The sequence below is a fragment of the Mercenaria mercenaria genome, chromosome 1, assembly GCF_021730395.1.
Source record: "Mercenaria mercenaria strain notata chromosome 1, MADL_Memer_1, whole genome shotgun sequence".
Classification (NCBI taxonomy): domain Eukaryota; kingdom Metazoa; phylum Mollusca; class Bivalvia; order Venerida; family Veneridae; genus Mercenaria; species Mercenaria mercenaria.
Genome location: NC_069361.1, coordinates 34,208,917 through 34,320,496, shown reverse-complemented (window position 1 = coordinate 34,320,496; position 111,580 = coordinate 34,208,917). Strand labels below are relative to the sequence as shown.

The following is a 111,580-nucleotide window of genomic DNA, read 5'->3' as shown; positions in this document are numbered from 1 at the left end:
TATTATTAACTATAAACATGGCTGTGTAATTTCACAAATAAATTTGCTCAATATTTATTCTATTTATCTGCATTTAAGGTCATATCAGTACGTTTGTAGCTAAATTACTTGTTCCTATAATCTGTGATCTCATATGATGTGATATTAGACAATGCATGACTTTCCCTTGGTTATGGCACTAATATCAAGGACCACAATGGAAATAACAAGAAATTTTTTCCTTCATTATTGTGCTATCCTTGGTGTTGGTGTGCATGACAAGGTGATTAACAGTGATGTATATTACTGCTTTTTATTATTGCTGATATGCATATTGTTATTGCCATGCTGTGTTCAACATTTGAACATTTGATACCAAATAAATCTATGTATGTATCTATCTATAGGGATTTTCCACGAGGAATTGTGAAAACATAATTGACAAATGGTACGTTTTAAGCTGGTGTAGACACAATATCGTTGGCAAAACACAGGTCATGATTTTTCTCACTGACTTCGGGTAGAGACTTGCAAATGAAATAGAAAAAGTGGAAACTCCACAGGTCGCTCAACACGACAAAAACGAAAATGTTGCAGGTTCAGTTTGACAGAACCTGTTCATGGGCGCTAGTGGAAATGCATGCTACCGTCCATACCCTCTAGCCCCGGGTTGAGCAGAACTCAACATTTATACATGCTAAAAATTAAAAAAAAAAACAAGAGACATCTGCGGATGTGTTCTTACGGCGGTGCACATGGAACCTCCAATAATACACTAGCGTGTAATTCCATGAAAAGCGGCGTATGGTCCTGAGTTAAAATGATGGGTTTGCCTTAAACGAGAAAACAATGGGCAGAACTAAACAAACTGGAATTTAGAAAGGGGATCTGAGGTTATGGAGCCTGCATATCACAGGAACTGCCAAAAGACAAAATTAAAAAGCAGGCACCATATCCAAGTACCCAAAGCTATGAAAGCGGGAGTATTGGAACCACCCAGGGCGAAATGTTCATGCTGAAAACTAAACAGTACCAATAAAATGACATAAGTCGTGCTGAACAATCTGAGAAGATCGAAATATAGCAGCCCTGATTGAATGTACGAGGAGAATTTTAACGGCCGCCACACGGCACAAACAACGCTGCTATGATAATAAAATAGAAAAAGTGGAAACTCCACAAGGTCGCATAACACGACAAAAACGAAAATGTTGCATGCTCTGTTTGATTGAGCCTGTTCATGGACGGTACTGGAAATGCATGCTACCGTCCACACCCTCTAGCCTCGGGTTGAGCAGAACTCAACATTTACACATGCTAAAAGTAAAAAAAAAAACAAGACACATCCGCAGATGTGTTCATACGGCGGAGCACATTCAATTACACACTAACACGAGCGTGTAATTACACGCTAAAACTCCATGAAAAGCGGCGTATGGTCCCGAGTTAAGTGAGTGAGTTGGGTTTTACGGCGAAACGACACAAAATGGTCATATATTGCCGATCCGAGTTGAAGTAATGGGTTTGCCCTAAACGAGAAAACAATGGGCAGAACTAAACAAACTGGAATTCAGAAAGAGGATCTGAGGTTATGGAGCCTGCATATCATAGGAACTGCAAGAACACAAAATTAAAAAGCAGGCACCATATCGAAGTTCCCAAAGCTATGAAAGCGGGAGTATTGGAACCACCCAGGCCGAAATGTTCATGCTGAAAACTAAACAGTACCTTATTAATAACATAACATAAAAGTCGTGCTGAACAATCTGAGAAGATCGAAATACAACAGCCCTGATTGAATGTAGGGGGAGAATTTTAACGGCCGCCACACGGCACAAACAACGCTACTATGATAATAAAATAGAAAAAGTGGAAACTCCACAAGGTCGCTCAACACGACAAAAACGAAAATGTTGCAGGCTCGGTTTGACTGAGCCTGTTCATGGACGGTAGTGGAAATGCACGCTACCGTCCACACCCTCTAGCCTCGGGTTGAGCAGAACACAATATTTACACATGCCAGGGTCATTCATTTTTGAAAGACCCTGCACATGCTAAAGGTACAAAAAACGAGACATCCGCAGATGTGTTCATACGGCGGTGCACATGGAACCTTCAATGATACACTAGTGTGTAATTCCACGAAAAGCGGCGTATGGTCCTGAGTTAAGTGAGTGAGTTGGATTTTACGGCGAATCGGCAAAAAATGGTCATATATCGCCGATCCGAGTTAAAATAATGGGTTTGCCTTAAACGAGAAAACAATGGGCAGAACTTAACAATCTTGAATTTAGACTGGATTTGAGGTTATGGAGCTTGCATATCACAGGAACTTTCAAATGACAAAATTAACAAGAGCGCCGCCAAGCGGGGCAATATACGCCCGAAGGGTTACATCAGAAGATGGGAGCAAAATTTAAAGAACATGACTGTTGAAGTCCAAAGGACAGGAACAACAAAAAGAAGAAATTCCAAAAAAAAATGTCCAAGTCCAAGAAAAAAATTCTTACTAGGTAATGTCAATATACATCTAAAAATTGGATGTACCATCATGTTGTACAACAGAAAAGTGGTCTCAGTTTTTCCCATTTTTTTTTTTTGCCAATAACAAAAAAGTTTCAAAATAGGCTATTTATAGTAACAAAAAAGGGAAGTAATTAAAAAAATTATTATAAGAGAACAAAAAGGTATTTTGCCAAATAAAAACAAGAGCACTGCAATGCAGAGCAATATACACAAAGCAAAGTCATATATGACATTCGACCCCTAAGTGTGACCTTGACCTTGAAGCTAGTCATCCGAAACAAGCGCTCTGCACATCGTCTCAGTGTGATGAACATTTGTGCCAAGTTTCTTTGAAATCCTTCGAGCAGTTCAAGAGTTACAGAGCGGACACGAAACATACTCATGACCTTTGACCCCTAAGTGTGACCTTGACCTTGAAATGAGACATCCAAAACATGCGCTCTGCACGTCGTCTTGGTGTGGTGAACATTTGTGTCAGGTGTCTTTGAAATCCTTCAAGGGTTCGAGAGTTTCAGAGCGGACACGAAATTGCTAACGGACGGACGGACAGACGGACACCGGGACCATAACATAAAACGTCCCTTCGGGCGTATAAAAACAGGCACCATCTCCAAGGGGTGATTATACAATACCCAAAGCCATGAAAACAGGAGTATTGGAACCAACCAGGCCGAAATGTTAATGCTGAAAAACTCACTTAGTCTCTAATCAGTGAGTCAGTGAGAAACATTAAGGCCATATATCATTTTCATGGAAATGTGGCACATTAAAAACAAGTTTTCAGTATACAGACATCCTAAAATAGGCAAAGAAATATATAATAAAAAAGTACAACTACAAAGAAGATTTTAATAAACAATGTACAAAATAAACTTGCTTCATTAACTGAGTTCTGTATAAAACAAGAGCTGTCGGAGGACAGCAACGCTCGACTATTTAACAGCCTTGTAAATTGAATGAATACAAAAGTCGAAAAAGGGGCATAATTTTGTAAAAATGCGCAACTGGGTTATGAAACTTGCACAGTGCTTATCAGCTCATGACAGTGGACAAGTGTGTGAAGTTTCAATCCATTCCCATTAGCGGGTACTGAGACACCAGCTTACATACAAAACATTAACCAAAAACAGCTAAGTCAAAAAAGGAGCATAAATGCGAAGTAGAGTTATGGAACGTGACACTGCATGTCAGATCATGACAGTTAACAAGTGTGTGAAGTTTCAATCCAATCCCATTAGTGGGTACTGAGATACCAGCTTACATACAAAAACTTTACCAAAATTTGCTAAGTCGAAAAGTGGGCATAATTTTGAAAAAAAATGCAAAGTAGAGTTATGGGACCTGGACAGTGCATGTCAGATCATGACAGTGAACCAGTGTGTGAAGTTAAAATCCATTCCCATCAGTGGGTACTGAGATACCAGCTAACATTCAAAACCTTAACCAAAAATTTCTAAGTCAAAAAAGGGGCATAATTTTATAAAAAAGCAAAACAGAGTTATGGAACCTGGCAAGTGTAAGTTAGTTTATCACACTGAATAAGTGTGTGTAGTTTCAATCCATTCCCTCAAGTGGTTACTGAGATTCAAGCTTACATACAAAAAAACTTAACCAAATCGGGACGCAGACGCCGGCGCACGGGCGAGTCCAATAGCTCTACCTATTCTTTGAATAGTCGAGCTACAAATAGGTCCTAGTAGTGCATTTTCACAAATATAAGGGAAAAGGAGACAAATCAGATCAGGTATTTTATTTTGTTTGGAGCAAAAGTAGATATTGTGATTTTTATTAAATGTATCAAAAATTCAACTTGCGAAAAACACCTCGGCGTGCCTCAACGTAGTGACGACACTGTATCTTATCTTAATTCAGTGAAGAAAGAAAGAAAACTAGAAAATGCTTTTGTGACAAAAGCGCATGTCTCCCCCAATGCAAAGTCCTATAGGAAAGAAGTCAATAGAGGTCAGGAGCGAAAGTCAAAGAGACACTGATGGTTGGCTGCAATAGGGATCACCTACTTGGCATGTCCAGTCATCCCGCTAAATTTCAACACTTTTGGCCTAGTGGTTCTCAAGCCACTGTTCAGGCTCCTGTGACCTTGACCTTTGATCAATAACCTCAAAATAAATAGGGGTCATCTACTCTGCATGTCCAATCATCCTATTAAGTTTCAACATTGTAGATCAAGTGGTTCTCGAGTTATTTCCAAAAAAATGATTTTACATGAACAGGCCACTGTGACCTTGGCCTTTAATACACTGACCCCAAAATCAATAGGGGTCATCTACTCTGCATGTTCAATCATGCTATGAAGTTTCAACATTCTGGGTCAAGTGGTTCTCAAGTTATTGATCGGAACTGATTATCAATGTTCAGGCCCCTGTGACCTTGACCTTTAACAGGGTGACCAAATAAACAATAGGGGTCATTTACTCTGCATGAACAATCATCCTGTGAAGTTTCAACATTCTGGGTCGAGAGGTTCTTAGGTTATTGATTGGAAATGGTTTTCCATGTTCAGGCCCCTGTGACCTTGACCTTTAACAGAGTGACCCTAAAATCGTTAGGGGTCATCTACTCTGCATGATCAATCATCCTATAAAGTTTCATCATTCTGGGTCAAGTGGTTCTCAAGTTACTGACCGGAAATGGATTTCAATGTTCAAGCCCCTGTGACATCGACCTTTAAAAGAATGATCCCAAAATCGATAGGGGTCATCTACTCTGCATGACCAATCATCCTATTAAGTTTCAACATTCTAGGTCAAGTGGTTCTCAAGTTACTGACCGGAAATGGTTTTCAATGTTCATGCCCCTGTGACCTTGACCTTTAACGGAGTGACCCCAAAATCGATAGGGGTCATCTACTTTGCATGTAGAATCATCCTATAGAGTTTCAACATTCTGGGTCAAGTGGTTCTCGAGTTATTGATCGGAAATGGTTTTCAATGTTCAGGCCCCTGTGACCTTGACCTTTGACGGAGTGACCCCAAAAACAATAGAGGTCATCTACTTTGCATGTAAAGTCATCCTATGGAGTTTCAACATTCTGGGTCAAGTGGTTCTCTAGTTATTGATCGGAAATGGTTTTCAATGTTCAGGCCCCTGTGACCTTGACCTTTGACGGAGTGACCCCAAAATCAATAGGGGTCATCTACTCTTCATGACCAATCATCCTATGAAATTTCAACATTCTGGGTCAAGTGGTTCTCCAGTTATTGATCGGAAATGGTTTTCAATGTTCAGGCCCCTGTGACCTTGACCTTTGACGGAGTGACCCCCAAAGACAATAGGGGTCGTCTACTCCAGCAGCCCTACAACTCTGTGAAGTTTGAAGGTTCTAGGTCAGATGGTTCTTCAGTTATTGCTCGGAAATGAAGTGTGAAGTACGGACGGAAGGACGGACAGGGCAAAAACAGTATGTCTCCCCCAGAGGGGGGGGGGGGGGGGTGAGACATAAATATCAACCAGCTAACCTTCTATATATTATGTAAAATTGACAAACTTTCAAAGACTGCAGCACGTCCCATTTTTAAATATTTATAACTCGCATCTTCTTGAAGAACAGTACGTGTCAATGCTAAAAAAATGTTTACCTTGATTTACCTTGATCCTGTTGGTCGTGCAGTGAGCTGTAACTCGTGGTGGCTCAAATGAAATCAGTTACTTGTGATAAAAATACTTACACGTGTGCCATGCATGTGATGGATGTATCAATCTAGTGAATGGAATCAAATTTATTTCTCTGGAGCTTCGAAATCAGGTTCAGCGAACTTTTAAATGAATTAACATCCTTATAGCTTCCCCTGTTTTAGCTGGCAATGAGTTCTACTGAGTTCTACTTGTTAACTATTCTGTTTGAAAACCTATTTCTCCAAATGGAGAACCGGTATGATCTTTTCCTAAGTTTGTAGATATGCCCCCGATCCGAGTTTGAAGCAGTGTTAACGTTTTCAACTGTAACATTCTCGTAGCCCCTCATAATTTTGAATATTTGTAACATATTAGAGCGATCTCTTCTGTAAGCAAGTGTTGGAAGGCGTAGAATTTTAAGTCTTTGTTCGTAGGTCATGTCTTTCAGCCCCGTAACCATTTTGGTAGCCTTACGCTGTACAATTTCCACTGAGATAATGTCCTTTTTATAAGTTGGAGGCATATTCTAAATGTGGTCTAACAAAACTTTTATAAAGCGGTAGAAAGATGTTTATATCCACTGAGGTAAATGTATTAAGAATCATGCCAACTGCTTGATTGCTTTTATAACTTTCATAGCTGTATGTTCATTTAATTTAAACTCATCGTCGAATACAATCCCCAGATCTTTTTCCTTGTGAATAGATTCAATATTGATTTCACCTATAACATACTGATGTATTGAAATTTCCTTTCCAAAGTGCATATATTTGCATTTTCCCGTGTTAAAACATAGCAAACACTTGTCCGACCAGTGTTGTAAGCTATGTCGTTTTGTAGATTTAAAATATCGTCAGGTCTGGATATCGAACTGTAAATTTTTGTATCATTGGTGAATAATTTCACTACGTTTTTTACTACCTCAGGTAAATCGTTTATATAAACCCAAAACAAAGTTGGTTCTAAGACACTGCCTTGGGGAATTCCACTCTTTACTGAAACCGAGCTGGATTCAGATGAACCTACTCGTACTTGTTGGTGACGGTCCAGAAGAAACGACCTTATCCATCCATGAACTTTCCCTCGGATGCCGTATGCATAAAGTTTTCTTAAAAGTCTCTGGTAAGCTACTGTATCAAAAGCCTTTGCGAAAGACATTACCTCCTTGTTCTAAAATATTGGACCAATATTCCAAAACCTCAAGTAATTGAGTAACGGATGAATGTTTTGTCTTAAGCCATGTTGATGACATGTAAATAAGTTATTTTCTTCAAAATGTTTCATGACTGCATCCATAATGAAAATTTCAACAACTTTACAAAGTATGACTGTTAAACTGACTGGTCGATAATTTGAACATAAATGCTAAAAAGGAAGTATCGCCTGTGCTTTTCTCCACGTGGCTGGTAGTTATTCACTCTGTGGACTGATTAAAAGTTTTGGTTTTATGGTTCAGTGAAGGGCTTATCTTTAATACTGGGTATCTGGGATAAAATCTCATCCGTGAAAACACTTGCAAGAAAAGGCGTTAAGAAGTTCAGCTTTTTGTGTGTCGTACGACGTTAAACTACCGTCACTACTTCCAAGATCTCCTATGCCAGATATTGTTTTCGACTGAGCCCGACCATAATTCCAGAACGGTTTAGAGTCTGATTTAATATTATTTGCAAGTTTCATTTCGAAATTCAGCTTATCAGTCCTACATGCTCTTGTTCCTTTGTACGGACTTCAGCATACTTTTGAAAGTTTTGTTTGGTACGGCACATTACATAAGATTTCTATGCTTTCTCTTTATCGTGAGTTGCTAGTAAAGCCTCTCTATTTAACCGAGGTTTCTTTATCGCCATGTTGAAGGTTTTATCTTTGTCGATCGAAGAGACAAAAAAAATCCACAGGTGCTAGACATATAATCAAATATTTTACTTAATAGGCCTATAGATCTATATGTATATAAGAGAATAGAGATATAGGCCTATTATGTAAAATATTTGATTATGTGTCTAGCACCTGTGAAAAAATCCCAGAATTTTTTATGTTATCACATTCAATTTCGCTCCAGGGTGTATCTTTCGAGGTCTCTCTCATAGTTTTAAAGCATCTCGATGGCTGGTTTAGCTTTAAAATACTTAATATAGCTAATACATACCAGCAATTAGCAGATTAGAGCAGATGTGTCAGGACACGTCTAGTCTGTACGAAGCCGAGTTGAAGAGAGAGCAATCCGGAAGTCAGAAAACGGAAATCGGAAGTTGGGCCCAATCTCGTCATCATGGTTCCCGGCAGTTGACAAACATAACACTCTCGCCAACTTTAGAAATAACCCCTCTCGGGAGAAAATTGATTTTGAGCCTTATAGATTGGAAAATTTACCTATCCAGATGGAAAGCTAACCAAAACGTTAGCTCAAAATCAAGGTAACCTTAACCTGTACAATACAGGAACAAGTTTATCCCTTTACAGGTATAAAATGAATAAAACTATTCATATATCATTAAATATTCCCACAGGTGTTGGACAAAAATGTAAGTGAGCATGATCATTTAGGTGAATCGATACAAGTTACGACCATTGTCCACACTGGCCCTAAGCAGTCGGTCAACCGCAATGTCCCTCTTTGAGGCCACTATCCCAGCCAACTATATAGAGTACTTTAAATATGGCAATTTCTGCATCATAACTTTTGATATATTTGACCTAGAACTATGAAACTTAAACAAAAATTAGAGCACTATAATATGGTTGTGCACACACAGTTCCGTAGGGATTTCTTTTTGTAACTTCAGAGTTATTGCCCTTTAATTGTCTAAAGATTCACATATTTGTACATAACAAACTACCCGTTTGGCAGAATTTCATTAAATTTCTTTCATTTCTTTTCCCTGAACATTTATTATTAACATATGAAGTTGTTCACCCACACCTGGACACCAGCTTGCCTTGGTCACACCCCCTCCCCCTCCCAACTCCCCTCCCCAACTAAAAAAATATTTTCGTTCATGCCTTATTTTAGATTTTTTTCAAACCTTCCTTGAATACTTATCACCATGCAAGTTGTACCATTCCCCCACCTCGCATTTCAATTAACTGCATTTAATTTTAAAAGCTAAGCTTATTACAGTAAGCATATCCCATTCAAAATAAATTCTTTAGTCAGGATCAAAGTATCATACATTTATTATGTACTCTTTTAATTAAACATTTGTTTTCTGTTAAATTAATTTTGACTAATGAAATTATTTGCTTCTTATTAACATTCTTAACTTTTTGCCGGATATATTTTTTTGCCATTCCTCACCACACCCTTTCGGCGGGGGATACCAATTCATCAAATTTGCATGTTTGTCCCAGTAGCTATCAAGCTCAGTCCAGTCCAATCCAATTTCACCCAGACCCACTGTCATTGGTAAACCAAGAAATCTCTGAAGATCATTAAAGTGATCCTCGCAAAACGACTCGGCATGCCTCGGGTGGTATCCCACTGCGACTCTAAAAAACAAAGACAAATATCAAACAGGGAATGCCACGTACCAAAATCGCAGCCTCCCCAAAACGAAACCTACAGCACGCAGACCACAAACACACACACACACACATACACGTGCACACACACAAAGCCAACACACGAGGACAAAACGAACAAACAAAGGAACACACACACATACACAAAGCCTACACAAGAGGACAAAACGAACAAACAAAGGAACACAGTGGGGCACCGCCTTGGAACGGTCGGTGGCAAAAACACCACTGGGGAATTGTCAATGTTAAATGTCTTGAGTAGACCTTCGGGTCACAATAGACAGCCACAATTCCAACAAGATCAACCGAGTTATGGGGAGCCACCGACTGCTTGTGATCAGGAACTCTAGGTAATAATTCCAGGCCCATAACTCTGAGGTTTTCATCAGAAATTTTTCTGACTTTTCGACCGGTGCGATCTAATGGAAGTGACTATCAAAGGCTTCCATCGGTATGTTCCCATTTTCATCATTCTCTGCTGAGGTTCCCGCCACATGTGCCTTAAATGCCTTAGAGGTGCTTATGGTAACCTGTAATTTAGTGTCGGCTTTATTGGCCACAACCTCCCGCCTAATACCAGAAACGGACTGTAATGTCTCTCTACAGGACCCAGCCTTACACCAATCATGGAAAGCAATCTGATATTCTGTGAGCATTCCCAGACAGGCGAGAACTGGTCTCCAATGAATCAGAGACGCCCGGGAATTTAGAGGATTTAAGGTAAATTCCTTCGGGCTCGGCCGACTCTGGTGCTGGCACAAAGCCTTCATGGCTACCTGACTCTCACTGGAGATCTGAGACTGAGGGGAAAGGATGTTACTTCGATCAAAGTATCTATACAGTTCCCAAATCCCGTTACCTGGACCAAGACACAGAGAGGCTAATTTCTTAAGTCTCTATTATTTCTTCATGGAAATCAGGGTTCATGAACTGTTCCGGAGTTTCATGGTCATGAAAAACAGCGGGTATGTGAAAAAAACATAGCATGTTTCCTCAGTGACCTGTATGGATGATCTCATATTAGACACAAACTAGCACCCCCACGTTTTCAGTTAAAGATCAGAACAGCCTCATCCTTCTTAAGATCAGCAGATGCTGGTTTGTCATGGACCGCATGGGTCTTAACTCCCTTAACATGAGAACCTAAATTACCCAGAGTCACAATAAACTGGGTTTTCCTCTTTCCTTGTTGGTTGGGAGAAATTCACTTCAACCAATTGTCGTCAAAGAAATGCATAGCATTTTATCTGGTTTCTTTAACCCACTTATAGTTTTTACGGGCCAAAGCTATCTCCCCCTGTTCTTTAACCAGGCGTTTGAATTCATCCCTAGGGAGCCCATGTCTATCAACTGATAGGGTCTCAGAAGGACCCTCCTTCTGATGTTGTCTTCGACAAACCTGATAGTCTCATCAATCCCGGTGGCCATACCTGAAATACAGTTACTGGTCTTCTAACCTATTGCCTAGGATTTACATAAAGGGCAAGTAGTCTTGTCAATATCCATTGCATCCTGTGAAGAGACATTCACACAGGACCCATGATAACATTCTTCACACTCATCACATTGTATCATGAATTCACCCGCATAAGGTCCCCTACACAAGCAATATGGGTCATCTTGTTTGCCCTGATTAGCTATTGGTAAACTATCTCCAAGCAATTGGAAATTATCTTTGTATTTCCTGAGCCAGTTTGGTAAAAGCCTTGCCTTACAGGGAGCCAGCTTGTCATGGTTCGTTACAAACATGGAACTCCTGAGTTTAATCCTACAGAGATACGGGGTCAGTTTATTTACAATGGTTCCTGGACCTTTCCAAGGTGGGGACAGCTTCTTACATTTTCCTTTTATGGAAGCAGTATATAAACCAAATCCCCAGGTTTATAGGATTTCATATTTATCCGTAAATCAAAGTCCCTCTTCATTCTACATTGTGTGGTTTTGAGGCTCTTACGGCCAAATTGTGAGCAACTTTAATGGATTGTTCAAGGTCTTGAAAATAATTGTCTGGACTTTCACTGGACTTTTGAGAATCAATGGAATACATGAGATCTGCAGGATGATTAACCTCTCTTCCAAACATTAATTTGTTTGGAGTTAAACCAGTACTGCGATTCACACAGGATCTCATGGCACAAGCTATTTGAGCTAGATATTTATCCCACTGGTTTTGATTCTTACCAATGTAGCACCGTATTGCATCCATCAAAGTACGATTGAATATTTCGACTTGGCCATTTTCAGACAAACGGTAAGGGGTATTTCTTGCTTTATGAATACCCAGGATTTCACACGCTTTTTTAATAGAGTGCTTTCAAAATTTCGGCCTTGATCAGTGAATATTTCGAAAGAGTATCCAAACCTGGCGAAGAAGTTGTTAATAGCTGCTTGTGCCGTTATTTCAGCTGTTTGCGATGGTAACGGAATATATTCAACCCATTTAGTAAATTGGTCTACCATCAGGAGTATGAATTCGTTACTATTTTTTGTCTTGGGCAAAGGGCATAAAAAATCTAAATGAACCCGTTCCATTGGAAAACCTGCATGGAAGTCATCTGAATCTTAGCATGTCTATTAGGCTTTTTGTTTTGTTTACATATGGCACAACTTGAAATGTACTGCTCAATGTCTTTCCCCATTCTGGGCCACTGATATTTACTTCTAACCCTAGCTTTTGTTCTAACAATACCTTGGTGACCAGAAGATGGTATGTCATGGTGTAATTCGAGAATATTACTCTTTAGAAATTCTGGTATGACTAACGCTTTGTAGTCATCATCTTTGTTTTTTCTCCAAAGAACATCATTCTCTAGAAAGAACATTTCACTGTTATTCCAAAATTTCTTTACTACGGAATTTGCCAGAAAAAGTTCAAACTCAGAAGGTACTGTATTTGTTTTGAGCCAAGCCAGAAGAATATTGAGGTCATTGTCCTTAACTTGTACATCTTCAACATCATGCCCCCAAATAGATTTGGTGTTACCTTGGATGTTACCGTCACTTGAAGATACCCCAGATTGTTGAATGCTCACAACCAGATCTGAACCTGCAAACACTTCAAAATGTGAATGCAACTAGGTGGACGGATAGCTCAGTGGTTTGCACACTGGCCTTCCAATCCTGAGGTCGGGGGTTCGATCCCCGGCAGCTACTCGGGAATTTTCAGAAACGCTTTTTTCAGTGTTCCCACCCAACTAGAAGTGTACTGGTCAGGAACTCAGGCAATCCTTGCGTGTATCAGTGCTATGCACTGGACACGTTAAAGAACCAGGCTGTCTATTCGCAACGAGCTAGGCTAAGTTAGCCGGACAAGCCTTATCTGATTTCTGATCTCTCTGTCGTGGGGGCTTTGTCTCACTCTGTTCCTCTGGTCAGATCGCTCTGTGTCTGTACTAGAAGAGGATGAATTATGCGCCCTGTATGGCTGCATTTGAACTATGTAAAGCGCCTTTGAACGTGACATTGATCATGAAATTGGCGCTATATAACTCTGGTATAATAATAATAATATAATCATCCGGATTTGGAACCTCAAAATTCGGTTCTGCTGATTCTGTTCCATAAAGCATGGAATCTAACAGTATGGTTTCAGGATCAATTCCAACTTGATTGGATTGTTAGCTGAACATTCTGTCTGCGATTGTGTTCCATACAGAATGGAATCCGACAAAATTGTTTCGGGATCCATTCCCACTTGATTGGAATTGATCCCGGACACATTTCCATTTGAAATGCAATCCTTATCCTCATACCACTGTAGGGCACATTAACAAACAGACATATTGTCCTGTCCTTGGAAGCAAAGCTCTTCTATGTTGCTAATGGAATGACGTCATCTACTTCCGTAACAAAATTATTCCAGTTATCATGGGCTCTTTTGCATTTTGGGCAACCACCACAAGGCAACTTTTCCAGATTGTAACCTAATCTATAATTGTCGCAATTATCTAAATCTGAGATTCTGGATAGAGCGTCAGCATTGCTATGTTTGTGACCTTTACGATGCTGGATTTTATGGTTATATTGGCTTACTTCCTCAATCCACCTAGCAAATTGACATTGAGGCTGCTTAAAGTTGAGCAACCAAGTGAGACTACTGTGGTCAGTTCGAACAATTACAAGATTTCCTAATAAATAGGGACGGAATTGTCTTGTAAATCGAATGACAGCTAATAGCTCTTTCTTGGTGGTACAATACTTTCTTTGCTCAGGTGATAATGAAAAACTGTCATAAGCAAAAACCTTTTCTTGACCTTTTTGAATTTGAATGAGTTCACATCCAATTGCAAAATCACTGGAATCACAGTCTAACACAAATTGATCTTTTTGATTTGGTAAAGCCAAAATAAAAGGGGAAATTAATTTTTGTTTGATCATGTCAAAGGAGCACTGTTGTGGTTTTCCCCAGACAAAATTGTTCTTTCCTGTTAACTCATACAAGGGTGCCACCAGTTTTGCATAGTCCTTGATAAATGACCTATGGTAGTTAGCAAGTCCCAGGAATTTTTGAACATCATTCTTGTTCTTGGGGATCGGCCAGTTTTTAACCACTTTGATGTGTTCATCACACATTTCTAGACCATTCTTACTAACTATTCTACCCAGGAACTCTACCTTTGTCTGAAAGAACTCACACTTTTTAGGTTTAAGTTTAAGTTTATACTGCCTCAAGCGTTTAAACACTTTTTCTAGATTCTGAAGGTGATTTTGGAAGTATTTGCCCATGACTAATATGTCATCTAAAAAGGCAAGCACTATATTTCAGTTCAGCCCATGCAATATCGTGACAGGTGCGTTGCAGAGTCCGAATGCCATCCTAACGAACTCTTATAAACCGTACTTTGTTACGATTGCGGTTTTTTCTGGTCTTCCTTGGAAATTTTAACCTGCCAGTATGCACTATATGCATCCAGTTTGGAGAACCATTCGTTTCCTTCCAAAGTATCAAGACACTCCTCCACATTCGGTAGAGGATATACATCTTTCGATGTGACACTGTCCAATGCCCTATAATCCAGGCACCAGTGAACAGAACCATCACGATTTCTTATTAATACTGGTGCTGAAGCCCATTCAGACATAGATGGCTGTATGACTCCTGTTTTTAGCTCACCTGAGCCAAAGGCTCATGGTGAGCTATTGTGACCGCTCAATGTCCGTCGTCCGTCGTGCGTCGTGTGTCCGTCAACAATTCCTAAAAAAATCTTGAAAACCACTGGGCAGAATTACACCAAACTTCACAGGAATGATCCTTTGGCGGCCCCCTTTCAAAATTATTCAAAGAATTTAATTCCAAGCAGAACTCTGGATGCCATGGCAACCGAAAGGAAAAACTTAAAAAATCTTCTTGTCCAAAACCACAGGGCCTAGGGCTTTGATATTTCATATGTAGCATTATATAGTGGTTCTCTATTAAGATTGTTCAAATTATTCCCCTAGGGTCAAATATGGCACTGCCCCAGGGGTTACATGGTCTATATAGACTTATATAGGAAAATACTTTAAAAATCTTCTTGTCTGAAACCACAAGACCTAGACCTTTGATATTTGGTATGTAGCATTGCCTTATGGTTGCCTACTAAGATTGTTCAAATTATGCCTCTAGGGTGAAAAGAGGCCCTGCCCGGGGGTACCAAGTTTTACATAGACTTATATAGGAAAAACTTTAAAAATCTTTTTGTTTGAAACTGTAAGGCCTAGGCTTTTGATATTTGATATGTAGCATTGCCTAGTGGTCCTTCACCAAGATTATTCAAATTATGCCCCTTATGTGATTAAAGGCCCCGCCCAGGGGGTCCCAAGCTTTACAAAGACTTATATAGGAAAAAACTTTAAAAATTTCTTGCCAGAAACTGAAAGGCCAAGGCATTTGATATTTGGTAGGTTGCATTGCCTAGTGGTTTTCTACCATAATTGTTCAAATTATGCCCCTGGGGTGAAAAGAGGCCCTGTCCGGGGGCCCCAAGTTTTACATTATATAGGGATCTTTTTTTTAAAAACCTTGTCTGAAAGTTCAATGAAAGTTCAAGGCACAAGCCTTTGATATTTGGTATGTAGCATTGTTTAGTGGTTCTCTAACAAAATTATTCAAATTATGCCCCTGGGATGAAAAGAGGCCCCACCCCGGGGGTCACTTGTGTATGAGTTATGTAGGAAAATATACTTCAAAAATTATCTGATCATATTTCCTAGACTGTTTAATTATAATTACCTGATGACCCCAAGTAATTAGGGGTCACTTGACTGTGACCTTGACCTTCTGACCTCCATTTTTGGTTTTTTAAGATACAGCCTTGAAATTTGGATGACATATATAGTTTTGCACACCGATCTTAACAGCATAGAAATTTGGACCACGTCAATAACTTTCTATAAAGATTTCAATACTAATCTTTAATATTCTTGGATGACATATATAGTTTTGCACACCGATCTTAACAGCATAGAAATTTGGACCACGTCAATAACTTTCTATAAAGATTTCAATACTAATCTTTAATATTCTTAGCCCTGACCTACTGACCTACTTTCTTGTTTTTGAAGATACAGCAGAAAGATTTGGACCACATGTATTAAGTTTGATACAGATTTCAATACTCATAGTCTTAATCAGGTGAGCGATATAGGGCCATCATGGCCCTCTTGTTAACATTTTTTGCAGATGTGCCTCTTCCTCTGAAGCAAAACAGGCTGGAGTACGGCGCATTTTATGTTTGTTGGCTTTTGCATCACCCGTATCAATACTATGCTCTATTTCAGAGAACTAGCCCAAATTATACTCACTTTGAGCAAAGACGTCTTGATACTCTACTAGAAGTTCTCCGAACTGATTAGCTTCTTCCGGAGATAACTGGGTTGCTGATCTAGTATAAGTATCCAATAAATGGATAGGTATCTTAAGATCAACAATCTCTTCGCAAACAGTGGTTTTGTTTACATTAACCGTTCCCGATAATCTTTCTGGAACTGGTGTAATTTCAACTATCTCATGAGCCTTTGCAATAGGCATATCTTTTTTTATAGTTATATGCCTGTCTGTGATGTTCATCACGCAAACCAAAGGTTTAGAATTTGCTACGTGAACTGTTCTCGGAACTAATACCTTTAGTCCTTCATTCGGCTCAATGACAGTCTGCCAAATTGTCCCATATTTTACATTGGACATGTTTAGCGGAATTTGGCGGAATAACAGCTCTTTTACTAACTGTTACTTTTGATACTTTAACTTCGGGGTCTACAGAGTTCCCTAATGTAAGCCAATATTTTTCATTATTGACTTTGATGAAAGGCTTAAGTGCTTAAGCGGGTGTTAAGTGCTGTGTGGCGGCCGTAAAAAGTCGCCCCGACTTCACCTCAGTGTTGTTATATTTTCTGGTCCTTCGGGATCATTGATTTCAACTCATTTAGATTTGAAGATTGAATACTGCTTAAGCCGGTGCTTGGGGGCGTGGGCAGTGTTGCATTTTCCATTACTGCTCATGAACAGACTCAATCAAACCGAGTCTGCAATTTTCACTGTTTGCCTTGTTCTCGGTGCTTCCGAGGGATCTACTTTTTAGATTTTATTACCTTTACCCTTTTGAGAAATAGTTATGGACATCCCATGATGATCCATAAAATCGAGGCCTAGGAGCATGGCATCCTGTATTGGGGCAACATACAGATTTTGATTATACGTTTTACTCCCAAGTGTAACCTTAACAGGACCTACTACACAGCCGAGCATGGATAGATCCCTACCTGCTGTATGCATTTTGACTTTTCTCAGATCAGGGGGTTTAACATTGAGTTGTTCATAGAATTTGTCAGAAATAATTGAAACTTCAGCAACAGTATCAACAACTGCAGAAGAAACGTCTCCATTTACGATTGCAGATACTTGTAACATAGAGGATGACCGTAATTGACATATGTTTATGCTTTCAAATTCCGCTTGATCATTCCCCACCTCATCAGCATCTGAAGTTCTTTCTATAAATAAATCATCCATTTGAAATAGATAAGACTCTTCATTTGTATGTTTTGAATCCATGTTATTTGGATTTTCTAGAAGTTTTGGCACTTCATCTAACGTTTGATGCGTAAGGCCTTTATGGGTATGGGTCAAGCCTCGGCCTCTGTGTTTGACCTCGATTCGTTTAAAGAATCATCTCCATCTTCATAGGCAACTTGGGACACAGACTTTCCCTTTTTGCCTAGTTTGGGACGGTTTTGTTTAAAATGTCCCCCTTTGCCACATTCGAAACAAGGACCCGTCAGTGTTGGCTTATTGGAAGACGAAGTCATCAAGCTACCCACACTGGTAGCTAGTTTAGCTACAGTATCTGTGAGGTTTGATACCTTTTCTTCCAAACTCTCTAATCTATTGTCCTTAGACTTAGATGCTTTAATGTCCTTTGGTTTCTTTTCTGGTGCATTTTTATACTCAGGCCTCTTCTTATTAGAAGACTTATTAGAGGACGGGCGTCCAGCTGCTCGGACATAATATTTCCCATCCTCCTTGATACCTGAGTATTGGTCGGAAATTGCTTCCGAATGTATCCGTTTTACCTCGGCCTGATGTTTATCATCAAACCGTACTGATTTTTTTGTCTTTTCCAAACATTACCGTCTTATTGTGCTGATACCAGCGTATTTTATCAATAGCGGATTCTATGGAAAAAGGCCTTTGATTGGATACATTCGCACCTGCCTCCTCGTCTTCTAAAGCCTGACAGAATCGTACAACCGCCATGTTGTACATTCGTTCATCAGGCATTTCTCTATATGCTTTGGAGGCTAAATCGACTATTCTCTCACCCGATTCACCTAGAGATTCGTCTGATTTTTGTGTAGCACTTTGAAATTCAAGAATCAGAGTGTCTGTTATGTCTCTGTAATCGAACCTAATCTTGAATTTCCTAATAAGCTCTAAATAACCAATGTTTGGCTGTGAGAGTGAGAGTAAAAATCACTGGCCTTACCATTTAAGCACCAGCATAAACGTGTTTTCTTTTCTCTTACCGTCCATTGGTTTTCTTCTGCGTAGGTGGTAAACATAACATAAAAGGATCACCATTTACCGGTACCATCGAAAATTAATGTTTTCGGGATATTGAAAGATCTAACTCTATCCCGTCTATACCGGTTTTCAGCGTTCCTGTTATCATCATCAGTTTCTACCTCATCCCCACTACTATCAGATTGCCGATTTTGTACAGGTCTTGCTGCAGGTCTCCGGCCTGGCCTGTCATTGACAACTTGCCTCTTATTCACACCAACATTCCGCTCATGACGCCTGCGTGGAGCCGGCAATGGAGTATCGGTTGGTGGGTTACCAGTTGGTTGAGGCGTTTAAATTTGATCAGTGGGGGTAATATTTTGTTCCAATTTAATTGGAACTCCACCTATTTGTGGGTAGTAAGCCGGCATCCTAAATGAAGCAGGATAACCCGGATACTGTGGTTCCATGTAATATGGAAAACACATAGGAGGCATAGGTGGCCTTCCATATGGCAAATTGTACATTTGCTCAAGCTGCATGTTATGCATAACTTGTAATGGGTTAGGTGGTGGCATGTTTCCCATATCTTGTCTAAATTGACGGTAATTAAGGGAATCATTACCATACCTCTGAAAATCACTAGTTCCCGAGTAATCTGGAACCTGTGATTCCTGTCTATATGAACTACTATCATAGTTATGATAATCTTCAGGATTATCATAAAACTGTTGCGACTGGTCCATGAAAGTTGTTCTTTTAGTCTTGGGAATAGCACCAGAAGCTCTTGATAACCCATAAGTAGAACTTTGATTTGCCAAATGTTCCCTAGTGGGGGTATCATATTTATGAGTGTAAGAGGTTTAATAAGAAAGTGAAAAACCCCTATCTCCTGCAATAGATTGATTCATTGTGGTTGGTACAGTGACAGGTGGTGCTACTGATGTTGGGAAAGCATAAGCACCAGCAATATTAACCATGTTTAGTGCTGTTATACTTGTTGTTGTTGTACTTATTGTTGTTGTACTTGTTGTTGTTGTAATTGTTGTTGTTGGTACCAGTTGCAATGGAGAGGTTCGTGGGGAATCCTCCACGGATGATTCATGAGAATGAATTGATTCATGTATTTCAAAATCACCTAAAGAGTAATCAATTTGATTGTCTGATATACCAGGAAATTCAGTTGCAAAACTACTTGGTGTGATCGGCTTTTCAGCCCTCAACAATATAATTTGCCAAGCACGCCTCGGTCCAATGTATTTAGTACTAAGTAAATCATCAGAAGAAGCTGTGTTAATTGGTATAATGATTTCATGCAAACCATCGAGCATAGACTTGCGATGTAATTCAGCGATTTATTGCTGTTTTGGCATACAGAAATTAAATAGAAAAATGGCATAATGGCGGATACAAATAGTCCTCAGTTTTTTTGTTGTTTTTTTTTTTTTGCTCTGTAGAGCTATTTTCCTTATTTTCTTTGCAATTTTTTTGCTAAAATCACATGACAGATCTATGCTTGACATGTAGGTAACATTTTCATAGTGAAATAACAACATGACAAAATTTTTCATGGAAACTTAGATCATACACCACAAGTATAATTTGGGGTCTCATTTTTTAGCTGATTTTGCAGTTTGTGTGTTTGACTGAAATTATTTTTCTTGCATCAAACATGACCCCCACTTTTCTTTTGATTTTTAGTTAGCACTGACAATATTCTTCAAGAAAATATAAGTTACAGACATTTAAAATGGGTCCTGATGTGTGCTGCGGTCATTGGAAATAGGTCAATTTTATATAGAATAAAGAACAACAACTATTTAGTTTGTTATAACCTTTTAGTGTAGCCGGTGATTTGGAGGTATTAGACCTATATATTTAAATTTTCACAGCGTTTTTAAAAAATGACACCGTTTATAAACAACAACAACAACTTTATTAATAAAACTAAAAGTTATTTTTGTTATGCTATTTTCATTTAATTGTCATAAATATGCATGTCTGTAATTAAGTCAGAATGTACTTTTGTTATTAGAGAACTTAGAAGCAGGTAATATGTTGTTTAAAATTTTTTGTTTGCACTTTGCGGACGTTCGAGTTTGCTGGGGCGGCACGAAAACCCCAAATATACCCAAATCTTACCCAAATATACCCAAATACACCCAAATCTTACCCAAATCTGGTCATATATGACTTATTTAGCAATGAATAAGATCAATCTTGTTAATAATGTGTTAATTGACAACTTTTAAACTGATCTAGACATATTTTTTCAAAGATTTAGCTATTTTAAACAGTTATTATCGAGAGAAAATGAATGACCGGAAACACCGGATAGCGCCGAAACATCGGGAAGCACCTTTATAAAACATAAAAGGGATGTTCTGATCAGGTTTTAAGTGCTATAAATCGATTGTTCATTTAAAAAATATATAATATGATAAATTTTAGGCTAATTAGATTTCATATATTACGGTGGTAAGATAGTTTACATTATGCGAGTGCTTTCCGGTCCTGCGATCCTTTCAATTAGACATAAGAATATCTGAAGACATTTTGAATATTTAAGTGCTCCTGAATTTCAGAGTGTTATATCTCATATTTTATGAATTGATTATAATGTTTCCCCAAGCGGATTAATCAATAATTACCGAAAAAAGTACTAACCAACGCACAGGAATGTTCACTTCACGAATGTAAAAGCACGAGCGGAAATTGATATATTAGATATACTTCTTTAAATATAGGGTTAGATTTGTATTTAAAATTAATATATTATTTGAAAATGTAAGAAAATATGATAAATATTTTGTCCAATTAGGTCCCATCATTACTGTCATACAATAATATACATTTTGTGCTTTCCGGTCTCGAATCAAAACAAACTTTTTTCTAAACGAAAATCAGAGCATAACTAAAACATTTATCTATATGATTTTGCAACTGGAGATATGTCAAAACACGTACAAAAATATACAAACACATGATACACATATACATACAAACATAAAGCAGATGATGAACTAATAGAAATTATCATAGCTGTGTTCAGCTTTAACTAAACTTTTATAAACACAAATTAAAGAAAAAACTGATTTGTAAGTGTTATGAATACGACGATCCAGAATTTCTATATATGTTTTCTTATCATTATTTAACATACGTTATATATCCTCTTTATTTGCTTACCGGAAAGCTCTTAGCGCATAATGAGGTACTAATTCAATCACAGCGGTTGTATATTAACGATAATAGGTGTTAATTCAATCTCCAGTGATTGCTGTGGTGTTTATATATTATGACAACCGGAAAATATAGTTTGATGTTGACGCTTGAGAGTTCACTTTATAAATTTGTCTGCTGATTAGGGAAATCAACATGATTTATCTTGCCTTATTTAGGCAAGAACCAGCACTGAATAACACTACCATAACGAACCTTTAAGAAAAATTACAAAAACATCGCTGACCTCAAAATCGAAATATAATAACAATACAATAATTTGTGTCAAAGACCTATAAAAATGAATTATCATTTTATACTTCCTTGTTTGTGTTCATCTTTTATAAAAACAAAAAATAAAATATTAGAATAAGTTTTGCTTTTGTTAATTGGATAAGTACATAAGAAATACACAGTACATTTCCATAACCCAAGTAAACCCGGTGGAAATTTTTTTTAATTATTCATTTCTAGCTCGACTATTCGAAGAATAGGGGAGCTATCCTACTCGCCCCGGCGTCGGCGTGATCGTGAGCGTTAGCGTTAGCGTGAGCGTCACACAAATGTTAAAGTTTGCGTACCACCCCAAATATTTTCAAAGTCCATTGAGATATTGCTTTCATTGGAAGATTTTACCAGGAAAACAATATCCTGATCTTAGGGTCGTGGTTTTGAATCCCGAAAGTGGATTTGGCCGCGACCTCAATGCATTTTGCTTTAAGCCCTCTGTGTTTCCTTTAAAGGCGGGAAATTGCACACATGTCGTCTGCAGTGTTGACGAGAGTCATTTCCGGATATGATGCGCAAATTTGTTTAAAAATACTAAAATAACAGAGAAGGAATGGAGGAAACTTTAACTTTAGAGAATTGTAGACTTTTGAACAAACAATTTGCGATCTTTGATATTTATTTATCTTTCAATGTTTTAACGTGTCAAGATTTATATCAGAAATATTACTATCTTGTGAAAACCTGCGAAATACGAAGTTTGTTAGCAAAATATTTGAATTTAGCCAGGTTTCAAATAATTTTTTTAGATGTTTCAGACATCTTAGATTCAAATTTATTCAATGTGGGCCAGTGACAGTATTAAGGTTTAAAAAACTTTGTTCTTAAATCACGATATTTAAGAATCATAAGAGACTAAATTAATTACTATACATATCACGAAATTCTCCAAATAGTGGAGCTAAAAAAGCATGGCTGCTCCCGTAAGTTACTAGAGACTGTGAAAATATGTATAGAAATATTTGTGTTGATGGATTAAAAGTGCTTTGAAGAACTGACTTACATTACACAGGATCTATAACTATGTTCTTCTCTTTTATTTTTACAAAATTATGCCCATTTTCGACTCGTACTTATTCAGTTAACAACGCTGTGTAATAGTCTAGCGTTGCTGTCCTCCGACTGCTCTTTTTTGTATATATAAATGATACCAATATTGTCTTTAAGTTGCAAGAAAGATTAATGAAAACAATAAGAAATAAACAATATATGGCTTATTTTCGCAATTATAAAAAGTATTTTCGTCACCGCTTGTTTATTTCATTATTACCTAATATGCAAAATCGCACGCGTATTTGGCGGGATTTGATTAATAAAAGCTCTTTCGCTTATTTATATATTTGAATTACTTATGATTCGCATTATATTGTTATTTAGAAGAATAGATATCTAAATATGATATTGTTATCTAGTATGACTAGTTGAAAATTATTAAATCTTATTTTTTATTCATGTCATGCAATCAGATCTATATCATCAATATTATCATTTAATTCATTCTTTGTTACTGGTTATAAGAAACTGGTTATTAGATCATTTGAAGCATTTATGACAGTAAAATCTTTAAATTATCAAATATAACAGCGAATTTGTAGGGCCATAACTCTGGTGTTACTAGGGCAGTCTGACTGAAACTTGACGGGCCGCATAAACTCATAGCGATGAACATGTATATGAAGTTTTATATCAATATTCCCAACCACTTCCTAGATATGGCTCCGGACGGACGGACGGACAACGACAAAATTATATTCTTCCGACTTTCGTCGGGGGATAATTAAAACTAAAATAGCAGCAAAAAGTGTGTCATTTATAGAATACTTTTCGGATTAATAAAGTTATTTTCGACACAGGTAAATTAATTTTGCTATTTTCTTATCATTGGTGCGAGATTATTTATTTTTCGTTTTTACGAGTGTATTGGTATGATTTATTTTGTTATATGAAAATAAAATCAAATTAGACATAAAATAAAGTAAATATGGCTTATTTTCGTAAACATTTTATTCTCGCGAAAGTAAAAAGAAAAATAACCTTATGTTCGCACTTTATGCTTACCGATGATAACTTGACATGATTTTAATAATATACTTTTATCATGCAATTTCCAAAAAATATGAACACCGATTTTATCTATTATTATCCAGTTTTCAGTAAATTCATATTCTTTCTTTCTTCATACTGGCATACAGTTACGGTAAAAAATCAAAATTGAATTGCATGTACATAAAACAATTATAATCTTTTGATAGCGATTACGCCTTTTGTCTTTATTTCTCTGTAAAGAAATGTATCAAATAGTAACATTTAGAATATTGTTCAAATTTTAACCAATAAGGAAATTATTTCGCTCATATTCATCATATTTTTCAAAAGAAAATAATTTAGCTTCTAGTGACAAACTCTAGCAAACAAGTCGAGAATGACCAAATGGAATTTTTTTCTTTGTTTCAGTATTAATCTATGTCCTTTTTATAGTTACAGTATTCAACTAGGTCCGTTCACAAGTTTAAATTTACAGTAACAGTATTAAACTATGTCCGTTCACAATTTTAAATTTTGAGTTACAGTACAACTTTAATGTTTTAATTTCAGAATTCATCTTTGTCCGGTTTTTAGATACAGTACTCGTCCATGTCCGTTCACGTGTTTTAATTTATTATTATTATTATTATTATACCAGATTTATATAGCGCCCTGTTCATGATCAATTTCACGTTCAAAGGCGCTTTACATATTTCATTTAAAGCTTCAGTATTCAACTATGCCCGTTTACAAGTTTAAATCTATATTTACATACTAATTATCGACGCTTGTTTACAACTTTAATCTTTAAGTTTTAGTATTCACCTATGTCCGTTTTATAGTTACAGTATTCATTAATGTCCGTTCACAATTTTAAAATTTAAAGTTACAGTATTCACCTAAGTCCGTTTTATAGTTACAGTACTCGTCTAAGTCCGTTCTTAAGTTTAAATTTATAGTAACAGTATCTATCTATGTATAATCCATTGTTGTATGTTTTTGTAGTTGTTGATGTTTTTATTGAGAAAAAAAAAAACATAAATGGCGATTACTGCCCCTGCCAGTGTATACAAACTACTAGCACTCTTGCCGTCCGTTTTATGTAGGCTATTTCTGCAATATATTAAATTTAGATAATATAAAAAAGAAAAGATTAACCACTGTCCCCACAAATATAAAATGTATTTATCACCAATACCAATACCCGTTTGAGAATTTCTTGTATATATGTTTTGCGAACATATTATTGCAAAATGTTATTTTGTAACCTGTGCTTCTTCAATAAAGTTCTGTTCTGTTCTGTTCTGTATTTTCAATAGCATAATGTACATCACATACACATGATTGTTATATATGTGCATAATGTATGTAAGTTCTTCAGTTCATTTCACTGGCTGGTAGGTGATATTAGAAATACGTACTTGAAACGAGTTGGAACGCACGTGCGATTTTCCCACCTAAACTGAAACTAAACGCCTTACAGGCAGTACATACATATATATACTTTCTTCACATGAATTTCATACATTTTTATTATCTTGCAATTAGCTATCCCACAGGTATTTGATATTTAATCAGAAAATGAAATAAAACTATCGATGTATCAAGTCACAAAAGAAATATATCTTTCTTCTTAAAAATAACGATCTCGAAAGAACACACTTGTTTATAGAAGGGGCCGGGTGCGCGGGGGAAGGGTTGATTTTTGCGGAAGATGCATACTTTATCGTCTGATTGAATATCAAGTTGATGTGGCTAGAAAAGGTGATGATATCAGTTTCCACGACCGTTCTCCAGGATCTTATGTGAAAGAAGGCAGTGAACAGCTCTGTTTATCAAGTGAAATAAATAAGAAATTTGTCCTAAAGTTTCATTTTTTTACAAGGATCGTTAAGCGAAAGCAAGCACATTACAAGGTGTTATCACGGACAGTTATTCTCATGACTACCTCACTGAAATCGTTGACATGAATACATTGCTCAGTAATTTGGACATAATTCAATATTTTCGAATTATTTATAGGAAATAAATTACCAAAACAGTCATAATACGTTCGTTTCACATAATTATAAGTAGATTTGCTCTAAATATAATGTATTTTGAGAAGATTTGGGTGTATTTGGGTAAGTTTGGGTATATTTGGGTAAGATTTGGGTATATTTGGGTTTTTCGTGCGGCCGGTTTGCTGCATGGCGGTCAATAGCTCAGAGATGTTTATATGCTGTTAGGTGTAATGTAATGGCCTATTATTTTATTATTGTGGGCCTGTTACTTTATTATTATGACATGTTCATACTTAAATTATTATTTTATTTTAAAGAGAAGAAAGAAAGGAAATTGTAATGTAATGGCCTGTTACTTTATTAATTATGACATGTTCATACTAAAATTATTATTTTATTTTAAAGAGAAGAAAGAAAGGAAATTGTATGTAATGGCCTTTCAGGACATAGTTATAAAGTAATATAGAAACAGTTCAGTATTCTAAAATATTGCCTCTCCGAAATATTGTTCTCTCTGTTTCATACACATGTGTAATTGTATATTGCTATCCTAAGGTTAACAAAGTACAGTTCTTCTCTGTACCAGGCATACAGGTAGCCAACTGGACGCTGGCATATTTCCATTATACACTGCAGATTCATGCAGATTCAGCAGTCTGCAGAATGTTGTATCACCATATTTGTAATAACGCTCGGACATGATAGCTAATTACCAACAATGCTCTTGGGTATATTTCCTATATAACTCTGATTAACGAGAGAGAAAGGGAGAACTGTTGAGAACGGCACGGGGAACCGAATAGATTAGACTCTTTTAGTTATTTGGGCTAAAACACCTTGGGTTAGCTATCATTGTCAGTGCGTCTCACTTTTCCATAAGAACTTGGGTTGAACTTTAAATAAAAACTGTTGACGCGATACTGCTATAATCTCGCGAACATATAATGAATGTCGCACTTAAATTGGTCTAGAAATGTAAATTTTGGGGGACAGATATATGTATGGGACGACCGGAACCGGTATGATTCGTTCATTATTTCTTCCATATCTGAATAGAAGGAGTTTCCTGCAAAAACGTCATTTTGATCAACAATAAACAATTTTAAGCTATGTTTCTGTATCTGCAGACAAGAAAAACATTCAGTCTAATGATTAGCAGCCTACATGTAGTACTTCATGTCGCTTCATAAAACTGAAAGCCCGACAGACCACACCAACCTGATGTTGTTTACCGTACTCCACCCACTGTCTCGGCAGGTGAATGAAAGTGTGTCTGTTAACTGCTTAAAATCTCCGCCGACTATCCGACACTATCTCCAAAACAAAATCAAACCACAAAGGGTGCAGAAAATTCGGATGAAGTAAAAATGAAAAATGACACCAAATTTCAGGAAAGTTGGATTTAAAAAGTATCGATGGATGGAATACAATAAAGACTACAATTTTAGTCATGTTACTGTCTAATTGCAACGGCATACGGTCAAAAGTTGTTGTCCCCAGGATTTTGAAAATGTCCCCACATTTTTTATATCAAGGAGTCATGTGTCCCCACCATTTTTGATCCTTGGCAGACCCCCAGGGCTATTTTTATTAAAGTTGGCAGTGGCCAGGGGTCTGGTAACCGGACCTCTAGACCTGGAGACTAGAGGACCAGACCTCTAGACAATCCTTGTAAGGCAGATGCAGGGTTGTCAATAAGTTTTTGTTAAACAGGCTGAAATAGAAAAGTAGGTGGCCAGGTAAGGTGGTTCGGGGGCAAGCTGCCCCGGAAAATTTTAAAATTCAGTGCTTCATTTCCTGCATTTTGAGAGCATTTAAGAACATCTTTTCCACTGCATTTTTAAATACAATATACCCCATCTTTTCACATTTTTATGGGCTCACCTGTTAAATTTGGAAAAAATAAAATCAAGTTGTCTTAAGGTAAAATTCTTTGTTTCTTTGAGATAATTAACATTAACTAAACAGCTAGTAATAGTATCAGCCAACATCAGAGGGGCTGCAGTATCAGAAAGAATCACAGTCTGAATTGTGTGGTAGTGTTGGAATGGTGTAGTGTGTGGTTGTGTGATAAAAGCAGCTAAAAATGGTAGTGATATGTACCGTACAAGGGGTGCATTACATGAATGGCAAAACTATTAGGAAATTGGGGTCACGAAAATAGGTGACAAACGAAAATGAGGCAATCAAGGCTAGCATAATTTATAAAACGACAATTTATAACATTTTCTACAACAAGAGTTAATTTTTACCAATTATTTCTGCTTGTTATGGCAGTTTTTCACTGGAATTTGCCAAAATCAGTTTAAATACGGTCATGATTTTAAAAGTCTTGAAAATTTTCGCGGATGTCCCATCACTCTCATCATTCCTGAGTTTTTGCTACAAAATATAACTTAAAATGGCTACTTCGACACTACTTTCGTAAATCTGCTTGTAAAAGAAAAAGTGTAAATCAGGTTTATACATGCGAAAAACATTGCCGCGAAAATGGTAACTGATGTATATTTTTCATGTAATAGTATTACATGTAATAGTACTAATACCTGACATTGCCTTTTAATTCAGTCTGTGAAACATGATGATGCTAGCTTGGATTTCGTCAGTTATGATGTATGTATATCATCATTTATAAAGGCGGAGCTTAAATAATTTTTCCGATAAAATACGTCACGCATTCTACATCCAAAGCTGTCATTGGCTTATGGCATGTTTTAACTTGAGTCAAAGATTGAGAAGCACGTGGCAGTGTGTATGAATTACTCTATCGGTTTATGACATGTCGCTCGGCAATTAAGATTGAACAATCGCCCATGATAACACGCTGTGTATTGTGTATTATGAATGGAAACGGCCGTGGATAATATCAATTTTTTGGCTGGATAGAGAGTTCTTGATACAAGTTAATACACATTATATTTTTGTAACAGAATCGTGAAAAAAAAAACGCTGTGGTCGGCAGGTTCAACTTTTTAGGCCCGATCAAAAAAAAAAATTTTGTGAATTTGAACCGTCCATTTCGGCCGGCGGCCGGTTCTTATTGACAACCCTCGCTAGTGGAGTTTTACATCCCTGGCATGCCACCCTTTGATTGACAGCCTGTGATTATGATGCCTATAGCAGGATTTCCACTACAATTTGCCAATGGCGAAAAAAAATAAAATAGTGGCGAAAATATTTTTTGCCATAAATGTATTTTTAGCTCATCTGATTTTTTGAAAAAAAATGATGAGTTATTGTCATCACTTGAGCGGTTGTTGGCGTCGCGCTGAAGTCGGCGTAAAATGGTTAAGTTTTATGTTTAGGGTCAGCTTTTCTATCAAAACTATCAAAGCTATTGCTTTGAAACTGGAATACTTGTTACCATCATACTAGCAGACCCTGTATAGCAAGAAACATAACTCCATCTTGCTTTTTTGCAAGATTTTTATGGCCCCTTTTGTACTTAGAAAATATCAGATTTTCTTGGTTAAGTTTTATGTTTAGGTCAACTTTCTCCTAAACTATCAAGCTTTTGCTTTGAAAACTTGAAAAATACTTGTTCACACTTCATAAAACCTGTACATCAAGAAAACATAAATCCACTGCTTTTTGCAAGAAATATTGCCCTTTTGGACATGTAAAATATCAGTTTTTCTTGTTAAGTTTTTAATGTTTAGGTCAGCTTTTATTCCTGAAACTATCAAGCTGATTTCCTTATAAAACTTGCAACACTTGTTCACCATATAAGCTGACCCTGTACAGCAAGAAACATACTCCATCCTGCTTTTGCAAGATTTATGGCCCCTTTTGGACTTAGAAAATATCAGTTTCTTGGTTAAGTTTTATGTTTAGGTCAACTTTTCCTTAAATATCAAAGCTATTGCTTAACAACTTGCACTCTTGTTCACCATCATAAGCTGACCCTGTTACACAAGCAAAAACTCCATCCTGCTTTTTGCAATAATTATTGCCTTTTGGACTTAAAAAATCATTTTCTTGGTTGAATAATTGTTTAAGTTCAACTTTTCTCATAAAACATCAAAGCTATTGCTTTAAAACTTGCAACAGTTTTATTACACCATCATAAGTGGACACTTACATCAATGAAACATAACTCATCCGCTTTTTGCAAGTGATGGCCTTTTAGACTTAGCAAATCAGGGTAGGACAATATTTCTATTATACAAAAAAAATCAGATGAGCGTCAGCACCCGCAAGGCGGTGCTCTTTTTATAAGGTGTATTTTTTTGTCTGAAGAACTCTCCATCAACTAAGTGATTAGCAATTCAACAGCCGTTACACGATAGTATGTTCAAACACTGCCACGTGCTTCTTGATCTAAACATACAATAAACAAATAAACGGGAGGTGGCAAGCACACGACACACAGCACACCACACTTGACGCATCAACAGACCAATGCCACACTAATGGTGGCTTGATTTTGGGGATTTATTTTTTAGTTTAAAGATAATGTTAATAGGAAACGTATTTGCTAACTTTGGATTAATACTACAAGTAGTACAACAGAATCCAAGTATATTATACATGTTATTAATGATTTCATAGTATTTGCTTACAAAACCTGCCTGTTAAATAAATGTGATTCTACTACAGAGATGGCTCTGGATATTATTTAGCTGTCGCCAACACTTCGTCATTTGGCCAAAGTTGGAGCCAACATTGGTGCCAAAGGAAAATGGGGAATGAAAGTTCATTTTACCTGCATTATAAACTACAAGAACAAATACTAAAATTCAAGTTCATTTATTTCAGTTCTATTTTCAGAACTACAAAACAAATAGAATAAAAAGCACAGTTTAAAGAACATTTTAGTAAAATGAATGGTTTACAAGTTCTTTTAACCATTTCTAAATAAAGTACAAACTGCAGTATGAAAAAAAGTCACCTTTAAATTTTTATCCGAAATTTACGCGTCCGAAACAACTTTAAGTAAACAGATTACAATAGTCTGAAAAACTCGGCGATTCAGATTTCTCCCGGAGGCAATAATTAGGCAAAGTGGCCAACTTTACAGCAACGGTGTAGGATGTTCCTTGGTGTCATTGAACAAAAAAATGTCTTGGTCCAATCTTTGCTTTGTTATCGCCAAAAACTTGCGCCAATTGATCAAAATTAATGCCAGATTTTTTAAATCGGTGCATTTGTCACCATTGGTGGCCGACAGCACGACCCCTGCTACCATTATTAAGCATGAATTTTAGTTTTCACTTTTCCAGATATTAACTGTTGTAAAGAATACTTTGCAAGTACAAAATGTGGCATGAAGCACGTAGACAGGAGAAGAAGATCAGAGGTTTAATGGTGGATTATAAGAAAAGAGCAGAGAGACGCAGGGAGTTCTATGAAAAAATAGTATGTTTTACTCAATATTGCTTCTTTTTGTATCCTTTAGCTCACCAGAGTAAGTGCTCAATGTGAGATATCGTGATCATTTGCTGTCTGTCATTGTCGGTCTTTGCATCTGTTCTACTTCTGTTAACAGTTTTCTTCAAACAAAATCTCTTCTCAAATTATTTGGTGGAGGTTCCTTGGATGGTCCTCTTCGAAAATCTTTTAATGCAATCTCCTTTTAAACCACTTTTCTTATTTTGAGATAAGTTTAATATTGAAATGTTTTGGGTGAGCTTTAAATATAGATGGATGTCCGTTATGTCGTTCACAATTTACATGTATCATCTTCTCCTCTGAAACAGTTCCTCAGAATTAAACAATTCCTCAGAATTATACCACACTTGGTCTTAAGCATCCTCTCAAATTTGTTCAAATGGTTCTGCTTAACCCATTTTATGGGCAGCTAGAGATAAAAATAGAAAAACGTTGAAACAACTTCTCATGAACCACTGGATGGATCTCTATGAAACTTGGTCTTAAGCATAATTGTAAAGTCCTTTGAATTCCCAATTTTGTCACTATGTGGCAGTTGATTATAGTTGTAACTTTGTTTACATAGTCACTAGGTGGCAGTCAATTAAAGTTGTAACTTTATTAACATTTTCACTAGGTGGCAGTCAATTAAAGTTGTAACTTTGTTTACATTATCACTAGGTGGCAGTTGGTTAAAGTTGTAACTTTGTTTACATAGTCACTATGTGGCAGTCAATTAAAGTTGTAACATTAGGTGGCAGTCGGTTAAAGTTGTAACTTTGTTTACATAGTCAATAGGTGGCAGTTGATTAAAGTTGTAACATTAGGTGGCAGTAGATTGAATTTGTAACTTTATTAACATTTTCACTCGGTGGCAGTCGATTAAAGTTGTAACTTTGTTTTCATTGTCACTAGGTGGCAGTCAATTTTTCACACATATCATTGTTTATGTTCAGAGAGCTGATCCTGCACTGTTTGTTCGAGTGTTTGGTCAACAATGTAAGATAAACTTAGACCCTGCCATTGCCCTAGCTGCTGAAAGCCCACAGAGCATGTAAGTATCAAACATAACAATATATATATAGAATAAGTAGTAGTAGGGGTAATTTGCTTTAAGTAGCTGCCTCACAGAAGTAGTCACCATTTTAATTGACAAAATTTTGTTTATTGTTAATTTAACTTGTGCAACAAGAAAACACCTGGTTTAAAAGATCATTTTATGCCCGTACCTTGTAACTGGTTGGTAATGGTAAAAAATCTGGGTGATAATAGCAGACTTTTGAAGGAGAATCAAAGAAAATAAATTAGTAACTATATTCACCTGAGACGGACGGGGCCCCCGTGGCCAAATGGTTAAGGTCACTGACTTCAGATCACTTGCCCCTTACTGTTGTGGACGGTAGAATTCATCATGTAAAGAGGCCAGCCAGATTGCTCCTGGAAGGTCAGTGGTACTACCCAGGTGTCCGTCCATGCCTGAACACATGTCTAGAAGGCCACCTTTGGTCTTCCTTTACCATCAAGAGGTAGAAAGATTGCCCTATGACCTAGATTTTGTAAGTAAAGAAACATGTTGAGTTTAAGGGAGTATAAAGTAAATGAAAACATGTATGAAGTCTATGTTGAAATATAAAATGTAAAGTATCCTTTAGATAAAATGACATTAAACACATACAATATTTCCACCAGGATGCCATGGCAGGGTGACACCAGCAACATGATCGACAGGTTTGATGTACGTGCTCATCTAGATATAATGCCACCAGAGAAGTCCTACACTATAGAGTAAGTACAAAAATACATTCAGTTTTCCTTTCTTTGATCATGACAACCAGAGTTCTGTATTCTTTATTTAACAAATTTGAAAGTAGACCACCCATGGAACATTCCTGTGGAGTTTGGTTGCCTCATTGTCTTGATGTCATTCAGCTTTGAAGCAGTTATATTGTGGCAGTCATGATTAGACCTGGTTGAAATATTCCAACTCCAACAAGTAGTTATGGCATACCCCACCCACAAATTTATCATATGTATGTAGGTCATGACTATGAGGATTTTGACTTGTATAGTTTGAAAACTCCTGCATTTAATACAATTATAGTATAATTGGTAAAAACCACTGAAAAGTCATGAAATAAACTGAAAAAAAAATGCGTTTTACTGGTAAGATTGAATATCTTTTACTCCTTTATAGATTAAGCAAAGACGAGGAGGATGAAGAAAGACGAGCTAATTACGAACGCTACAGGATTCTTGTTGAAAACGAATGTGCTGGCTGTATGTATCTGTGTAAAAGATATTAATCTTTAGCCTGCTGGCAGCAAGTGATTCGGCCTTTGCTACCAGTGCAGACCAAGATCAGCCTGCACAGACGTGCAGGCTTGTCTTGGTCTGCACTGTTTGCTATTCAGTCAGTAAATTTTCTGTTAACACCCCTTTGGATAACGAATGGTATTGCTCAAATTGAATGATGGACCAGTCCAATTTAGAAATTTAGAATGTTAAAGGTTAATATATATTAATCTTATATTGTTGTTATATGTATTGAAAATTTGGGATGGACATGTTCTAACAGTTTTTTGTTAGTTCTGTAAAGTTATAGAAGACTGGATTACGAAATCATTAGTCAAACCTGTGTTGTGTTTTTTTCTTTAGATTTTAATACATGGCCTAGTATTGAGATTTTTGTGGCATTTTCCTCAGAATGAGAAAATTTAATGAGGTTAATGAAATAAAAGGAAAATTGACAGGAAAATGTAGGAAAATTATATTTAGTCAATGCTACATGTATTATACCTTCAATGTAAGTATGGATCTTGATAAAAAATAAAAATGAAAAAATCTGTTTGTTCCATTATGGTTTTAAATTAGCTTATACATTTTTTTCTAACAAAAAACAACAAATGATGGAAAGGTAGTGTACAAAATATATTTTTCTAATCCAGAACTTTATTTACAGTGACTGAAGAACAAGCCTTGCACCAATTATATCTGGATGAACAGTTTGGTGCTATAAACAAAGATGGTGAAGAGGAGAAAAATAAGTAAGTGTTTCAATTTCAGAGAAATTTTGAAAATGAGGGGGTGGAAATGTTATGGAAATTTTTATAATCTGGGTGTCAGTGCTCAGTTTTCTGAAGGTGTGTGTGAAGACAAACATGAAAATGTGTTCATGATTTTTAGCTCACCTTAGCTTGTAGTGCTCATTGAGCTTTTCATATCATCTTATGTTTGGCGTCTGTTTGTTTGTCAACAGTTGCTTTAAGCTACATCTTCTAAACTATTAGGTAAATTTCAACCAAACTTGCACTGTTTGCCATTTAGTCAGTATCTTTTTGGTATGCACCCCTTTTAATAGTTTATGGTACTGTCCAAATTGAAAACTGGACGAGTTCATTTAATAATAGAAATTTAACAGGGTAAGGGTTAAGCTTCTATTTAGGATAAATTTTGCAACTGCCTTGATGTTTAATTCTTATTTTCTAATTTTGATCCCATAATGCGCTGACTTCCAGGAAATTAGTAAATATATTAACACACACTTTAGGTATAACCAGTTTCATCTATCTATATCCCACATTACATCAGTGTTTGTCCCAAATTATACACATTTTGCTAACAGCATATCAAAATGTCAGGAAACTACTAGTATAAATTATTTTTTGCCTGACATATTTTATACACTTTTGTTGTATCAGGGTATAAATCAACTGTGAACTTTCATGTGCGCAAGGTCTGGTATATCCAAACCTGTGACATATATTTTGTTACAACATTAACTTCACTGACCAAAACTATTTACATTTTCAGTTTCACCCTTTCGAATTAAACATGCTGTGTTATGAATTGTATGCTTTTCAAATTTGCAGATTCTGTTTGAAGAGTTTTAACCTTTTGAAGTAGGTCTTACTGAAGCCGTGCCAATCAAACGACAGCATTCCGTTGGCCATTTTGCCCCCACATAGTCATGTCAAAATATTCAAATTACCTTGCTGTTGCAGATTGCGGGATAAAAAAGCAGCTATAGGCTACACATACGAGGATAGTACAGAAGGAAAGAAGGAGGAAGAAGAAAGTGAGGAGAGTGAGAGTGAAGAAGAAGAAGATATAGAAACTCTTGACCTAGGTAAGATATAGTGTTACCTCTTGGGAGCAAACACCACTGGGAAAACTAAAATTAGCTTGTTGTATGGAGGTTATTGTACCCCCCGACAACAAAGTTGTAAGGGGGGGTATACTAGTTTCAGGTTGTCTGTCTGTCCGTCCGTCTGTCCGTAGACACAGTCTTGTGCGCACCATCTCTCCTCATCCCCTTAACACAATTTAATGAAACTTCACACAAGTGATCAGTAATAACAGTAGTTGTGCATGGGACATGTTAGGTTCTTTCAGAAAAAAAAATTGCAGGAGTTACAGGACTTCGTTTTTTGTTAGCTCACCTGTCACAAAGTGACAAGGTGAGCTTTTGTGATCGCGCTGCGTCTGTCGTCCGTCCGTGTGTGTGTCCCTAAACTTTTGATTGTGACCACTCTAGAAGTCACATTTTTAATGGGATCTTTATGAAATTTGGTCAGAATGTTCACCTTGATGATATCTAGGTCAAGTTTGAAACTGGGTCACGTGCCATGAAAAACTAGGTCAGTAGGTCTAAAAATAGAAAAACCTTGTGACCTCTCTAGAGGCCATACTTTTCACAAGATCTTCATGAAAGTTGGTCTGAATGTTCATCTTGATGATATCTAGGTCAAGTTCGAAACTAGGTCGCGTGCCATCAAAACTAGGTCGTAGTCAATAATAGAAAATCCTTGTGACCTCTCTGGAGGTCATATTTTTCATGGGATCTGCATGAAAATTGGTCAAAATGTTAATCTTGACAATATTAAGGTCAAGTTCGAAACTGGTCACTCCGATCCAAAACTAGGTCAGTAGGTCAAATAATAGAAAAACCTACCTTGTGACCTCTCTGAGAGGTCATATTTTTTCATGGGAATCTGCATGAAAAATTGGTCAAAAATGTTTAATCTTGACAATATTAAGGGTCAAGTATCGAAACTGGGTCAACGTCCGATCCAAAAACTAGGTCCTAGTAGTGTCAAATAATAGAAAAACCTTGTGACCTCTGTAGAGGCCATATTTTTTCATGGGATATCTGCATGGAAAATGTGGAGTCACATGATGAATGGTTTAATTCTGATGCACTATGATCTAGGTCAAGTTCGAAATGGTACTGCGGTCAAAACTAGGTTAGTAGTCTAAATAGAAACTTGTGACCTCTCTGAGGCCAATTTTTCATGAGATCTCATGAAAATTGTCAAATGTTTCACATATAATCAAGTTGAAACTGGGTCACGTCGATCCAAAACTAGGTCAGTAGGTCAAATAATAGAAAAACCTTGTGACCTCTGTAGAGGCCATATTTTTCATGGGATCTGCATGAAAATTGGTCTGAATGTTCATCTTGATGATATCTAGGTCAAGTTCGAAATTGGGTCAACTGCGGTCCAAAACTAGGTCAGTAGGTCTTAAAATAGAAAATTCTTGTGACCTCTCTAGAGGCCATATTTTTCATGGGATCTTCATGAAAATTGGTCAGAATGTTCACCTTGATGATATCAAGTTTGAAACTGGGTCACGTGCGGTCCAAAAAGGCATAGGTCAATATAGAGAAACCTTGTGACCTCTAGAGATATTCTTGGATCTTCTGAAATGGTCAATTCATCTTGATGATATAGGTCAGTTGAACTGGTCACTGGCAAAAACTAGGTCAGTAAGTTCAAATAGACTTGTGACCTATGTAGGTCAGTTCGAACTGGGTCACATGTGTGGTCAAAACTAGGTAGTAAGTAAAAATAGAAAAACCTGTGACCTCTGTGAGGCCATATTTTTCATGGGATCTACATGAAAATTGGTCAGAATGTTCATCTTGATAATATCTAGGTCAAGTTTGCAACTGGGTCACATGCAGTCAAAAACTCGGTCAGTAGGTCAAATAATAGAAAAACCTTGTGACCACTCTAGAGGCCATAGTTTTCATGGGATCTGTATGAAAGTTGGTCTGAATGTTCATCTTGATGATATCTAGGTCAATTTTGAAACTGGGTCAACTGCGGTCAAAAACTAGGTCACTAGGTCTCAACATAGATGTTCACCTTTATGATATCTAGGTCAAGTTCGAAACTGGGTCACATGCGGTCAAAACTAGGTTAGTACGTCTAAAAATAGAAAAACCTTGTGACCTCTCTGGAGGCCATATTTTTCATGAGATCTTCATGAAAGTTGGTCTGAATGTTCATCTTGGTGATATCTAGGTCAAGTACAAAACTGGGTCACATGCCTTCAAAAACTAGGTTATTATGTCAAATAATAGAAAAACCTTGTGACCTCTCTAAAGGCCATATTTTTCAATGGATCTTCATGAAAATTGGTCAGAATTTTTATCTTAATGATAACTAGGTCAAGTTCAGAAGTAGGTCACATGAGCTCAAAAACTAGGTCACTATGTCAAATAATAGAAAAAACGACGTCATACTCAGTTCATGTGGGGGCAGGTGAGCGATTCAGGACCATCATGGTCCTCTTGTTGCTATACTATATACATAGACACAATCTTGTGCACACCATCTCTCCTCATCCCCTTGACACAATTTAACGAAACTTCACACAAGTGATCAGTAACAATAGTAGTTGTGCATGGGGCATGTTAGGTTCTTTCATAAAAAATTTTTGCAGAGTTACGGGACTTGGTTTTTTGTTACTATACTTCGTTTTTTTTTGTTACTATACTATATACATAGACACAATCTTGTGCGCATCATCTCTCCTCATCCCCTTGACACAATTTAATGAAACTTCACACAAGTGATCAGTAACAACAGTAGTTGTGCATAGGACATGTTAGGTTCTTTCAACTACAAAAATTGCAGAGTTATGGGACTTTGTTTCTTGTTAACATACTATGTACATACAGTCTGCATATGCAGTCTTGTGCGCGCCTAATCTTCCGAACCCTTGCGCACAATTTAATGAAACTTCACACAAGTGATCAGTACCAACCCTAGTTGTGCATGGTGCATGTTACGTTCTTTTAGATAAATATTCAGCATAGTTATGGGACTTTGTTTTTTGTTACTATACAGTATACATTAAGTCCACATAATTTTGCAATCTTGTGTGCGTCAAATTGCAATGTACTGTGTCAGTGCATGCTGGGGATACATTCATCACCTTTAGTGATAGCTCTAGTTGCGTTTGAGAGATTAATTTATTAACCCTTAGCCTGCTGGCAGCAAGTGATTCTGCCTTTGCGACCAGTGCAGACCAAGACAAGCTTGCACATCTGTGCAGTCTGATCATGGTCTGCACTGTTCGCCATTCAGTCAGTATCTTTTTGGTAATCACCCCATTTAACAGTTAATGGTACTGTCCAAATTGAAAGATGGACAAGTTCATTATAGAAATTTAGCAGGGTAAGGGTTTAGAGTTTTGATATTAAATTAGTATTCTGTCATTATAGAGAGGTGTTTGGTCTTGGGAGAGCTAATACTGTGCATAGTTATTTGTTAAATTATCTTTCTACATTTTAACTGAAATTATTATTTACATTGGGTATTAAAATCTTCGGTGTAACTTTTTATGGTATAGAAAAAATTTACTTGATTATCCCCCACCTACCATTCAGTTTCATTAAAGAACATGACCCTCAGGGGCAGAGCTGGTTATTTTAGCTTGTGATTTGATTCAAACTGAAAATAGTTGTTTTACATTATCACCCACATCGTTTGACACTTGGTCCATAACGCTGGCACCAATTTTTCATGAATTACGTCCCCATTTTACTTAGAATTTCAGGTAAATTTTGGTGCATTTTCACTATATCTCGTGTGACAGCTCTTGTTCTGTGTTGTTATAAAAGTCTTCCACAGTGTGGATTAGATAATATTAGTGACTGTTTCCATTTGTTTTCACAAATTATTTGGAATAATGTCACTTACAAACTCAAAACATTTGATAGTATTGGTTTGCATCATGTTTTGAAACACAAACACTCTAGTTTTGGGAAATTTTTAACTCATCATGCTGGACATGACTGATTCTGCCTTTACAACCAGTGTAGATCATGATCAGCCTGCACATCTGTGCAGTCTAATCATGATCTGCACTGTTTGCCATTCAGTCAGTATGTTTTTGGTAAGCACCCCTTTTCGAAATTGAAAGATGGACAAGTTCATTACAGAAATTTAGCAGGATAAGGGTTAATAGGGTAAATAAAGCTGCTGACCATGAAATCACTACGTAAAGCATACACAAGAATTACACTGTGTACAGAAATTTACATGTTACTTTTGTTTGCAGATATTGTGATAGATGTAGATACCCTCAATGATGACCAGATACAGCAGTTTAATATATGTGGTACTGCTTATGGCATGGGAAAGCAGGACTACATCAAGTAAGTATCGTTGGATATGTTTATTTGTTATTGGAATTTTAGCCCAAAATTACAGGACTGTTGACATTGTTTCAGCTGTTTCTATTAGGAATGGAGGATAGAAAAACTGTAAGCTAGAGCATGTAGGAGGTAGTCAGTATGCTTCTTCTAAAACATTGTTCAGGATTTTTATTGTCTCTAAAAAGCAATTAAGGTAACTGTTTCGATGTTCCTCAATGAGTCAATGTATTTAGTTCATTGAACATATTATTTAATTTTTTTTAACTCACCAGAGACCTTTTATGTCCCTTCAGAAAAAGTATTCAAATTATTCCAGTTTTTCAAAAAAAATGGCTGCAAGTGCTGAAATTAAAAAAAAAAACAACCTTCAGCACTGCTGGTCTTATTATGTCTCCCCCAGGAGACATATTGTTTTTGCCCTGTCCGTCCGTCCGTCTGTCCGTCCGTCCATCCGTACGTCACACTTCATTTCCGAGCAATAACTGGAGAACCATTTGACCTAGAACCTTCAAACTTCATAGGGTTGTAGGGCTGCTGGAGTAGACGACCCCTATTGTTTTTGGGGTCACTCCGTCAAAGGTCAAGGTCACAGGGGCCTGAACATTGAAAACCATTTCCGATCAATAACTAGAGAACCACTTGACCCAGAATGTTGAAACTTCATAGGATGATTGGTCATGAAGAGTAGATGACCCCTATTGATTTTGGGGTCACTCCGTCAAAGGTCAAGGTCACAGCTGCCTGAACATGGAAAACCATTTCCGATCAATAACTAGAGAACCACTTGACCCAGAATGTTGAAACTTCATAGGATGATTGATCATGAAGAGTAGATGACCCCTATTGATTTTGGGGTCACTCCGTCAAAGGTCAAGGTCACAGGGGCCTGAACATTGAAAACCATTTCCGATCAATAACTAGAGAACCACTTGACCCAGAATGTTGAAACTTCATAGGATGATTGGTCATAAAGAGTAATTGACCCCTATTGATTTTGGGGTCACTCCATCAAAGGTCAAGGTCACAGGGGCCTGAACATGGAAAACCATTTCCGATCAATAACTAGAGAACCACTTGACCCAGAATGTTGAAACTTCATAGGATGATTGTACATGCAAAGTAGATGAACCCTATCGATTTTGGGGTCACTCCATTAAAGGTCAAGGTCACAGGGGCCTGAACATTGAAAACCATTTCCGGTCAGTAACTTGAGAACCACTTGACCCAGAATGATGAAACTTCATAGGATGATTGGTCATGCAGAGTAGATGACCCCCTAACGATTTTAGGGTCACTCTGTTAAAGGTCAAGGCCACAGGGGCCTGAACATGGAAAACCATTTCCAATCAATAACTTGAGAACCTCTCGACCCAGAATGTTAAAACTTCATAGGATGATTGTTCATGCAGAGTAAATGACCCCTATTGTTTTTGGGGCCACTCCATTAAAGGTCAAGGTCACAGGGGCCTGAACATTGATAACCAGTTCTGATCAATAACTTGAGAACCACTTGACCCAGAATGTTGAAACTTCATAGGAAGATTGAACATGCAGAGTAGATGACCGCTATTGATTTTGGGGTCAGTCTGTTAAAGGTCAAGGTCACAGTGGCCTGTTCATGTAAAATCATTTTTTGGAAATAACTTGAGAACCACTTGACCTACAATGTTGAAACTTAATAGGATGATTGGACATGCAGAGTAGATGACCCCTATTTATTTTGAGGTCACTTGATCAAAGGTCAAGGTCACAGGAGCCTGAACAGTGACTTGAGAACCACTAGGCCAAGAGTGTTGAATTTAGCGGGATGACTGGACATGCCAAGTAGATGATCCCTATTGCAGCCAACCATCAGTGTCTCTTTGATTTTTGCTCCTGACCCCTATTGACTTCTTGCCTATAGGACTTTGAATTGGGGGAGACATGCGCTTTTTTACAAAAGCATTTTCTAGTTTTAAAATAATTTCATAGAAATATTCTGTTTGTGACCTTTTACAAAGTTTGTTCAAATTATTCTGACATGTCAGAAACAGGCCACCAAGGATTATGATCACTTAACTAAGTGTGTGTATAGTGACAGTTTTATAATCTGCTAGTTGAAATTTTAGAACTATTTCACATGGTTGATTCAAAGGTGATCATCCACAAAGATTGATTAAATTATTCTGACTTGAAAAAAAATTTGCTTTCAGTTGGCATAGACACTTTTCCCGTACATGTATATTGTGGAAACTCTCCTTGTCAGAAACTTATGGCCTGAATTCATATTAACTTTACAGGAATAATCCTTGGGTGACTGTCAACTAAGATTGTTCAAACTATTCTGATTTGTCAAAAAAAACATTATATAGGGGGGCATTTTTCCCAGTATGTGTATAGTGAAAACTATAAAAAAAAATCTTGTCAGAGACTGCTGGCCAAATTTGAAAATAATTTTAGACAAATGATCCTTGGGAGACCCTTTACTTAGGTAACATTGTTCTGATTCATAGAAACAAAACATGCCAGCCTGAGCTAAAAATCTTTAAATAACATCTCCACCTGAAGCGTTTGTCCAATTTAAAAACAATTTTGCACATGTTTTTTGGGTGAGCTGTGCAGTGTTCAAATTTTTCTGATTCTTTGAAAAACATTGCTGCTAGCATGGTAAATTTCGCCTTTATGTATATACTTGTAGTTGGAAATTCATAAATCTTGTCAGAAACTGCCGGCCCAAGTTTGAAATAATTTCACTGGAATGTTTTTGAATGATGCTCTACCATTACCAAGGTTGTTTATGATGTATGGCCAGGACTTCAGTCACTATATTGTATAATCCAGATTAACATGCAACATTATGTAGCTTGGATATTTTTAACGATTTTCAGATATTTACATCGAGACAAAGATGAGCAAGAAGCTCTTAAGCAGGCCAAATTACTGGAAGAGGAAAAGGCACAGTTTGCTGTAAGTAAAATTTAATAGGTTTTAAGGGATCTAACTCAGTTTACAGGGAGTTTTCTTCTTTGTAGTTGAGGAAAGATTCCACTGGCAGTATTTCAGGCACAGATGGGCACCTGAGGAGAACCACCAGCCTATTGCAAGCTGCTCACAGCAAAAAATATAAAAATAGAAATATTGATTTTGGATTAATTTTTCAAACATTTTTATTAATTTTTTTGTAGACTTTCATATTGAATCTCTGTCTACCATTAAGCATCATGTTAAGTCTACCTAATGATATAGCAGGTAAGAAAATCCAACAATATAAGCATAAAAATGACCATGAATGACCATTTCATTTAAGTTACTTCTACATAGATAGAGGTGATTTCAAACCATGAAAAAGCACTCCGTATTTAAATTAAATGTCTTAACATTTAATTGCATGTTTTGAAAATATCTTATATACAGTATTGTTGTCTTAATTTTAGGGCAGAAAGTCAAGAAGAGAGAGGAGAATTTACAAGGAAAAGAGACTTGCTGGTAGAAAGCTTAGTCCTCCTAGGTAACTACTATACCATAATTGATGATAAGGTCCAGGGTTTGTATTCATTAACAGTTAAAGTAAGAAGTTACTATATGTACTTCAAATGCCATATATATATTTGTCAAATAGGGGAAGTTATTTTGGTAAAGAGAGCACTGATTCATGTTGGGATGTTATTTGGGGGGGGGGGGGGAAGTGCACTGATTCATATGGGAGAACTTATTTGGGTAAAGAGCACTGATTCATATGGGGAAGATAATTTTGTTAAAGAGAGTACTGTTACAAAATGCAGCTGCAGTAGGTAAGTAAATAGATGAACAGAAGTTATAAACTGTGTTAGGAAACCAGTCTCAGAACGTGACCACGCTATTGATCAATTTCAAATTTATGCTCAGAAAAATCCAGTAAGTTGATGGAGATTTTGACTGGTCTCAAAAACTTGGACCCTGGCCTTAGTATTAATGGTAAATATATAAACTGAAATGCTGTTAGTATAAATGGTAAATATATAAACTTAAATGCTGTTGAAAAAAAGCATAAACAAAGAGGGATTTTGAGACTGTAAAACTTCTGTTTTAATCAGTTTCGTACTAAATGGTAATAAATACTGCAGATGTGTAAAAGTTTTTACAGATCACATTACTGAGGTTTTGCTTTAGGCCATTTAGTTTTACTTTGATGAATTGTTAATGTGGTTCCATCAATCACATTAGTGTCAGAATGTTCCCATTTAGTGTTGCTGAATTTGTGTCTGTAGTGATGAAGCTATCGCTTTCTGTTCAAAAGGGCATTGTAGATGCACGCATATCACTTCTCCTGCTTATACCACAGAAAAGGAAATAAACTTTCTATATAAAAAAAATGTTTTGCATTACTAGGAGAGTGATATTTTTCACACAAGTGATCACGGTGGAGTAACTAGGTACAGAATAGAAATTTTGTTGAATCTGTCTAACATTTTTCAATCAGAATGATGATTTAATCTTTTCTTCTAGTAGATCAATAACCCTTAGTGTTCTTGATTTATGGTCTTTTATTAAAGAGAGATGTCATGAAACAGGTTCTTTTCTAGATTAAAGGGGAAAAAGACATCAGTTTATTAAAGAGAATCTTGCTTTAAAGGCATTAAATTTCAGTATGTGATTTTTGCAAAAAATATGGGACAATCCATTCGGACATTAAGTCGTAACTTATTCTGTATAGAGCAAGTGGTAAAATTTTTGAAGTTGCAGAGGTCCACAAATTATTATTTGAGCCGTGCCATGAGAAAACCAACATAGTGGGTTTGCGACCAGCATGGATCCAGACCAGCCTGCGCATCCGCGCAGTCTGGTCAGGCTCCATGCTGTTCGCTTTTAAGGCCTATTGGATTTGGAGAAACTGTTAGCGAACAGCATGGATCCTGACCAGACTGCGCAGATGCGCAGGCTGGTCTGGATCCTTGCTGGTCGCAAAGCCACTATGTTGGTTTTCTCATGGCACGGCTCATTTATTCTAATGATAAATCCGGCTGATCAGAGTAGTTATTCCAGAGTTATATGCCCTTGATTTATCAAAAATGCAACAGTTCACTGTGTTTATGCTTGAGCGTCTCCATTTTTAACCAATCCTAATCATATTTACACCGAATACTGTTACTAATGAGGTGTGTTTTAGATATGAATATAGGTCAGATCAGATTAATAGAGTGAGAGTTATTTGCCCTTGAATTATCAAAAGTTGCCATATTTGCTGAGTTGTGTGCTTTTGCTTCAGTAATCCATGTAACATTTACAGGAATAGTAACCTTTGTAATACACACACATACATAATTATAACTAATACAATGACATTTATTTCTGCAAATAAAGTAGAGGTGTTATCAAACAGCCAGTGTTGTATCTAGGTTACCCGGTAGTACCGTATTGAATAGTTTCAAGTTGAAGTACTTGGCTCTTATTATTTTCAGGAGTTTTGAAATAAATCACAATTTTTTTATGGGTGATAAGAATTCCTTCACAGTTAATTAAAAACTTTCCAAAAACAAGTGGATAGAAAAGATAGTGCATGAAAAAATATCTGAATATTCATTTAAATATCTAAATCTTTTTTACATTTCAGCTATGCAGCTAGGGATAGTCCAAAATATGAGCCATATAGAAAGTATGTCATTTGTTTTATAATAAAATGGTTTTTTGTTATCATTGATTGATCAGTGTCATTTACAGCTATTCTTTCATAGATGGAATGAAAATTTTCCAATACTTACAATTTCTTGTCAGTTTGAAAATAAGCTTTAAACATGAACAGCTGGAAATATGTGCCTATGAATTATTGCATTAATGTAGTGTCAGCATTTTAATATGCTTTTTGTGCCCCCCCCCCATGAGTGGTGGGGGCATATAGATTTGCTCTTGTCCGTCCGTCCATCCGTCCTTCCGAAAATGTTGTGTCGCGCCTAGCTCAAAAGTATTTGACGTAGAGTCACAAAACTTTACAGGAATGTTGGTCAGCATGTGTAGTTGTGCACCTGGGGTTTCACGTCCGGATTCATTTAGTTGTGTAGGAGTTATGGCCTCTGACTTTGTAAAAATTGGTCTTTTTAATGATGTGTCACGCCTAGCTCCAAAAGTATTTGAATAGAGTCACAAATTTAGAATTTTTGGCAGCATGTGTAAGTTGTGCACTTGGTTCCGTATTTAAGTTCCATCAGTCGGTAGGAGTTATGGCCTGATTAGTAAAATATTGGGATTTTATGTGTGTTGCCTAGCTCAAAGTATTGACAAGAGTCACAAGTTACAGGATTTTCAGTTGTGCAGTTGTGCACTGGGTTAGTCCGGATTCATTCAGTCATGTAGGAGTTATGCCCTGATTATTTTGTTTTTAGCTCACCTGTCACAAAGTGACAAGGTGAGCTTTTGTGATCGCGCAGTGTCCGTCGTCCGTGCGTACGTACCACTATAGAGGTCACATTTTTCATGGGATCTTTATGAAAGTTGGTCAGAATGTTCATCTTGATGATATCTAGGTCAAGTTTGAAACTTGGTCACGTGCCTTCAAAAACTAGGTCAGTAGGTCTAAAAATAGAAAAACCTTGTGACCTCTCTGGAGGCCATATATTTTACAAGATCTTCATGAAAATTGGTCAGAACGTTCACCTTGTTGATATCTAGATCAAGTTCGAAAGTGGGTCACGTGCCCTCAAAAACTAGGTCAGTAGGTCAAATAATAGAAAAACCTTGTGACCTCTCTAAAGGCCATACTTTTCATGGGATCTGTATGAAAGTTGGTCTGAATGTACATCTTGATGATATCTAGGTCAAGTTCGAAAGTGGGTCACATGCGATCAAAAACTAGGTCAGTAGGTCTAAAAATAGAAAAACGTTGTGACCTCTCTGGAGGCCATATATTTCATGAGATCTTCATGAAAATTGGTCAGAATGTTCACCTTGATGATATCTAGGTCAAGTTCGAAACTGGGTCACGTGCCATCAAAAACTAGGTCAGTAGAACAAATAATAGAAAAACCTTGTGACCTCTCTAGAGGCCATATTTTTCATGGGATCTGTATGAAAGTTGGTCTGAATGTTCATCTTGATGATATCTATGTCAAGTTTAAAAGTGGGTCACGTGCCATCAAAACTAGGTCAGTAGGTCAAATAATAGAAAAACCTTGTGACCTCTCTAAAGGCCATATTTTTCATGGGATCTGTTTGAAAAATGGTTTGAATGTTCATCTTGATGATATCTAGGTCAAGTTCGAAACAGGATCATGTGCCATCAAAAACTAGGTCAGTAGGTCTAAAAAATGAAAAACCTTGTGACCTCTCTAGAGGCCATACTTGTGAATGGATCTCCATAAAAATTGGTCAGAATGTTCACCTTGATGATATCTAGGTCAACTTTGAAACTGGGTCACGTGCCATAAAAAACTAGGTCAGTAGGTCAAATAATAAAAAAAACCTTGTGACCTGTCTAGAGGCCATACTTTTCATGGGATCTGTATGAAATTTGGTCTGAATGTTCATCTTGATGATATCTATGTCAAGTTTGAAACTGGGTCAACTGCGGTCAAAAACTAGGTCAGTAGGTCTAAAATTATTAAAATCTTTTGACCTCTCTAGAGGCCATATTTTTCAATGGATCTTCATGAAAATTTATCTGAATGCTTACCTTGATGATATCTAGGTCAGTTTTGAAACTGGGTCACGTGCGGTCAAAAACAAGGCCAGTAGGTATAAAAATAGAAAAACCTTGTGACCTCTCTAGAGGCCATATTTTTCATGAGATCTTCATGAAAATTAGTGAGAATGTTCACCTTGATGCTATCTAGATAAAGTTAAAAACAGGGTCACGTACCTTCGAAAACTAGGTCAATAGGTAAAATAATAGAAAAACCTTCTGACCTCTCTAGAGACCATATTTTTCAATGGATCTTCATGAAAATTGGTCAGAATTTTTATCTTGATAATATCTAGGTCAAGTTCAAAACTGGGTCACATGAGCTCAAAAACTAGGTCACTATGTCAAATAATAGAAAAAAACGACGTCATACTCAAAACTGGGTCATGTGGGAAGAGGTGAGCGATTCAGGACCATCATGGTCCTCTTGTTTAAGTTTTTTCATTACACAAGACCAGACTTCTTGTCCAGACTTACTCAAAAAAAGAAAAGTTTGTGAAACATGTATGTTAAAATGTACTTGACCTAGAATCATAAAACATTATAGGATTGTTTTATAGCCTGTGAAGTGTTCTCTTTAGGATTTTACTCAGCTAGGCCAGAGTTGTGGCTAACTAAGTGAAAAATACACATAAGGTTTTTAAAAGTTTGTGTTGCAAACATCTTAAAAATTATTTAACCTGAGTCATAAAACCATGTTACAGTGGCAGGAGCGGGGTGGGGTGGGCACCTGTGTCATATGGACACACATCTAGTTGATATCTATACTTATAGATTAACTTCCTCTTTAACACTGTGACACATATTTTTATATAAGTACTATATCACAATTTTATTTATTGTGCCTGCCTGCTTTTGGTCGTTGGTGTATGTAGCATGCAAGTATTCTTCCACTGCTTTAGATAATCTCATTGTATCAATAGTCGTTTCCTTTTCTACTTCAGGTCTACTTCAAGATCGAGATCCCGCTCCTTAACCCCGCCACGTAGACGCCGCAAGATGTATATAACCAGTTTCGGGGACAATGAAAGTGATGAAGGCGATGGTGTGGTGCAGGGCCCCGCCCTACCACCAGGTTTTGGAGGGACTTCTGAAACTGAAAGTACAAACCAGAAACCTTCAGCTTCATGGTCGGTGTCACTGCTCTTCTTGTTTCTGTCCATCATCCAAGGGAGTGCTTGATTAAAAAGGGAGTGCTTGATTAAATAGGGAGAATAGTATAGTATAAAGAACATGCTCTACAATGTTTGACTCTTAACAGGGGAATTTCGCCAATCTTGAACCAGTTTATGAAACATTTTGTTAAAAATGACTTGTCATTGAATGATGACCTCCAGAATAGAAACAAATTACATTCATGTGACTGACAGCATTTTGTGTTGTGATAACTGTCACATGACAAGAGAAAGGGTAAGAAGGAAAACAGTCCTGTATCTTGGTAAAGTTGTAATTAAAAAAATAGCTGAACAGCAGTTTGAAATAGAAAAGGAATTTGCAAGAGAAAAATGGTTGTATGTCTAACACATTTTGATATACATGTATGTCGGTCTGTTCTGTATGTAAACAGATGCTTTATGGTATGAAAGGTATATATAAAATTATATTTTCTTCAGGCACCAGAACTAAATGAAAAATTATTAGTTTGTAATAAGTTTCATCTCTCTGATTGTTATATGTTATGTGCATCTTTTAAATACTGTATTTTCTATTTTGTGCAGGGACAGCAAATCGAAGAAAGAATCAATTCGGAAAAGACTAGGCAAGTCTTTAAGCAGAGAATCATCTCCAAGAAGTAGAGATATAGAATATAGCAAGCGAAGGTCACGTTCAAGGTCAAAAGAACGTAAATACAGGTCAAGGTCACGGGGTCGTCGATCAAGCTCATGGTCAAGAGACAGGTATTCAAGAGACAGAAGATCTAGAGATAGAAATCAGAGGTCAAGGTCACGTGAAAGATGGCAACGTTCAAGAGATAGAAGGTCATCAGATCATTCAAGGGGTCGAAGGTCACGAGAAAGATCAAAAGGGTATAGATCAAGATCTAGAGGTAGAAAATCTAGGTCAAATGAGAGAAAATCTGATGTAAACCGATTTGGAAGGGGAAGGTCAAGGTCACGATCAAGAAGCAGGCGACGATCATCATCTTCATCTAGATCTAGTTCAAAATCATCAAGAGATTCCCGATCAAAATCCAGGTATGTTTTAAATTTTTGTTGCAAAGGAGTAATACCACAGTAGCATGATTGTAGGATTACATTGTCTGACTCATTGCGTTGATACCCAAAAATATGTAAGATATTACAGTTCCGTTTAAAAGCAAAGTACTGGCTTGAATTCCAGTAAGCATTCATCAAGTGTGGGTGGCATAATCAGATTTTCAAGAGTCAAGATCAGCTTTTCAGAAATCAAGCTATATTGTTTTAACTGCAACTTTCACAGACTTTATCTAAAACAAGTACATTAGTCTCCATGCAAGCTTACAAGAAAACAAAACACTTAAATATAATTTATGTACAAAAAAACAAGCAAGTGTACTAAAGTACAATACAACAATATATCTCAATAATTTTGTTTCTTCCATTTCTAACCACTCATATTCACTAAGCCGTTCAGTTCTGAACTTGCGTTTAATTTTAGAATTGGGTGTTTTAGCATCACTAACATCATTGTCATTCGTAGAACATTTGGTTGGCATACCACACACACCGTCATTAGAACATTTCTGACCACATACAGATTCTAAATCAAATAGTTTTCTTTGAGCCATAGTGTCACAAAATACTCAAGAAAAGTTCATAAAAGGACAAAATTACCACTTTTTCAAAACATAAGTCGAAACGTTTTTGAGAACTAAATGGAAGTGAACCTAATTTTTTGCATCCAGATAATAACGGTATAAAAATGTGCTTAAAATAATCAAATATGTGTAAATGTATTGAATTGGAAAAAAATGTAAAGATCAGTTGATTTCTCCTAATTATCGAACCAACAAACCTTTCATTATTGTCACCAACCTTTCATTGTACCCCCTCTGTATACCGCTAATTAACAAGTTGTACAAACACAATAATAGGCTGCTCATCTACGCATTGTTTATCAGTTAACTTTTACACATTGATCAATAAACACCTTTGATAATGACGGACATAATTGTACTAAATAAAAACCGCAAGATGACATGATGAGGGGATCGGCGCGTGGTGTGATTGACATCTGTCGGTAGCTAATTAATATACGATGCTCCACCTACTGCCATACTTCTGCTTGTGGCAGCAACAAAATATTGAAATTCACCGGGATTTTGATTGACAAGGGGCAGAACATTCGAACTCAAGAAGCATCAAAGAAAATTTCACGGGTTAAGCGGACGCATGGGACATTCTTTGTGGGGGTCAAATACGAGTTTTTCTCGATTTTCGCAGGTCAAAACCCGGAACCTCTGGTCTACCAAATGCTCTGATATATACATACTTTTTGGGACTTTCATGTCGTGGAAAAATCATTGAATATGGCCAGTATAAGTTTTGACAAACCCTGTAAAGTAAACAAATTGCATAGTTATTAGACAGTGAAGTGTTGAAATTTTAATCAATAACCACCAGCCAGTAGCTAAGGAATTGATTTGCTGAAATATGAAACTGACAGTATAAATATAAACTCGAAAGTTTTCTTTGAACAAGGTAACATCTCTCTTAAAGAGATTCCTAAAAAGAGTCAAACTCTACAATGTTTTTAATACTTTATGGCATGCCATTGGGTACATGTTCATTGAAGTGGGAAGACCTTAATATGTGCCAGTTTTCTTATAAATCAAGGGCTGCGAATGATAAAAGTCTATGAATGTGCTGTTTCATAGACCACTTCCTTGTGTAAAAGAATTTTTTGTGTACAGATAAATTCTTAACTTTTTAGAACTTATTTCTACTTCTGCCTATAATTATATGGTTAAATGATAAAATAGGGTGAAATTTTACTTGTCTGTATTGGCATTGGAACAAGCTGGGCAAGTTGGATAATTGATTTTGACACCAATGATTACAGAAGAATTTTTCTAAAGATTGCAATTTTGATCCATAGGCTGGTGAATTTACAGAAGGAAAAGTTATTTTTTTCCTTCCCCTGATGGTCATTGGAGGATGTGGTAGGGGGTTGGACGTGGGGATAAAATTGTCCGTTGCTTACCAAAAACAAGTTTGTATTGATAAGGAATGCAAGAGAGATTGGCTGCAGTTACATTTCTGAAATACATCTAGAAGAGTATTTCTGAAGGGAATGCTGTATCACTAAGTAGCCTTTCTGTTTGTACATGAACCTATTCACTTTTCCCCTCTACATGGAGTCAAGCAACCTGTATTAAACTTACACATTGGGTATTCCACATTATCGTTATGTAGGGCTGTCATCGATAGAAACAATATCGATGTATCAACGATATTTTTTTGTCGATCGATTATCGATTCCTATTTTCAAAAATCGATATTTTACAGAGAGAAAAAACTACCCAAATAAACACTCAGACCCTAAAAAACAACTAAAGTTCACAAAGTTGTAAATTTGGATAAATGCAAAAAAGGAGTGAAGGCAAAATAAAAATGAAAGATGTTATTAATTTTTATGTATTTCTTTTATTTCATAAATACAAATACAACACAATCAAACAGAAATATGGAAAGTAGGCAATAAAACTTAAAATATTATTTACAGGAAGGTATATAGTATGCATATGAACAAATAGGTCGTTAATCTAACTTAATAATCAATATATCGATGTATCGTCGATATTTGTCTTCAAATATATTGGTATCGTCGATACGCCTAAGATCCAATCAATGACAGCCCTATCGTTATGGAGCCATTTTTGAGTCGGCTAAAGGCTGAAAGCCTTTTGACGAGTCCTTGCTGTTCAGCGATTCTCTAAATGGACCGAATAACACGTGAAGGGATGTAGTTCCATTAGATTTCTCAAATTTCAAACAGTTCACTGCATGAATGAAGTTAAGTTGTGTCAATTCCCTTTGCTATGACCAATATACGATGTAATCTGTCATATTTATAACTTGTAATTGTGCAATACTCGAATGTAACTCATTAAGTATAAATGTGCATTTTAAGAATTGCGCAGGCTTACAAAGCTTGCGTAACATCCAGCGAAAGACAAAAAAATAGTTCCACAGGGCTCCAGATAAGATGCGTATTAGCGTAAATTACATATAGAAATGATGCAAATACGCATGTCTAATAATTTCTAAGCGTATAAAAGCGTACATAAAATTACAGAAACGCACACAATGCTTTTTTAAAAACAAAATCTGAATCGTCTGGATGCGTTAGGTAACATAGCCGATCAGCCTTAATTCTCCCACATTGAACGTATGTGTATACACGCATCGTATGATTTCTATAAACTTTGCGTGGGTTGAATTTTGCAGTCAGTAAACGGATAAATTATCGGAAGAAGAAGCTCTTACTGGTTTGTTTAGTTACTACTGATATTAAAAATGATTTTAATTCTTATTTTTCGAGAAATAAACAAATCGGCGAAACATTAAATTGTATTTTCTTGTAGTTTTTGAAATCGAAAGTAGATCGTCTATGTTTGGCTGCTTTCACGAAACGAAACAACTTTTTTATGAAAAGATTTAAATAAGAGGTAATTCAACCGTAAACTTCAATGTCAGATACTGCCAATTGCTGCTAAATGTCTCCGTATCATCACAATTTGTAAAATATATTGTTGAAACTGGAGAAAAGTGTAATCGTATCCGGATATAATATTTTGGGTAAATATCGAGCTGTGTTATGAAATTTTAAGAAAAAAACTAAAAACAAACTGAAACTGGTAGATTATACTGTCAGTACATCAATCATTAGCAGACTCAGGCCCTTCAGGCCTTTGATTAGTTTCTTTTGCCAAAGTATCATATCACCTGCCAGAGCACCCTATCACTGCCACATTTCACATTATTGCAGCCTCCAACCTCCCTCCGCACACGTACTAAATTTTACTCTTTCCTCCTCTAATCTAAAACTTTGTTCATATATAATGACATCGCATATTGTATATTGAGAATGTATTCTTTCCTTGTGTGGTTGAAAGGTTAAGGTCACTGTCTTTGAATTGCTTGCTTTTCACTTTTGTTGGATGAACCCCTTCATGGAATGTAGAATTCTTTAATATGCAGAATCCATCCGTTTGATTTACAGAAAGTCGGTAGATCTATCCACTTGCCTGCTCATACTTGAAATGATGCAAGAAAGGGCATCTGCGATCTTCTGCCATGTTTGACATGAATAACATCTTATAACCAAAAAAATAAAAGAGTCTTATTACAACATGTAAAAAATTCAGTTATTTTTTACTTTCGTGCATTGTGTACAGATTACAGAAGCAAAACATTTACATTGATGCTGTCTTTCAGATAGATAGATATTTTTCCTTGAGATAAATAAATTATTCTCCTATGATAAATGGATAAATTTCCTTTCAAGAGATAAAAACATTTGTCCTTCTGATAAATGAATGAATGTCCTTAAGAGATATAATAATATATTATAGTATAGTGATTCTCCTATCGATAAAGAAATAATTCTCCTTGAGAAAAATGAAAAAAATTATATTTTCTGTAGTATTTGTATTGAACAGAAAAAGGACCGTTTATACGTAATACGTTTGATTTGTCCTGTCCACCGAAAGTGAAGTTTTATTGACTACCAACAAGGTTTGGTGATGCTGTCTTCCAGTGATACATAGATATGAGCCGCACCATGAGAAAACCAACATGGTGCATTTGTGACCAGCATGGATCCAGACCAGCCTGCGCATCTGCACAGTCCGGTCAGGATCCGTGCTGTTCGCTTTCAAAGCGTACGGCAATTTGAGAAACTGTTAGCAAACAGAATGGATCTTGGCCAGACTGCGCGGATGCACTATGTTGGTTTTCTCATGGCACGGCTCATTATAAGTAAAGAACTGTAACAGTTGGCCAAGCTCTAATATAAGCTGCATCATTAACAGCGACTTCAAAAACATGAACAAATCAGTCAAGCATGATGTCTTGTTAAATGAAATATTCTTAGACTACCATAATGCAGATTTTCCATATCCATTGCTTAATTGATAAAGGCATACACCTTAGACAGCATCAAAACAGTAAAGTAATTATCTAACCAGAACCCATTCTTTAGAACATAAAATAATGTATATAAGTATCATTGATTGAGTAAAATAAGCACATTTATGCAAATTGCCTAGAAATATACAAACTGTAGAGAAGCCATATGAGGTAAAATTTGATTTTTGTAATTTTTTCTGAAATTGACCTCTGATGAGAAAGCTGATCTTGAGTTTCGAATGTTGTAACACCTTCTTTTCATAAATTATTTCAAACCAGATATACCAGGCATGTGTAATAGAATAACGCATACAAAGTTATATCTATGTGGTCTTTGGACCAACAGTGGGCTGAACATTACCTTGGCCCAGGCAGTAGATGGTCTAACCCATTATACTGTAGGAACATAATCAATGAGCAAGCAACTTGTACATATGGGATATAAAAATCAATCTGCTGTGAGATGTACTGTTTATCAAATTGTGCTGTTTAACATGTAAAGTAGAATAGATACAACTTTGTGCAGTTTTTACAGCTTGTGAAAGAAAAGCTCAAGTTTCCTCTATTACAATACAAGGGAAGTAAGTATGTAGAGTTTTAGTTAGATTCACACACAGTTTTATGTTTCTTTACTTAAGAAATAATAAGTTCCCAAACGTGGTTTATCGTAGAATAACCCGAGTTTTGAGTTCTTGTGCATAAGAATATATCACGAAGGCCGTAGGCCTGAGAAGTATATTGTTTCGCATAAGAACGAAAAACTCGGGTTATTCTACGATAAATCACACTTGGGAACTTATTATTTCAATTCTAACACGACATACTAGTATCAACAGTGTTAGAAAAAATGGTAACTACTTTTTCAATTGGCTAAACACCTGGATCTGATGACGTCATTGCACGCGAGTGGTTTATTGCAGAATAACCCGAGATAGATTTTGTTCTACATGTATGTAGGTTATTTGCTGGTCGTGTTAGAGTGTTTATTTATCACACAAGTGGCAAGAAATTCAAATGTGAATTAATTTTAATTGATGGGTTCTTTGAAAAATTTGCACCAAAATTATGGCACTCTTGTTTTAATTCAGATCGCCAACTAAACCAGTAGTGAAGAGGTATCGACGTGAGTCTCTGTCCTCCAAAAGTTCGAGTGATTCGGATCACTCACCACCTAGAAAGTCAACATCAACCTCATACACTAGACCAAAATCTGGTGCTGCTGGATCCACGTAAGTTACATAACTAGCTACATCAGTCTCAGCGCCAGCCATTTTAACTTGGTAGAAGGAGCACAAGGGTGAAGAGTTTGATCCCAGGACAAGATGTCTGTTATCCATAATGATTTGATAAAAGACAGTGTGCAAGTAATTTGTCCTCCACTTATGACTCATGTGTTAAAGTTGTCAGTTACTTGTTATCCCCTGCCTAAGGTGGAGGGATATAGATTTGCCGTTGTCCGTCCAGCTGTTCCTCCATCCGTGCGTTTGTCTGTCTGATACAGAAAATGCTTATAATTTAAGTATTTTAGCTAGAATCACCAAACCTCATGTAATGATTATTAGCACTTGACTTTTGCTCTTTGCTGACATATAGTTTTATCCCCCAGTGATCCAGTAAAAGCAGAGTTTTTCCCTTGATTGGTAAGAAGTAGGGATTTTTGACTGTATCAAAATAACCTATGGATTGATCTTCATGAAACTTTACACATATCGGATCACAGTGGGCAGTTGTGCATATATATTTGATTGAGTTATGCCCCTTTTTTTGGCAAAGTTCTAATTAAGAGTCAAGCACTGAGAAAAGTCGAGCGTGCTGTCTTACGTAAAGCTCTTGTTGAAAATTACACCAGTTAAATACTCACTTTGATTGAATCAAAGAAACCAGTACATAATGAATCATTCAGAGTTTTTATATATGTAATTTGATATCTCAGTAACTACTTTTTGGAATGTACTGAAACTTCTCACACTAGCTCCCAGTGATGATATGACTTGCAAAGCACAGGACCAGTAACTCTATTTTGATTTTTACAAAGATATAGAATCTACGTCTTTTTGTATGTAAACTATTATCATAGTAACTGCTTGTGGGAATGGATTGAAACATCACACATTTGTTCCCTATGATATTAAGATGTCAAGAATAATTTCATTTTATTGTGCCATAAGTAATATTTTTGGTGTAATCTGTCATTTCATTAAGCATCAAAAGAGGGGAAAAGATCTGTGACTCGAAATTCTTGCCCCTTTCGTACTTGTTTATGTCTGTGTTTCCATTATTTTATTTTTCTGGTGCAAAGTCTTTTAAATAATAAAGCTTTACTGTCCCATGATAGCTTTTGTTTGATCACATTATATTTTCTACTTTCAGGGGTGGAAAACCTTTAGTGCCGTATGGTAAAACCTCCAGCATATCTCAAGTCAGTAAGAATATTACCTTAAAGTTACATTTGTGATTATTTTATGTTTTAATTTGATAAAAGGTTTAAGTATTAACAAATTATGTAATGTCTAGAATTACGCAAAAAGTATTACCTTATCATAGTACGAATAATACAGATATGTGTACTATCAAAACACACATCATGTTTGGCTTATTGTAGTAGTAAATACTGAAAAAGGAGAGACTTTTCTGACATCAACCACAGACCACAAAGTGTTTGATGATTCTGAGCCAGAGATTTGAACCTGTATTGACACTGGAACAACTATGGCCTTTGACTAACTTGCATGTCCATGTGCTGAGTTTGGTACCAGTTTCAAGCTCCATTTTATTGGCTGTTTCTAAGCAGTATATTGAAAATGACCAATGGAAAGGCAGTGTTGGAGACTGGTCTCCAAAATCTTTTAAATCCTTACAGCTACCAAAATGGATTCTAGTTTCATTGGATTCTAGCACAAAAGAAGTGTTATTTTTGTTTTCAAGGGGTGTTTTAACTGATATGTTAACAAGATCACATGCTGTTAACACACCTTTTGTATATAATTATGTGTTACAGAAAGGTATTTTGGCCCTTTGATATATAATTTAAACAAGACTGAAAGGAAATGAATGCATATCAACATAGTATTTATTTAATTTAACTTTTTACTCATTTTTTGATAGATTAGTGTTAACATATGTTTGATTCCAGTAATAAAATGTTCAGTATCAGTCAGGGATATGTTGGTGCCCGCATCCATACCCAGTTCTTTGATATTCTGCAGACATTATAAAATGAATACACATGCATTATCCTTACATTATTGAAACTTCCTAAACCAAAGGAAGCTTGAGTTCTTGTCTGCATACTGTCAATAGATTTGGAATATAGCTGCACTGATGCAAACATTTTATATGTGTCCAGTGTTTAGATGGTTTTCATTTGCATACTGTGGTAGATTTGATAATAGTTTGGTTTCATTGTACAATGTTTCTGAAATATTTGAAAACAGTCATGACTTCTAATCAATATTATTTCTAAACAAGATTTTTTGTTGTTGTTGGGTTTAATATTACACAGACACAACTATAGGTCATGTGGCACCTTTAAGGTAGTTCTGCACGTTTGTTAAACTGGAAGTGATGGCGTAACGTCATTTATCCAGAAAATGTAGAATAAATCCTGGATTAGGCATTAGGAAATGAAAATCATTTTATGCATTAATGGCAAATTGTGAGTAAATTTATCACATTGGCACTGTTACTAGCTTTCTAAAGTTAAAATATGAAATTAAAACATCTGACACGTTAAATAATTCAAAATAGTGTCTTAAAATTGGCGTGAATTGTGCTGTTTACTTTAATCATGATCAAATATCTCAAAAATAAGCACATGAACCTATTTTATATCACCACATTCAAGGCCATATGTTTATTTACAGCTGTGAGAAGTTTCAGTAAATTCTACATTGAAGAAAAATTTCTATCAGCGAAAATGTTATGAAAGTTATGATTTCCCCATAGACTCCCATTATGAAAAATTGCATGAGGTTCAAATCAGTCTAGCAAAAAATTCAAGCACACAACCCTATCTTTTTAGCTCATCTGATTTTTTGAAAAAAAATGATGAGTTATTGTCATCACTTGAGCGGTTGTCGGCGTCGGCGTCGGCGTCTGCGTCGGCGTTGCCTGGTTAAGTTTTATGTTTAGGTCAGCTTTTCTCCTAAACTATCAAAGCTATTGCTTTGAAACTTGGAATACTTGTTCACCATCATAAGCTGACCCTGTATAGCAAGAAACATAACTCCATCTTGCTTTTTGCAAGATTTTTGGCCCCTTTTGTACTTAGAAAATATCAGATTTCTTGGTTAAGTTTTATGTTTAGGTCAACTTTTCTCCTAAACTATCAAAGCTATTGCTTTGAAACTTGGAATACTTGTTCACCATCATAAGCAGACCTGTACATCAAGAAATATAACTCCATCTTGCTTTTTGCAAGATTTATTGCCCCTTTTGGACTTAGAAAATCAGTTTTCTTGGTTAAGTTTTATGTTTAGGTCAGCTTTTATCCTAAACTATCAAAGCTATTGCTTTAAAACTTGCAACACTTGTTCACCATCATAAGTTGACCCTGTACAGCAAGAAACATAACTCCATCCTGCTTTTTGCAAGATTTATGGCCCCTTTTGGACTTAGAAAATATCAGATTTCTTGGTTAAGTTTTATGTTTAGGTCAACTTTTTCTCTTAAACTATCAAAGCTATTGCTTTGAAACTTGCAACACTTGTTCACCATCATAAGCTGACCCTGTACAGCAAGCAACATAACTCCATCCTGCTTTTTGCAATAATTATTGCCCCTTTTGGACTTAGAAAATCATTTTCTTGGTTGAGTATTATGTTTAAGTCAACTTTTCTCATAAACTATCAAAGCTATTGCTTTAAAACTTGCAACAGTTTTTCACCATCATAAGTGGACACTGTACATCAAGAAACATAATTCTATCCTGCTTTTTGCAAGAATGATGGCCCTTTTTAGACTTAGAAAATCATGGGTAGGACAATATTTCTATTGCACAAAAAAAATCAGATGAGCGTCAGCACCCGCAAGGCGGTGCTCTTGTTTATTTGCTGAGTTTTCTAGGTATATTTTGAAGTTTTGAAAAATCAGAGTTTAATCGAATTCTGCATTGTAGAAAAAAATTCAGTCTGAACGTGCAGAACTACCTTAAACAGCAACAACAGAACAAGAACCAGTCACAGGAAGTGAATTCTTTAGAAAGCAAATATGACTGAACATCGAAGTTGCATGAATATTACCTAATCCACAGTATTGCAAATTACACTTCCATGACATATCATTTCTTATTAGATATAAGAATATGAATACCAGTATGCTTTCTTACCTGAATTATGAGAAAATTGTATAACCTTCAATTAAATCTCTTTTGGGACAAGGAGAATTGGAAAGATAAGAAAACACAAAGGAATATCTTTAAAATATTATTAAATTTTATAGAAACTAGATAAAAAATCTTTCATAGATTCCAATGTATTTCCTAAGAGTATACCATCATATGTCTTGCTATGTTGTAAAGTAATGTTTCAAAAGCAGACACAGGTTTTGCAATGATAGATCATTTTTGAACGCTGGAAACTAGATGGCTGAAGCAAGTCAGTTTAGTTCACAAATGTAAAATATATCTATAAGATTGTTGGAAGCATCAAACGAAACCAAGTAAAATAAAAGTAACCTAGGTTTGAATGAGTCTTTTCTTGAGCGGAATATGGCAATATCTATAATACCCCATTGCTGGCTAGAGGGAAACACTGTTTTGCAGTAATACTGAATGGACTCTATGATCCCAAAAGACCAGAAATGATAATTACACAGAATCAAAGTCACACCAAAAATAAATTCTTTTTGGTGTCTCAAAACTTTTGAGCTTTTTAATGTGTTTTACACAAAATATTTTGAAGTTAAAGCTGTATACTAAGTTATTGCAACATTAAGAAATCAAGCTGTACCAAAGGGTAGTATTAAATTGCTATTTACATTAAAAGTTGGTTATGAGAAGAAAAATGTAATCTAATTATCTAGCCAAAAACAGTGAAATGAGTTGTCACAGTTATTTTTAGCTCGACTATACGAAGTATGGAGAGCTGTCCTACTGGACCTGGCTTCGGTGTCTTTCCACATCCCCATCTTGGTTAGTTTTGATGCACTTTCTCTTAATCTTTGTTATTAGTTGATGGATTTGCTTCAAACTTAAAATAGTTATTCCGCATCATCACCCACATAATATGGCACAAGGGTCATAACTCTGGCACAAATATTTTATGACTTATTTCCCCTTTTTGCTTAAAATTTCAGGTTAATGTTTTGATGCACTTTCACTTTATTTCCGATATTACCAAATGGATTTAATTCAAACTTAAAATAGTTGTACCACATCATCACCAACATCATATGATACAAGGGCCATAACTTTTGCATTAATATTTCATGAATTATGTCCCATTTTTACTTAGAATTTCAGGTTTATTGTGGTGCACTTTCACTATATCTTTGGTATTACATAATGAATTTGATTAAAACTTACATTAGTTTTTCCAGATCATCATCCTCATCATATGATACAAGGTTAGTAACTCTGGTGCAAATATTTTATGAGTTATATCCCCTTATTACTTAGAATTTCAGTTTAATTTTTTATGATTTTTATATCTGTTGTTACTAAATGGATTTTATCAAACTTTATATAATAAAATGGTTGTTCCACATCATCACTCACATCATATAACACAAGTTTGATAATGCTGGCACCAGTCTGTTCATAGATATGCCCTCGTTTTATTTATAGAATTTCTGGTTCAAGTTGCGATGCACTTTTGCTGTATCTCCAGTATTACTAAATAGATTTGATTCAAACTTAAAATAGTTGTTCCAAAATAGCCGCATGATATGACACATGGTGCATTACTTTTGCAGAAGTTTTTCATGAATTATGTTCCTTTTATACTGATTTAATGTTTTGAGACTTAAGCGATTGTCCAATATCTTCATCCACAGTTGAGTCATTGAACACTCCAGTGACAGCTTCAGCTTCCGCAGATGTGCCCAATTTTACTATCCAGCATCGAAATAGTTGAGTGTGCTGTCTCATGTGACAGCTCTTGTTGTGTATGTGTGTGTACAGAAATTGTTTATTTTAAAGTAAATAAGAACTCTCAAAATTTATGGATTTCTCTTGATTATTTAGTAGAAGACATTATTTCTGAAATCATTATTCGTCCTCCACCTCTGATACATGTGGAGAAGTTGGCACTTACTTGCAGTTAGTATTGGTGCAGAATATAGGAACATTGATTAGGTATGCTGCCTGCTGTAACATAACTGAAATACTATCGAAAAATGGCGCTTAACCTAAAAAGCAACAGAAAAGCAAACAGACAAGGTTTTGATGTTAACATGTACTGATAAATTTAAATTGGTGAGGTTTTGAAACAATGTGCTGAAAATTATCTTATTTATTAGTATTGAATTTCTTGGTTTCAGCCATTCATGTAATTTCAAATTTCTTAAAATCATGGATTTCAGTTTTTAAAATTGATCAAAGTTGATTCGCTTTGTAGGATTTTATTTTGTGGATCCGCTTTACTTTTTCAGCCCAGATTTACACCACAAAAGAGGGTTATATCCTCATTACTGTTTCAGTCCAGACTTAATCTGCAGTAGAGGCTTATACCCTCTACTTTTTTAGCACAAACTTACTCTGCAAGGGAGGATTCTGTCCTCATTACCTTTTCAGCCCAAACTTACTCCACAAGAAAGGCTTATATTCTTTTTACCTTTTTAGTTCAAACTCACTCCACAGAAGTGTCTTATATCCTTATTACTTTTTCAACCCGAAGTTATTTTCAGCCCATATTTACTCCACAGAAGATACTTATATCCTCATTACTTTTTTCAACCCGATCTTCTTTTCAGCCCATATTTACTCCACAGAAGTGTCTTATATCCTCATTACTTTTTTCAGCTCGATCTTCTTTTCTGCCCATATTTACTCCACAGAAGTGTCTTTTATCCTCATTACTTTTTTCAACCCGAACTTATTTTCAGCCCATATTTACTCCACAGAAGATACTTATATCCTCGTTACTTTTTCACCCGATCTTTTCAGCCCAAACCTAATCCACAAGAGAGACTTATATTCTTGTTGCTTTTTCAGACAAAACTTACACCACAAGAGAGGCTTAAGAAGAGGATGCAGATAGCTTTAAGCAAACAATGTAAGTACCATGATAATGTTTTATAGGGTTAAAGAGAAGAAGCAGATCTAGGATTCATTTGTTCTGGTTTACTCAGTTCATTGAAGGAACACAGTTGTGTTAATTAATGAAAAATATATCACTGTTAGGTGACTTAATTGTCTAATAAAACATTATTTAACTACCAAAATTAAATTATCTTATTTATTTAAGTAAATAAAATTCTGAAAAAAATTATCTGTTTTATTCTGCTTGAATATTAAGATGATATATTACCTGGCCTTAGGTCAGGCCGGTACAATGAAGAATATCATGCATGTCTGACATGTAAATAAGAAACAAGGTAATTTGGGATATTTGTTTTGAGTTTATATTGAAAAATCTTTTAGAGAGTGAACACCAGTATTTGTATCAGTGGTGCAACCATGAGTGAAAATGTATAATCTGCTGTTCACAAATAAAATGTACCTTGATCTTCAATGTTAAAAAAAAAAAAAAATGTTTTTTATGCCCCCAGTGTCAAAGACCTAGGAGGCATATAGTGCTTGAACTGTCTGTCAGTCTCATTTCCTTGTGTTCTAAGCTTTTCCCACAGTTTCCGTCCAACTTAATTAAAACTTGGTATACATCATCAGCATTAAGAGGACATGCACATAATGCCTGGACTTCCATGCATATTTATTGTTTGGAGTCATGTCCCTTTTTGAGTCGGCTAAACGCTTTCAAGCGTTTGACGAGTCCTTGCTATCACCCGATTTCTCATTCTTATTAAATAGCCTCACAGCACAGCGAAGTGATGTAGTTCCATTAGATTGTCTCTAATTTCAAAGAGTTCATTGATCGAATGAAGTTCAGTTATGTCAATCCTATTTGCTATGACCAATATACGATGTAATCTGTCAAATTTATGACAAGTAATTGTGTGATACTCGAATAAAGCCACATATTTTCTTCCGCGGTAACTCATTAAGCATAAACACGCATAGCAATTCTGCGGGTTTTGTTAATACATTTGCGCATATGATTATGGTGACGAATTTTATGCCCTTTTGTCACAAAATAGCAAATATGATATTCACAAATTCAAACAAAAACTGCATATTAACTTATTAGCCAAATTATCCATTTGTTACCCAGTCCGTTTCAAAAAATAATCTTTACAATCATTGCGCAAATAACAAATTTATTGCACTGTGCATTTTTAGCTCACCTGTCACATAGTGACAAGGTGAGCTTTTGTGATCACCCTTCATCCGTCGTCAGTCCGTGCTTCCGTCAACAATTTCTTGTCTGCACGATAGCGGTTTCATTTATGATTTTATTTTAACCAAACTTGCACATAACTTGTATCACCATAAGATCACGGTTCCTTTCTTGAACTGGCCAGTTCTCATTATGGATTCCAGGGTTATGGCCCCTAAAAGGGCCAAAATTAGCTATTTTGACCTTGTCTGCACAATAGCAGCTTTATTTATGATTTGATTTTTACCAAACTGGCACACAACTTGTATCACCATAAGATCTTGGTTCCTTTCCTGAACTGGCCAGATTCCGTTATGTGTTCCAGAGTTATGGCCCCTGAAAAGGCCAGAATTAGCTATTTTGACCTTGTCTGCACAGTAGCAGCTTCATTTATGGTTTTATTTTAACCAAACTTGCACATAACTTGTATCACCATAAGATTTTGGTTCCTTTCTTGAACTGGCCAGATTCCATTATGTGTTCCAGAGTGATGGCCCCTGAAAGGGCCAGAATTAGCTATTTTGACCTTGTCTGCACAATAGCTTCATTTATGATTTGAATTTAATCAAACTTGCACAAAACTTGTGTCACCATAAGATCTTGGTTCCTTTCTTGAAACGGCCAGATCCCATAATGGGTTCCAGAGTTATGGCCCCTGAAAGGGCCAAAATTAGCTATTTTGACCTTGTCTGCACAATAGCAGCTTCATTTATGATTAGATTTTAACCAAAGTTGAACACAACTTGTATCACCACAAGATCTTGCTTCCTTTCTTCAACTGGCCAGATTCCATTATGGGTTCCAGAGTTATGGCCCCTTAAAGGTCCAAAATTGGCTATTTGGCTTTTGCAGCCAAATAGAGACTTCATTTATGGTTTTATATGATACAAACTTCCAAAATATCTTCAACAACAATAAATCTTGGATTCCATGACAAATCGGATCCAATCGTAGGTTCCAGAGTTATTTTATATCTAATTACCTCCCCTGATTGTAATCAAAATGGATTTATATCAGTAAGTAGTTATAGGACTTATTTGAAATTCCATTATTGTTTTAGTTGGACCGAGACAATCAGGATAGATAACTATGAACTGATTTTATGGCAAATTACCTCCCTTTATTTCAAATTAAAATGGGTATATCTCCATAACTAATGAAGATACTGATCTGAAATTTCATTTATGTCGACAGATTTGTTTGGCAGATCCTTCTTTTGTTCACTTACAATATTTATTTTTTTTTAATTACTTCCCTTTTACGTTACTATAAATAGCTTATTTTTAGTAACTTTTTTATTATTGGCCATAGGGAAAAACCGAGACCACTTTTCTATGGTACAACATGGATGGTACCTCCAATTTTTAGGTGTATTTTGACATATCTATACCTTGTAAAAAAAGTTTTTTCTTTTTGGTTAAATTTCTTCGCTTTGTTGTTCCTATCCTTTGGACTTAGATATTTTTTCTGAGGACCTTCTTGTCCTCAAGTGCAATGATAACAGGTGAGCGATATAGGGCCATGATGGCCCTCTTGTATGAATTGCGCAGGCTTACCAAGCTTGCGTAACATCCAGTGAAAGGCAAAATATAGTTCCAGAACATACTGCTAGTATTTTATTGAGTCGGGTACCTCTAAAAGCATTGGAATGTCTCTTATCAAAGAGTTTGCCACATCGATGAAATTAAATTATGACAGCTTCATTTTAAATGACCCGAATAAGATATGTGCAGTACATTAAATCTTCCGCGAGACTTCGCGGATGAATCCTAACTACATTCTGGACACTTGTCGGCGAACACGCGTGACCTGTTTATAACAATGCTTCTACGACTTTGCGTGGGTTGAATTTTGCAGTCAGTAAGCGGATAAATTATCAGAAGAAGAAGCTCTTACTGGTTGGTTTAAGTACTACTGATATTAAAAATGATTTTATTTCTTATTTTTTCGAGACATAAACAAATCGGCGAAACATTAAATTGTATTTTCTTGTAGTTTTTGAAATCGAAAGTAGATCATCTATGTTTGGCTGCTTTGACGAAACGAAACATTTTTTTTATGAAAAGATTTATATAAGAGGTAATTTAACCGTAAACTTCAATGTCAGATACTGCCAGTTGCCGCTAAATGTCTTCCTATCATCACAGTTTGTAAAACATATTGTTGAAACTTGAGATTTAGAAAAGTGTAATCGTATCCGGATATAATATTTTGGGTAATATCGAGCTGTGTTATGAAATTTTAACATTCAAGTAACAGACATGATAGATATTATTGTAACAGAAATGATTCTAGAATTTATTTTTATAACACCTACATAGAATCTATATCAGACTCATATTCTAGTCCTGAGGCATGATCTGAAAGTAAACAGATGAAGTGACAGTCATTCATACTTTATATTGTAATACTAAAAATAATCTAGGTAATATTTAGAAAGTGAAACATAAAATTTTCAGTTAGAAATTGCACCAAAGGCTGTATCAAGGGTCTACATATTCAAAAATTTCTTTTGGTGATACCCCAAACCCTAGTTGCAGGAGGGGGTATCCCCCCACACTCTTCCCCCATATTGCCACTTTATAGTTTGATACATTTGCCCTTTTACCACCTGCCACAATGCCCATTTCAAAATCTGACTGCAATTTAAAGCGGGAAGAAACACCCCTCCCCACACCCACCCTGCTACCGACCACGTAAAAATGGCTCAAACATTTTTCAGCCCAGTCTGGGCCTGTCTGTCTACATGAATCAAAATGGATAATTGAAAGTCCATGGACTTCGGGATTACAGACATGATTTTGAAGGGGTTAACAGGTCTGAAATAGAATAAATGATGGTTTTAAATAAAAAAGAACTGCATTTATTGATATTGGTTACAGTATATATTGGCACTCAGCAACATTTACATACATGTATCTCTAAACGCAAAATTAAGTATACTCAAATTGACATCACTTATAATACGATTGAACAATACCTAATATATGACACAGTTATCGCCAGGCCCATTATCTGTAAAATATCTGAACAGTTCTTTCGTCCATCCGTTACAAATTGTATGTGGCAATCCGCTCTGTAATTTTAATATATAAATTGTCATATTCAAATTTTATCATGTGCGAATATATACCAGCCGATAATTGCCTCTTTTGGTAATGCCGGAGGCAAATGTTTACTGGAAAAATATATATAGTCATGGGCAGTATCTTAGTGTCAGCTGTCAAATTGTAGTTAGTACTTTCAACATTTTTAGCTCGACTATTCGAAGTATAGTCTAGCTATTCTACTCACCCTGGCGTCGGCGTCGGCGTCACACCTTGGTTAAGTTTTTGCATGCAAGTACATACAGCCATCAATTAAAGGCATATAGCTTTGGTTAAAAGTTTTACATGCAAGTTACTATCTCCAAAACAAATGCAGATATTGATTTGAAACTTCACATGTGTCTTCGGGGTTATAAAACTAGTTGATTGGAGCAAGTCCCATAACTCTGACTTTCATTTTGGCCAAATTATGCCCCCTTTTGGACTTAGAAAATTCTGGTTAAAGTTTTGCGTGCAAGTACATACAGCTATTTCTAAAAGGCATATAGATTTGAAACTTATTTTTTCTTTTTTTAGATCAATTACCAACCTCACTGGGTCAAGTCCCATAACTCTGACATGTTTTTTGAGCAAATTATGCCCCCTTTTAGACTTAGAAAATTTTGGTTAAAGTTTTACATGCAAGTTATTATCTCCAAAACTAATGCAGATATTGATTTGAAATTTCACATGTGTCTTCGGGGTTATAAAACTAGTTGATAGCAGCAAGTTTCATAACTCTGACCTTTATTTTAGCCAAATTATGTCCCCTTTTGGACTTAGCAAATTCTGGTTAAAGTTTTGGATGCAAGTACATACAGCTATTACTAAAAGGCATATAGATTTGAAACTTACTTTTTCTTTTTCTAGATTAATTACTAACCTCACTGGATCAAGTCCCATAACTCTGGCATGTATTTTGGGCAAATTATGCCCCCTTTTGGACTTTGAAAATTCTGGTTAAAGTTTTACATGCAAGTTTCTATCTCCAAAACTAATGCAGATAGTGAATTGAAACTTCACATGTGCCTCCGGGGTTATAAAACTAGTTGATAGCAGCAAGTCCCATAACTGATATGCATTTTGGTCAAATTATTCCCCCTTTTGAACTTAAAACTCTTTTGATATTTAACCTTTTTGGGTAATATTTTCCTGCTTCTGGGACAATATTTCGAATAGTCGAGCTTGGCTGTCTTACGGACAGCTCTTGTTATTTCTGCGAACCACTCTTCAATTTTAGAGAAATATATTGGGTTTAAATACTTGTATAATGTCAATTAAAGTTTTACTAGGCATCGACTGAATGTTCATTTCATTTATTGTAACAAAATCTCTGTTTAGTTGGGGGGAAAAACTAAAAACAAACTGAAACTGGTAGACTATACTACCAGTACATCAATCATTAGCCGACCCTCAGGCCCTTCAGGCCTTTGATTTCTGACTATGAAATATGACAACATCAAAACATTGTGTACTCAACTTCTCTTACAGTATCATAGGCTCATGTCTAAAATGTAAATTTATAGGTAGGCATGTGCTCTTGGAAAATGAGTTGTAAGCTCCTTTGTTTTCTTGTACCCTGGGGATCATAGGCACAGTGACGAGCAGGTTGCACTACAGTGTTAGCAACCTAGGTTCAATCCACTGTTGCTTGCTGATTACTTGACTCTGTACTGTTTCCACCAGTATTGGCCTAGACTGGATACTAGGAAGGTATATATTATGTGACACTTGGGAAATAAGTTATTCTGTGTATTCCAGGTTTAGACTTTTGTCAGCTACCCACATTATATAAGAAGCCATTACCTTTATCCTAATGTCTGAATAGTAACAGTAGTTGGGCAATTTCCTAAGGCAGAAAAATAAATTTTGTTCAGATTTGAAATCTGCAGAAAGTGTAATGCCCCTGGACCAGATAACTAAACAAAGCACAGGAGGAATTTTGAGAAATTTTATTTCAGATAAAGCGGATAAAAAGGCAGAGGTTATGAGGATAGAAAAGATGGAACAAGAAAAAATGGTATGTCTTTTTAATTCACTGAGAGGTTGAGATTTCAACATGTATACACATAGAATGTCTGTTACATAGTTTCTACTAAAATATGTCAGATAATTTAGTCGAAACACTTTTTACACGTAAATGTGTAAATGGTGCTGTTTTACCCTTCATGAAATCAGTAAATTGAAAAATTTCTACGTTTATTTGTACAATTATGAAATTGAAACCTCTCATCTCTGTTTAGTGTGACCCTTGTCTCAAATCTGACTTTCACAAAAAAATCTATCAACTTTGGCTTGTTACTCTTCATTAAAATATCATTCATTTATCCCTTTTTCCTATGTTTTTTCACCCATAGAATTTAAATTTTTCTAAATCATGGCTATTTATTTCATTTATTCTTGCAGTTGATGTGATTCAAATTAATGTTAATCAATTAGTATTGACTGATGTTAAAAATAGAAGCAAATTCAGATTAAACTTTAATCGAAAACATGCATAATCTGAAACTTAATTGCTATTCAAGGATCGGGAAGAAGAGCTGAGGCAGCGTGCTATGGAGATGCGTCGACGAGAACGTGAGAAACGTCATAAGGAGATGGTGGAGTATGGCAGTGACAGTGACATGAGCAGCAGAGGGAGTAGCCCGCCACGACGTCAAGACAGATCACCAGCAAGGCGAGTACGAAGAGATAATGGAGATGTGCCTGCAAAGTCTAAACAGAGGTTTGTTAGCACGCTTTTATTTATGCTTATTCAAACTTGCTTGTGAAGAAAATTGGAGGCTTATTTGAATACCTGTCTAAAACGCTTCCTTGAAATAGGGGTACTGTTGTAGTATGCAAAGAAATGCCTCAATGGGATTTAAATTTCAGTTGCTGACAACTGACACATTAACCCTGTTATGTATTACAACTTCAGACATAAACGTATTTACAGTATACAGTCATATACAGTATACAGTCACTTACCCGAGTACTGGTTTTACCAGGAAGTGGACTCTAGAGCGATTGGCACAACATTTGCGGAGACATTGAACAACAGATATGTATCTGCTACTAAAAATATATGTATCAAGGACAGCTTTTTACAGATCTTAGTACTAAGCTGAGAAAGGCACGTGTAATTTTTTTCTGAAAGTTCTGGATTAACTGTTGTGAAAAGTGAAGAATCTTCATACCATAAATTCTAGTATTTATTGATATGATGACGATCTTTTGATTAGTGGTTTGGCAAACTTCTGACTTCCCAAGTTTACAAGCTTAACTATTGTCAAGGCATGGCAGTCACACAAATCACACTGCCACGCAGGGCATATTCTTGCAGTTCTATGTATATTTGTCTCACACCAGATTGTGATTTTCTATGTTAAATATCTGTTGTATATTTGGCATAACTTACTTTCATCTTCTGTCTTACTTACTTTGCAGGCTGGAATAATTATGTCTCCCACACCACTGTGTGGTGGGAGACATATTGATTTACTCCTGAATGTTTGTGTGTTCGTCTGTCACAAATTTTGTCCGCACTCCAAGTCGAACATTTCTCATCCAATCTTCACCAAACTTGAACAAAATGTGTTTGCCAATAAGTCCTCAACCAAGTTCGATAACTTGCCAAACCGGCCCAGGCACTTCAGAATTGTGGCCCTTGAATTACCAAAAATCGCTAAAAATCGCTGCCAGTATCCGCTCTTAAAGTCATTGGTGCATGGTTGACTCAGATACATAACTATTCAGATGATTAGGCAGTTATGGGAGACATGCACTTTTCTCAAAAGCAGCTGTAGTTTTTAAATCATTATGTCTCCCACCACACAGTGGTGTGGGAGACATATTGATTTACTCCAGTCTGTCTGTGTGTCCGTGTGTCTGTGTGTGTGTCTGTCACAAAGCTTGTCCGCACTCTAAGTCGAACATTTCTCATTCGATTTTCACCAAACTTGAACAAAATGTGTTTAACCATAAGACCTCGGCCAAGTTCGATAACTAGCCAAATCGGTCAAGGCGTCTTGGAGTTATGGCCCTTGAATTACCAAAAATCGGTCTTTTTACTCTTGTCCGCACTCTCATTCGAATATTTCTCATCCAATCTTCACCAAACTTAAACAAAATGTGTTTGACCATAAGACCTCGGCCAAGTTCGATAACTAGCCAAATCGGTCTAGGCGTCTTGGAGTTATGGCCCATGAATTACCAAAAATCGGTCTTTTTACTCTTGTCCGCACTCTGATTTGAATATTTCTCATCCAATCTTCACCAAACTTATACAAAATGTGTTTGACCATGAGACCTCGGCCAAGTTCGATAACTACCCAAATCGGTCTAGGCATTTTGGAGTCACGGCCCTTGAATTATCGAAAAATTGGCCTTTTTACTCATGTCCGCACTCTTAATCAAACATTTCTCATCCGATCTTCACCAAACTTGAACAAAATGTGTTTGACCATGAGACCTCGGCCAAGTTCGATAACTAGCCAAATCAGTCCTGGCATTTTGGAGTTACGGCCCTTGAATTATCGAAAAATCGGCCTTTTTACTCTTGTCCGCACTCTAAGTCGAACATTTCTCATCCAATCTTCACCAAACCTGAACAAAATATGTTTGACCATGAGACCTCAGCCAAGTTCGATAACTAGCCAAATTGGTCCAGGCATTTTAGAGTTACGGCCCTTGAATTAACGAAAAAACCCGTCTGTTTACTCTTGTCCGCTCTCTAAGTCGAACATTTCTCATCCGATCTTCACCAAACTTGAACAAAATGTGTTTGGCCATAAGACCTTACCCAAGTTCGATAACTAGCCAAATCCGCCCAGGCACTTTTGATTTATGGCCCTTGAATTACTGATTGGATCCACTCATCCAGACCATCTAATTGGATCCACTCGTCTAAAACATCTAGAGAAACTAACATTTTTCATAGGGGCAGTTGTGGGAGACATGCGCTTTTCTCAAAAGCATCTCTAGTTATTTCTTGTTAGTGCCTTTTGCAGCACCTTGTTTTCATTTTCAATGCAATCTTAATCTTTAACCTTAATTATTATGGTAGAAACCACTAACAAGACTCCTTTAACATCAGTCTCAGTACTAGCTTTTTATACATATAAAGGGCAGTAATCCCAGCTTATTGGTGAATGCTGTTTTGGCAAGTCTATTGCCCTCCCTTTGATCAATGACTACAAGAGGCAAAAGCACAAAAAAATACAATATTCAAATTAATAATCTGTTTCTGAACCATCCAAGTTGAATTTTGCTTGCTCTGTGAACAGCAAAAATATAAAAGAAATTCAAAGTGCTGACATTGAGCTGCATTGTGGCAGACACACACACTCGTAGAATAGTAAGAATTTTAGTTTAAATTGTAGAAAATAGACCATTTAATAGCAATAAATTTCATTGATTTTCCCATTTTGTTTACTTTCCATCCACTAGAAAAAATTTCACACACTAATGGCGAGAAAAATAAATTTGAAATAGATAATTTTTCACTCTCTCTTAAGCAAGAGCAAATATCACTGAAAATCTAATTAAATTTTTTTGTCCTTATTTAAGTTTATAAAGAGAATGTACAAAAAAGCCAGAGTGTAGTAACCTAGGCTGTCCAACTAGGCCATGAAAGGAAATCAGTAAACCATGGATTATGAGTTAAAAGGCTTTTAATAATTTGTTGACAGATGAAGTTAAAATAGCAAGTCACATAGGCCATTTGACTTGCATCATTTCACATAATTGCTTACAACATAATTTATTACTGCTGTTGTTATGTGTTTTATACATTTAAATTTTAGGCAGGTTTTTGTGTTTTTTGAATGGCCGAAAAAGAAAATCATATGATAGGTGACCTAACACTTATTTTGCTTTTAACACAGCTTGACAATTATTTCTCCCATTTCTAAGAACAGTTTTTCAAATTTAAAACATTTTTAAATTTGTCTATGAAAGTGCAAAAAATGGATAACTTTTAGATATTTGTTTATGAGACCTCAAAAACTGAATTATTTCTCTAAGTTTAATATTGTGAGGTGGTCAGTGATACTTGATGTTGATAGCATGGTTCTTTAAAATATGTTGTTTTTTCTTATCAGGTTTCTTTAGGATTTAAACATAAAACAACTAATGGATTTCTTCCATTCCTTGATCTGACTATAATATTGTATCAGCGTTTTTATTATGCCCCCACTAAAATTTTTAAGGCAGCATATAGTTGCAGCCATCTTCATCAGTCTGTACAACTGTTGCACAATACTTATGAAAAGTTTTGACTGGATAAGGCCCCATAGTTTTCAAGGAATCTGGCCAAAATCGTTTTGAGAGAGGGAAATTAGGGGTATTAACATGATATACATATACCATGCTAGGTTTAGGGGTTATAGCCCTTTGAAATTCAAGAAATGTGCAATACATATGAAAGGTTTGTCCATGTAACTCCTTAGAGCTTTCAAAGGATTCGGTCAAAACTTAAAGATGTCTTTAAAAGGTTGACTTCTTGATTTGAGAATGGTCATTAGATACAGTTTAACCAGTAGAGCCATACAACTGAAGCAGCCTTGTCGGCCACCTGTATTAAGCAGCTATTGGCCTTAAGCAGTCAGACATGGCTGGTTGATACAGGTTTATCTGTATGTACAAGTTCTCCTCAGATAGTACTTAGTGTACATGTATCAAACTTAGTGGCATCATATAATTGCTTTCTTACTGGTGATAAAAATGGCTTAACATGAAATTTGAATGAAAATAGAACATCTTGTAACAAACTCCATGATAGAACCTAGCTAAAATGAAAATGGGACTCTGGCATCCTTAGGTTTATAGGTGGTCAATCACATTTAAACAACATTTAATGACATTTTTTACTTTTTGTATATTCTGGTAGAGAATTATTTAAGGAACAAAAAGACCGAATACATAGAGTTAGATTCCTATTTGAAATGTATATTTTATTATTTTTATAAAATTTTGTAATTACTCCCCTTTAATATGAAAGTATATAAAAAGCTGGGTATTTCCTTTTATTTCGATACAATGTCTAGTTTTACATTTGCATTTGATAGACATATCAACTATTGAACAATCTGAACCAAAATGCAAGTTTAAAAGCTGTGTGTAGCTTCTGAATTCATTTATTTCCAATCTATCTTGGTTGCGCAACCAAGATAGGCAAAGGGAGGTAATAATAATTTTTCAAACTTGCGTTTCTAATGAATTCCATCTAAATAAATAATTTTTAATGCAAATATTTTACAAATATATTACAATATGTCTAATATTTATACATTTCCTTAGGCAAAGTATGTTTATCAAATTTATACTTATGATAAAATAACTCTATCTTGGTTGGGCAACCAGGATAGGAAAATGAAATTTTAGAAATACCTCCAGTGAAAATCTAATTTGTATTAAGTGTTAAGTGAACATAAATGAGTGTAAATGATCAGATGCTAAAGTTTCGAACAAATCCGTTACATGGCCAAAATCTGATTATCCACCTTTAACTTTCTCAGTTATAGTTCATCAGTTTATTCCCATGATTCTGCTTTTCAGTACAGAATACCAAGAATAGGTGAAAGTTTGATGAAACTTTACCAAAATTTGGAATGTAATATTCCTTTGACAGTCTGTTTTATATTCAGATTTTTCGGCTCCGTTGCTTGAACAGGTCCCATGGTGTCATTATGAGGTGATGTATGTTTGTGCTATGTTTTGTTGAAATGGAAAGTTGAATCTATCCTAAAACAAAGCTGTGGCTGAGTGGTTAAAGCTGCCAGCTTGGAATCACTTGCCCATGGCAGATTTTGGTTCTAAATCTTTCTTGGGGATCTAAAATTCTTCATGTGAGGAAGATATCCAGCTGGCTTATGGAATGTTGATCGTTTAACCCAGGTGCCTGCCCATGCCTGAAACAATGCCTGGAGGGGCACCTGGGGTCTTCCTCCACTATCAGCAGGGGCACCTGGGGTCTTCCTCCACTATCAGCAGATGGAAATGTTGCTGTATGACCTAAATTGTGTGAGTGTCACCCTAAATCCAGCAACAGGAACAAGCAAAAAGAAAAGAAATCAGAACTCATTTTAAGGTTGAGCGCCTATCGGTGTATGTTTTACATGAATATGGATACTGTCAAAAAAGTGGAGGGAAGTTAGGAGACCATGAACATACAATAATGTGAAAGTGTGAATGTATTTAGACTATAATAATTTATCGTTTTCATTTTCAAATTGAGCTGATTGAAAGCTAAGATAGATTGTAAATGTAGAGTTAATGTTAAAATCTTTGCAACAGATTGATGAAAAAAAAGAACTGATTAAACAAGCAGATATATTACACAGCAAATGCATTTGATGTTTATTGTAATCATTTGATCATCATTTGTTAATTGTTGATGTAATTTTTGTTCTACTTTTTATTGCTTTTAGCCCAGCTTTAGCTAGGGGCTCATATTTGAGCTTTTTGTAAAGTTGAGTACAGTAGAATTCCGCTATTAAGACCACCCATGGTTCTTTGTAAAACTGGTCTTATTAGCGGTCTGGTCTGATTAGTGGACAAGGCTATATGGGGAAGGTCTGGCAGATAATAACACATTGGAATACAATCAAGACGCAATAATGGCAAACACAGTGTTCAATTTATATGTAGCTTTATTTTCTTTAATTTCTTTAGCCTTAAATACTTGATCACTGTGTTAATCAAAGAATTACGGATCAAACTGTGTATTAATTAAGGACGCACTTAACTGATAATGATTTGAATTTTGTTCAGTTAAAGACAATTACAACAATATCAAACCTTTTCAAACTTCATTCTCCGCTGAAATCCCAAATGTATTTACATTTATAGTTCAACCATCATTTTTATCCAATGACAAGCGAGGGATTTTCAAAAAAGTAACCAACTTATTTTCATATTGTTTCATAACTGAAGAATCTGATCCACTTAATCATGAAGTAGTTCAAAATTAATGAGTATTCATTGTTCCGCCTATTATGGATTTCCCACATTCTAGGAGGCGGAGCAATTACCAAAGCAGGAACTGCATACAAGCAATGTGTCTATGTAGATCTAATAAACGGACCAAGTAGATAAATGAGCTGTGCCATGTGAAAACCAACATAGTGGGTTTGCGACCAGCATGGATCCAGACCAGCCTGCGCATCCGCACAGTGTGGTCAGGATCCATGCTGTTCGCTTATTAACAGTTTCTCTAATTACAATAGGCTTTGAAAGCGAACAGCATAGATCCTGACCAGACGTCTGGCGCGGCTCAAATATTTTAATGCAAGCTGTACTTTCATAGATCAAGTTTGACCTTTTTGTATCTTTCACTACCTCTACTGGTCTAAAAATAAACCAGTGCACTTAAATTCTACTTGTCTGTTATTATACATGTAGTTGCTTGACTTGTACTGTTACATCATACGAGTTAAACCTGCTTATATATTTCCATTGAATAAGAATATAAGATCGTGTTCCACAAGTACTCGACAAGACTGATGTATTTATGATATAAACTAATTAAATCAGCATGATCCCGCTGTTTTGCTAAAGGTGCACTAAATGACCTTGTAAAAGTGAGTAACATGTACTTCTCACCATGAGTGAAGATAAGACTAGCCAATGAATTAACAGAAGGCGTGGTTAGTTTACTTCAGAGAGAGCTTTTTGCAGTTTTGACCTGAAATGGGGCGTTAAACTATAAGCCGGTTATAGATCACTTATTGAACTTCTAAATGCATTAAGTTTTGCCTTCACTACGCTACGCTCCATTTCGGCAAACTTAATTGCATTAGAAGTTCAATAAATGATCTATAACCTATACTAATAATAACAAACAAACACCGTTTAGATCTAATTAAATCCGTTTTAATCCAGTCAATTCGATCAGCGGGCATTCGTCTATTACAAACAAATAAGTTATTTCAACAATTTCTTATGTTAAAATAGCGATGTAAAACACCAAACATCTTTAAATAACAATTTCAGACAATCAAACAGTTTGATACGTTGTTTTGATAACGTTTAAAAGACTTGTTAGCAATTAATGGATAAATACACAATGTACTCGCTTAACGTGTTAACACGATGTCGCACGTGTTAATTCCCGCGGCGATTTGCGGTAACATACAGAAAAATTTGAGTGGTCGTAATTGCGGTGATTAATTAAGTGTGAAAAAATCAAACAGTTCTGAAATTGGTGGTCTCATTAGTGGATTAGCGGTCTGGTCGCATTTTCGGACAAACGACCACTGGTTTTAAGAAGGAAATATTCCGTTCTTTGCAAAATCGGTCGTATTAGCTGTGCGGTCGTAATTTCGGCGTGGTCGTAAGTAGGAATTTTACTGTAATTCATTTTGTATCTAAAGTTGCCCTTTGCCTTATATCTACCTCTAAAGCGGCTTGCCCAGATAACTATTTTTGTCTGCATTGTCACTGCACATTTTTTTTTTCAGAATTTTTACTCTTCTGTATAGAGAAGTTCGTGTCTGTCAATGAGAAAACTTACACAACCCTCTGGCCTTCTTAGTGCTTCCTTCATTGAAATTGCCCACAGGGTACCTGTATCAGTTTTTTTGAAAAAAAAATTCCTGGTATTTCATGGAATGTCATGGAAATGACCAAGAGTCAACAAGGCTTTCTGTTTTTATGCCCCCGAAGGGAGGCATATAGTTTTTGAACCGTCTGTCCGTCTGTCGGTCTGTCAGTCTGTCGGTCTGTCAGTCTGTCAGTCTGTCCGCAATTTTCGTGTCCGGTCCATATCTTTGTCAGCGATGGATGGATTTTCAAATAACTTGGCATGAATGTGTACCACAGTAAGACGACGTGTCGCGCGCAAGACCCAGGTCCGTAGCTCAAAGGTCAAGGTCACACTTAGACATTAAAGGATAGTGCATTGATGGGCGTGTCCGGTCCATATCTTTGTCATCGATGGATGGATTTTCAAATAACTTGGCATGAATGTGTACCACAGTAAGACGACGTGTCGCGCGCAAGACCCAGGTCTGTAGCTCAAAGGTCAAGGTCACACTTAGACATTAAAGGATAGTGCATTGATGGGCGTGTCCGGTCCATATCTTTGTCATCGATGGATGGGTTTTTTAATAACTTGGCATGAATGTGTACCACAGTAAGACGATGTGTCGCGCACAAGACCCAGGTCCGTAGCTCAAAGGTCAAGGTCACACTTAGACGTTAAAGGTCATTTTTCATGATAGTGCATTGATGGGCGTGTCCGGTCCATATCTTTGTCATTCATGCATGGATTTTAAAATAACTACGCATGAATATGTGGCACAGTAAGACAACGTGTCGCGTGCAAGACCCAGCTCCGTAGGTCAAAGGTCCTAAACTCTAACATCGGCCATAACTACTCATTTAAAGTGCCATCGGGGGCATATGTCATCCTATGGAGACAGCTCTTGTTGTTAATGATTTCAGTGCATTATTAGAGGAATGACCCAGACAGCAAGTCTGTATGTTCCAGTAGATCTCATTGTCAGAGAAATAACCCACAGGAAACATGTCTGTTCCATTAGATCACATTGTCAGAGAAATTACCCAGAGGCAACAAGTTTGTATGTTCTGGTAGATTTCATTTTCAAAGAAAGGACCACAAAGCAAAAATCACTGTTCCAATATATGTTATTGTAAGAGAATAACCCACAAGAGACAAGTCTGTCTGTTACTGTAGGTTTCATTGTCATAGAAATAACCCACTGGACACTAATGTCTTGGTTGCGATAGATTTCATTGTCATAGAAATAATTCACAGGCAACAAGTCTCTCTGCTCCAGTAGATTTCATTGTCATAGAAATAATTCACAGGCAACAAGTCTCTCTGTTCCAGTAGATTACATTGTCATAGAAATAACCCAAAGGCAACAAGTCCCTCTGTTCCAGTTGTAGATTTCATTATCATAGAAATAATCCACAGGCAACAAGTCTCTCTGTTCCAGTAGATTTCATTGTCATAGAAATAACCCACAGAAAAGTCTCTCTGTTCCAGTGGATTTCATTGTCGTAGAAATAACCCATAGAAAACAAATCTCTCTGTTCCAGTAGATTTTATTGTCATATAAATAACCCACAGGAAAGAAGTGTCTCTGTTCCAGTAGATTTCATTGTCATAGAAATAACCCACAGGGAAACAAGTCTCTCTGTTCCAGTAGATTTCATTGTCATAGAAATAACCCATAGAAAACAAATCTCTCTGTTCCAGTAGATTACATTGTCATAGAAATAACCCACAGGCAACAAGTCCCTCTGTTCCAGTTGTAGATTTCATTATCATAGAAATAATCCACAGGCAACAAGTCTCTCTGTTCCAGTAGATTTCATTGTCATAGAAATAACCCACAGAAAAGTCTCTCTGTTCCAGTAGATTTCATTGTCGTAGAAATAACCCATAGAAAACAAATCTCTCTGTTCCAGTAGATTTTATTGTCATATAAATAACCCACAGGAAAGAAGTGTCTCTGTTCCAGTAGATTTTATTGTCATAGAAATAACCCACAGTGAAACAAGTCTCTGTTCAAGTAGATTTTATTGTCATATAAATAACCCACAGGAAAGAAGTGTCTCTGTTCCAGTAGATTTCATTGTCATAGAAATAGCCCACAGGAAACAAGTCTCTCTGTTCCAGTAGATTTCATTGTCATAGAAATAACCCACAGGGAAACAAGTCTCTGTTCAAGTAGATTTCATTGTCATAGAAATAACCCAAGGAAAGAAGTATCTGTGTTCCAGTAGATTACATTGTCATAGAAATAACCCACAGGAAAGACGTCCCTCTGTTCCAGTAGTAGATTTCATTGTCATAGAAATAATCCACAGGCAACAAGTCTCTCTGTTCCAGTAGATTTCATTGTCATAGAAATAACCCACAGAAAAGTCTCTCTGTTCCAGTAGATTTCATTGTCATAGAAATAACCCATAGAAAACAAGTCTCTTTGTTCCAGTAGATTTCATTGTAGTAGAAATAACCCATAGGCAACAAGTCTCTCTGTTCCAGTAGATTTCATTGTCATAGAAATAGCCCACAGGAAACAAGTCTCTCTGTTCCAGTAGATTTCATTGTCATAGAAATAACCCACAGGAAAGAAGTGTCTCTGTTCCAGTAGATTTCATTGTCATAGAAATAACCCACAGGGAAACAAGTCTCTCTGTTCCAGTAGATTTCATTGTCATAGAAATAGCTCACAGGGAAACAAGTCTGTCTGTTCCAATAGATTTCATTATCATAGAAATAACCCACAGGGAAACAAGTCTCTGTTCCAGTAGATTTCATTGTCATAGAAATAACTCACAGGAAAGAAGTTGTCCTCTTTTTCCAGGGTTTGATTTCATTGTCATAGAAATAACCCACAGGAAAGAAGTGTCTCTGTTCCAGTAGATTTCATTGTCATAGAAATAACCCACAGGGAAACAAGTCTCTGTTCCAGTAGATTTCATTGTCATAGAAATAACCCACAGGAAAGAAGTGTCTCTGTTCCAGTAGATTTTATTGTCATAGAAATAATCCACAGGAAACAAGTCTCTCTGTTCAGTAGATTTCATTTTCATAGAAATAACCCACAGGAAACAAGTCTCTCTGTTCCAGTAGATTTCATTGTCGGAGAAATAGCCCATAGGCAACAAGTCTCACTGTTCCAGTAGATTTCATTGTCATAGAAATAGCCCACAGGAAAGACGTCTCTCTGTTCCAGTAGATTTCATTGTCATAGAAATAACCCACAGGAAAGAAGTGTCTCTGTTCCAGTAGATTTCATTGTCATAGAAATAACCCAAGGGAAACAAGTCTCTCTGTTCCAGTAGATTTCATTGTCATAGAAATAACCCAAGGGAAACAAGTCTCTCTGTTCCAGTAGATTTCATTGTCTTAGAAATAACCCACAGGGAAACAAGTCTCTGTTCCAGTAGATTTCATTGTCATAGAAATAACCCACAGGAAACAAGTGTCTCTGTTCCAGTAGATTTCATTGTCATAGAAATAACCCACAGGAAACAAGTCTCTCTGTTCAGTAGATTTCATTTTCATAGAAATAACCAACAGGAAACAAGTCTCTCTGTTCCAGTAGATTTCATTGTCGTAGAAATAACCCATAGAAAACAAGTCTCTCTGTTCCAGTAGATTTCATTCTCGTAGAAATAACCCATAGGCAACAAGTCTCTCTGTTCCAGTAGATTTCATTGTCATAGAAATAGCCCAAAGGAAACAAGTCTCTCTGTTCCAAAAGATTTCATTGTCATAGAAATAACCCACAGGAAAGAAGTGTCTCTGTTCCAGTAGATTTCATTGTCATAGAAATAGCCCACAGGGAAACAAGTCTCTATGTTCCAGTAGATTTCATTGTCATAGAAATAGCCCACAGGAAACAAGTCTCTCTGTTCCAGTAGATTTCATTGTCATAGAAATAACCCACAGGGAAACAAGTCTCTGTTCCAGTAGATTTCATTGTCATAGAAATAACCCACAGGAAAGAAGTATCTCTGTTCCAGTAGATTACATTGTCATAGAAATAACCCACAGGAATGACGTCCCTCTGTTCCAGTAGTAGATTTCATTGTCATAGAAATAATACACAGGCAACAAGTCTCTCTGTTCCAGTAGATTTTATTGTCATAGAAATAACCCACAGGAAAGACGTTCCTCTGTTCCAGTAGTGGATTTCATTGTCATAGAAATAATCCACAGGCAACAAGTCTCTCTGTTCCAGTAGATTTCATTGTCATAGAAATAACCCACAGGAAAGACGTCCCTCTGTTCCAGTAGTAGATTTCATTGTCATAGAAATAATCCACAGGCAACAAGTCTCTCTGTTCCAGTAGATTTCATTGTCATAGAAATAACCCACAGAAAAGTCTCTCTCTGTTCCAGTAGATTTCATTGTCATAGAAATAACCCATAGGAAACATGTCTCTCTGTTCCAGTAGATTTCATTGTCATAGAAAAAGCCCAAAGGAAACAAGTCTCTCTGTTCCAGTAGATTCCATTGTCATAGAAATAACCCACAGGAAAGAAGTGTCTCTGTTCCAGTAGATTTCATTGTCATAGAAATAACCCACAGGGAAGCAAGTCTCTGTTCCAGTAGATTTCATTGTCATAGAAATAACCCACAGGAAAGAAGTGTCTCTGTTCCAGTAAATTTCATTGTCATAGAAATAACCCACAGGGAAACAAGTCTCTGTTCCAGTAGATTTCATTGTCATAGAAATAACCCACCACAAGAATAGAATGTCCTCTGTTCCAGTAGATTTCATTGTCATAGAAATAACCCACAGGAAACAAGTCTCTCTGTTCCAGTAGATTTCATTGTCATAGAAATAGCCCACAGGGAAACAAGTCCCTCTGTTCCAGTAGATTTCATTGTCATAGAAATAACCCACAGGAAAGAAGTGTCTGTGTTCCAGTAGATTTCATTGTCATAGAAATAACCCACAGGGAAACAAGTCTCTCTGTTCCAGTAGATTTCATTGTCATAGAAATAATCCACAGGAAATAAGTCTCTCTGTTCAGTAGATTTCATTTTCATAGAAATAACCAACAGGAAACAAGTCTCTCTGTTCCAGTAGATTTCATTGTCATAGAAATAATCCACAGGCAACAACTCTGTCTGTTCCAATAGATTTCATTGTCATAGGAATAACCCACAGGCAACAAGTCTTTCTGTTCCAGTAGATTTCATTGTCATAGAAATAGCCCACAGGCAACAAGTCTCTCTGTTCCAGTAGACAGTAGATTTCATTGTCATAGAAATAACCCATAGGAAACAAGTTTCTCTGTTCCAGTAGATTTCATTGTCGTAGAAATAACCCACAGGAAAGAAGTGTCTCTGTTCCAGTAGATTTCATTGTCATAGAAATAACCCACATGGAAACAAGTCTCTCTGTTCCAGTAGATTTTATTGTCATAGAAATAGCCCACAGGAAACAAGTCTCTCTGTTCCAGTAGATTTCATTGTCATAGAAATAACCCACAGAAAACAAATCAGTCACAGTAGATCTCATTGTGAAAGAAATGAGCCACAGGCAATAAGTCACTGTTTCAGTAGATTTTATATTCAGAGAAATAATGCACAGGCATCAAGTCTCTCTGTTTCAGTAGATTTCATTGTCATAGAAATAACCCACAGGAAACAAGTTTGTCTGTTTCAGTAGATTTCATTGTCATAGAAATAATTCACAGGAAACAAATCCCTCTGTTCCAGTAGATTTCATTGTCATAGAATAATTCGTAGGCAACAAGTCTGTCTGTTCCAGCAGATTTCATTGTCATAGAAATAACCAACAGGAAACAAATCTGTCACAGTAGATCTCATTGTCAAAGAAATGAGCCACAGGCAACAAATCAGAGTTTCAGTAGATTTTATATCCAGAGAAATAACCCACTGGCAAGAAGTAGATTTTACTGTCATAGAAATAACCCACAGGAAACAATTTTAAGTGCGTTTTTTTTTTCTTACTACTCAATATAACTCACTCTGTCAGGGAAATGACTCACCAACTATTTGTTCCTCTGCTTTATATCCAGAAAGTATATCTCTGAAATGCACTTTCCTTTGTTCCATTTGTTTGTCAATGATATGACCTATAACAAGCCGGTATTTTTATCTGTAAGAGAAATGACACATAGAACCACTGTACAAAGAAATTCCACCTAGAATTTTCCATCCTAGATCTTACCTTCTTTTTTTTTTGTGGCTGCACAAAAAATTAAAAATACTTCACCAAACAAAACACGTACAGCCTGGCAAGTCTGTAACAATAACTGTAGACTTGAACAAACAAATGCAGACTGACTGTGTCAGTATTATTTCATTTTGAAAAGCATTTGAGCCGTGCCATGGGAAAACCAACATAGTGGGTATGCGACCAGCATGGATCCAGACCAGCCTGCGCATCCGCGCAGTCTGGTCAGGCTCCATGCTGTTCGCTAACAGTTTCTCCAATTCCAATAGGCTTTAAAAGCGAAGAGCATGGATCCTGACCAGACTGCGCGGATGCGCAGGCTGGTCTGGATCCATGCTGGTCGCATACCCACTATGTTGGTTTTCTCATGGCACGGCTCATTTTGATTATTGGTACACATTGTACTCTCTCAAAATAGAGCTGCTAATTGATCTTTGCTTGCTCAGTCTTTAATTTTTAATTTTTGTCTCAGTGATTTTATTTCAGCTTTTTACAGTAGCAGATTCAATTATTGTAAACCTGAGATTGTCTATTAGCAGAATTGCATGTTTGGACCGTGTGGGACGACATGGTTCAGTGTATCTTTGATAAAAAGTTATGACACATTCTTGTTAAAATTGGTCTTTTTAACAGGCATCACAAAGCTAAAATTGTAGTTATACAAAATTATAATCTTTTTTGCTTGAAATGGGATATACAAAATTATAATCTTTTTTTCTTGAAATGGGATATAGCAATGCTTCTTCTTCTTCTTGTCGTTCGCATCTACACTTTCAGACCAGTAGCCTCGATGAAACTTGTGGTTTGCCTAAGATCCTCAATGCCTCCATACAGTTTCTGGTGGATTGAGGTATCTATTGGCCAAGTCACAGCTCGCTCCTGGTCTTGCCTTTTGCATCTCTGAAGTATATGCTCCGCAGTCTGATTTTCACCACATGGACAAGTTGGTGATGATGTCAGTCTGTATTTCTTGTACATGTGAGCATTGAGCTTGTTGTGCCCTGAGCGGAGCCTGACCATCATCACTTGTTCAGACCGATCAAGGAGATGAAAAGCATCTTCCTCCATCCTTGGTCTCGTTAGTGCCTTGATAATGGTGACTTTCTCCTTGTAACTCACAGGTACTGTTGGTTGTTCTGACTGAGCTCCTAGCTTAGCCAGTTTGTCTGCCTCTTCATTGCCTGCAAGTCCACAATGGGATGGAATCCACTGAAGTTCTACTTTGCAGGTCATACTCAGGCTCTGCATTCTCCTGGCTAGCTGCGGAGCTTTATTGTTGATCAGAGCTTCCATGACAGACAGTGCATCTGTGAAAAAGACGACTGAGGAGCTTTCTTCTGCCGAGTCTTCAACCATTGAGACGGCCTTCATGAGTGCTTCAGTCTCTGCCTTATAGTTGCTGCAGTGTTTTCCTGTGGCTGCATGTAGTGTTTCTCTCTTGCCAGATGGTTACTGAATGAAAACTCCTGCTTCTCCATCTTTGACGGCGCATGTGGCTGATCCGTCTGTATAGACATGAGTCCATAATTCCGGAGGATAGTCTTCATTGATCATAGCAAGTGTGAGGCTCTTTCGAATGCCTTCATCCTCTTGCTTCCCGCGGTCAAGACGAGGAACAGCAAGTCTCACAGTCACTGAGGACAGATCATTCGCTTGTGGGTTTATGATGTCTTCACTACCTAAGGGAGTCGTTGGCAATGCTGTCTGCCCACTCTTTGTCCATATGTGTGCTACATACCTTTTAAATCCTTTGATTAATTTGATAAAAACATTCACCCACAGAACGTTTGGAATAAGTTAAATGGTAAGATCAGAGGTAAAAGAAGTTTCATGTGAGGACTATATTTGATAAATCCCAGGACGGATTTTGAAGGAAGATTACAAATGAGAATAAATGCAGTCCAAAAATTATTTTTTGAGTAATTGCATAGATTTATCATCCCTTTGTTACTTACTTTTGGTCTGGACACTCAGTGGACAGTACTTTAGAAACAACTGATGGGACTTTATAGTATTTTTAGCTCACCTGAGCACAAAGTGCTCAGGGTGAGGTATTGTGATCGCTCGCCGTCCGTTGTACGTCCGTCCGTCGTCCATCCACACTTTCCTTTAAACAACATCTCCTCCTAAACCAACAGGCCAATTTTGATGAAACTTCACAGGGATGTTCCTTGGATGGTCTTCTTTAAAAATTGTTCAAAGAATTGAATTCCATGCAGAACTCTGGTTGCCATGGCAACCGAAAGGAAAAACTTTAAAAATCTTCTTCTCAAAAACCAGAAGCTCTAGAGCTTAGATATTTGGTGTGAAGCATTGCCTAGTGGACCTCTACCAAATTTGTTCAAATCATGACCCCGGGATCAAAATTGACCCCGCCCCAGGGGTCACTTGATTTTACATAGGAAAATCTTAAAAAATCATCTTCTCAGAAACCAGAAGCCCTAGAGCTTAGTTATTTGACATGTAGCATTGCCTAGTGGACCTCTACTAAAGTTGTTCAAATCATGACCCCGGGATAAAAATTGACCCCGCCCCAGGGGTCACTTGATTTTACATAGATTTCTATAGGAAAATCTTCAAAAAAAATTAAAAAATAAACCAGAAGTCCTAGAGCTTAGATATTTGACATGTAGCATTGCCTAGTGGACCTCTACAACATTTTTTCAAATCATGACCCCCGGGGTCAAAATTGACCCTGCCCCAGGGGTCACTTGATTTTATATAGGAAAATCTTCAAAAAATTTCTAAAATTAAACCAGTAGGCCTAGATCTTAGATATTTGACATGTAGCATTGCCTAATAGACTTCTACAAAAAAATTTCAAATCATGACCCCCGGGGTCAAACTGACCTCGTCCCATGTACATAGAAAAATCTTCAAAATTTTCTACAAATAAACCAGAATGCCTAGGGCTTAGATATTTGACATGTAGCATTGCCTAGTGGACCTCTACAAAATTTGTTCAAATCATGACCTCCGGGGTCAAATTGACCCCGTCCCATGGGGTTACTTGATTGTACATAGAAAAATCTTCAAAATTTTCTAAAAATAAACCAGAAGGCCTAGAGCTTAGATATTTGACATGTAGCATTGCCTAGTGGACATCTACAAAATTTGTTTAAATCATGACCCCCGGGGTCAAAATTGACCCCCACCCCAGGGGTCACTTAATTTTATATAGGAAAATCTTAGATATTTGATATGTAGCATTGCCTATTAGACTTCTACAAAATTTGTTCAAATCATGACCCCTGGGATCAAATTGACCCCGTCCCATGGGGTTACTTGATTGTACATAGAAAAATCTTCAAAATTTTCTAAAAATAAACCAGAAGGCCTAGAGCTTAGATATTTGACATGTAGCATTGCCTAGTGGACCTCTACAAAATTTATTCAAATCTTGACCCCCAGGGTCAAATTGACCCAGCCCCAGGGGTTACTTGATTGTACATTGGGAAATCTTCATAAATTTGCTAAAAATAAACCAGAAGGCCTAGATTTTAAAGCTTTAGCTAAGAAATTTGTTCAAGCAAGCAACTCTACTCAGGTGAGCGATATAGGGCCATCATGGCCCTCTTGTTTTACAAGTAAACTTTGCAGCAACTGTAAAAAATTTAATGAAACTTGTTATGTTAATGAAGACAATGAAAGAGCTTGGCAGAGTCGACAGTTTAACTTTTATTTTCAGTAATCCCCTTTTTAGCTCACAAAGAGCTATTGCTTTACCCCTATTTTCAGGCTTGGACTTAGACACCTTGTTAACAATTTTCAGCAAGCTGATATCTCAGATATAGTTTTCATCACAATTGAATGGAACTTTGCAGATGCTCTTTCCAGGATTATGCCAGTGGGAAGACATAGGTTCCATAACTCTTGCTGTCATTTTTGTGAAATTATATCCCTTTCTTTTCATTTTTTTAGCTCACCTGTCATATAGTGACAAGGTGAGCTTTTGTGATCACCCTTCGCCCGTCGTCAGTCCGTGCGTGCGTGCGTCAACAATTTCTTGTCTGCATGATAGTGGTTTCATTTATGATTTTATTTTAACCAAACTTGCACACAAATTGTAAGATCTCGGTTCCTTTCTTGAACTGGCCAGATCCCATTATGGGTTCCAGAGTTATGGCCCCTGAAAGGGCCAAAATTAGCTATTTTGACCTTGTCTGCACAATAGCAGCTTTATTTATAATTTGATTTTTACCAAACTGGCACACAACTTGTAAAACCATAAGATCTTGGTTCCTTTCTTGAACTGGCCAGATTCCATTATGGGTTCCAGAGTTATGGCCCCTGAAAGGGCCAGAATTAGCTATTTTGACCTTGTCTGCACAATAGCAGCTTCATTTATGATTTTATTTTAACCAAACTTGCACACAACTTGTATCACCATAAGATCTTGGTTCCTTTCTTCAACTGATGAGATTCTTTATGGGTTCCAGAGTTATGGCCCCTGAAAGGGCCAGAATTAGCTATTTTGACCTTGTCTGCACAATAGCAGCTTCATTTATAATTTGAATTTAATCAAACTTGCACAAAACTTGTGTCACCATAAGATCTTGGTTCCTTTTTTAAACTGGCCAGATCCCTTAATGGGTTCCAGAGTTATGGCCCCTGAAAGGGCCAAAATTAGCTATTTTGACCTTGTCTGCACAATAGCAGCTTCATTTATGATTTGATTTTAACCAAACTTGCACACAACTTGTATTACCACAAGATCTTGGTTCCTTTCTTGAACTGGCCAGATTCCATCATGGGTTCCACATTTATGGCCCCTTAAAGGTCCAAAATTGGCTATTTTGGCTTTTGCAGCCATATAGAGACTTCATTTATGGTTTTATTTGATACAAACTTCCAAAATATCTTCAACAACAATAAATCTTGGATTCCATGACAAATCAGATCCAATCGTAGGTTCCAGAGTTATTTTATATCTGATTACCTCCCCTGATTGTAATCAGAATGGATTTATATCAATAAGTACTTATAGGACTTATTTGAAATTTCATTATTATCATTAGTTGGACTGAGCCAATCAGGGTAGATAACTATGGACTGATTTTATTTCAAATTACCTCCCTTTATTTCAAATTAAACTGGGTATATCTCCGTAACTAATGAAGATACTGATCTGAAATTTCATTTATGTCAACAGATTTATTTGGCAGATCCTTCTTTTGTTCACTTACAATAATTTTTTTATTACTTCCCTTTTACATTACTATAAATAGCTTATTTTTAGTAACTTTTTTATTATTGGCCGTAGAGAAAAACCGAGACCACTTTTCTGTCGTACAACATGGATGGTACCTCCAACTTTTAGGTGTATTTTGACATATCTGTACCTTGTAAGATTTTTTTTTCTTTTTGGTTAAGTTTCTTCCCTTTGTTGTTCCTGTCCTTCAGACTTAGATATTTTTTCTGAGGACCTTCTTGTCCTCAAGTGCAGTGATAACAGGTGAGCGATATAGGGCCATCATGGCCCTCTTGTTTACAATTGTCAGTGAGTAAGTATCTCAGTAAACTAAAGGAAACTTCTCTCATCCCTTTGCCCATGATAATACCAAATGAATGATGTAAGTTTGAGAAATCCTTCTGTCATTGTGTTGAAATAATGTCGCTGATGTAGTTTTCCCATCATCCCTACCACATCCCACATCCTTCCCCCACAGACAGTACCTAAATATTTTTTTTTTATTTCAGTTAAAGTTACTTACTATTTTCTTGATATTGTTTCTTGTTTCAGGTCTCAACCTTTTACCCCCCCCCCCCCCCCCCCCCCCCCCTCCTGCACTCTTATATTTTTTACTTTCATATATTTTTATGTTTTGATCTACAGGAACTTGATATTTTATTAGGAAATAAATTAGAACCATTTATCCTTCAAAAAATGACCCTTTCTGTATGGTTATATTTTATTTTCTAATTTGAATATCAAGTTCATATGGTTCATTTTGCTCACCTCTTGCCCCTAAAGATTAGTCCATCGTAAATATTCCCCCTTTCTGAATGTGCTCCTTTTCATTTTTGCTGCAAGGTTCATTTTCAGTTGACATATAACCAGAGGTGGATATGGCTGTTTCTCAGACTGAACTCTTGGTGCTTTTAGTTTAATGCTTGCGTGGTTTGTGCACATAACTAATTTTCCTGTGTTTATTTCAAGGATAATGAATGCCCTGGAAAAGTCTTTTTTTTATACTTGTTCAGCATCTATAGAAATCTATGAACTTTACAGTGTACAGTAATAAATTGTCCTTTTTTCCTGGAAATATGTTACATTTCCGTGAATATGTTTCATTTTTAATGGCATTCTAAGAGGTAAGACTAATTTTATGGCATGAAATGTCAGTTTGACATAGTTACTGGTGTGACACTCTGTGCTAGTTAGAATAATTGTTGTGGTAATGACAAGTCAGCCTTTCTCCACAATTATATCTAAGGATGGTGGTGACAGATTTAACGGAAACGTGACAGACTGTGACCTTGACATTGGCCTTCATAGTACATGTGTTCAATGTCACATGTTTAGCACTTTCTTAGGTCACCTGGTCAGAATGACACCAAATTTGATCTGCAGCATTCTGGTAAGGTTCTCTCAATTTTGTTCAACTTGGGGTACTAAGATTAGAGGCCGCAAGAGTTGAAAATAGGAAAACCTTTAAACAAATTCTACCCATTTACCGATAGATGGATCTTCATCAAACTTGGTCTGTAGTGTCATTTTAATGTTTTCTCCCAAATATTTCATGGCTGCTTTATTGGGCTGCTAGAGCTAAAAATAAAAATACCTTCAACAACCTCTTTTCATGAACCACTTGATGGATCTTCATCAGACATGGTCTGTAGCATCATTTATAAGGTGCTCACCCAAATTTGTTCAAATAGGGGCACTTGGTCCATTTGAGAGGCCACTAGAGCTGAGGAGGATTGGAACAGGAATTGCTGGGTGTATCTTCATCAAACTTGGTTTGTAACATCATTGTAAGGTCCACTCCAAATTGTTTTGTTTGATAGGGGTCCTGGGCCCCTTTTAGGGGCTGCAAGAGCTATAACTAGAAATATTTTTAAACAACTTCTTTTAATAAAAGACCTATTGGATCTTCATAAAACTTCGTCTGTAGCATCATTGTAAGGTTGTCTCTTTATTTTATTAAAATAGCAGCACTAAGCCCTTTTTGGGGGCAACTAGAGCTAATAATAGAAGTACCTTTAAAAAAATTCTTCTCATGAAGTGCTTCATGGATCTTTATCAACCTTGATCTGAAATGTTCTTATAAAGTCCTGTTAATATTCTTCATATGGGAACACTTGGCTCCTTTAAAGGACCATTAGAGCTGCAAATAAAAATATCTTTAGATGACATCTCCTTGAACCGCGTGGAGGATCATCATTAAGGTAGAACGCGACACTTTGCGAACTTTCGAGTAGCATCTTGAAATTTTGCATGTGTAAAGTTGACCATATTTCAAACAAGATGCAGTTTATTTTATACCAATAGAGCCAACCAGTTTTTGTTCACGAGACGTCAAAGTTGACCACCAAAGCCCGTTTTTGAAACTGACGTTGCCGCGTATCCTTGGCAACTGGTACGGGTACTGCAACGGCACCAGCCAACAAATTTTCTTAAATTATACATTATTCGACGAGAATTACTTTTTCCTTTATGGTAATGTAAAAATCATTGTTTTACACCGACAAATATTTGAAAAATGGAAAGAAAATTGGCGTTTTTGACTAAAAATTGACGTTCAGTTTCGCAGCATTTTTCGGCTTTAAATCAGCATATTACAAAATCCCTGAATTAAATTTTTGATTTTTTTCAATAAACGGTGTTTAAAATGTATACAGAGTCCAAATGACAAATAAAACTGGGGGGTCACCGACTTAGTTTTTTCGGTACATGTGATTTTATTTCCCCCACCCCCATGCGTAAATTTTGTACCATAATTCGACGTCTGCAGATACGTTCGAGACATCATAATTCAGCCATTTTGAAATTTGCTTTTAATATATTTTCTATATAATAATGATTTTTTTTTTCATCTTTTTCTTATTCAAAGTACCAATTTAACAAGTTTTCCATTGTAATACACTGCTAAAATGAAGAATTCATACATATGCAATTGTATAGATAGTTCGGAGATTTCACATTTGAAACAAAAAGTTAAAGCATAATTATTGTAAAATATCATAGATCAGTATTATACAGCAGTTTCATATATTTTTAAGTTTGCCCTCCACGAGAGTAAAGCTTAATTGTTTCGTGTTTTTCTTGATATTATCCCTTTTCCCCTATAAGCACACACGCACGCACGCCCGCACATCCCAATGTCATACATTTTTACTATTTCATTTCTAACTTCTCCAGCCTAGTAACATATGACAATAAGATTAGTTTCTATGGTCTCTTCCGGTTAATTATCAGCTCCACGCAAATGTTCACATATTTTGACGGCGGGATTTGGTTTTACTATAGTCAGAGTATTTTGAAATTTTATAGCAAAGGGCACTGTCTGAGATATGAGTTCCAGGACAATCATGATATGAGCCGCGCCATGAGAAAACCAACATAGTGCGTTTGCAAACAGCATGGATCCAGACCAGCCTGTGCATCCGCGCAGTCTGGTCAGGATCCGTGCTGTTCGCTTTCAAAGCCTATTGTAATTAGAGAAACCCTTAGCGAACAGCATGGATCTTGACCAGACTGCGTGTTTGCGCAGGCTGGTCTGGATCCATGCTGGTCGCAAATGCACTATGTTGGTTTTCCTATGGCACGGCTCAATAAGAGGTATCGCTTTGAATATTATCCTAAAGTTACATTAACGCATAAGCGTAGCTTTATAAAATCCTGATGAGTGAACTGCTAAATTGTTTGAAAATTGTTACATTCTGAATGTTGACATCTCAGACGCTTATTAAAATTAAAATAAATAAAAAATAAAATCTTACACATGTACATATACTGGTACAAATCCTAGTATCTCGTAAATACGAAACCAGGACTAGCAAGTTTGAGCCGACGGTCCTATGTACAAAGTTACGATTCTTGAGTATTACAACATAGAATTATACATGTTTAACCGCTGATGAGTTACAGCGAGTTTCCATCACAACCACTGTTTTCTGTGTTTCTTTCTTTTACCCCATCCGCTTAGCTCAGTTCTATGAATGGCTTTTTCGATCCCTGGGTAGGGCGTGACAATTTGGTAGAAGGTATCTGTTCGAAATCATTCATCCTCCACCTCCGATTTTATGTGGTGAAGTTGAAAGTTACTTGTTGAGGAACACTGGTTAGGTTAACCGCCTATCGTAACAGAAAACAGCGCTAAACCTAAAACAAACAAACAGTTTTCTTTCTTTTTTATTTTGTGGAATATTTATCATTTTTAGCAGATTATTTACTCTTACTTGTTATGTTTGATAGGTCTCTAATATTAGGAAAAATATTATATATGGAATATGTTTCTATTATGTGTCTATGAATACAAGGATAACCTTTCTTAAAACACATATCTGTAGAGCTAAAACCTCTTTGTAAAGGATGATGTTTCTATCTAGCGTTGTTAATAGATTAACCTTTTCAGAGCAACAGCCTCGGTACAATGAATATAAATTCTGTTTCCCCATGGCTGCACTTTATTTGGAATCGGGGTGTCTAACTACTCTCGAAACAATCGAAATATTTCCAACACGTAAAATTTATAATAAAGTTAAATAAATTTGTGATGTTTATTCCAACATGATGACATAACGATATTAGGGCTTTTAATTGTTTTTATTATTTTTGTAAATGTTTACAATGTCGTGTGTATCAATCATGTATAATCATGAACTTAAGAGGTAATTCAAGAAATCCTTGCAAAGTTGTAAAGGACTCTTTTGACTAAATTCTTCTTAAAATAGGTTAAAAATTGATCACAAAACATACTATAACCCGTTTAATTACGTATTTTTATCTGGGGTACGGGTAGAGTAATGTAATTCAGCTTAATAATTTCGCCCACGGTAACAGAGTTTTAAAGGTTATTTTGATCTAAAAGTAGAGTTTATCTTAAAATGAAGATTTACAGAAACAAATACTCATTGCGATTAAATAAAGTTTTCATCATCATATTAGTTTTTAGTCAAATTATATTGCTTGGGTTTTACATTAGACAAGATTAAAGCATATTTTTTATTCAGGCAAAACTCAACGTCATATTTGTCGCTCTGACGTAATTTTAACGTAAATATCGAGTCTAAGGTTAAGTGATCACCACAAATTATATACCATTTTAAATGCAGGTACTTGGTGACTGAATAGAACCATTTACGAAAACAATCCGGCGGACATGAAATCACGGTTCATCAAAAATGGACGTCTAAGGTTTGCGGAGAAAAAAGTTACAGAAATATCAAAAAAGTAAAATACGCATTATATGAGGAATATGCTGGATTTTAAATTAAACACAGTGTCGAAACGGAACCCAATAACTTCTGAATTTAGGCGCATTCCACCTTAATTATAGCAAATTGTGTCCACTTGACGCATTTAAAGATACCAAACGTTTCGGATTTTTTTTTTGAGTCGGCTAAAGGCTGAAAGCCTTTTGACGAGTCCTTGCTATCCAACGATTCTCTAAACGGACCGAATAACATGTGAAGGGATGTAGTTCCATTAGATTTCTCAAATTTCAAACAGTTCACTGCATGAATAAATTAAGTTGTGTCAATTCCCTTTGCTATGACCAATATACGATGTAATCTGTCATATTTATGACTTGTAATTGTGCAATTCTCGAATGTAACTCATTAAGCATAAATGTGCATTTTAAGAATTGCGCAGGCTTACAGATCTTGGGTAACATCCAGCGAAAGACAAAAAATAGTTCCAGCAGGGCTCCAGATAAGATGCGTATTAGCGTAAAACGTATAGAAATAATGCAAATACGCATGTCTAATAATTTCTAAGCGTATAAAAACGTATATAAAATTACAGAAACGCACACAATGCTTTTTTAAAAACAAAATCTGAATCGTCTGGATGCGTTAGGTAACATAGCCGATCAGCCTTAATTCTCCCACATTGAACGTAAACACGCATCGTATGATTTCTATAAACTTTGCGTGGGTTGAATTTTGCAGTCAGTAAACGGATAAATTATCGGAAGAAGAAGCTCTTACTGGTTTGTTAAGTTACTATTGATATTAAAAATGATTTTAATTCTTATTTTTCGAGAAATAAACAAATCGGCGAAACATTAAAATGTATTTTCTTGTAGTTTTTGAAATCGAAAGTAGATCGTCTATGTTTGGCGAAAAGAAACAACTTTTTAGCTCACCTGTCACAAAGTGACAAGGTGAGCTTTTGTGATCGCGCAGTGTCCGTCGTCCGTCGTCCGTCCGTGCGTCCGTGCGTCCGTAAACTTTTTGCTTGTGACCACTCTAGAGGTCACATTTTTCATGGGATCTTTATGAAAATTGGTCAGAATGTTCATCTTGATGATATCTAGGTCAAGTTCGAAACTGGGTCACGTGCGGTCAAAAACTAGGTCAGTAGGTCTAAAAATAGAAAAACCTTGTGACCACTCTAGAGGTCACATTTTTCATGTGATCTTCATGAAAATTGGTCAGAATGTTCATCTTGATGATATCTAGGTCAAGTTCGAAACTGGGTCACGTGAAGTCAAAAACTAGGTCAGTAGGTCTAAAAATAGAAAAACCTTGTGACCACTCTAGAGGTCACATTTTTCATGGGATCTTCATGAAAGTTGGTCAGAATGTTCATCTTGATGATATCTAGGTCAAGTTTGAAACTGGGTCACGTGCGGTCAAAAACTAGGTCAGTAGGTCTAAAAATAGAAAAACCTTGTGACCACTCTAGAGGTCACATTTTTCATGGGATCTTCATGAAAAATGGTCAGAATGTTCATCTTGATGATATCTAGGTCAAGTTCGAAACTGGGTGACGTGCGGTCAAAAACTAGGTCAGTAGGTCTAAAAATAGAAAAACCTTGTGACCACTCTAGAGGTCACATTTTTCATGGGATCTTCGTGAAAAATGGTCAGAATGTTCATCTTGAATATATCTAGGTCAAGTGCGAAACTGGGTTACGTGCCTTCAAAAACTAGGTCAGTAGGTCTAAAAATAGAAAAACCTTGTGACCACTCTAGAGGTCACATTTTTCTTGGGATCTTCATGAAAGTTGGTCAGAATGTTCATCTTGATGATTTCTAGGTCAAGTTCGAAACTGGGTCACGTGCGGTCAAAAACTAGGTCAGTAGGTCTAAAAATAGAAAAACCTTGTGACCACTCTAGAGGTCACATTTTTCATGGGATCTTTATGAAAGTTGGTCAGAATGTTCATCTTGATGATATCTAGGTCAAGTTCGAAACTGGGTCACGTGCCTTCAAAAACTAGGTCAGTAGGTCTAAAAATAGAAAAACCTTGTGACCACTCTAGAGGTCACATTTTTCATGGGATCTTCATGAAAGCTGGTCAAAAACGATGTCATACTCAAAACTGGGTCATGTGGGAAGAGGTGAGCGATTCAGGACCATCATGGTCCTCTTGTTTATGAAAAGATTTAAATAAGAGGTAATTTAACCGTAAACTTCAATGTCAGATACTGCCAATTGCTGCTAAATGTCTTCGTATCATCACAATTTGTAAAATATATTGTTCAAACTGGAGAAAAGTGTAATCGTATCCGGATATAATATTTTGGGTAAATATCGAGCTGTGTTATGAAATTTTAAGAAAAAAACTAAAAACAAACTGAAACTGGTAGACTATACTGTCAGTACATCAATCATTAGCCGACTCAGGCCATTCAGGCCTTTGATTTTTTTTGCACCAGCGGGGCATGTTATATAATATATTGAAATGTACTAAGATTTCACTTTTTAATACTTTTTCATCATTGTTTATATATAAACGTCTTGCCATGGAACAAAATGTTTGTTCTTGTTTTGTATAAAGTTCTTTAAGAACCAGTAAAACACTAAATGGTGCAGCTGATAGGCTAAACACAATGGCCAAATCATGATGTCTCAAACGTATCTGCAGACGTCGAATTACAGTACAAAATTTACGCATGGGGGTGGGGGAAATAAAATCACATGTACAGAAAAAACTAAGTCGGTGACCCCCCAGTTTTATTTGTCATTTGGACTCTGTATACATTTTAAACACCGTTTATCGAAAAAAATCAAAAATTTAATTCAGGAATTTTGTAATATGCTGATTTAAAGCCGAAAAATGCTGCGAAACTGAACGTCAATTTTTAGTCAAAAACGGCGATTTTCTTTCCATTTTTCAAATATTTGTCGGTGTAAAACAATGATTTTTACATCACCATAAAGGAAAAAGTAATTCTCGTTGAATAATGTATAATTTAAGAAAATTTGTTGGCTGGTGCCGTTGCAGTACCCGTAACAGTTGCCAAGGATACGCGGCAATGTCATTTTCAAAAACGGGCTTTGGTGGTCAACTTTGACGTCTCGTGTACAAAAACTGGTTGGCTCTATTAGTATAAAATAAACTGCATCTTGTTTGAAATATGGTCAACTTTACACATGCAAAATTTCAAGATGCTACTCGAACGTTCGCAAAGTGTCGCGTTCTACCTTAAACTTGCTTTGTAGCATCCTTGTAAGGTCTTCTCCCAGATTTGTTGATCATGGGTACCAGTGGTGCACTTGACTAAACACAGATGGTTCATGGTTCAGTGGTTCATGGTTCATGGTTCAAGATTCATGGTTCAGTGTGTCATGCAATATATATTCAAAAATATTTGACCTGTAAAATATACCAGATGAAGCTTTATTAGCAACTATCAATGTTCCAGCACAAATATACCATACTTGCCGTCAAACAAGGCCTTGAATGCAGACCAGTAAAAGAGCATAGAACTGGAATATTGCTCAGATTACTACACTTGATCCTTACGATTACTACACTAGATCCTTACAAAAATTTGTTTTCATTTCATTGGAAAATCATATGAACAAAAGTCAGGTACCAAATTCGCCCCGAACAATGAAATACTCTTTATGCACTACTTTGAGCAAGAAAATCTAAAAAGATATCCCCTCTATCATAAAAAAAAAACCTTATTAACACTCAGGAAGCCACATTTTCAAGTTCATAAAACTGAATGTTTGTACTTAGATCTCACAAGTTTTTTGTGATTTGCCTTGAACATGACTGGCAGGAGCTATGTTAATTTTCTCTATATGGCTATAATTATGGAAAATAATGGCCTGTTTTTCTTTGTTACTATTGCTCATATCTTACTGTAACTTCACATAAACATTGTCCAGCATACAAACAAAGTATGTGCTGGGGCTGGGTCCATTATACTGGAGGTCAAGGTCACCAAGTTGTTATACTTGGAATTATTTTCATGTTAAATTTTTTCAAAAGCTTCGTTTATAGATATATCTTTGGTACTTTAAAAGATAATGACTTGAAATTAAAAATGTTTCTTTATAATCATCATCTGCATGTGTTGTTACAATCCCCATAACTCTAATCATATTTTTGACAGAATTATGCCCCTTTCATGCTTAAAGTTTTTTGGAAATCTTCGCTTTCTGGATATAACTTTAGTACAATATAAGATAATGACTTGGTGTATCTTCCTTTTAGAGTAGAGGTCTCTTATTGAGACATAAATTCATTTTACTGTCAAATCACCGAATAGTGGAGCACGCTGTCTTATGGACAGCTCTTGTTTTTTGTTGGATTTTTTAGCTCATCTGATTTTTTGAAAAAAAAATGATGAGTTATTGTCATCATTTGAGCGGTTGTCGGCGTCGGCGTCTGCGTCGGCGTTGCCTGGTTAAGTTTTATGTTTAGGTCAGTTTTTCTCCTAAACTATCAAAGCTATTGCTTTGAAACTTGGAATACTTGTTCACCATCATAAGCTGACCCTGTATAGCAAGAAACATAACTCCATCTTGCTTTTTGCAAGATTTATGGCCCCTTTTGTACTTAGAAAATATCAGATTTCTTGGTTAAGTTTTATGTTTAGGTCAACTTTTCTCCTAAACTATCAAAGCTTTTGCTTTGAAACTTGGAATACTTGTTCACCATCATAAGCAGACCCTGTACATCAAGAAACATACTCCATCTTGCTTTTTGCAAGAATTATTGCCCCTTTTGGACTTAGAAAAATCAGTTTTCTTGGTTAAGTTTTATGTTTAGGTCAGCTTTTATCCTAAACTATCAAAGCTATTCCTTTAAAACTTGCAACACTTGTTCACCATCATAAGCTGACCCTGTACAGCAAGAAACATAACTCCATCCTGCTTTTTGCAAGATTTATGGCCCCTTTTGGACTTAGAAAATATCAGATTTCTTGGTTAAGTTTTATGTTTAGGTCAACTTTTTCTCTTAAACTATCAAAGCTATTGCTTTAAAACTTGCAACTCTTGTTCACCATCATAAGCTGACCCTGTACAGCAAGCAACATAACTCCATTCTCCTTTTTGCAATAATTATTGCCCCTTTTGGACTTAGAAAAATCATTTTCTTGGTTGAATATTATGTTTAAGTCAACTTTTCTCATAAACTATCAAAGCTATCGCTTTAAAACTTGCAACAGTTTTTCACCATCATAAGTGGACACTGTACATCAAGAAACATAACTCTATCCTGCTTTTTGCAAGAGTGATGGCCCTTTTTAGACTTAGAAAATCATGGGTAGGACAATATTTCTATTATACAAAAAAAATCAGATGAGCGTCAGCACCCGCAAGGCGGTGCTCTTGTTTAAATTAGCTACGGACTTGCTCACCAGTAATTAGTATACCAGTAAATGACAACTTAAAGGTTGAGAGAAGTAGATCATCAGATGACCTGATGTTATTTGATCAAGTTCTTAAATACACTATTGATGCAGGTCAAATATGTCGCAAAAACAGTTCAATACTAGGTTAAGAAAATGCCATAAAAAGAAAACAAGCTGTGACGTGATGCAACATAATTTTGCCACGGAATCTGTATTATAGCAAAGTTTATTTAACAAAAATACGAAGGCTATTACTAAAATGTTGTTTGCTTTGCCTTGTTTAACGGCCGTAAAAATTCTTCTTTTTCACCTTTTTTGTATGTTTCATTCCCTTCAGTTTATAAGATTTTAACAGCTTGCAATAAATTAGAGATCCTAAACTGTTTTGTATAAAAGTAACAAAGAGAAGATGGTAAATTCGCTGGAGTGTGTATTCATAAAGGACAAAGTGAAGGTTTATCACAGCCTCGTCATATATTTCAAAAATGGTGACCACACTGTAATATAAACACTTTCGTGTTTAAACTCTGCATGGTTGGCTACTTTGCGATACCATCGCAAATTCGTCTGGGACTTTTGCCCGCGGCTAAGGAGGTTTATAGAAATAAACATCCATTAAACTATATATGCAATGAGTCCTGATGTCAGTGATTTTGATGTATGATTGCGTAATGCCAGTCAAGTGTGGAAGCAGTGCAGCTATTGGCTAAAATGTGGACAAAAAATCACCCTAACGATTTTGAACTTGTCGTAAATTATGATAAATTGATAGATAGTGTGCGCCCTTGATGTTTGAATGTGATGCAGCTATTTTGCATAGTGTTAAGATCATATGTTTTAAAAGACCTATTAATTTTTGTAAACTGAAAACAGGTTCGCTTTGTTACAAAAAAATGATCGTTTTTCTTTACATCATGATTTTAAAATTGTTTATGATATTTTAATTGTAACAGCCTTCCAGTTGGATGTTATAAACTCCATATGATAAAAAATACAGTTTCCTTATACGATTTATTTTTACATACAGTGGAATATTAATTAACCTTTTGGTGCTTCATCAATCTTGTTAATTATTGCCCTTTGCAACAAGTATGTTTGCTTATGTTGAAGACGTGTCAGTTTTGTTCAATAATTAATGGTTCAAGAAAAAAGTTTTAATTTCCTGCAATTTTGTTGCAGGTCATTATAAATATTTAAAACGCTCTAGTTAAATTTGCAAATTAAGATTAGATACTGGTACTCAGGTATTCAGGTACTCGCAAATTTTTCCAATGACAGTTTATCAAACAATGGCTGAAAATGAAAAAAATAAGGCTCAAGTGGACAATATAGATTTATGGTTGCCTCCATGAAATAAAGAAAGTGGTCAAATAGAAAATAAAACTGATGTCAGCTATAAAATGTCAGCAGCTCAGCTGATAGAAGGTTCGTTCACAGCTGTGATCACATGGTCTTATAGGGCAATAGAACTTCCTTTTCCAAGGGAGCAGTCTCAAGATGATCAAATAAGCCTCAATCTTTCTTTGCTTTGAAGAATAAATGAACAGATATATTGACTGTGTTTTTAGCTCACCTGTCACATAGTGACAAGGTGAGCTTTTGTGATCACCCTTCATCCGTTGTCCGTCATGTGTGCGTCCGTGCGTGCGTCCGTCCGTCCGTCAACAATTTCTTGTCTGCACGATAGTGGTTTCATTTATGATTTTATTTTAACCAAACTTACATAAAACTTATATCACCATAAGATCTCGGTTCCTTTCTTGAACTGGCCAGATCCCGTAATGGGTTCCAGAGTTATGGCCCTTGAAAGGGCCAAAATCAGCTATTTTGACCTTGTCTGCACAATAGCAGCTTTATTTATGATTTGATTTTTACCAAACTGGCACACAACTTGTATCACCATAAGATCTTGGTTCCTTTCTTGAACTGGCCAGATTCCATTATGGGTTCCAGAGTTATGGCCCCTTAAAGGACCAGAATTAGCTATTTTGACCTTGTCTGCACAATAGCAGCTTCATTTATGATTTGAATTTAATCAAACTTGCACAAAACTTGTGTTGCCATAAGATCTCAGTTCCTTTGTTGAACCGGCCAGATCCCGTAATGGGTTCCAGAGTTGTGGCCCCTGAAAGGGCCAAAATTAGCTATTTTGACCTTGTCTGCACAATAGCAACTTCATTTATGATTTGATTTTAACGAAACTTGCACACAACTTGTATCACCACAAGATCTTGGTTCCTTTCTTAAACTGGACAGATTCCATCATGGGTTCCAGAGTTATGGCCCCTTAAATGTCCAAAATTGGCTATTTTGGCTTTTGCAGCCATATAGAGACTTCATTTATGGTTTTATTTGATACAAACTTCCAAAATATCTTCAACAACAATAAATCTTGGATTCCATGACAAATCAGATCCATTCATAGTTTCCAGAGTTATTTTATATCTGATTACCTCCCCTGATTGTAGTCAAAATGGATTTATATCAGTAAGTACTTACAGGACTTATTTGAAATTTCATTATTGTCATCAGCTGGACCGAGGCAATTAGGGTAGATTACTATGGACTGATTTTATGTCAAATTACCTCCCTTTATTTTTGAAATTAAACTGGGTATATCTCCATAACTAATGAAGATACTGATCTGAAATTTCATTTATGTTAACAGATTTATTTGGCAGATCCTTCTTTTGTTAACTTACAATAATTTTCTTTGAATTACTTCCCTTTTACGTTACTATAAATAGCTTATTTTTAGTAACTTTTTTATTATTGGCCGTAGGGAAAAACCGAGACCACTTTTCTGTGGTACAACATGGATGGTACCTCCATTAAATTTCTTTCCTTTATTGTTCCTGTCCTTTGGACTTAGATATTTTTTCTGAGGACCTTCTTGTCCTCAAGTGCAACGATAACAGGTGAGCGATATAGGGCCATCATGGCCCTCTTGTTACATTAAGTCAGTCTGTATAAGTTTTAGATTTTGTCACCTTGATCCTCTTGTCTTATTTTAATGCAGTTCTCATCCTTGTAATGTTGTCCCTGAAATACTTCCATGTGATCCGTCATTTTTAAATGCATAATTTTGACAGGTTTCTGGCATAAATATGAAGAAATTACAATATAATGTCCTTTTCAAGGACATCTTTTTAGGTATTTCTACATATTCAGATGGAAAAATAATTGATTATTAAAATACAAGTCAGAGTTATGGGACTTGACCCAGTGAGGTTGTGAATTGACCTAAAAAAAAAGAAAAAATAAGTCCAAGGTTATTTAAAACTGAGTTTGGAAACCTGTCTCAAAACCACATTAAATTATTGGTTGATTATTTTAAATTAACCAATCACAAAGCTGTACTCTGAGATTGGTCCCCCAACATTTTTTTTTTTTTTTTTTTTTTTGATGAGATGTTGTGCAGATGGTAGTTCAAAGGTTAATATTACAAATTAAGCTCAGAAGTCAGATCTGTCCATCTTATTTCGTGTCCAAAACATAATTTTATAACTGTTCAAGGTATTGACTACAGACTTGGAATATAGGTAGGTGGTGATGAGATGATGTACAACTCCCATGAAATGGTTTCGTAGTTCAAAGGTGACAAATAAGCTGAAAGGCCAAACCTGTATGTTACATTTCCTGTCCTGAGCATAGCTTCAAAACTATCCAAAATAGTGGCTTCGGACTTAGAATATAGCTTGATGGTAATGAAATGATGTGCAAAGTGCAAAATATTGTGAAGGTTGGTCAAAGGTTAAGGTCACAAATTTTGATTAAAGGTCAAATCTGTTGTCAGTTTTATGTCTGAAGCATAGCATAAACCGTTCAAACCCCCCCCCCCCCCCCACCACCACCACCACTCCCAATATCTTCCCCACAGGAAAAAAAAAATCCTTTTCATTTTCTTGTGTATTATTATCCTGTATAGAACTCCTGACCTCAATCCAGCAACTCCCACCCACTACCACATTATCCCCCAAGCCCCACATGCACATACAAAGAGAAATTCTTAAAGCCATTTATACTTTCTCCTACAGTCAGGCAGATATTGCCCCATTTTGCAGAGCTCATATTTATGTCTATTTGAAAAAGTCATTTAGGGACAGTTTCAGATGTTGGGTATAATCTTTTTAAAGTTGTTTGTATGGTCATTCTTTTCAAATGTTGAAGTTTTGAAAATAAATGTTCCTGTGGTGTCACTTGTAAGAATACCTCACATCCTTTTGTCAGTCACAAGTTTTTTTCATTTTTGTCGAGCCCGCTTGCGGTGAGCTCGACTTAGTCCTCACTTTTGGCGGGTCTGTGTATGTGTGCGTCTGTCCGTCCGTGCGTGCATGCATCTGATTTTGTCCGGACCATAACTTTGAATGCATGGACCAATCTTACTTATATTTAGCATGAATGTTTACCTCAGTGGAAAGGAGTGTCGTGCACAAACCCCATGTTCCTGTCTCAAAGGTCAAGGTCACAGTTGGAGGTCAATGGTCAAATTGAAGTTTGTCCGGAGCATTTTTTCTTCATGCATGGTGGGATTTTGACGAAGTGTCACGCGCAAGAACCAAGTCCCTAGGTCTAAGGTCAAGGTCACACACAACTGGCCGGCGCGACAATCTGCCCATGGGCATTCTTGTAACTCTGATACTGCCCTTGTCTGCTGATAAAATGACTTTGGATTTTTCTTTACCGAAATTCTTCAATGCTTATGCAACATGCTGTTGCTCTTGGTTGGGGTGGGGGCAGCGTTGCTAGTCTTTAATAGTTTAACATCTTCTGCCCTTAAAATGTCATGTTATACCATGCACTGACCTTGCCCTTTGCTGAATTGAACTGTCCAGTATTTCATATATTTTGTTCTGAGTAGTGGAATATTTTCATCTAAATTTCAAATCCAGAAACAAGAGAACTGTATTAATTTTGTAGCTGTCTGTGAAATCTGTTTTCTGATTATGTTAAGAATTAACCTTCTTGGCTTATTTGGGTGCAGTTTGAAAGGTAAGAAATTGATAGTTCTCTGTATTATTTGATACTATAAAAAATAAAGACAATAATGGTTTTCTCATTGTATTTCAGGTCTCGATCAAGATCACGTTCAGTTTCAAGGTCAAGATCAAGGTCACCGGAGGTGAGGAAGAAAATCGTGGACTATTGAAAAAACTCCAGCAAGAGGAGCAAAATAAGATCAGTGATGTCATAAGAATTAACTTTGGATAATGATGCAAACTGTTTATAGTTTAAAAGCTTTTTTGCACTGGTGTAGAAGAAGTTGGGCAAAATCACAGTGTTTAGATAATTATGTTTACCTATTACTAGGAAAGGTGATACAGGAATACATACTCAAGGTCATGGTATAGGTTTTTCTCCGCCAGGGATAAATGCTGACATGCAATACTTTATATGACTTCAAAGCTGGTCTTTAAGAGAATGCTTGTAATAAAAGATTTATTGTAAATGGATAGAGAAGGAAGTGGTCTGTTTTGAATTGTTAGTTTTAGTGCGAGAAAGGCATCTAGGTCAGTCAGTTGATACTTCATGAAGTCATTATGATTTAAGGTAATAGTATGGTAATAGCATTTAGCAATTTCCATGTTATTACGTAAGTAGTCTTGTTCGGTAAGATGACATTCTTCGGATGTAAATATAGCTCTACATGCACATGGTTTTCCATAAAAACCGGAGAATGCTGAAATCACGTGCAGAGAATGCTCAATTAGTCGAATCTTACCTTTATAGCAAAATTGTATAGTATAGATGGGGATTTGGAATTGTTTTGACCGAATTTTATTGCTGAACTATGCCTTACAGCTTGGAATAGAAATGGGGTCAAAATGTATTGATTGAAACTGGGTGTTATATAGGTTGACCTGTAATGACAGTTTGATTTCCAACTCGTGCAGAAAGTCGTGTGCTCGTACATACTTTGTATTAGACGAAGAATGCTGAAGTTACGTTCTGGAACAGATAATTGCATGGAAATTGCTGACTGTTATTGGGTATCTACTATCTTTATTCGAAAGGTAAAATTTAGTCTTGTGAACTCTTATGAACTTTCAGTGCAGTGAAGATCCTATGTCAATTTGCCCTTGAGGTCTTGAAATAAGTCTATAGATGTTGGCAAGTCTGGATACTATGTGTTTTACAGAATTCGCAAAAAGAGCAGTGCATTAGAAACATTAAATTTCATGTAGATTTCTTTTCTAAAATTTATTTAATTACTGTGAAATTTTTATAATTCATGGGGGAGGAAATTTAGGAGAAATTGTTGTTGCATTATTCCTTAACAAACAGATAAAATTCCCATTTAATTATTTCTATCATTTTAAATTCCCAAAGTCATGTTTGTACAATATTATTGTTGTTTTGTGGAAATCACAAAGAGCCAGCGGAAGTACATGACTTTATGTATTTACAATTGAAATTTGATATTTTGAACTCGCTTGTCGTAAAATTCCGGCCATCTCCAAGACATTTTCAAGTCCCATTATGAAAACACATACACAAAATACTGTTTTAAGGAGGTAGGTTACCTTCATATTTGTATGTGCGCATGTCCAACCGGAAGCTAACGTGACGATTTACGACGACGTTTACGACAAACTAAATGTGTTTGTTTATTCATTCTTCTTAAAACAAATCATGAAGCTGTTTTCGATCTGATGCTTTATGGTTGAATAATGCAGAAATAATTATTAAATTGCCGCAGAAACGCTTCAAAACAATGTTGCCTTAAAATGACGTCATTGACGCCATGACGTTACGTGTCAGTTACCGCGCAAAATTAATAGCTTTTATCTTGAAAGTACGTAATTCTGTGCATTTTCTTTATTTTAACTATTTTCAAATAACTATTATTTGCTGAAATATTTTTTATGAGTCTTTTGCTGTGAATAATAATCAATATTTTGCCTCTTTTATGTAGTTATATTGAAATGTTATGCGGAATGTAAGAAAATGGATGATGGTAACCAATGTTATTTGGAATATAGTAGGGTGAAAGGTTACTTGTTACGGCCATTTTCAAATAAAAAAATCTAGCAGTTTGATTTGTAATACCTATTTTTCAGGTTCCGTTGATAATTTGTTACTTATATACTAAAACTAAGATCTTAAATTGTTCAAATTTCAGTTGAAAATTGTGGTTTCTTCAACTGAATTGATGTTACCATGGAAACGAAGCCCGTGACCTATGTTTCTAAATGTAAAATTCCAAAGCGTTGACACTGGTCTATTTAAGAAACACAGCTTCGGCTTTTTATTTTCATTTCAACAATATCCATGAGAATAATAGCAGCATGCTGAACGATTTTTCCATGAAAAATACCGGACGTGGGGTACTTCTGTAAGTATTCTAAGCTGTGAAGTTTGTTTGAATAAATGCAAATAACACGAAAATATAACTTACGTTAGAAATAATACGTTTTAAAGCTACATTAACTAGAAAGATAATCTTATTCAATATCTTTTTATAAGAAATTACGACAAAAAGCAAGATATAAGCTATTTTAAACATATCTGTTGCCATGGTTACTTTAAACTTTAAGAAAAACAGGGCACCATGTAAAGTGCTTGGTATTTTGCTAATAATATTACCCAAATATTCCATGTTGGTCATTAACAGAATGGCGCTGAAGCCGTCGAAAACCCATATTTTTATACATAGTTGTTTAAAAATGAATGAAAATGCGTTACCATGGAAACACGAGCCCCGCGACATATACATTTTAAGCTTATATTAGAAAGCTAACGTGCATACTAGTAAAATTATCAATTATGCAGACTTCTACGGATATCAATGAAACTAAAATACACTGAAAAGTGTTAAATATCCGTATTTTCCTTCTTCTTTCAATATGAAATACCTTTGGAGGGTCATGATCTTCAAACCTGGATAAAAATTGAATTCGAAGAGACAGAGACAAACGAAAATGAGATTTTAGCCGTTAAAACTTCATATAACACGAACTACAAAATAATGCTGCGGTTCAACTAATTTGAATTTACCCTTGTAACAAGGTAACCTACCTCCTTAAGTAGAATTTCAGCTATCCCAAAGAAAACCACCTTGGAAATCGAGATACCGAGTTTCAACTGTAGTTCAAAGCAGTACATGAATTCAGATTGGTGCAGTGTATCATTGCTGATTGTTGAGAATTTTAACCCTTACCCTGCTAAAGTTCTATAATGAACTTGTCCATCTTCTTACCAAAAAGATACTGACTGAATGGCGAACAGTGCAGACCATGATCAGATTGCACGGATGTGCAGGCTGATCTTGGTCTGCACTGGTCACAAAGGCAGAATCACTTGTCACCAGCAGGCTAAGGGTTAAAGCAGTTCATGAATTCAGACTGGTGCAGTGTATCATTGCTGATTGTTATTGAGAATTTTAAGTAGCACCTATAAAGTTTGATGATGGGGAGTTTGAGATATCATAAGGTACACATACAATTTCTGCCAGATGCTTAAATTTCTGCATAGCGAAATACTACATGGATATACATTCATGCACTGAAATCACAACCCCTCATTTACAAGGGTTAATCCAGAAGTATTGTCATTGGTGTATTTAAAAGGTGTAACAATAAAGAAAACAATGAAAAATCATACACAAGTACTTTGTACACAAGTACTTTAATTTATTTGCAATAATTTCTGAAAAATTTATTGCTTTCTTTATTGACATGTACAGAAAACATGGTAACGGTGATTGCTACATGTCAAAGATGTTATTGACATCCGAAATTGATATTTTTATCACTAAGCAACAAGTGTTAGCACTACACAGATTTTTACCTGCCAGGGTGCTACAACAGTTTTCACAGTTGACCTCTAGAAAATGTTACTTCATACAGTTATAACTTCATATGATTAAGTGGGGTATTTTGATGTCAGTTGGCAATCATCTTTATTTTGGTTGAGTTTTTTTTTCTGGTTATGATAGAAACACTATTTTTACATGTGGCAAAATATTTTTCAGAGATGGACTTTGAAGTTCTGTGTAAATAAAATGAGACAATAGTAATAACTTGTTAAATCATAATTGAATTTGGTACATCTGGATATAATTTCTGTAGTAATTTATACAGTGAATAAATGCACTGTGCACGCAGTGACATTACTTTTGGATCAACCCTCGTAACTACTTTTTAGCTCACCTGAGCAATGCTCAGGTGAGTTTTTGTGATCGCTCAATGTCCGGCGTCTGTCTGTCGTCTGTCTGTCGTCTGTCAACATTTAGCTTGTGTATGCGATAGAGGCTGTATTTTTCAACTGATCTTCATGAAATTTGGTCAGACTGATAACCTTGATGAAGTCTAGGCCAAGTTCGAAAATGAGTCATCTGGGGTCAAAAACTAGGTCACTAGGTCAAATCAAAGAAAAACCTTGTGTATACGATAGAGGCTGTATTTTTCAATTAATCTTCATGAATTTTGGTCAGAATGATAATCTTGATGAAATCTAGGCCGAGTTTGAAAATGGGTTATCTAGGGTCAAAAACTAGGTCACTAGGTCAAATCAAAGAAAAATCTTGTGTATGCGCTAGAGGCTGTATTTTTCAATTAAGCTTCATGAATTTTGGTCAGAATGATTACCTTGATGAAATCTAGGCCGAGTTGGAAAATGGGTCATCTGGGGTCAATAACTAGGTCACTAGGTCAAATCAAAGAAAAACCTTGTGTATGCGATAGAGGCTGTATTTTTCAATTAATCTTCATGAATTTTGGTCAGAATGATAACCTTGATGAAATCTAGGCCGAGTTTGAAAATGGGTCATCTACGGTCAAAAACTAGGTCACTAGGTCAAATCAAAGAAAAACCTTGTGTATGCGATAGAGGCTGTATTTTTCAATTAATCTTCATGAATTTTGGTCAGAATGATTGTCTTGATGAAATCTAGGTCAAGTTGGAATATGGGTAATCTGGGATTAAAAACTAGGTCACTAGGTCAAATCGAAGGAAAAGCTTGTATATGCGATAGAGGCTGTATTTTTCAATTGATCTTCCTGAAATTAAGTCAAAATGATAACCTTAATGAAATCTAGGCCGAATTTGAAAAGGGTCATCTTGGGTCAGAAAGTAGGTCACTAGGTCAAATCAAAGAAAAACCTTGTGTATGCGATAGAGGCTGTATTTTTCAATTGATCTTCATGAAATATGGTCAGAATGATAGCCTTGATGAAATCTAGGTCAAGTTCGAATATGGGTCATCTGGGGTCAAAAACTAGGTCACTAGGTCAAATCAAAGAAAATACTTACTTATACTCAAGATTTTTCCTCCAATTTTAATGATAATTGGTCAGAATATTTTTTCCATGAAATCACTAGGTCAAACATGTTTACTGTGTTTAATATGTTGTGTTATGGTGTGTTTCTCAGGTGAGCGACCTAGGGCCATCTTGGCCCTCTTGTTTTGGTATTGGTATAGCAAGTAACATGCAATATGTGAAAATATGATAGAGATTTTTTGTATCAGTGGAAAATTGAAATATCTGTCACCAGTTGAATGCCAGATGTAATATTTTCACAAGTTGGCTATAAGTGAAAATTAAAGATCTGGTGTTCCTAATCTTGCATGTAAAACAAACAAATTTTCTTTTTATTTCTTGTTATTCAATGGTTTTAATCAAATTTTGTGTATGTTTGAGAAATAAATGGGATATTTTTTTACTATGAAATTACCAGGGCTTTTTTTACATACATATTTTTAATCTCTGTTTCTTAAGTATAGGATGTGAGAGGTCAACATTTTTACATATTGACATGGAAATTTCAGTTCGGATTCTCAGTGTTATTTGTGATAGTCACTGTTTGCAGGTTTTTTTGTTAAAAGTTCAGTTTTTCAGTTTTTCTCAAGAAAAAAAAAATTACATCATTAATTATATGTTAATGAATGTAGATGCATTTGTAATAAAAATGTTACTAGATTTGCACTCGTTATATACTCTTCTTTTGCTGAATGATATTGCACTTCTGAAGTTGTGCATAATCTCAACTGCAGAACTTGCGCATGTTTCTCGATACAGAGTTAATGACCTATATTTTCACTCTATTTTAGAACTTTTTGAGCATTTTTATATGTTTACGCTTTCTTCTATCTGCACTTATAATTTCAAGAATCGTTTCTGGAAGCATCCTTAAAAGTTAAAGCTGAAGAGATAATGAGTAGTGACCTCTTACCGGTACATGTTATAAATATTTTGACGTTTTGTCTCAAAATTCATGATGTAAATGAAGCGAATAGTAGGTCACTAATAAATGGCTTCTAGGCCTCTTGCATAAAGGTTAGAGACGGCCAGCAGGGACCTTCATAGTAACATTTTAAACAATCAAATGCTTAATCACCCCAGAGTGTTGATGTAATTACGATTCAGATGTTAAATTGAACAATATGTTGTGATGCAACATAATGAATTGTAACAAATTGGTGACAAATGCTGTATTTCAATGTTAATAAAATTTATGCATATGAACTGGTATTTGTTTCCCTTAACCGGCATTGCATTATATATGGTGCGCTCTTAAAAAGTACATTTTGATAAATGACATTTAAATGCCTGGAGTGCATTGTGAATGTTTTTGGTATACTTTGAATATTATTAGCTCCACTGTTCGGAGAATAGGGTGGCTATTCTACTCGCCCCGACATCGGCGTGACCTTTCTTGGTTAAAGTTTTTCGGCAACCTTTGTTTTTCTGTCATATCTTTGTTATTATTGCTTATATCTTACTGTAACTTCACATAAACATTGTCCAGCATACAAGTAAAATATGTGCAGGGGCTGGGCCCATTATACCTAAGGTCAAGGTCACCATGGTGTTATACTTAGGTTATTTTTAAGGTTTAAAGTTTTTCAGCAACCTTTGCTTTTCTGTCAT

The 111,580-nt window shown here is 36.2% G+C and overlaps 1 protein-coding gene across 2 annotated transcripts; it reads left to right on the top strand.

Annotated features, from left to right (window-relative positions):
• Positions 1 to 20,529: 20,529 nt before the first annotated feature.
• LOC123542200 (CLK4-associating serine/arginine rich protein-like) lies at positions 20,530 to 111,175 on the top strand. 2 transcript variants are annotated; one of them, XM_053543994.1, is made up of 20 exons: positions 20,530 to 20,687; positions 31,398 to 31,533; positions 32,502 to 32,599; positions 33,235 to 33,330; positions 33,740 to 33,822; positions 34,505 to 34,589; positions 35,547 to 35,671; positions 39,898 to 39,994; positions 42,862 to 42,940; positions 43,408 to 43,481; positions 45,564 to 45,605; positions 48,569 to 48,754; positions 49,343 to 49,819; positions 55,825 to 55,965; positions 57,107 to 57,155; positions 62,889 to 62,949; positions 69,218 to 69,276; positions 69,782 to 69,981; positions 104,778 to 106,222; positions 107,739 to 111,175. In XM_053543994.1, exons 2-19 carry the CDS (start codon positions 31,435 to 31,437, stop codon positions 104,854 to 104,856), a joined length of 2,130 nt encoding a protein of 709 aa, XP_053399969.1. In that variant the 5' UTR covers positions 20,530 to 20,687; positions 31,398 to 31,434; the 3' UTR covers positions 104,857 to 106,222; positions 107,739 to 111,175. The 2 variants fall into 2 exon arrangements, with proteins under 2 accessions (XP_053399969.1, XP_053399978.1); XM_053544003.1 differs by lacking the exons at positions 104,778 to 106,222; positions 107,739 to 111,175 and having other exon boundaries at positions 57,107 to 57,159; positions 69,782 to 69,861.
• Positions 111,176 to 111,580: the final 405 nt, after the last annotated feature.

Coding starts and splice junctions, on each gene's coding strand:
- LOC123542200 (XM_053543994.1), top strand. CDS start 31,435: ATGTGGCATGAAGCACGTAGACAGGAGAAGAAGATCAGAGGTTTAATG. Junction 31,534..32,501: donor GGGAGTTCTATGAAAAAATA/GTATGTTTTACT, acceptor GTTTATGTTCAG/AGAGCTGATCCTGCACTGTT. Junction 39,995..42,861: donor GGAAAGCAGGACTACATCAA/GTAAGTATCGTT, acceptor AACGATTTTCAG/ATATTTACATCGAGACAAAG.